At 38.8% G+C, this 118,179-nt stretch overlaps 3 protein-coding genes across 5 annotated transcripts; 2 read left to right on the plus strand and 1 right to left on the minus strand.

The window, feature by feature from the left end:
* The first annotated feature begins 16,067 nt into the window (after nucleotides 1–16,067).
* TMEM33 (transmembrane protein 33) lies at nucleotides 16,068–25,394 on the plus strand. 2 transcript variants are annotated; one of them, XM_059469844.1, is made up of 8 exons: nucleotides 16,068–16,140; nucleotides 16,232–16,296; nucleotides 17,622–17,716; nucleotides 18,156–18,343; nucleotides 19,306–19,373; nucleotides 20,083–20,216; nucleotides 22,159–22,242; nucleotides 23,594–25,394. In XM_059469844.1, the coding sequence occupies exons 2-8, from the start codon at nucleotides 16,240–16,242 to the stop codon at nucleotides 23,721–23,723; spliced, it is 756 nt and encodes a 251-aa protein (XP_059325827.1). In that variant the 5' UTR covers nucleotides 16,068–16,140; nucleotides 16,232–16,239; the 3' UTR covers nucleotides 23,724–25,394. The 2 variants fall into 2 exon arrangements, with proteins under 2 accessions (XP_059325827.1, XP_059325829.1); XM_059469846.1 differs by having other exon boundaries at nucleotides 16,083–16,126.
* A 9,110-nt stretch (nucleotides 25,395–34,504) lies between these two features.
* Nucleotides 34,505–68,738, plus strand: SLC30A9 (solute carrier family 30 member 9). 2 transcript variants are annotated; one of them, XM_059471146.1, is made up of 18 exons: nucleotides 34,505–34,734; nucleotides 36,486–36,662; nucleotides 39,013–39,075; nucleotides 41,833–41,932; nucleotides 42,721–42,813; nucleotides 43,034–43,116; nucleotides 44,107–44,165; nucleotides 44,885–44,952; nucleotides 46,272–46,374; nucleotides 47,797–47,852; nucleotides 49,146–49,281; nucleotides 49,708–49,747; nucleotides 50,195–50,266; nucleotides 50,721–50,828; nucleotides 51,730–51,895; nucleotides 57,276–57,405; nucleotides 60,173–60,286; nucleotides 61,817–68,738. In XM_059471146.1, the coding sequence occupies exons 1-18, from the start codon at nucleotides 34,638–34,640 to the stop codon at nucleotides 61,859–61,861; spliced, it is 1,710 nt and encodes a 569-aa protein (XP_059327129.1). In that variant the 5' UTR covers nucleotides 34,505–34,637; the 3' UTR covers nucleotides 61,862–68,738. The 2 variants fall into 2 exon arrangements, with proteins under 2 accessions (XP_059327129.1, XP_059327128.1); XM_059471145.1 differs by lacking the exons at nucleotides 34,505–34,734; nucleotides 36,486–36,662; nucleotides 39,013–39,075 and adding an exon at nucleotides 40,583–40,671.
* A 7,214-nt stretch (nucleotides 68,739–75,952) lies between these two features.
* Nucleotides 75,953–104,432, minus strand: BEND4 (BEN domain containing 4). The gene is made up of 5 exons (XM_059471093.1): nucleotides 104,069–104,432; nucleotides 94,904–95,470; nucleotides 83,406–83,497; nucleotides 79,891–80,131; nucleotides 75,953–76,693 (listed from the first exon to the last, which is right to left on the minus strand). Exons 1-5 carry the CDS (start codon nucleotides 104,430–104,432, stop codon nucleotides 76,476–76,478), a joined length of 1,482 nt encoding a protein of 493 aa, XP_059327076.1. The 3' UTR covers nucleotides 75,953–76,475.
* Between the last annotated feature and the right edge of the window lie 13,747 nt (nucleotides 104,433–118,179).

Consider the following 118,179-nt stretch of genomic DNA (forward strand, 5'->3'; position numbering starts at 1 on the left):
CCTTCCTTCCTTCCTTCCTTCCTTCCTTCCTTCCTTCCTTCCTTCCTTCCTTCCTTCCTTCCTTCCTTCCTTCCTTCCTTCCTTCCTTCCTTCCTTCCTTCCTTCCTTCCTTCCTTCCTTCCTTCCTTCCTTCCTTCCTTCCTTCCTTCCTTCCTTCCTTCCTTCCTTCCTTCCTTCCTTCCTTCCTTCCTTCCTTCCTTCCTTCCTTCCTTCCTTCCTTCCTTCCTTCCTTCCTTCCTTCCTTCCTTCCTTCCTTCCTTCCTTCCTTCCTTCCTTCCTTCCTTCCTTCCTTCCTTCCTTCCTTCCTTCCTTCCTTCCTTCCTTCCTTCCTTCCTTCCTTCCTTCCTTCCTTCCTTCCTTCCTTCCTTCCTTCCTTCCTTCCTTCCTTCCTTCCTTCCTTCCTTCCTTCCTTCCTTCCTTCCTTCCTTCCTTCCTTCCTTCCTTCCTTCCTGTGACCTTCCCGCACTCACTGCCGGCACCACACGCTGCTGGGCTCAGACTTCAGAGCCCGCGGAGCTCCTGTCCTGGCCGTGGAATGTGTTTCTGTGTCTGTGTGTGTCTGTGTGTGTCTGTGTCTCTGTGTCTGTGTCTGCGTGTCTGAGTGTGTGTTTTGGGAGCTGAACTGTCGGAGAGCTGTCCCCGAGCTGCCAAAGGGCTCAGCGGGCGAGGGAAGGCAGGTCAGGTCGGCAGCGCAGTCATCCGGCCCCGAGCTCTCACCACATCCTTTTCTCCCATTATCTTTATTTTACCCTTTTCAAAACACAGACAGCAGACATCACCTCTGAGGAACCTGCGCAAAATTGAGGGGAAACAAGCCTGTTTTCCTGCCTGGTCTATTCCCTTCCCTACGTATTTACTGGAGAGGCTTAGCTTGTTTGTCAGCCTGGTTTAACGAGCAACAGGTAGAAAACCTAAAAGGGGCATCAGAGGAGGAAAAAAGCTTTCAGATGAAGCCAAACGAGAAATGCACGCAGTTTATCCAACACAGCAGTGCTCATTGCTAGACTCTGTTCATCTCTATGGTGCCGTGTGATGTTTGCAGGGCTTTTGTAGGGAAAATCAGGGAAATGGAGGCATCTCCCCCGTGCAAGAGCTGCAGGAAGCACAGTCTGTCAGAAAGCACTTGGATGAGGATTTCAGAAATGAGAATGGTAAGAGAGTATCTGTCCTACAAAAAAATCTTTTTCTATCACAATAGGTAACAAGGCCAGGTAGTACTGTGTGAAGGTGCAGTATTTAGAACAACAAACCATTATTCAATTTAACATTTAAAACACATTTAAAAGCATTCTATCATCATATTAAATACTCATTAGTTAAGCCTACTCTAGAGGCACAAGAATATCTGTTCATTTTTACCAGTTGCTTTTCCTCCATGAAGGCTTTACTGAGCTGTGTGTAACCTCCCGATGTCACCCTCCAGGCACTCCAGTAGTCTGTAGCGTTCAGTGTCTCTGGAACCACGCTTTGTGCTGCACCTACAGCCTAATTTCCTAGCAGGGAAGCCCCCCAGTTCTGCTGTTCTGATGCTGCAGGCTGTGCTCAGTGACTCCTGGTTACAGACACTGTAAGGAGACACCCAGGTTGTCTCTGAATGATCACATTTCACTCCTGCTAATTTACACTTCTCAGAGAGCTTTAAAACGTCTCATTCTAATTACTTTTTTTAGAGGTATCTTTAATGACCCTGTGCTGAGCTGTGTAGACAGACACTCCCTTAGGCAGGAGGGCAATCCTCAAGACCCTTCCCTGATCCATTGGCACCATGTTTCAGAGGAAGAGAGAGAAACACTAGCAGCTTCCCCTCTGTGACCCAGAACATGTGTTGCCCTCCACAAAACCTGCCAAAGTACCTAAAGTATACAGATAACTGCATTTTCTCTGCTGGCATATAAATCTGTTTACCAGCATTTCAGGACTTCCCCTCTGTTTATGGGCACCTCCTGGGTAACCACTGCTGACACAAACTAGCTATCTCCCCACCCTGATTTCCCAAGAAGCAGGGTCTGGTGGCGGAGCACAGAACAAGCTGGATCTGCACCTCCACCACATTCCTCTAATTTCACCTCAGGCTCTTTTCAGGGCCTCCACCAGATGCAGTTAAAGCTGATAATCTAGTCATTGGTCTTCTGTACCAGCTTTCTGTGCAGAGACAGATGGTACTTAATAGACTGCATACTCCCTTATTTCCAGACTAATATTCACTTAAACATCCAGGAAACAAACAAATTATTTTGTATCCAATAATTTTCAATATACAAAAAAAAAAATAAAAAAAAAGGAAAAGGTGAACCATGCATATTTTTTATTAAAATATGTGTCTCTCCTACCTTCCCCATCCTTGACAAAAAATTGTCAAGGGGCAGGGGAAGGAAGGAGTGAGCATTTTTCTCAGCCACTTTCAGCAATATGTTACAGACAGATATTTTGGCTGTAACTATGCAAATATTTGGAATATACAACTGAAATAACCTACATTTCTTTCCAAATTTGCCATATTACATTAAGTCTGTTACTGCTGGAACAGACTACAAATCTATCAAGCTTAATAACATTCTCTTTGGACCCTAAATCTTGGTATACAATGCAGAAAGTTTTTTATTGAAAACAAGCAACTGAAATGGCCCATTAGGACAGTTAGCCCAGAACCCTGCCTTGCCAGGTTCATTGCTTACAGTCAGGAGCAGAGGTATAATGCAATTATGTGGCTGTGTATTCTGCAGCATCTCAGGAAAATATATCTGATCATAAGCCTGTTTTTCTCTGGTAAAAAGAGCTTGTGGACAGCTTGATGGCAGAATATGGCTGGTCTTTGTGTGTGGCGATAGCCAGACTGATTGCAAGAATTAAAGACAAAACACTGCAATTGCATGTGATTTTATTTAGTTTTGAGTAACATTTGGAGTAATTTTTATATCTAAGGGGGCTGTATATTTGCCCAGACCTATTCAATTTTTACAGTGCTCATTGGCAGCCTTTTGGCCCATTCCAAGGGATGGATGTTATTTTGGAGGAAAATATGTACCTGGGGCTGCTCCTAATAAGCAGTCCTGGCAGGGTATATAGGCAGGGTTTGTATATTTTATCTGTATGCCCAGAAAAAAGACACAGGCCAACTTTATTTACTTATGTTGACAGCAATTTTCTCATAGTATCTTTTATAAATAGCTGAAAAATGAAGCAATTTCTTCTTATGTGATTAATTTTGAGGGGACCAAGTTATTTCCTGCCATGCAGTTAAACATTCAGGAGGAACTAATTCCATTCTGACAGAATCAGAGTTTAGAGTATGAATAAGTTTTAGTTTGCTTATAGCTTTTGTAAAAAAATCTTGCAGCAGAAATGTCTTTAATTAGTACAGCAGTTATTAGCTCATTAAGGCCAGTTATGATCTTGAACAAGAATTTCCTTTGTGCTGGGAAATTTCTTTTGAAACTTACAGGAACTGCATAGAATTGACAGTGCTGATTTTCCCAGTTAAAATGTTCCATCAATAAAGCCACCCTGAGCCTCATGGATGGTATGGATATGGAAAAAAAGGATCAGAATACAGCATTTCTGTTATCTCTACAGCTTCTTAGTGTTTGTAATGGGCAAGAGCACTGTTTGCTCAGGATAAGTCAGACGGTGTACCAGTGTCTCTGAAAACCCTCACAGGACAGGTAATCCGTACTGCTAAATTTAAAGGGGCTAGGCAGTATGACTGACTCCAAATGACCAAATAACATTTGTCCACATTGGTTTCTGTCTCCTTTACAGATTCTCTTTGAAGAAAATTTATGGAAGTAATCTAAAGCAGAACAAGGACTGAAAGAGGAACTGGTAGTATGGTCAGTCTATCACAACTGCTCAAATTCACTTTATGAATCTTTTTTTCTAAACAGCTTAAATGTCCTCTGCATCATCCTGACTATCCTGGATTTCTGGTGCAATGAGAAATGATGCAGTGGATTCAGCACATGAATCTTTTAAAACTTTAATTGATACCTTCTATGCTGGTCCAATCCAACCTCATCTAGGGACTGCCAGATGGCTCTGTGGGACGGATTGCAGAGAGAGGCCAGGAGTCCAAACTTCCTGAAATAGATAGGAAAAGTAAGTTTGCAGATAGGCCTTTGAATTAGGACTGCCATCACCTTTTGTAAGGATATCCTTCAGCAGCCTCATAACAGATAATAGAATAAGGCACAGGGTTTCTTTCTCACCTAATGATTTACAATTGAACCTCCTCATACACAGGTTCTTGTGATAGTTTAAACCATCACCCAAATTCTATTTTGTCTAGAAAAATATTTGGTTTTTTCTAGTTATTTTTACTTTTAGATTGATAAACACACTGAATTGTGTGGAGACTTGTTGACAAATATCTACAAGGAACAAGTAGGAAAACCACTAAGTTGATTTTCACTCCTGGTTTCAAAACCAGTAGATAGTCTAAATCAAAGATTAAGACCAAGTAAACTGTTTAGTATTAGCCTTAGGAATTTTGTTCTTCACAAAATAAAGGTTTACTTTGATACCAGGTGTTAATGCCTTTACTGAAATTGATCTCAGCTGATAGCATTACTGAAAAAGCTTTCAGCAACTGATAGAAATTGAAACACTGTCTCTATTCATGTATAACTAATACATATGGTAGACATAATTTAAAGTATTTCTCAAACTAGTTGGCTTGATATTCAGTATTCAAATAGGAAAGAAAAACTATTCACATTGATCTCCAGAGCAGAGCAAAATCAGATGACTAGTGACTGAGCAAGCTAGGTTCATGAAAACAACCTTTTAATATTATGGGTTGAATATAAAGAATGCACAGAACAGATAAAATCCAGAATGCAATACTGTATTTCTATTCACTGGATATCAATGTGCCCCTTTTATTGGTCTTGCAGAATCTGAGGAAGTCGTGATTAGATGGCATGAGTATTCCATTTGCAAAAGAATAGATAAATAGCATGAAAGTTCTCTTATGACTTTAAGAAGAAATTCCCCCCACACTATTTCTGGTTCCTAGTAAACTTTGCTGTTCTTTGAGAAATACCATTCCTACAAGATATCATGCAATTCGACATCTGCAGATGCCAGAAATACTGGGATGCCAACACCACTGAAAAAGTCCTTCAATATATAAAATTCATCTCCTAATTATCCTTCTTGTAATAAATATTATTCACTATTCATTTCTAGTGACCTTTTTAGCAGTGTTAGATTGTTTTATACTTTAAACAAGAAGAATCTTAGTTTGAGGGTCTCCAGTGAAATTTTATGAGATAATTATACAATAAATGATGAACGTACTATTTGCAGTCATCACTGTTCTGTGTTTTATTGCTTTTGTAAGCACTACCTCTAAAGGCCTCAAATGAGGCTATTGAGACTGTGTTGAATGCTGCACTTGCTCAGATTAAAAGAAATCTTGATGTTTTCTCTTTTGTTCCTGGGTTTTTGCAGTCTGAGGCCCTGACTGAAGTAGGTGGGTTCATATCAACCAAGGTAAGTTCACCTCTTAGTACTTACTGAAATTGTACAAATGTACTGGTCTACTTAGTTTTCAAAACCAATGAGTAGACATAATCCAGTTTCTGGATAATTAGACATCTGGATTATCATAAATCACCTTACTTAAAAGGCATGGTAGGAGTTAAATTTTTCGGTACACATAGAATAATAAAACTGTCAGATTATAATGCTTTAAATCTCCAGTAAACCAAACCCTGAGAAAACTGCAGAAACAAGAAATTCACCCATGCTCATCACCCATTTACTGTGTAAGAGTTCTCTTATTAACTCCAGAATAACAAAATGTATTTCAAAACCAAGGTCACCACTGGTTTGCTGTGTTACTGAGGTTCATTCACTGGAGTTTAGTGAGAGGAAGACTTGAATTGTCTGACATGATGCTGTTATCACAACAGAATCAATTGTGAGGTATTCCAGCACTGACAGGGACATAATGAAAACAGATCTGTCTTCTGGCCCTGCTATCTCTTGCTGAGCAAGGTGTGGTATCTTCAGAAGAGATGTGAAAACCCAGCTTATTCTTTTGGCATAAAATAATATATTTGACCACTAACCATGACTTTCCCTTTACCTGCTATTTGGTCCTCCATTCTTATTTTCATCAGTTTTGCAGCATCTCATCTCTTCTCTGGGCCATGCAGTAATACACAGGATATCACCCTGACAGGAGGAAATAAAAGATATTTGTGCCCTCATGATAGCCATGTATTTGACCAAGTAAAGAGGACAACAATCGATTTATTTTCTTAGGCTGATTTTTTTCATGTATCACAAGGCTATTTTAAATTATATTCTAATTAAAGGTAGAACCACTTTAGGAATAGAAATGTACTAACCTGATGATTCACTCATAATTTTAACATTAATCAAAAGTCACAGGAAGATCTCCAAACTCTTAATTATATTATTTTTTTACTTATCCATGTTTTACTTCTGAATTATTTTCCAGTTCTATTGCTACATGATAAATCCTCTGGAAAGCATATGTAAAGCCAAGACAAATAAATATTTGATTGACACAAGTTTTATTTTGTTGCATGAGCTGATGCTCACAGGTGAAAATAATTTTATTGTTTATGCCTGAGGCACCTCTGGTATAAAACTGTTGTAAAAAATACAGATCATGTTTAAGAGTTAGAAGTGTACACTGCCACTAGGGCATAGTAAGGTCATTAGACTAGCAAATGTTATCAATATTCATTTTTTTTTCTGGAAAAACATCTTTTTGTTTCTTTTGAGCCAAGGTCTTCATAAAAACAGACACACTAGAAACCATTCTTGAGGAAGCAGGTTCTGTGAACAGTCAAGACCTTTTATGGTTACCATGTTTTGAACTCTAGAATTCTGACAGCATCCTCATCTGAGTCATGGGCAACTCCACCATGTTAATTGAATGAATGTTTGGTGTCCTGGCCAAAAGTGTCACATCTTTGTTGTGAATTTCAAGAGGACAAGCTCTGTGACTGCTCTCTGTCCATATTTCAGGCTGCCAGCTCATCAGTGCCCAGGTCCAAAGCATCCATGTGCTCCTGAGGAGAAGCTGATGAATGAGGGGCTGACTTTCTTGGTGCCCAAAAGAGATCCAAAAGGAAGCCAATGACTGGAAACTCAGTGAAGTTTGGGAGATTGATGTTTGGAAATTCAGACAAAAGTCAAGATCTTACCTTGTGCTTGGAGACAGCATTGGCAGACTGTTCTCATGCCTTGTGACTTGTTTTTTAGACACTTCTAGGAGGATTCTGTCCCCCGCTTGAAAGCTGGGGGCAAATTTTTAGGGACATTTTAATTGTTTGACTATGGAATCCACTATGCCATCTCATTTTAGTCACAGAACCTCAGAGATGCTTTTTTACAGATATCTTGCAAAATTGTTTTCTCTCAGAAATTGCAGAATTGCAACATTTCTGAGATTATTAAAATAAAATCATGAAAGAATAAATATGCATGATGGAGAAACACTTTTGCTATGAAAAATTAATAATTATTTAGAGTTTTAGTGTGGCAGCACTAGCAGCAGCAGTTCTCAAAGGATGCACTAACCACTGAAATCCTCTTCATTTTGTGGGTTTGTTCACAGTGTCCTTTAAAACGAAATAGTAAAAACAATCATGGCTGATGCTGTTCCCAGCCTCCCAATGAGTGGGTAAAATTGATTCCAACCCTCTATGGATGATTCAGAGACTTTGTTCTTAGCATCCCAGAAGGAATCATCTGGAACGATTCCCAGAAGGAATCATCTACAAATTTACTAAACTGCATTTTAAGAGTATTTAGATGTTTTAATTCCACTATTTTCACTGTAAGGATCTTACAGATTCTTCTTGTTTCTACTCTAAATACATGATTAGCAATTTATACTCCTTTATTTTTATATCAACTTCAACCTAACTAATTGCATGCCTGTCCTGCTGCTACCTAATACAGAGCAATTCTCTTCTACTGTCCTCTCATAAAATCTGCTATGCCTCTGAAAAATACAAATCTCTTTAATCTGTTTAAGTTCCCTTTTTTTTAATATATGTCACCAGCCTACACTCCCTAATACTGAGATTTTTTTTCCCCTCCTGGCCTTTTTTAAAGACTGGGGAAGGGATTGCAGACATTCTGGTGCAGCATATATAATTTTTTATTTTCTTATTTTACTTTTAATTGAATTTCTCTGCATGGATGACATCACTGGTAATTTACTTAATTTATTGACGGATATTCTTGTAAAATATAAAAAGCTTAGAGAAATATCTTTTGTTTATTCAACTTATTTTTGACCATATCAACTTGAAATTGTTTAGTCCAATATTATTTTCAACAAATAGTTATAATAGAAATTTTTTATTTCCAAACCCAAGATTGGTGCAGCAGCTCATCTTTTTGATGCAGTATTGATGAGGAAGTTTGTGAGCTGTAGCATTTCAGAATAGCTGTACTGTATGAATACAAATAACTATATTCTAGTGCCTGTATCTTAGAAATCAACACTTCTCATAATGATGGAATTCATTAAAACATTTATTCTGTTATTAACCTCCACTGCTACTCATCACTTTAATTCCTATGAATCTTTAATACTCCTTATCCTTCCGTACCTCTTAACAACGTGTGCTACTCCATGAGGTATTTGCTATCCTGACCATGGTGGGTGTCACACCCATCACCAGTTGTTCCAGTTCCTTCATTTTTGCTCCTTAAGATTCTCACTTTGTACAAAATCAAACAAATATTGTTTGGAAGGGATCCCAGGACTAGGTGGTCCAAGTACCCCCTTGAAGTAGGACTATAGCTGAATCTTGAAAATCTTCAAGGATACAGATTCATATCCTGCTGCATGTAAATTATTCTCTCATTTCTTATTGTTCATCTCTCATTTGTCAATCACATTCCTGTCACTAAGCCTGCTACAACTTTCTTCTTACAACTCAACCTTCTCTAGACTGATATTTCTTTAGCTATTTTAATACCTCTATTTCTCTGGTTTTGGCGGATTTCTAAAAATTGTGTTAAAATTAGTATACAAATTAAACTTCTCCCTTTTTTATCTTCTTCTCCCATCTTCTTTTTCTCCCACAATGTTGATCATAATCCTAGAAAGCTGCCCAAATCCTTATAATGAATAACTCCTAGTGGCCAAACATCTTCCCCTGTTTCCTACCTCCCTCATCACGAATTTATCTGCTGAGGGCATTTTCTCATAGCTTCTGTCTCCTCAATGGGCTGACAGAGAATCATACTGAGAACTGTCTGGGTTTCTTTTCCTTTAAGCATCTTTCCTGGGATATTATCCATGCAGTCATTGAATTTTGTCACATTGGGTGAACTTCCAGAATTTTTTTCCAGCTTCTGTCAGAATTATTTAAATGTTACATCTGCACATTGTTTCTTGCTGTAGATAAAAGACTGAAGGAATCATGTGATGAGCTTGCCAGAGTTTTTAATATTTCAAGGTTTTTAATAAAGACCCTCTTCCTAATGTCATCCATGAAGATTAAAGCAAAGGTGCCATCTGAGAACTATTTGTAGCAGTCTTGGACCAACTGTAATGTAAAGCAAACTTAAAGAATATTTTTTTTTAAATCTCTGGTTTATCTTTCAATTAGGAGAATTTGCTTACTTTTCAGAACTGTGCAGCAGATTGAAATTCCTATCAGGAAGAATAAATAACATAACTCACCAAAAGTCCCATTAAGCTTCAGTGAAGAAGCTAAGAATGAGTGTACTCAGTTTTCTATAGCCATAGACTGAGTTCCTTGTGTTTCTCTTTCCAAGTCACTGACTGATAATACATTAACTATTCAATTTCAGAAGCTGTCATACATGTCAATAATCTTGCTCTGTTTTTAACTCTTTGTTTTACCTGTGACCCTCTCCAGATTGCTTACAATTTTCCTTGTGTAAATGCCAAATATCTCCCTTAAACTCGAACCTCCCTGTATTTTACCTTCCCAATGAAGTAATTACTACTGACTCTATATAAACAAACAAAGATTACTAAAGCAGAAGTGTTAGACAGGACATTTCTGCAAAAGTCACAGCACGGAACTCAATAAAAAGCTATGAGCCTCAAAGAATATCCTTCCATTACCAGTCACTCTGGTCAATATATAAATCAGAAGCTTTAAGCTTTCTTCTTCTGAGCAAGAAACTTATCCTTGACTTATCAAGTAGACTATCTGACTAATTGGTATCCTTGAGGATTTTTATATCTCAGTAAGAACATCTTCTGGGCTATGGACAGCTTGATTTCATTCAATTTCATGCCACTTCAGCACATGATTAAATCAGATTTAAATGGATGGACTTTACCTATGAGTGTTTGGAAGGACAAATTGAATTAACCTGATTGTCTTTCCATGTATTCTTTATCTTTTCTAGGTTTTAAGCTGTTACTGATTATCAGTGGCTACAAAAACCAGCTGGATAAAATATGCATATACCTTTTTTTGGCAATGATAATAAATTAATCTAACTAAACTATATAGAATAAAACTAAAAATACAGAGAATAATTTTATAAACTGGAACACTTGCCTGCTATGTCTGGAATTGGATATGCTGCGAATGAAAAAACACCAATGAATAAAAATATCCCCACGTCCAAAATAAGCAATAAAATATCTGTGGAACATGTCAGTGGACATGTCAGTTGACTGTGCTTTAAATTTAATATCCAATATCAATTGTTAAAAATACTTCTACACATTCCTATCATGTAATCACCCATCCAGTTTTCTGTGACTGAATTTCTGAATGGGATCTCATGAAGAATGCAGAAAGTTTTCTGATTTCTGAGTTTATCTGTATTGCAAAGTGCCTTTGAAAATTCAGCACTTGGAGTATATATTAAAAGATCAAGCACAATTTATGCAATATAATAAATGAGATCACTCAAACTTACCCTGGTTGGTAAAACATACCAGATTGTGTAAAAAGCTATCCAAAATCTAAAGCTTTTCTCTGAAGCCTCCTCTAATTTTAATAAATTCTTATATTTATACCTGTATACCTTTACTGCCTAGGACATCTATAATGATGGTAAGAGTACAGATGATGCAGACAGACATGATCCAAGATCTAAAGATGCTTGTAAATGAAGCCAGAGGCAGCTTTGTGGGTGCAGAGAACAAAAAAGTACAGCCCATTTGTTGCAGTTGTGTGAGAAAACTTTTGTATGTGAATGGGATGGGATTCCCAACATACTGCCTGGCATACTTTTGTCAAAAGACATCTTTGGCTTTGTCACCTTCAGATAAAAGCAAAAATATTTCTCAGTGGTTCATTTTTATTCAGTTTATACAGCTTGCAACCCTAATCATTTATCTGTAAACTTCTGCTTGCACTGAATGAGCGGCAGAATGTAATAATAATGTCTCTGCTGAAGAAAACAGGACCACAGATTACAGTGTTATTAGTTTTTAGTTATTAGTGCAGAATCATGTTAAGTGTTACATCAATCTTGATGGGATTTTGCTCAGATCATGTAACAGACAGCAGTTTAAAAAGTGAATGACTTCATTTCACATTTCTCTGCATAGATAGAGCTAACATTCTCTGCATTGCAACAGAACTTCTGGGGAAAGCTCACAGATTTGGGGTTTTGTCCTTTATCCTCTTTTGATTCCTCCATTGTATCCTGTGATCAGTATGAGATAAGGAAGCCATTTACCAGCAGCCCAGTACTGAGTTCAGCATTGATCAATACACTTTCAGATACTCCTCTGAGCTTGCAAGATGCTTATCAATCTCTCCTGCTGTGGTACTTATAATCAAACACTACAGGTAGTCGAAAGTTTACATCTATAATTCACTATGTTCCTCCATTTGTTGATATGGTCTCTTGCTGCAGATTTCTAAAATCTTCCTAATCTTCCTTTAATTAATTTTTAAAAGAACAGTTACCTATCTTCCTTTCCATTCTTAAATTTTCAATATTTTTCATGTCCTTGATGGGTAAGACATTTCAAATAAAACACACTGGCAAGGCTGCTCTCTGATTTAATCACATGACAATCCTTGTGCCATGCCTTGAATCCTATAACACACATACATAAAGTTATCATGTTTCTTTATGTACTGTCTTAAGTTTATACTTGAAGCTTCTGTGTCATCTATTTAATAACATAGGGATATAACAAAATGCTGGGAGTTATGAAATGCTGACACAGAAAGCGATTGTAAGGAATTTTGCACATTTATTTCACACATCTTCAAAAACTGTGGTTTCTCTTTTTCACTGTTTTGGCACAGACTCAGTAATTAAAAGGGTAATGCTTCCAGGAAGGGTGAGTAAATGGAAACTCCAGCTGTGAAGGAAAAGAAAAAAGAACATATTTGATATTGCTACAGACCATCCAGCAAAAATCACAAAGCAATCTGGTAGAGACAGAAGACTTCTGTTTCTTTTTCTGAAAAATGTAACAGGCATTTACCCAATGTCCTTTATTGTTTCTTGAGATTTGGATAGGCAGCTTGAGATAACCTCAAACAAGAACTTAATTGTTCATTAGAACTTTGCATAAAAACTTATTTTATCTTTGCATTATACACTACTGATACAAATAATGGAGCTAGTTTGGCAACGAGGAACTGTAATCCTATCGATCTTGGAGGAATGTTCTTTCTTTTATTTGAAATAAATAAAAACTGCATACAGATGTTAGCAACAGTACCTTCTTTCAAATCAGGGACAAAAGAGATAAATCATTATTTGAACCTCAAGTGCCCCTTGCTGCAAGGTGATGAACACCACCTAAACAATGCTATGCCATCATCTCTTAAAATGATTGAGAACTGATGCCACTGGAGATTGCATGCTTGTGATGGTGATGTTATTAAAAAGACAATAAAAAATTCAAATTTTAAACAACCTTTAATGCAAAATACCAGTTCTATAAAGTATTTATTTTGGCTTTCAAAATGCATTGACAAAGAATTACTGTTATAAAGTATTTCCATAGTGTCTGTAATGAGGTTCTCAGTAATTAATTTGAACACCATCAGAGCCTTCTTTGGATATTCAAACTGGCTTCAGATTGTCTCTGGAGTTTTGCATATGATTTCATCTGAAAACACATAGTGACTAAGAAAACTGGCAATGCTGGCTCTGGAGTTATATATTCCATTTCTATCCATATGCTACTGCTTGTGTGCCTACAAGTATATTACTAACTTTTTTGACCTAAAGTCTTCATTGAACTTCATCTAATTAATGCTGATGTGAGCATTAGTAAACTTGCACTGCCTCTGGAGAGTCTCATCCTTTCAGTCTCAGCCTTGCTAAACAAACGCAAAGCACTGCAATCATATTTTCTTCCATACAGTTCTAAAATGTGTGACTGATTTTGCAGACATACTAATTTATGTCTGCATAAAAAGGTGCTTTTTTTTTCTCCCAGGAGATATCAAACAGATTAGTGGAAGTAGGTGTATTCATCTGGGCATAAAAGGTCAAAATATATGCCTTTGCATCCATAACTTTTTAAATTAAGAGCAAGCTGCTCCCAGGTATCATTACTGTCAGTAATATTCTGATAGGTGTATAAATTTTTGGGGGGAAAACATGGAAGTGCTAGTTACAATTTCAGCTGTGTCTGTGCTGATTGTGTTGGACTGCCACAGTGGGAAAATGGGACTGTACTGCTAATGAGGTAGGTAAGTCCTCAGCAATTACAATGACACTCTTATAAATATCTGATCTATCAATTACCAATGAAAGCAAACGAGGGCCTTGATGGTATGGAAGAATCCTCTTACAACTGTTGGAAACAAAATCATTCATAACACACAGATCAATTTCTGCTCCTCCTCTCGGCTCAACCAGTAATGCCATTGCAGAGGAGAACTGGGAAAAGGAGGAGCCAAGAGCTGACACTTGATTTCTAAAAATACAATTTTATGTCTTCGAGCAAGTTAAACTAAACAGTAGTATGGTCTGAAGTGCTCGACAGAAGAGACTACATCGAACAAGAAGCAACAAGAGGTGCAAAACAAAAGGGGAAAGTAAGAAGAACAAGGATTGGTATGAAGGAAAAGGGGATTAGTTGCAAAGGGCAAAGAGGGACATTTTGTATTAAATCTTCCAAAATATGATTTTTTTTAATCCATGAACTTTCAGAAATAAATAATGCTTTAACATTCTGTTTAAATGAAATTAAGGCAAAATTATCAAAGACAACTTTTGCTGTTATGACCAAGAGACCAAACCAGAATCTAAAAATTAATGCTTTGCATAAAGGTGCATTGAGCACTTCCTAAATTACAAGTGCTTAGAAATGAAAAGGCACTCTTGCTAAAGACATGTAGCTGTCATCCTAGGTTCATTTAAGAAATACAAGTAATCTTGAACACTGGCAAGGTTTTTATCCCTTTGTGACATTTCAGTTAAACATTCAGTGGTTTTCATGTTTCAGTTACATCTAAACAAATCTCCTGGATATATCAATATTTCATTTTGAAATATAGTAATCTGGAAATGGTTCAACTTGAATTTACTGGGCTATATTTGTAGTCTTAATTTTGGTTTAGCATAAATGTTTGTCAGTCTCTATTACACACCTGAGAATGCCCAGCAGACACACTGAGAATCCTAATTCCCTACTGCTGTTTAGTAGAGTCTCCTCCACCTGCAGAAAAATCAACTCAAAGTAGGAGGTAGTTCTTGCATCTACTTCACAGTCACCTAAATGAGAGATGAATGGTTGGGAGAGAAGTGGGAAATCAGGTTCTGCATTTTCAATTTAAAAGTGTTAACTAGCCTAAGATTGCTTAGATTATTTGCCATTGTTATGGTATTAGAATCCCTATCAACTGACTCTTTTGCTCCTTTCTTGTCAACCTACTTCATTACACATTCTTCCTGAGCATCTTCCAATCAATCTTCAGGTTTAATTACCATAAGTCAGAAATAAGGATGATTGCAGATGTTGATTCCCAGCATCCTTGGTGACAGGAATATGTCTTTCTGGCTGTTAAAGAGTAATTGAATTGAAAGCCTCTGGGAACGATTAGAACCTGGAGCAGACGCTTGCTGTCCTGAAACCCGTGCTGCCAGGAGGGGGAACCTGCTGCACATCCTTGAGAGAAAGCCAGACGCACAACTACACGAAGCCACAGCAGCCAAAAGTCAAAGGTGTCAGTCACCAGGCCTGCATTTTGGTTTGATGCCACTTCAGACGAGTTATAGACTTCCAAATGAGAACAGAAACATGTTCACATAGCTATTCGGCACAAATAATTTTAAAAACCCATCAATATTAAAGGCAAGGGGAAGATTAATGAAGGGAGGATTAAACCTTTCCAAGACCTTGCAAATTACATAAGCTACATGTTGGAGACCGAACAGAAGGCTGCTTCTGCTTTGTGCCATCCTTCTGTCAGAGGTGGCTGATATACCTGTACCCGAGTGAAGCTCCCTAATTTATGATTTGATGATAATTGACCAAAGATTTCAGAAACTTGTTTCAAAAATCCTGCTTTTTAATATAATACCACTGACAGTCTTTAGGCTCACGTGGCCTTGAAGAGGTGCGGTTTACCCCCGTCTTTTTACATTATAGGGAAGCAATGACACTGAAACACAGGGGCACAACCTTGCACCGGTTTTGTGTGACACCACTGGGCCACCGCAGCACCGGGAACTGCGGAGCACCCCACACGGGTCCTGTGACGCTACGATTCCCATTCATATCGCTGATGCTCAGCACTGAGCCTCGCCAGGCCGCTGTGGAAACCCAGAGCCCTGGAAATCCAGCCGGCCCTCAGTGAGCAAACACTCCCCAAACTGGGGCTGAAGCGAGCACTAATACTGTTGCTGCAGCTGTCACCACACACAAGTGCCCCTGAGCAGACCCTGCAGACGGAGCCGAGCCCTGATGTCCGGGCTGCTGTGCACAGCGGAGCAGGAACCAGCGTCCCGCCCAGCGGGCTCGGCCGCAATCGCAGCCGCGCTCCCGCCGGGCCATCCCCGCGCACCTCCCAGCGCCGGCCCGCGACGCCACCAGGCGCCGTCGGGAGCATCCCAGACACCGCCTACATTGCCCGGCAGCCCCGCGGCCCGCGGGAAGTGGCGTCCGGCCGCATCCGGGAGTGTGGATCTGCCGGAGCGTGTTCCGTGCCCGGTGCGGCGCTTGCGGTGGGTCGCGGCCGGGCCGGGAGCGGGAGCTCGGGAGGCGGCGGCTGCGGTCGCCCGTGTCCCGCAAACTGAGGCGCTTCTCTCCCCGCAGGTGCGGCCATGGCGGACTCCACGCAGAACGGGCCCATGGCAGGCGGGGCCGGCGGCGGGGCCGTGGTAAGGAGCTGCCGGAGCTGCCGGGCCTGGAGCCCGGGCCGGCCGCGGTGCTGCTCCGGCGGCGGGCGGGGGGTCCTGCCGGGGGGACGGCAGCGAGCACCGCTCGCCCGGGTGCGGGCAGGGGCGAGCAGCTTTCGCTTTCCGATCGAAAGCGTGCTGTTGGTGTGCCGCTGCTCTTGAAAATGGCTGAATTGAAAGTAATTCCGTGTGCTAGCATCTGTATTTCACAGAATCATAGAATATGTTGAGTTGAAAGGGACCCACAAGAATCACTGAGTCCAGCTCGTTGGCCCTATACAAGACGCCCCAGAAGTCGCGCTGTGTGCCTGAGAGCGTTGTCCAAAGGCTTGTACTCTGTCAGGCTTGGTGCTGTGACCACTTCCCTGGGGAGCCAGTTCCAGTGCCCAAACACACTCTGGGTGAAAAACCTTTTCCTGATAATCTAACCTAGCCTTGACACAGCTTCATGCCATTTCTGTAGTTATATTGTGCATGTAAGATACGAAATCGTGTTATGAAGATGCTTGTAGGTTTCTGATCAATTCCATAGCGATGCACTAGACATATAGGGGAAAAGAGGATTCTTCAAAAGCTGGTCCAGATTTGGAAAAAAGTATGAACTCTATCAGAAGGAAGGAAGCTCTTGTTTAGATTCTGATGCACATAGAGCCAAAAGCATTCTGTCTTTCATTAGAGCCTTTAAGGCACTTTGGCTATATCAGGACTGAGGAGGGCAGTGGTTAGGGAAGAGAGGTGCAGAATTGCTGTGAAAAGTTTTCTGCTTTTTCAAGGCCAGGAATATGTAAGCCAAAACGATGCCACTTTCCTTGTAATGTGGTTATGCTAGTTTTACCTGACCCTGTATTTTTTTCCCCTTCAATTGGAAGAATTGTGGAGATTTAGCCTCAGGTTTGTGCATTGAATTCTAAAAGAAACCTTGAAGCAAAAGTCAGTCAGGTCTGGAGACCCTACATGATAACATTTGTGAAGCTGACTGTTTAGTGAGGCATGTTTGGATAGAAAAACTATTTTTCTGGAATTTCTTACCACTGTATTTAATTGTAATGTACAAAGGAACCTCTTGGTTTTGAGGAAGCTGAACTATTTTTGATCTAGCTAGTAACATCATATGAGCCAAGTATTACAGAACAAAAAAAAAAAAAAAGCTTTCTGCTTCAAGCTATAATTTGCTTATATTTGAGGTTGGAGAAAGATTTGAAATTTAATAGAGTTGGGAAGAATGTTCATTGTATGCAAGTATTAAAATACCAACTTCTGGTGGGGCTGGTATTTTTTTTTCTTTTTTTTTTTCTTTTCCAATGTAGCAATTTCTGATGGCTAACAAGTTGGATACAGCAATGTGGATTTCCCGCTTGTTCACGGTTTACTGCTCAGCTTTATTTGTCCTGCCTCTTCTAGGGTATGTACCGAAATATAAATATAAATATTATATACTGAAATATAAATTTAAATATTTACAAACAACTAGATTCTCTTTGCACGAAATTGTTTTTTCATGTAAGGTAAATTGCTGTTATTTGGGTTACTTAGATGCTTTTTGTCAGAATAGTTTATAGATTTTAGATTGGTTTAAAACACTTGTAGATATGTTTGGAAAATATATTGAAAAAATGTAAAGTAGTGGTAAATGCATGTTTTTGTGTGTAAATGGAGTATTATATTGAGTTGTCTTAGGCACCTGCAGTAAAGTCAGTGTTAAACAGCGTTTGAGTTATTTTCTGGGAATAGTGCTTATGTACGATAACATAAATAAATACGTCAGGCATTGTTCAGTTGTGATGCAATTCTCGAAGGTAGAGCTTGGTTCTCATGGTAACATCTCCTCTGATGATTTGCAGGTTGCACGAAGCAGCAAGCTTTTACCAGCGTGCCTTGCTGGCAAATGCTCTCACCAGTGCCCTCCGACTACACCAAAGGCTACCGCACTTCCAGCTGAGCAGGGCTTTTCTGGCTCAGGCTTTGCTGGAGGACAGCTGCCATTACCTGTTGTACTCCCTTATCTTTGTGAATTCCTACCCTGTTACGAGTATCCTTGTCTTGTGTCATCCTGCTGATGTTTTTAAATATGTTAAAAACATGTTTCTTTTCATCACTTTTGCCATGATTTGAAAAGCTAGTTGAACTAGTTTGATATGTTTGCTATTTATAGAACATACTCTGTGTAAAATATGAGAGGCTTATGTTGATTGATCCATATTCAGTTTAATCAGCTCTATAATTAGAGCACTGCATTCTCTGTCTACTTAGACTTTCTTTTTTGAGGCCTAAATTTGGGGGATTTTATGACCAGCCTCCAGTGATATTTGGGGAAGATGGTATCTCATTTATTGCCAGTGCAGGGTTTATACATGTCTTCTCACTGTAGTAGACATTCATCATGTAGACAGATAATTATTTAGTAGTAACTTTCTCAGATAAGTTATTAAACTGATAAAAGTCTGCAAAATTTGCTCCTGTGGATTGTCAAAGGTGACATGTCAGAGCTGACATTTCTTAACGCCACATGATATATGCTTAATGTCCTACTCCTAAAATCCTTCTGGCAGAGAAATGTCAACATTCTTGCTCTGTAAAATCAGAATGGCTGGCAACTGCATGTTCTTTGGTAAAGAAATTAATTTTGTAGCATATTTTAACCAAAGATATGACTACACGTATTTCAGAGGTTTTGAGCAGTAAGCTCAGGTGTGCCTTCTGTGCAGAGAGAACACATTTCAGTAGAAATGCACTGCTGTCTAATGGTGTGTGTTATACTTTTGTATACTTGCAGACACCCATATTTTGAAGGTAATAAAAGTGCATAGCAAAGAAGTGTAAGAAGCAGAAGGAAGAGTTATAAATATAGGTCGTAGACTTAGACATATCTTCATCCAGTATAGGTCATTCCAGCCAAACTTTTGCAAAGATCCATCAAGCTGCCACTGGTGTAACATCATGGAGGAATGAAGCACTTGCACAGCCTGTAATTTTCCTTATGGCTTGCTTCAGTGAGTATTTTTCCAGTTCTGCTGTTCTCTTTGCTTCATGCTGCCACATACACAAAGAAGGTTCTTGATGTAAGTATGATCTGTATGTGTTACAATGAATACAGTTAGTATTCTTGGGGTTTATAAACAGGTTTGAGTTGCAGCTCTGGTTTGGTTGTCTTTGGCTGAATTAGAGGAATTAGAGTGAAACTGTAATATAGAATCTCAGCTAATTATTTTTCTCACTAATTATTTTTCTTCAAATGTTTTTCTTTGAAGGAAACAAAATCTGTGGAACAATTAAGTTGAAACTTAAGACATGTCTTTTTCAAGCTAAACCATAGCCTCTGAATTTTACTGTTCTATTTCAGTAATAAAGTAACAAACTACAGGGTGAGACTAGCAAGCAAAATACTTGTCAGTTGGACTTGCTGCTCAATGCACTGCCTTGTGCATGTTAACATAACTCCAGGCTTTGGTGTTCCTGACTGGGCTGTCTCGCTATCATAGGCACTTCCTCCTAGTGGACTGAACAAGGCTCATGGCTGTCTCTGTGCAGTTGAAACTAAAATTGGTGGGTGAGAGAATTGCAACATCTGATGCTTTTAATTGAACTCTGTAAATTATGGAGTTCCAAGCCTCCCGTAGTTTTCCTTAGGATATTAATCTCAAAAGTGATGAAGTCTTAAAATGTTGAAATGGGTGGTAAATAGCAATTGTTTGCATTTTGTTTTCTCTGTACTTATGGAGATAGATGTAACTTTTATGTTTTCTGTAAATAATTTTTTCTTCTTTAAAGGCACGAAGTTCAAATAGTTTGCCCTTTTTGAGAAATCTCTTAGAGAAACTGAGTGCTAATCAACAGAATATTCTAAAATTCATTGCTTGCAATGAAATTTTCCTGATGCCAGCTACAGTTTTTATGCTCTTCAGGTAAGAATAATGGTAAATATTTAAATAATTAAAAAACTTGCTACTCAAGACTGCTTTTTGCAAATGAGTTCTCTGTGGCTCGTAGTACTCCATTTGTATGGTTCTGGCTGACAGAGGCTTGAACTTCAAATAAAATTTAAGTGATTCTTGGACTTCTTAAGTTGGTACATCCTGACATCAAAAGGCATTCACTATGATGTAACTGAGCACCAGAAAACCTTCCCTTTCATAGTGTGGGTGATGAGTCACATGGGAGATTTTCAGGCGTGACACTTGAATTCGCCTACATTTCTATCAGCACATTGTTCAGTAAGTTTAATTTTGGTTCGTTTAGTAGAATATTAAGATCTTCAGCTTCACTAAAAGTGAACTCTTATTTTTGACAATTAGATTCCTGAAATTTAAATGGCAAAGTTTCATTATGCAAAAAATGTGCAAGCAGGAGTAGGTTGCATTCTCTCCTATGCTGCTTCTGAGCAGTGACGCCTCTGGGTTTTTTTATTCCGTTTGATTTTTCTTGCTGTGTTGCCTGTTGAAGTCATTTTAGGGATCTCAAACATGTTGAAATCCTGCTGAAGTTGTACAGGCATAATGACCTGCCAGTCACAGAAGTTTGGGTCATTGCCTTTTAATATTTGGAGAGGGAATGCAGCCTTTGTTCTATTTAAGTTATAGCATAGTGGGAACATTTCTCATGAGTGGTCTCATAAACAGCATAAAGGAGGCTTTACCTTCTTGGACAGGATGCATAATTTGTCTTTATCTTTTGATGTATCAGCTGAACATTTCAATGCTTCAGCCCTCAAGGATTGCATTGCATCTGAGACCACTTACCAGCTGACAGATACACTCTATCCAGTATCTGAAACTTTCAAGTGCTTTGAACTTAGTATAGCTTTTTCTTTTTCCTTTTGCCTCTCTGTGGAGAATGTAGTATGTGAAATATTGCTGCTTGATATGTCATCTGGTAGATACTGAAGCTTGTAAAAGGTCATATGCCAAACTTGAAAATAATTGAATTGCTAAATGCAGCTATTGTGAGATTTTGTTCTTTAAATGTTGTAGCATATTAAATTGTTTGTCAGTACTGTATAGGTTTCAAGATTTCCTCTTTCTTCCCTCTTGTAGCTGACTTTCACTTTATATTTTTCTTTTGGCTAAAGATGCTGCTAATACTTGAAGGAATTCTACTTACTGGAACTTACTTACCATCATGCCTAAATTCAAACATAATTTTTCAATAATGTGTTATTTAAAGTGGCTTCAGTCACTAAAGCTTAGAGCATTTCTGTGCTTCACTGTGTATGGTTTGTGTGCTATGTTTCCACTATTTCACAGCACAGCTGTGTCAAACAGCAGTTTTGTGAAATACCAAAGCCTAATTTTACTGTAACTGAAATAACTGGATATTAGCTTGGCATTATAGTCTCATGATACATCTGGAATTGTCTGCAGTGTGTTCTAAGAAGTTTTGCAAAAGATGCTAGAAATAGGTCCAGATATTCAAAGTGCTGCAATTAGATGGAACAGGGTCACTGTAACTGGAGTGCTTATGTCAGCCAGTTTCTGGGCTTACCAACGAGTGTTTTCTTGCTATGGAACACGTGTCCACCATCATTCCTGTAATTCTTTGCACACCACCAGAAATGAGGCATATAAAAACATTTCATAAATATAAAATCAATACTAAAAAATCTTTAACTGCTTCATTGAGCAGTTTTATTCTATAATGTTTCTGCATTTGTAAGTGTATAGTTATGTACTTTTGCTTGTCAGATCTAGATTTTCTGATCCAATATGACCCAAATCTTAACTTGTTTTTAAGCCCATGTAGTTTACTTGCTTTTCTTTAAAAGTTTTTCTTAAAAATTCCTTGGGTTTGGTGTTCTGTTTTGGATTTTTGCTTGTCACTAGTAATCTCTAGTGAACTATTCTCTTTCAGTGGACAAGGGAGTCTGCTGCAGCCATTCATCTACTACAGGTTTCTTACATTACGCTACTCCTCTCGGCGAAATCCGTACTGTCGGTAAGTGCTAAATTGATTTTGGAAGCTTGTGTTTAACTGCATGGTGCTTAGGCATTCAGAAACTTCTCATTCTAAAATGAATGCAGAACTCATAATACTCTGTCTGTAAATGGCAGTTATAGAATATGAAATACACCTGGATGCTAAATAAAACATGGTTGGTTAAAGGTTAGATTTATTTCATATAAGTGATCAGAAAAGTACCACCATTCTTGAATGGTAGCTTTCAGAACATACTTGTGTAATTAAAACTACACTTTGGGAATAGAAGTCTTTCTTATCCGAGAGATATCCTTATTTTTAGATTCTAGGTAGCACTTAAAAACTTGTGTAATAATGAGAGAAAAAAGTTTCTGTGGATGATCTTAAACATGTTCATTACCATCTTTAGTTAAATCCATAAATAAAGCTAATTGTATTTGAAATAAAACCTTACTGATTTTGACAGTTGGTCAAGCTTTAGATTTTATTGCTTTAGACTTTGAAATCATAAATATTCCTATAAGTGTTTACTCAGGTGAGTGCTTTTTAGAAATTTTCTTATGAGCATTTCATAGTGTAAGATTTTGTGAACAGACTTTCCAGTCTACTGGATCAGAAAATGGCTTGCTAGAGTGCCAAGAGAGTGGCTTTGGCTGCCACGATATGCAAAGACAAGTATGAGAATCATAAATTTAATTGTCTTCTATTCCCTATTTTTGTAAGAAATCAATGGTTCCATCCTACTACATATATTTATTTTTAACAACACCAACAACATCTATGAAGTTGCTCTACTACTTTGGTATCTAAAAATAATTTAGGCTGTACAGTACTAAAATTGACATTCAGTAGAACTAGTTTATCCAAAAGCTTCTGTTGGCATTTTTGTAGTTTTAAGGGAAATTGGTGCCAAGGGTTTTACTTCTCATGTATGTCTTCTAATAGTTGCTTCTGCAGTGCAGGGTTCTTGGATATTGCCAAGAAGTAGCACAAACACAATAGCCTCCCAGCTCCTTACACTATTTGTGATAAAGCATTTTCCCCTTTTCTCTTTTTTATAGTGCTTGTGTAGCTTTTATAGTCTTATTTTTGTTGTTTTGTTTTTTGTTTTTTTCTTGAAGCTGGAATTTTTCTGCTGTCTCTAGCTCAGTAACTTCCAGCTAAGGATAGAGTTAGTTAAAATGTTAATGTTTAAAAGTCAAGAATTCTGAAGCTCTTGGAAGCAGTACTGAGTTGGTCTAAGGAATTTAACTTAAAATGTGTGAGTGTGATATTGAGAAGTTAATGAAAAAGATATATGTGGATAGTACTTCTGATAAATGCTGTAGGATTTTATAACTGATTTTTATCTTTAAATCTGATTTTTCAGGACTCTCTTCACCGAGCTCAGGATTGTTGTTGAACACTTAATAACGAAGCCCTCGTGCCCTGTTTTTGTAAGAAGACTATGCCTCAGTGGCATTTCCTTTATAAGCAGATTGGCACCAACTGTTGCATAGCCAAATTCAGGCACTCGTGTTTTGTGAACATTATGAGCAGCTGGCACTTCTGCTGATGATTGGAAATTCCTGGTTTTACACTGATTTCACTCCAGGCTGTATAAAAATACATAAATGCTTTTCTTGGAGATAATATGAAATTTAGCATATCAAAAACAAATAATAGAAACTTAATTAACCGTGCTGTATTGTTAATTGATGAAAAAAGTATCTGCATCCTACCTAAAGATGCCCTATCATACGAGTTTGTTGTTTTGTTTTGTTTTTTTTAAATCAAGGATTGTTTGAGATTGATTGAAAATTATTATAAGAGATCTGTGCTCTCTAGGTTTATGTTAGTTGGAACTATAGCTACTTTAGGATGTCTCCAGTGGTTAGCAGTTGATACATATACCTATGCAGTACACTTTGGACAGTATTCTTCTGCTTACTAAATGTATCTGTAGAACTATTTTGTCCAATTTGCTAGATTCAGTGTGGAAATATGGCTCACTTTGAAGTTAACACAAGGGATTAAAATCTATCCAGCTGACAGAGATAACACTCCTTTGTGAAGGAGAGGCTATTTTTATTCATAATACTTTAAAAGAACTCTCCCATGTTTCTACCTTGTGACATGATCTTACGTTATGCTGTTGGAAGAAATACTAAGACTGTTTTCTTGTCATAACAAGTTGTTTTACCAAGCCAAACTGCTGACCTGTAGGATTTTAAGACTAAGATGCAATGCTTAAACTTTTAACCATGTCTCAAATGAACTAATCAATGTTCATGAAGTAACATTTGCAGTCATTGCAGATTTGATCGCGTGTCCACACATATGTGAGACTGCAGTAATTGAAGCATGTTAGCTTTGTAGAAAATTAATCTGTAGATACCTCTGTATAAATTGTTATTCCAGTTTCTGAGACCCTCATTGTGATGAGAAATTTGCATAAAGAATTGCACCTGTTTAGGCAGCTTCTGAAACAAATGGGTGTAGGATTTCTTGGCATAAATCCATCTGATGACTGATCTGAAGCCAGTGTCATGACTACAGAAATGAATATTAAATTAAGTGCATAAATTAATAACACTGGTTATGCATTCACCCAGCAGCTGAAGGGTAGGTCATGGAAAAATAATACTGTGTGAACACAACTTCTTGCCAGAAATTCAAGGCAAAATATTTGCCGAATTTTCTGTAGTTAGTGTTAGTATTCTAATTGCATAAAGAGCTTTCATTGGCCTTTTGTAAAATTCTGTAGCACTCAAATATTCCTCCACAGTCAGAGAAACTTTATGAGAAAACAGTTTCAAAAGCAGTCTTGAAGCAAAGTATTTTGCTGTGACTATTGAGTTTGTGATATGGATATCATTCCAACTTTCCAGTTGTGTTAGTTTTTAGATCAGAGCTATGTATTTATGAACTTATTTCATTTTTTTTGCTCAACCTCTTGGTACTGATGAACCATTTGGTAATTGAATATTATATTCTTCGACTACTTGTCTTGCTCTCTGAATGTGATAGCTGTTTATAGAATACTTGCACACTGCAGAAGCAACTGCATGCAGTTAATGCTCTACAGCTGCTAAAGACTTGCAATGAGATTGATTATGTGTATATCCTGTAATTTGAGGATTTGATAAAAACTAAAATTTCTACTGCAATAAAAGGAGTGTTAAATGTAACTTGCTAGGCTCTTCAGGCTCATTTTCTCTCTTTAACACAACTTACTGATGCTTGAACCTGGAAGTTGAGCAGAATGCTGTCCTGTATGTATGTGTACATGTTTTTATATTCCCACTGCTGCTTCTGAATTGGGATATAATGTCTTGTGCATTTCTAAATTATAGGGAATTTTTGCCTTCTAAAGTGCAAAAATTTATGACTTTTCCTTCAAAATCTAACCCAAGACTAAGCACTACAACAATGGTATCTAATCAGAGAAAAGTCTAGACCTACTTACTACTGTTTCAGTTTCTCAGCACAATTCTAGACCCTCTGTCATGTTGCATGATGTGTTTTCTGAATGGTGACATCAGATTCTCTTCAGCTGTTGGCACCACTGCGATGTAAAAATGAATTTGGTCATCTAAGTTGATCCCCCATCCTGGAATTGGAAGGCAAATAAATCTGTAATTGCAGTAAGCAAAATAACATGTTACTTCTGAGCAAATTTTTGTGGTCTGACTGCTGTTATGGGTGCATTCTAGTGTTCCTTAATTGTATGGTGGTACAGAATTAGAGAGGAGTCTAAACTGGATCCAGTGTAATGCAGCTGTAACTGAAGGATGCTAAATAGAGATCCAACTCAATGAATGCAGGAGGAGGATTAAAAGGAGTAAGTGAATGACAATGCTGTGAGTAAAGAGTTGGAAGACTCTTTGCTGTGAAGTAGAAGTTAACCAAGAGGAGGAAGTTCCATAAAAGGGATTTGATTTGGTTTTGCTAGTAGCATATTCTTAGCTGTGCTTGATAAATGAGCAGCTTGTGGCCTGGTAAAACTTACTTCTCTTATGTGCTGAGAAAACATGGAACAACGTTGTAAGAATAATGTTTAAGCCAAATAAATAGGGCAACTGACCTGTGCTTTGCATTAACTTTGATTTTTACTGTAGCCTTTCAGCTGCCTAAGTGATAACATCGAGTTTCCTCAGTGCTGGCAAAAACATGCTATCCTTGAGCCTGCTTCCTCACCACAGTTTGTGACTGTTTCTATTCTAATGAGTAAATTAGATGTAAAATGCTGGTAGTATCCTGTTAGGTTGAGGGGTTTTTTTTGGTGAAGGGAGCTGTATGTTCATGCTGCTATGCTGTCAACAGCTAGCTGTGATGCAGAGGCTGTGACAGAAGTCTGTGATTGTTGAGAAATTCTGCAACTGACCATAAAGTGCCTGCCAATCCCAAAACGAAGCAGAGGAGTTTTTGTATTACTGAAAGGTTTCCTACCTAATGTGATAACTGTTTCCACTGGCATAAATCATACTGCTCATTGCTTTTTGTCTTCTTGGCTTTCATATGTTAACAGTGTTTGACAGATTCTGTGGGTAGACCAACCCCTTGCTCTGCACAAGCTTTCTGTAGAAGTGATGCTCCAGCTTGACACCTGTCTGTTTTCATATGTAGATAAAGTATCAGGAGCCATTGGGTCTGTTGGAGCAGCTAATGCCAGTTAGGAATTCTTACACACAAAGTAACTCACCAATACATCCATGCTCTCCTTTATTGCTTTTTATTTCATTTTATACATATATTGTCATTTCTGTGCTGTCAGTTTTATGTTTTGCTCCTTTATTTGGTGGATGTTTAATTGGAGCAATATCTGTGAATGTTGTAAGGATTTAAATAAAAATTATTAGGAGCCACTATTTCTTCAAACAGTTTTGGAGCTGCTAACTATGTATGTGATTGTACTGTCCAAACAAGTAACATGGCCAATTATTTTGTACAGTCTGTGTTAGACCCTTTTACCATTAGGCACCTGTATTGCAACATCTGCTGTACAGATGCTGTGTTTATTAAGGAAGTTCTTACCCATTTTAAAGACAGGAATGGAGACAAGGAAGGAAGGAGCACTTGCCTGATGTAGGAGTTCTGGCAGAGTAGGAAATAGAAAAGAGTTGGACAAGTGCCCAGATGAAACTGATTTGTTTCTGCCCTACATATAACTTGTTAGTCCTGCTGCTAAAATTATTGTAACTGTGGTCTTAAATACTTTAAAAAGTACTGTACCTTACTTTGCTCAGATAAAAAGTGCTGTACTTTACAGTGCTCAGATTAAGGGTAAAGAAGATAGTGTGCTAGAACAACACGTTCTTTCAAAGTCAAAATTGATTTTCACGTGCAGTGCTAGGTGTGGCCCTTGTATTATCATCTCTGACAAAAAAATAGCATTAGGAGCAGAATAAGATCCTGAACCCTTAATGTACAAGATGGTAGTAGGGTATGCTAATCTGTTTTAATTGTCTATAATTTTTAATTGCTGTCATACACCTATTTGTGATTAAACTATATATATATATACACTGAAATCAGTTAGTGTATCTTTATATTGTAACTTCTGTAGTGCTGTAATTTTCTTAAAGTCACAGGAACAGTCAGGCCTTGCTGTTTTAAATCAGCTTTTAAGGACAGAACCTTAAGCAATTCTTTATTCCAAAGATGGAAAGATATCAGCATGGATAGTGTAATAGAATTTAATCTTGAATGTGGATTCAAAAATCTTTTTCATAAAATCTCAGCATTACTTTTTAACTTCTCTGCAGAAGCTAGCTCTGTGATAATGGCAGATGTTGTGCAGGTAAGGGAGTTTCATTGCTTAGTTCTGTGCCATCCAGATGGTATAAACTTTTAAAATTAATTGAAAAATTCATCTTTTACTTGTATTCAAGGACTGAGGCACAAAATGCTAATGTAAGGGCTCAGAGGGGAAATATAGTTCTCCTGCATATTTGAGAAAATGTGAAGCCCTTTCAAGAAAATCTAATAAACATAATAATCGCAGGCTGCTGACACTAAGGAAAAAGCACCTCATTCGCTCTTTCTTTTATGCAGCGATTTACTGGTCCCTACTGATTTTCAAATTGGATCACTGCATTAAATTATCCATACCAGTACCTGTGAAAGAAAGCACTGGGATCCATATTTGTTCAGTGCTGTGCTTAAATCAGCAAGAATGATAAATTTGATGGTATGAAATTGGAAATACCAAGGGCTTCTCTCAGTGAATGAGCAAGTAGTTCCATTTGTAATTTATTGTGACCCTTTTTCACTGTATGTGCTTTGTATGTCAAATATTTATTTTGAAACAAATTAAATAGTTTTCTGTATTGATACCTATTGTTTTGTTGATGTTCTTGAAATCAAACTGTGTATAGCTTCTGGATTTTAAATATTACCAGTGTGTGTTGCACTTAAGTTCAAATCTCTGAGTGAGTTTGAGTTACTGACCAACAGCTTTGTGTTAAGTCTTCCAGGTGCATGTTGGGTGTTGTTTTTTTTGTGTGTTTAGAATAATGCAGAATGCAGTGAGCTACTGCAACACCTCATTTACTTTTTCTAGAGAAACAGGAAGATTAAGGTGTATACCAAAACAACCAAAAAAGAGCTGATCCCTGCCTTTAATTCTTGGAACTATTCTGCTTTATATCTGGCATAGATAATACCAAGTCCTATGGAAAAAAATCTACCTATGTACCCAGTCTACTGCCATATTTTCAGTGCAGGTGTTAGCAGAGAAATTTGTATACCTGTGTTTTGGCTTGAGGAAACTGCTTTCCCTGAACAAGTGCAGATAATGGTATTTTCATTTGTTGTGTGTCTCCCTATGAATATTCACTCACGTTACTTTGCCAGTGTTAAAAGTATGTTAGATGAAGATGATGCATCAGTTCTGATATTTCACAGGAAAATGAAGCTGAAAATCAGAAATTGTAAAAGATGCAGGACTAGATTATCTGTAAGATTTAAAGCAGTATCAACTATAGTTTTCATGAAAGTAGAAATGCAATAGAAAAAGAAGGTAGAAGAATGGGGAGAAAAATAATGAGAACACAGAAAATCACAGAATCATAGAATATACTGAATTGGAAGGGACCAATCAGGACCAATGAGCAAGTCCAGCTCCTGGCCCTACGCAGGACACTCCAAGAGTCACACCAGTTCTCTGATACAAAGATGTCTGGAAATCCTGCTGGATGCTCTGTTGCTTTCACAAACCCCATTTCACCTTTCATGGTTTCATGCCATCAGTATCCTCTGGATAGTACTTAAATTTCCAAGTAAATGATGTATAATTTATTCTCCATTAAAATACTGTTGAAATGCCACACTGTACAGGAGCAGACAGTCAATCTTGATTTACTTAAAATGGAAAACAGCTGCAGTGGAATTATGTGATCTCTTATTATGTTTGAAAGTTCTGCAGTGAAAAAGTAAAGAAAGAAATAATCTGGGCTTCTTGGCCCTTTTTTTTGTTTGGGTTTTTTTTTTTTTTTTTTGTTTTTGTTTTTCTCTTTCCATGTTGCTTTGCTATATTTTTCTTTGCAATCTGGGGTAAAAACCTTGTATGTGCAATTCATGAGTTTTGTCCTGATGTATGTTTGCATAGAACACGATATAACTTAGTTTTAAGTTTTAACACGATGTAACTTAGTATTTCAACACTTTGGGATTTATTTTTTTTTAATCTAGAAAATCTGACCAAATGGATGTCTACGATCCCTTTCAACATACTTTCTGCTGTAACAACTTCAGTTATGTTCTGACTAAAGCACAACAAAAATAATTGTGAATCCTTTCAGTGATAAAGTTTAAATCAAATCCATGGATGAAAAGTTTTTTGTAATGGTAGATGGAAATCTGAGGTTGACTTTCTGAATTTTCATGTCTAGTGGCATTTTCAGCTGTGTAACTGTATAATACAGAGAAACATTGAAGCCTTAGAAAACTACAGGTACAGCGACAAGCATCAAGTTCAGCATGTTTTTGAGCATCCAATGGCTCTATTCACATTTCTAATTATCTCGCATTTTTTAACATCACTCTGGGGCAGAGGTAAGATGTTCAGTTGCATAATATGTATGTACTGTGAATGGATGATGTGTATATATACTTACAGCAGTAGATAAATGACTAAATAAAATGTAGTACTTTGGGGTTTTTTCCCCCTTTTTGGAAACGGTAATACACTTCACACACTTCATGATGAAACAGCCTCTTCCCGTCCTCTGGCATCCTTCTCTCTTTCCCTTACATTTGTAAGGGAAATAGTTGTTAAAGAAGATTGTTGCACTGCACAGGTGTTTCTAATATACTGCCTTTATGCCCTTGGAAACTACTAATTGAGGTTATTTCACATTCTTGTAATTCTTTTTTGTTCCTTACAAGCAAAAGAATCAAGCTGCTTTTAAGCTGGTCCTTGCTTGGTTCATGCTAGAAATTATAGGACAAGGAGCAAGAGACTGGAACTGATTAAAGAAGCTTCCTCCAGTCCTGTGTTCTTATGCCTGTCTGTATATTACTGCAGAAAATGAGTAGTTGTTTCAGTATTTTATGTATTATGTACCTAGTATTGTTTTTAAGAATTTTAAGCTAGCTTTCTTGCTCTTGGATGAAGGTAAGTGCTGCTAACCTTAAGAGTTCTTTTTCCTTACTCAGAGGCTGGAAATTTTATTTGATTGTATGATTTGTCTATTTGAAATGAAATTGAATTCTTCCTCCATGTGCTAATTTTATTCTAAACCACTGACCTCTAGTGGCTGGTTTGCAACTATGAAGCTAAACATTTTAGTAATGTAATGTGCTCCTCCTGAGTCTATTGGCTACAGGAAAGTAATTTCCAGTTTAAATTTCTCAGGAGAATAAGCCTCTTCAGGACTTACTGTCCTTTGGCAGTTACTAGCTGCTGCTGGGGTTGAACTGTCTTGTTGAGGACTGCTGCCCCCAGTTTAAGAAACTGCAGACTGCTGATATTAAGGTGAATGAACTGCATGTGAATAACTGGAAACACTTATCCATGTGCTGGAAATGAAAATATTTACTTTTGTTTTATGTAGATCTTTGACCTAATAACCATGAAATGGCTTTACAGAGCTGCATGACTCAGAGTGGTGTTATGCAAGCTTCTGAAGATGCACCATTCCCTGCTTCAGAAGAGTGATTCCCCTCGTGCACCTGCCTGTCACAAAATATTGTCTCATTTTCTGTGAATTTAAATGGTTTCCCTGAAAAACTTAAAGGCTGTTTGGGATCACTGGACATTATATATTCACACTTTTTTTCTACTGTTGGTATGTAGCTGCTTTGTGTTAACTGTATATGTGTAGGATCATAAAAGGTACAAAAATCAAAAGTATTTTCCTTTTTTCCCCTTGCTATGCTATATAAGAGACCCACAAGGCAGGCTATGATGGAAGTCCTGAAGAGTAATTTAAACTATATTAAGTCAATATCATCAGCTCTTCCAGTGGATCTGGGAACATTGCAAGTCTCTCTCCACTGTATGAACTTGAAATTGTTAATGAATTTCAGATTAAAAAATATTCAAATTTGCTTTATATTACTTCATTTTTCATACAAGGAACACTAAAAATCCTTAATTTCTTATTAGGCTTCACATATCACATATTTCTTGCTAGATAGTAATACTGGAGAATCATGATGGACTGTTGTAGCTAGAGTAGTACAGTCAGTTACTGAGTTATTTTAAATAAACAGGAATGAGGAAAAAAGTTTTCAAAGACCTATATTTCAATCCAGTCACCTGTCTTTCCTGGTCTGCAACCAGTTCTATGTAAACTTTTCAAGTGTCTCCATAAAACAGGATCTAAATCTTAAAAGGTTGTAACCATAGTCCCTGTTCTTCCTGAAGACCTGGTAAGGCAACTTAACCCTATAATTTTTTGTAGGCAAGGTAATATGCTGTATAAAAAAGGGTTCTAGAGTTTTTGCAAAAGCAGGCCTGAGGAAATGACTGATATGGTAGCAAGTCTTCCCCCTCTTACGAGCAACATACCGAGATCTTCACACAACTGTCCCCTAGACAGAGGTTCAGGTGGCACAAAAGACATGTACAAGCATGGTATATAGAAATAATATTTTTATCAGTTTAGCATTTAGCAACTTGAATGTAAATGAGACTTTTTTTTTTACTAACTTGATTTTATGAAATACAGGCTTAAAGTAGCCAGTTTGGATGTCCTGAAATACCATGTAATTTAGGATGTTTCTCTGTTCATTGCTAGTGATTGATAACTAGTGGTTGAGATGCTCATAAATAAGGTTGATATTTTTTTCTTAGGATGCTGCAGCTGCATGCCAGGAGTTTTGGTACTTCATTAGCAATTGCTTTATGTGTACTTGGCTGTCCCATGCAGAGTAGGCTGTTATTGATGCTCTTTTATTTGCTGTTTGTCTCCATTAGTTTTCAGTGTTTGCCAATATAAAGGGTCATGCACAGCAGCTGATTGTGTAAATCCTGGTTGATCACCACACTTAGTATCTATTAATCTGTCTATGATATTCCAGTTTTATTCTTTTCCTTCCTGCTTCATACTTACAGTGCCAAAACCTGACACAAATTCAGTTATTCAGATGGTTAAAAGAATATGAAATAGTTAGTGGTTCTCTTTGGTTTTAGAGAAGAAACAATAAACCTAAACTTAGCATCTCTTGTGGAGTATAGCAGTGACTCTTCAGGTACAAATGTTTCAAGAATTTCTATATGCTTTCAAACATCTTTATGTAGGGGAGGGAAAAAACTAGGGACTCTTAACCTTCTTTTTCTTTTTTTACTGTTAGGCTCTTGCTAAAATAACAAGCAGCCAGCAAATACATCAGCTGCATGTTATACTCCAACATTGACCTCACCTGTGCTACTTTACAACTTGCAGTCAATTTAGTATTTAACTCCAGCGCTGTACATCTGGTATTTAATGACACAGCATCTGTTGCAATGCTTCTGATTCATTTGGTATGGCTGCAATTGTACTTCTGGGAGGATGAGTGTCAATTATTCTGTGGAAGTATATTCTACCTCAATCTGCCTCCCCTGGGCTTCTAGGAAAACTTGTTTTGGCAGTGCTGCTCACTAGGCAGCTGGTAAAGATGTGCCAACAAACTTTGTTTTAAAATCTAATTGTGTATGTTAAAGACAGGCACCATAATAGCCTTCCTCAGTGATCAAATGCTTTGTGAATTATCAGGTACATTCATTATCCAAATTTCCTGTCAACCTAACTTCTGGTGAGCTCCCATGTTCCTCCCAGTGTGCAAATGAAGACAAGGAAGCCTGAGACATTTTCTCAGTCATGTAAACCAGTATCAAAGCTATACTGGAAAAAAACCCTTTTTATAAAAAAAGAGTGTAATACAGTGCCAGTGGGGCTGATTACAGGCATGGTCCTGAGCCAGGCTGTAGGTCAGCAGGGCAGGAGGTGTCACAGCTGGGCACAGCAGCCCTTACAACCCTGGAGTACAGGATCAGCCACATGACACTCTCCCTGGAGGAAGATATCATTTAAAATCTCATTTTATCAGCACTGATCTGGGAAGTGCATTTTAGGGGATGTCTTAGGCTAGGGGACCACATTTTCATCTAGAAATCATGCAAACAGATTTAGTGTACATACTTTAATGTTGTCTATGTCCAGGGAAAGGCAAGGTGAAGGATTTGGACCACAAGTCTTGTGGAGAATTTTTGAGGGGGCTGGGGGTATTTATCCTGCAGAAAAGGAGGCTCAGGGGACACCTTACCATTCTCTACAAATGTCTGAAAGGAGGTGTGGCCAGGTAGGAGTCTTTCAGGTAGCAAGTGACAGGACGAGAAGACAGTCTGAAGCTGGGCCAGGGAAAACTTAGATTGGACATCAGGAAGAATTTCTTCATAGGAAGGGTCACCAGACATTGGAATGGGCTGTCCAGGGAGGTGGTGCAGCCACCATCCCTGGAGGTGTTCGAGAAAAGACTGGCTGTGACATGGTCTAGTCGACAAGGCGTTCGGTCATAGATTGAACTCGATGACCTCGGAGGTCCTTTCAACCTAATTATTTCTGTGACCCTATTAAAACATTCTCTAATGTATGTTTCACCTTTGCTAAGCAATTCAACGCGCGTACGTTTGTTACTCGTAGCCGTATGCATTACCCTCCACCAGGCACGGTAACAGAGCAGAGGCTGCCCCCGAGCTGCTGCAGCCGGGGCCCAGCCGCTTCCCCGCTCCCCGGGCCAGGCGCAGGCGCGGCGGGCGGGGCGGGTGAGTCAGCGCGGCCCCGCGGTGCCCCCGCACATCCGGGTGCCGCGGCGCCGCCCACCGCCGGCCTCCGGCCACCACCGCCGCCGCCCGGGGCCAGCGGGGCTCCGCCGCAGCCGCGCCGGCCTCCGCCGATGCGAATCGCCGCCCGCCTGCCGGCCGCTGCCCAGCGGCCGCCGCCATGATGCCGGCCCTGGCCGCCCAGCGGCGCGGCTGCCGCGGCCTCTACCGCCTGTACCTGCGGTGCCAGGCGGCGCCGCGGCCCCGCGCCTGCCACGGTGAGTCCTGCGGGGCCCGGGCCGCTGCGCCGCGCCGCGCCGGCCGGGGCTCGTCGGAGCTGTGACGGAGCTCCGCCTGCGCCTGGGGCGCAGCGAGTGCCGGCGCTCGCAGGCGGCGGTGGCAGCCCGGGTCCCTCCCGAGGCGGTGGCACCGCTCCCGGCTGCGGGCACCCGCGATCCGGGGAGCGCCGGCTGCTTCCCGAGGGTCGGCGGTAAAAAGAAGGAAAACGCGCAGGCGATTTGTGAGCGCGGTGCGGGGCCGGGCTTTCATCGGCCGGGCTCTGCCAGCCCCGTCTGACGCACAGCGGGCGCGTCATGCCTGTGCCGGGCCCAAGTTTGCAGGAATTACATAAAATATAGCCCGGGTTTACAGGGCTGGTGTTGGTCCGAGGAGGCCACACATCCCATGGAATTTGAATTCCCAGCAGTTTTCCCCCTTTTTGCGTAGTCGCGGTTAAATTGCAGCAAATGCTCTTTTTCTTTAGCTGTTTCTTGTGTGTGCACGAATTAGTAGGAAAATGCCCTCTAAATGTGCTGATTAAGTTTCCCCTTTTTAACTGCTCCAGTATTACCAAAGCATAGGAAACAACACCGCTCATCTTGTACCACGTGTTTATTGTAGGGTTTTATAAATTCGTAATCAGTGAGTTCAGTTCAGCATTGAGGGCTTTTGTCACATTGTGACAACTGTCAGTAAGCGCTGCCCTTTTTTAGGGAAATTTTTCCTTCAGTAAGGTTCAGGTCAGTGCATGTAGACGTGCAGGTGTGCAGAATAAAAAAAAACGGAAAGCTGTTGAGACTTTTAGAGAACGGACAATTTTGTAAAATACTATCTTTTTTTTTTTTTTGGTGAGAGCTGTGTTGTTCATGGTTAAGTGGTCATGCTTTGTATGACTTTATTTACTGGCACCTCTTAATTAATTTTAAAATGTATTTATTTCTTAGTGAGTGCTTTCCAAAGCAGACAGTTTCCCTGCTGCATTTCTGGTCGGAGTGTTATTTACCCTCTCTACAGAAGTATTGTGCTCCCTAAAAGAAACTGATTGCTAGTTCAGGTTGGTCTGTACTGCAACTCTGCTTTTGGCTAATCTTTTGAGATGGAAGATTGCCTACCCAGAGTGGTTTCTCATTGGACTTTTTACATATTTATATTGTCATTCGTCTCTTGTGAATGCTGCAAAATCTAAGACACTTCGCTGTAAAATGTTTTGTACAATGTTTGCTTTTCTATGTGATTTCTGTAGCAACTGTATAATTTGCACACAGTTCAGTTTCTCTTCATTGGTAAGCCATGATTTGTACAGAGTGAAATGAAATGGCAACCCTGGCTAATGATTTTGTAGTGATCTGTGTTTGTTCTTTTATCAATATATGGTTTTTAAAGACTTTGAGGCAGTGTGACTAGAATGAGACAATGTGTCACAAAGCTGATCTTGTCAAATAGCTTTGGTTTTGGTGTTTTTTTAACCCTTAAGATCATCCAGAGGTCTCTGGGAAAAATGCATACTGGAGTGTGGGAAAAACTTTCTGGTTTTAGAATGAAATTTAAAAGTGGATGTTGAAGGGAGGTAGCGAAAGCATGCTGTGTATTCTCATTTTGTAATTTTACCCATAAACATGGGTAAGATGAGCCCATGTCAGTACTTAAAAGCTCACTTTCCGTAACTTTTGCTGCCAGAGCAGGACTGCTTTTCCTTCTTTTTCCTTCCAAAATGGCTGCCTGAAACAACTTTTTTTCTTCCCCTTGATAGGATGGAAAGTTTCAACGAAAAGTGGGAGCCTGTCTTATATTCTGCCATGTAATCGCCTGCCTGTGCAGCTGATGAGTCAAGTGAGAGTTTATACCTCCAATGGTCAGAAGAAAGATCTTGGATCACAAGATACAAATGGATCAGCCCGTGGAGAAACCCTGCATAAAGTTGAAACAGGTAATACTAAGCTACAATAAAGAGTATTTATAAATGTGTAAAAGCTGAACATATTTACTGATAACAGGTTTTTTTTAATTGTATGATATTACGATTGCAGAATTCTTAGTATTTTGGGTTGTAGGCATCTCTGTATGAAATTCAAGTGCATAAGCAGGGAGGAATGCTGAAATTTATTTCTTTCTCATTCTGATATTTTAAGGGTTTAAGTTTAGAGTAATCAAATTTAAAGTGATGGTGGAAAAAATGTGGAGGTTGAAAGGGCTTAAGTAATTTAAGGGATATGAAATGGGATGTATTACTCATCTTTCACAACTTTGCTTGTTTATTTGATTTATTTTGGTAGTATTTCTGGTGTGTTGTGTCAAAGGAATTAATGATAAAGGTTGAATGAGTGCCCCTGTTGAGCATTGTGGCATCTGAAGGCCAGGCTATAAATGACTGGTAAAGAAGGTTGAGCTGTTTCATGTGCTGTAGCTTTCTAATCTGACAGTTGTTAGAACTGCAGCATTCACCTTAAACATTTGATACACTGTTCATAACCTGACCCTCCCTGCTGTTTGATTGTTGATCTGTTGCTTGTTAGGTGCTTGTGAAATTCAGAACTGTCTTGTCCTTGCTTCATTGTAACATCTATTTTTGGTGCTTGTTAACTGTGTGACTGCACAGATACCTGCTCGGAAGACTGTGCTTAGGAGATAACAGATGCTTTTCAAAATGAAAGCTCTCTTTCTTTGTGCTTTTGTCTACAATGGAGTGGTCTTCTAAAGAAAATTTCCTTTTCCTTGTCAGGATAGCAGTTATTTGTTCCTTCTTTAGTAACTTGTAAATTCCTGGGGTTTGCAACAGTCTTAAAAAGCTAGTAACTGTAGCCAGCTAAGAGGATTACATTCTGATGTTTGGAAGTACAAAAGTGATTCTTAAACATTGTTCAGTCTTGAATGTTCTATTATATCAACTTCTACTCGTCTGAAAAACTGATTGTGAATGCAAGTATTCTGTATCCTTTTCCTCAGTGATGCACTGTGATTTTGTTCTGGCTCTAAGCTGAGGTAGAAAACTTTGAAAGGGTACTTGATGTACATAGATCTCTGTGCATGGATATAATCTTAGTATTTTTGTGCTTTCCCAGGTAAGAAAATAAAGGAAAGGAAAAACAAAGGGATTTTGTTTCTTTTGTCTTCAAGTGAAGGGGATGACTGTTTAAGGAATGCTAGTTAGTTATAGTGCAGCCTTATTTGCTGTGTAGTAAGATCAACTTCATAAATTTATAAGTGTTATTTTTCAAAAAAAGCATCCTTGAATTGTTATTAGCTGTAGTTCTCAGTTGCTTTTAGGGCATTAACTAATTGCCTTATTGAAACATAGTAATGTAGTACAGGCTTTGAGAGAATCTGATCTTGAAATAATTTAAGTACCATGTTAGGCTAGGAGTACCTCAACACTAACCTGCCAAAAAAAATCTTCATTTTAAAAACATTTATCACTTTTATTAAGGTAATTTTTAATTTTTGAATGATTATGAATGTCTGGTAAACCTCCAGTGTTCTAGAGTGGTAGGGCACAAAAGAGTGGGTATATTGGTTTGACACCATAAGGTTTTTGTTCTGAAAGCTATGTTGAGATGTGTGAGACAGGGATGCAATATTTGTTTGAGTTTCCAAGTAGTACTTCTGATTTCTAACTAGAAATCTCACTAAAATTACTGGAATTTGCAGTTTTCCAAATATTAAGATTCATTTCACTATTGTAAGTTATATTTTGTTGGGTTTTTTAATAGAATCATATCCTCAGGTTTCAAAACCAGCTAAAAGACTTTGTTTTTGTTCTAGCTCCAGCTTGTTACCTATGAGTTGTGGATTTTACTTTAAATATTCTGTGTTTTAAGGAGCCAACTTTTTGTAAATGAAGAACCTTCCTTCACTTAAAATTGAATCCCAGCTTGGAAGCTCTGAAACACTCTGATACATAGCAGCCATAAGCCATATAGAATTAATTATATGGCTTTATTATATTTTACTAACCTAAAGTTTTGCATAAAACTTGTCCCGAACCAGAAGTGCACTGTTAAAATATTTTTTTTAATTTGGGTGAAGTATGTTACAAATTGGTGTTCTTCTGCAAGCTGCTAGAAGTTTATTGATCAATACTATATTAAATATATTTGCTTTTGTTATTTTTTTATTTCTGTCTTTTGAGAGTTTCAAATGTTGGAAATCTGGCAAAGACATTTTCTAATTGTCAGGGTGCAGTGCAATATTGAGATATATTCTAATGTTAGTCAAACTCCTAACTAAAAAGAAAAGTAGGTACTTCTATATTTACAGTGAACTTTAATTTTATTTTATAGGACAAGATACAACCAATGCAGGACAAAAGCAGTCTTCACCTAAACAGCCAATCCAAGTAAAAGGTAAAGAAATACTTAGTGTATTGGAATTTTCCTGCTGTTTGCTAGTAGTAAAAAAAAAAAAAAGGAAACTGTGTCTCCTCTTCCAGACATAAAAATTGTGTAAGCAAGTTATGTGAATAGCATTTTAAAACACACTTGTGTGCCAGCTTTGTTTGGTACAGTTTGTTTCAAAATGACTCATAAAAACCAAGCATAGCACTATTCCTTCTAATTACTCACTCTTCTGTGTTTGTTTGTAATTTTCATTTAAGCTGCAGAGTTCATCAGGAGAAGACTGATTTGTTTTTTCATGTGCTGTTGCAGTCTGTCCTCCTTGTGTGTTTTTAGTTGTGTCCATTCTCCCTCTCAGACTTAATGTGGCTAAGCTGAATACTTGATCTTCCCTGTTCCTTGTTCTAAGTCTTCCTCTGTTCTTTCTTATTACTGAGTTAATCTAATCAGTGTTGCTTCTAAATATATTTTGACCACATGAACTGCCTAATCTGAGTTCTGTACAATTCCCAGTTGTGTGCAGTAATGTGGTGGGCTTGGCACTGGCTGGACACGAGGTGCCCACCCACACTGCTCTGTCACTCCCCTCCTTAGCTGGATAGGGTAGAGGAAATGTACTGACAGGCTTATGAGTTGAGATAAGGACAGGGAGAGATCACTCACCAATTACTATCATGAGCAAAACAGATTGGACTTGGGGAAAGTCAGTTATTTTATCGGGCTACAGTACTGAGAAATAAAAACTAAATCTTTAAATACATTCCTCTAACCCTTCACTTCTTCCCAGGCTTAATCTTTTCCTGCTTTCTCTACCTTCTCAGTCCCAGTGGTGCAGGAGGATGTCAGTTTCTTTACATTTATTATCTCTTAGTGTATGCATGCAGGGAAAAAATGCAAGGTAGATAGGAGAAATTTCTGTGAAATAATTGTGAAAATAGATATATGTTCCAGTAGAGAGTTTTCTCTCTCTTAATTAAAGATGTGCAAGGAGAAATGTTTATGTCAAGGATTTTGCTAGTGTCTAGAAAGTGGAATTCTAATCTTAAAATGCTGCTCTGGCTTAGAAACTTACCACTCCAAGTATTGCTAAGTATTAGAAACATTTTTAAATGTTCACTAATCTTAAATGTGCTTTTTAAAGGGTTTTATTTACATCATCTTTTGTTGAGCTTGTCTTTCTTTTGGAAACACCAAATAGAGTTTTTTGCCCTCCACATTTACTACAGTTTTATACAGTTATTTGAACTAGGAGTAGGATTGTTGTTATGCTGTGCAATATACAATTACAGTACAATATATACAATGTACAATATGTGATTTATTTTAGTGAAATTTACCTGTATTTCTGAAAGATGAGTTAGTAAGTTTTTTGATAAATCCATGTGTTGTTTTTTTAGTGAGGTTAATATGATTTGGGCATATATTTGTTTTAAATAAAAGATGGGAAGTGTTTTTTATTAAAAATGATCAGCCTGTTCTAACCTTAGTAAATTGTGTACTGTTTTTAGGAAATATCTAAAGTTTTTTTCATCATCTTCACTCAGGAGCTTTGTGGCATGAATGTGATTATTCAGGGACTTAAAAAATTCTTCAAGTTCAAATTGGGTGAGAGAAATCAGATTATTATGATAAATATTAATACCTGTGCTGTTAGTGTGTCATGAAGAGTCAAGCAATATATTTTGCCGTTAAGCATCAAAACACAGAAATAAGGCAATGTAGAATTCTGGGAAAAATTTTCTCAAAGTCTTTAAAAGCATTATCTTTCTGTAAGTATCCTGTGACTTAAGGAGTAGTTCTGGACCAGCTATAGAAATCATATCAATCCTGTCATTTGCAAGAAGTTCATGTGTTCTCTAAAGTCTTCTCTCCAGTAGAATCTGAGCTTTTTGTTTTAAGTTGTATTCTGTAGTGTTTGTTCCATTACAGTGTCAGTTAGTTGTTTTATGTTCTTCTGAATGTAACTTGTCTTCTAATAAACATGTTTTTAATGCATGTTAGTGTACAGTGACTTCCATTTGAGAGTAAGATGAAATTATGTACATACGACCAGTAGAAAATAATAGCATAAATTTAAAATTCCATTTATAATTTTTCTGAATATGTGTGTTATTCTTTTCCTTGTGCATGAAAAATCTGATGTGATAAGAGCATATATTCCAGACATAAAAAGCATTATAAATAAATCATGTATGTTTTTAATTGGTGTAAATGCCCAATTTTAAGAGTACTAAATTTGAACATAATACTTGAGAAAAATAATGTATACAGTCTGTCTCATTTCTCTGTATGCTGTGAAAGTTCAAAAGTCTTAACAGCAGAAAGTGGACTTGATTATTGGAAAAAATAGAAATAGAGCAGTCTGTTGCTGTTTCAGTTTTTAGACCAAGGGTTTCCAAATGGCAATATTTGAATGAAACAGCTTTTTTCAAGGGGTTTCCAAATGGCCTTATTTGAATGCTATTTATGTAGCCAAGCACCATGTCTGACATCAGAGTTGGAGAAGTAGCTGACTGTGGCAGTTAGGTTTGAGAACCCTGAACTGCAGCTTAGAAAGTAGCAGTTTTGGAGGTAAATCATTCCACCTTACTCATTTCCACAATGGGGAAGATACCTTTCTCTTCACTGGCAATTTTCTGTATCACTGACACTGATTTTCAGATTTCCACAAAGAGATATCACAGTATGACACTAGATTGAATTAATTTTTGAAGTTCCTGCTGTGGTTTCTATGAGTGACTTGTGTATCTATTTTCTTTTTTAAAGTGAAACCAGTCCTTAAAAAAAGAGAGTATGGACCAAAATACACACAGAATAACTTCATCACTGGAGTCAGAGCAATAAATGAGTTTTGTCTTAAATCCAGGTATGATGGATTTGAGTTGAGATTTAAATTCTGAATATTTGTTCATACGTGCATGAGAAGTAATTGTGTTTGTTGAGTGATTTTGCACAAATTTTTCTAAATGTTTTTGTGGTGTACATAATTGTAAGTGGCTGAAGCTAGTTCTTGCTTAGTTTTACACTTGACTAGGAGCTTGCACTTAATATTCATGTTTCAGTACTTGCTTCCTAAAGTAGATGATTTGTACTAATGAGACCATAAATCTGCTTGGGGGGAGACACCTCTGTTCCTCATAGTTTTACATAATGGTGTAGATGCCCTAATGTGTAGCTCAGCACGGGAAATTTTATCTGTTTCCCCAAGTAGCTTTGTTATCTTCAACCTTTTGCAGCTTGTGCTGGGAGTGTAAATTTTGGGATTAAATTTTCTTGTCACATGACTGCTGATTTCCATTTAGGGAGGCTAGTTCATAGAGCCTCTTGTTTATCATATGTGTGCATTATCAGTTACATACAGGTCATTCATTGAATATTTTATTATTTAGTGTTTTAATTCTTTGTCTTCAGTGTGTAATATTTCATAGTATGAAGACATGATTTGGACTTCTGGATGTGAAAAACTGTAGTTTTCAATGGAGGAGATCACTTGCTTCATGTTGTCTGTCTGTTCTGTTTGAATTAGACAACTTCACTTTTTTTTGTACAACAAATTAGTAAAATCAAAATGGTGGATTATCACCCAGACATAAAAGTCAAATTAGAACAATATGTTCCTTTTCTTACACTAAACTCTTTGTCCACTTTCCTTAGTGATTTAGACCAGCTGAGAAAAATTAAACGACGAAGTCCCCATGATGACACTGAGACTTTCACGGTGTACTTGAGATCGGACGTAGAGGCAAAGTAAGAACATTTGAAAAGGATGCTGTGAGAGAGAGAAGAGTTTTAAAAGTCAGGTTTGCAATGTGAAAGGGCAGTAAGGTTTTCCATTTTCTATCTGAACATATGTTATGTCATGATTATATAATTACATTGTGTATAAAAAAACTCAACAGTATGGTTTTATGCTTGAAAAAAAGTTGCATGAATAGAAACATTTTTAAGATACTTTTACTTCATGCAGGTCTCTTGAAGTTTGGGGTAGTCCAGAGGCTCTTGCCAGAGAAAGAAAGCGACGTAAAGAGGCAGAGATCAAGTACAGAGAAAGTGAGTATGTAGTGTTCAAATACCTCCAAATGTCACAGGAAGTGTGATTGTTAGGAATCTACAAGATAGCATTACTTTATTGAAAGCATGTAAATTTGTAACTAGCAATTGCTGACTAGGTTTTGTGGCATAATCTTAGAGTAACATGTTACTATCTATGCAGATACAGTCTGTTACTATCTTGCAATTTATCACCTTTGTGATACAGGAAGAACATGCATTTGGTGTTCTGTAGACATGCTCTTGGTGGGGTGGGGCTTTCAGTTTTTAGATGATAATTTACATTTTCAATGCTTTTGCATTTTATCTAATTGAGAATTTTGAAAAGAGTTGAAACTGATCCAAATCTTTACACCATGCCACTATTAATTAATTTTTTCCTCTGAGAAGAATTCAGCTTGCCTTCGTGTTTCAGAAGGGGAGAAGTACCCCCAAATCATATTTTTTTCTTTGTGTAATATTATTTTTGTAATCCTTGCTGGCATTATCAATACCGTGTACAGCCAAATCAGTAGTTCATGACGTATTTAGATCTGTCTAGTCAGTAAAAATCACACAAGAGGCAGTACTGCTTCAAGATACTTAGTCTGGTTGTGTACCTTAACATGAGAGGTCAATTTTTTTTGGAACATTGTGCCACAAGAACACCCTTCTGTCAGAAAAGGCTAGAACTGCAGACACTTGTTGAGGTATCTGTAAGTGTACTGAAAGTGTAGTGAATAAAATGAAGTGTATAAATAAAATGAATTTGAGTTTTTTCCCCATGCATTATCATTTGTTGATTGAAATGGTAACAATGTATAGGATCATTACAGGTTGTATTTGGCATTTTGCATGAGTGTATAACAACATGTGTTTCTGATTAACAACATCAAGGGAGGAATTCTTTCATTCTTATTAGAAGTTGGCTGCTGCATAAAAAAAGTAGACTTCAATTCCTGAAGCTACTGGTTGCTAATACATATTCACAATGCAAATTTTGTACTGCAGATCTGTTTAGAAACCAAAGGCTGTTGTGGGAATACAAGGAGTTCTTTGGAAATACTAAGGTAAGGTCATTTTCAAACGTTTGGCTAGAAAAGTGTAGTGAAATGTGTTATGACACTCTTTGAAGGTAAATTTGTGTAACTGAATATTACTGGAAGATTTTTTTGCACTGTAATATACCAGATCTATATGTGACTGTTATGCAGTAGTAAATGTTGTGATGACTGCTTGATTGGGTTCCTACTGTGACAATGCAATCCACCAGAAAGAGAGTTTTCTTTCAGTTGCCTTCTTGTCAAAATTGCAGCTGTCAAAAATCTTGTCAAAATCATGCAACTTATGATTTCAAGTATAATCTCTTACTATGTGTAGTGAATATATTGTTAATTTAAAAAACCTAAGTAAGTTTCTTTAAGAAAAAAGACCCCAGAAGATGATTGCTTTTGTCTATGCACTGCTGGCCCTTCCTTTTTTCTTATTCAGACACACACCCTAGATCAGGTGGTTGGGTGTACAGAATGACTCCTTAGTGGCCTCTGGGCCTTATGGCTGCAGTGGCCTCTGCTGGAGACTTCATTGGAGTTTAACTCTTTAATGGCCAACCATTTGTAGAAATACATAAGATCCAACTGCAGTTTGGCTGAACATTTAGTAGTAAATTAGTTGCCTTTCAGAACTTTTGCAATACAGGGCAGTGCAAAGTTTTTTATTTAATTTGTATGTTTGGTGTCTCATGAGATCAAGATTTAATTATTAAATAATCTGTTATTTCTTTATGTAGCCACGCTCCAGTACAGCAGCTATGTTTTTCAAGGGACCAGGGAAGGTGGTAATGGTAGCTATTTGCATGTAAGTAAAAAAAAAAAAAGTTTTGTTTATGCAATAAAAAGAAATTTATTTATATTATCCTGGAAGTAGTAACAGTGTGTGTATTTAAGATAAAGATGCCTGTGTCTGTAACTAAAGTTAATAGATTTGTTTATTGAGAGATAGAAGAGAATTTATGTGAATACATTGATCAATACATAGAGGTCAGGCATTGAATATATCTCTGATGAGAGAAGAGCATTTTTTTGGAGTGTATTACCCTATAATAGTTTCTTAAAGTAAAAACCAAAATTTTGTAGGATCTGAAGCAGCAGGTATTTAAAGTTGTCTATTTTTCTTGCTCCTTCTTGAGAGAAAGCTTTTCATACATTTTAAAGAATTTTTTAAATGACCAACAGAAAAGAATTCACTTTTCTCTGTATACTGTTATTTCTTTTCTAATTGAAAGCTGCATTCTCAGAAGCTGCTGGGTTTGTTTCTAACTTGAATATAATTTCTGGCACACATTAAAATATGCCACTAGAAGATGTTGTTAATAGTTTCTTATAACACTTAATTTATTTAGATATTTTAAAAATTTGCAATAAATGAAGCTCATGTTGAAAAAATATAGAGGAGGATATTATAATTCTCTAGTCTGATTTTCTGTGCAATACATTTGTAGCAATGAACCTACTGATTCTGATAATGTTTGAAGGGAGAATGTAGACTTGGACTTTGGAGTTAATAGTTACCTCTGTGCAACATAAGACAATGTTTACTCCAGTAAACCTGTAGTTGTAAAAATGTCTTTACAATTCACACTGAACATCTTAATGGAGAGGTTCCATAGATAATTTTTACAATATAACCCAGTGACAGCCTTGTCTTCCTGTCTGTTGTCTCACATCTGTATCCTACTGAGAATGGCTCAGACTGAGGATGAAGTGGGGAACCTTGCACTACGGTATTGGTGGAGGATGTGTAGGAGGCAAAGCACTGAAACAATAGATAAGGAAGTTGTAAAGACTTGTATTCTCCCTCTGGTAGAAAATTAGTTGTTCTGAGTAGTGAGTGTGATGATAGTTTTCAGGAAGTGTAACTTATTTGGAACTGCTTAGAAGTTAATGATTTCTGAAAAATAAACTGTGTATCTTTATCAAGTTTAGCTGAAAGGACTTTTTTCACAGTAACCATGCAGAAAATCTCTATCAATTATCTGTTTGCACAGCTCTCTAATTATTAAACTGATGTTTGAGTTGACCCCTTTCTGGCAGATAACACATGATTGTACAGCACTTCTGGCTTTACTGAAAATATTTAACATAAAATATTCTGTTATTTCTTCTCTTTGTTTTCAGAAATGGGTTGAATTTTTTCTTTAAGCTGCTTGCTTGGGTTTACACGGGTTCTGCAAGTATGTTTTCAGAAGCCATACATTCTTTAGCAGACACATGTAACCAGGTGAGTATTTTTTTCCATTCTGCTCAAGTTAGCACTTGTAATAAAACTGGGAATAAAGACAGATACTTACAGTAGTTGTAATGCACTTGAATAAAAAAAATAGGATGCTTCTAAATTTGTATTAGTGTAAAAAGGAGAAGTCAGAATGTAGATTTTGAAGATTTTTAGAAATAAATTGAAAGAGTGGAGTTGCAATAAGAACTGTACTCAGCTTCTTTATGGATCATGAGTGATACTTGAAACTAAAATGATTTTGGTTAGTGTTTTGGTTAAATGTTAACTAGAAATGTTTTTCCTGTCAGTTACTATAATGCAATGACAGACTTTGTTACTTATTCATCTCTAAGTAGAATAATGATGAAAATTTGAGCATCTTGTTTTCTTTTTCTATTTCTTGATTACCTATCAGCCTGTCACAGCACAAGTAGCCACATATGTGGCATGTTTACTTTGAGAAGTAGAGTGGCAGGCTCAGAATTGGATATGTAATATTAATGTGCAGGGATAAAATAATGTTGTTTTCTCCAGTGTTTTCTAATTCAACTGCTAAGGCTGGCCTCCCCATAAATTTAAGTATTAAAGTGTGCATTTTTTCACTTGGCCAAGTGTGTCAATGTACAGGCGAACCAAGTTTGATAGTACTTTTATATATATTGAAGAGCTGTTCTGTTTTTTAAATATCAAAGTTGAAAGTTCTACTGAGATGGGGAGGGTTTGTTTTGTTTTTCCAAATAATTGAGTGTGTGGTTTTGGGAAAAACACAGGAGAAACCTTACTTCCTCAAAGCAGCTTGCTGCTGCTAAGACTAATTGTTACTATGTTTCATTATCCATAGTCTTAAACAAAACACATGCTTTGCAAAATTCAGGTTTAGGTTTATAACTTCCTGCATCAACTACTTAATACATGCCTAATTAAATATATCCCAGGTAGGCAATTTAGATAGCAAGAGGTTATTTCTTCCTTCAAAATATGCTGACAAGTTGCAGTGTAAAGTTACTGCTTTAAATGTTGTCCTCACCCTACTACACCTCAGTCTCAGTATAGTTTCTCTTCAAGAGGGATTTATTTAAATAGCTTTGTTCCCTGAGCAAATTCATTCCTTCTCACTGAAGCACAGTAACAACACTTGTGATTGCATGTAATGTTCATTTTCAGTTGTGATTCTAAAATTATAATTAACAGTAATTATATATACACATACCATATAATTGCATATATATTATGTATGTGGGTGTAACTAACAATTTTTTGGGAGTGGTAAATTTAGATTACAAATTTTGAGGATTATATTCCAGCTTTAATAAGATATCAGTAGCAAAGCATATATGCAGTTCAGCAAATTACATCTGCCTTTACCTTTCATGTTCAGTTGATACAGAAAGTTTCTAATTTTTTTTTTAAATCTCTTGTCTTAAATAGGCATTGCTGGCTTTGGGCATCAGTCAGTCTGCAAGGACACCTGACCCTAGTCATCCGTAAGCTTTTTGAGTAAATAAAGATTTTGCTAACTATATATAGCAGTAAGATCAGTTCTTGTTTGTGCATCACCTTGTTCTTTTTAATTTGCTGTTTTCTGTCATTTCTGAAACATATTATTTCTGATTTTACAACAGCTAAAATAAGAAAAGGGTTTTCTTTCAAGCTCCAGGAGTTGGAGCTTCAATGGCTTGGTGTATGTGTTGGTTTTTTTTTTGTAGTACACTTTTGCTATGTTTTATTTTAATTGTATTATTTCTCTAAGGTGTTCTGGGCTCTTCTGCCTCTTCCAACTAATATATCTACTTTTTAAACACTGTTCATAGGAATCATGAGGTTTTATAAAAAAATAAAAATTACTGTCCTCTTCCTTTTTTCAACAAAGTGCTTTTATGCAAGCTAGTTACTTGTACCATAAGGAGATGTGTTTGGTATAAACTGCTCTTTGTATCTAGTCATAGGAATATTACTTAATAAGTTCTTACATGTTCATAAAGTTGTAAGCTGTACTCTCCATTATATTTTCTCAGTGTTGAGCTGTTTTACTCCTTGTATGTTTGGACAAGTCATTCATTCTTTAAGAACTACTTCAAAAATATGTCTAATTTATGGGATTAGTTATGCATTTTTTCATTAATTACATAATTAAAATTTGAAAAATTTAAATCTTAAGCTTGTGCAAATATTCATCATATCTCATTTTTCCCTCTTGCTCCTTTCCCTTTTTCCTCAATATAGACAAAAGAAGTGCACTGTTTGTAGATGGAGTTAAAACCAAAAAAAAGGAATAAACAAAAACTTCTAATGTTGCTTTAAATCCTCCACTGCACTTAAAAACTGCCAGTGTTGGATGTCTGTAGTTAGCTGAAATACTGAGAGATGTGTAAATTTTATTCCCATTAAGGTACCTTTATGAATTATGTAGACTGGCTGCTCACAAAACTAGAGTCCATATTTAGAAGTAGCATTTCACTAAAATCTTAAAGTGGTACAAATGTTGTTTATTTTGGGGTCTTTTTAGTTGTAAAATAAAATCCTCAGTCATGGTACAAGAGCAAATACAGCTGTTTAAAAATAAATTAGAGAAACATTTATGCTTGATGTTCTTCCATATATTAGATATCCTTTTTCAAGTAGGTTTGTTTTTTTTCCCTTGGATTAGATTGGATTTGTTTTAAATAGATCTCAAGTCATATGATGATAATTTAAGACATGTAAAAATTAATATGAGGCATGTTTGTGGAGATGTAGAAACTTATATTCCTAAAATAGTTTTCTTTTCTTTCTTCTAGGTATGGTTTCACAAATATGCGCTATATTGCCTCCCTGATTAGTGGAGTAGGCATTTTCATGATGGGTGCAGGACTTTCTTGGTATCATGGGATCATAGGTTTACTCCACCCTCATCCTGTAGAATCTCTTCTCTGGGTAAGCTAATCTTGTTTGGTATTGTATTTAACACCAGTGACTTAATAAAAAATAGTGGCATAGTCTGAAATGCTCTTCATGAGTCAGTCTGAGTCTCAGCACAATTAACTCAAACCATTTTTAATGAAAATGTGTTTTAAGAAAAAAAAATCTTTAAACTATAGTTGATCCTGCAGCAAAATGAGCTGTTCTCTAAACCCTGCATCTTTCTTTCATATCCCCCCACTCCAAGAGGTCTTGCTTGCCTGTTTTGGAATATATTGCATGATCCAATTATTATTGGTTTGCTTCTGTTTAGGGACAATTACATGACACTGTGGGTAATGTGATTCTGGAATGCTACATTTGGATAGCCTGTGGTGAAAAGGTCTGTAGAAATATGCATATAATATAATATCATATCTGATTCTTGTTTTTTCCATACAGGCATACTGCATTTTAGCAGGATCATTGGTATCAGAAGGAGGTATGCAGTTTCAAGTTTCTATTTAATTATTTGTAATCTCTTAAGATAATAACATTTTACAAATGTCAGTAATTACAGTAATAATTGATCTTTGCTTACACAGTGAAATTTTGAGCTCTGTTGCAAATACTTGTAAACAAACAAAAAGAATCATGTGAAAACTTTTTTATATATGTCAGTATAGTAAGAAGTTGAAGAACACAAAATTTGGAAAGTAGACGTGGATTGTCTTTTTGGTATTAAACCAACAATGAATATAACTGTTCTGATTTGTGTGGGAGACACACTTGTGGAAAAAAAAGTAACTATACTTTATTCAAAGTACCTACAATCAGAGCTTTCTTGATGATCTGTTGCTATGATAATATAACAAGAAGCTCCTCTTTTCAAAATGGAAACAAGTCCTTCTGCCTCTAGCAATTTTCAGCAACAACTTTGTTGTTTCAGCCACCCTGCTTGTTGCTATAAATGAAATTCGGAGGAGTGCTCGAGCCAAGGGTCTTTCATTTTATCAATATGGTAAGTATCATTATAGCAGTAAGGTATGTGGTGTTATTTAAAACACAGTCTGTTCACTAGTATTTCCATAATGATAGAAACAATTTTCTGTTTTCCCTTTTACTTTTCCCTTTATTGATCTGTTTTCTATTCTACTAACAAATAACATTTTACAAATTAGGTGAGAACTGTTGATTTGAGAGTGCTATTAAACACTTGGCTAAGTTCATGTGTTTTTCATGATAAATGCCCCTTTTAATTTTTCTAACATTTTTGAGAAGCTGCCATAATTGGGCTTGTTCTGTGTGTGTATAAATGCTCTCAGAAGTGTGAGCATATGCAAAAATTCAGTTTACACCTATGTAATTGCATAAATTATTCTTTTAAATTACTGTTGTTAGTATAGTTTAAGTGCTATGCATAACATAGTAAAGCTAAATTTTCAGATAATGTAACTTTTTTGTGTTGTGTGCAGTTGTGCAGAGTCGTGATCCTAGTACCAACGTGGTGTTACTGGAGGATGCTGCAGCAGTCCTGAGCGTGGCTGTAGCTGCTACCTGTATGGGACTGACTTCTTTAACAGGTAAAATTCTGCACAGAGGCAGGCAGAATGTGGATTTTTTCCCATGTATGGATACGGACACAGATCATTTAGTTTATATTGGTTGACTTTGTCTCTGTAAGCAGATTTTTGAGCTGTTTTGTCATACAAACTAAGTTATTTTTTACTAAAGGTAAGATGATATGTATGCCAAGTGGTTCAAAGTGCATCTTTGCTGCATAGTTAAATTTTCTAAAGAGGGATGATTACTTATTTATCTCTTTTTAAGTATTGATTTTTTTAAAGAGAATAAATATTGGAATTTTGTTTCTTGTGGCTTCCAATGACTTAATTGCAAGTTTCATTTTTTATATAGAAGGCATTTTAAAATTGCATTTCTAGTTTCCTTCATCAACTTAAAAACACAGTACTATTTCTATAGGTCTGAACATGAGTGTTTGAAACTTAAGTAATGTATTCCAGAAACATTAATTTGCAAGTTAATACTTGCAAATTTTTGAGTTACTTATAAAAAACCACTGGATTTTGTGCTGCTACCTATGTTTCAATGTATATAACTTTGTATATAAATTTATGTTTACTAATATAGAAACACATACAGACAAGAGTTTACTTATTTAGTAGTCCTGCAGGAGACAGGAGTGGTCAAGGGACAGGAGGGACTTAAGGCTTTGTTTTATGATAAATTGTTTTGTTCCAGCTTCATCATGTTCCCCAGTAGGAAAAAATTTCCACTGAATTAAGAAAATAAAAAAGTAAAATAAATGATTGACTTAAAAAAACCACACCAACCAAAAAAAAATCTCACTAAAAACAAAACCCAGAAAACCCCTCAAAACTATGAACTCTTTTCAGTGTGAAATTATAATTCTCTGCTATGTTTTAGAAACACTGTGAAACTAATTTGCTATATCTCATTTAGGAAACCCCTATTATGACAGTGTGGGGTCTCTGGGTGTTGGAACTTTGTTAGGAACTGTGTCAGCATTTCTGATCTACACTAACACTGAAGCCCTGCTGGGACGATCCATCGAGCCTGAGCAGCTGCAGCGGCTCACCGAGTTCCTGGAGAATGATCCTGTAGTAAGGTAAGAACCTCTACAGCTCAGTCTCTGCTGTCAACAACAACTAACAAAAAGCAAGAAAACAACATTTAATGAGAGAAATCTGGTAAGATTACTTTTAATGTGGAATCTTCTGTATTGGGATTCTAGAATCTTTATTATTGCTAACTTCTATTTCTGTGCTAAAACTTTTAGTAAAAGAATGCTTGCACCTCTCGGGTGTTCAACAGCTAAAATAGCATTGCAGATATATTCCAACTGTTACATTAATTACAGGAATTGACAATGACCTAATGAGAAAGCCATCACAAACTTTAAACTATTTTCAAATTCATTAAATTCAAGCACTTAAATGATACTATTATGTTGCTTGAATAGTTTATTAGCACCTAAATATTTAAATTCTGTTACTGTTTATATTCAGTGTGTGGAATTCGGTAGCAATTGGCAGGACATGCTGCAGTAGTACATGATGCCATGGATTCTTCATGTTACATGCTTATAAATTAACTCATTGCTAATTTCTCCTTCTTAGCAAGTCTGCAATTTGTAGTAAACTGATAGCTCATAGTAATTCTAAATCTTGTTTAAATGCTTTTCAATGAGCTGTTTTAGCCTTACCCTATTAATCTTGATTTAGAAGCAAGCTTCTTTTTGTTTTCTTTTAGATCTTTATTTAGGAATATATTTCTGTGTAAATCAGCTGAAGTATTGTAGTGCTTTTTTAATTTGAAGTAGTTTTTGAGCTGTGGAGGGAAAAACTCCATGTCCATTAGTTAATGATACCAGAGTACTTGAAAGGAACTAAGTGCTGACACCATCACAGTTCCAAGCAAGAAGTCTGGATGACATGCCCTTCATTCCAGAAACTAAACAAGAATCTTGTTTGGAATAGAATTCTGTTACAATTTGCACATGTCAGTAAATTAAGCATTTGTGGTGGCCCTGGATTAGTCTGAATGGTGAAGAATGTGTCAACAGTGCTATGTTAGAGTAGGTGAGTTCACATGTACATGACTTCTGTAGTTCTTTTTTCCAAAGTGCACAGGTGGCTTTTGTTTGTCTCAGGCTGAAATAATAAAATTTTTCCTAGGCCAAATACCATTTTATAATGTATTCCATTTTGTAGGTGGCTCTAACTTCCCAACAGAGCAGACTTAGTTCTTCTTGCTGTAAACATTTTTTAAAAACAAGAAGTACCTAATTAAAAAAAAAAAAGCATAAATAATAAAAGAAATAAAGACTTGTGAGAAACTGTGTATTTTGATTTTTTTGAGGTTAGAAGCTGAAACATGTTTAGGTGCTTATCCTACTCTCTGTATTCACTTTGTCTTCAGTTATCTCTTTCTTAGATCCATGATGTTACCAGCTTTGATTTCTTTCAGTGTCCAGTTTGTCTTTGACTGGGTTCTTACCACAAGCCTGCTGTCTCTAGCTTGGGTAATGTACTTCTTCTAAGATGACACCTGGTATTAATCTCAGTTCTCTGCAATGTAAACTTATATTACCCTTGGTTGTTACTAGGTATAGGTAGGTATGATTTGGAGAAGAGGCTGAAAAAAACAAACCTAAGGATGAAATAAGGAAAAAAGAAATCATAGAAGCTGAAATGAGGAAGAGGAAGCCTTTTAATATTAAGTATTTATCCAAAGAGCTACCTGTATATTTTCCTCAACATAAGCTTTGGACTTCTAGGAGTGTCAGCATTTTCTTGAACATTCAAACTCACATTTTCTTAAATAGAGATGTGTAGTAGTGTGTTGTAGTCTTACATATCCTTCTGAAACCAATGTAAAAGAAAAAGCTCCAGATTACTGGCCTGCTTCTAATAGTGACTAATATTTACTTTTTTATTTCAACCTTTCAGGGCTTTCAGTTCTCAATGCAATGTTTTTTGCAGTTACTGCTCCCAGAATATTCCTCCCTTATTCTTTCAGGCATGGTTTGCAATGTTTACCTTCAGATGTGTTTTGCCAAGTCAGAAGGAGATCTCTTAGGGAATCATTCAGTATTCATCAGAAAGTATTTTAGATCCAAATTGACAAAAGGATCCAGGGGCTCTGAGATCTACTCCCTCAGCCCCTGTTAGCACCACACTTAAGTTGCTGTTCCAGCAGTAGCTTGCCAGAACATTGTGATCCACTGCTAATTATAAAGTATTTGATTATCAGGCAATACTAACTGCTGTCCTACTAAAATAAGTCTCTCTGGTGGTGATATTTTTTCAACTAAATCTTTGATTCTTTAATTTTTTTTTTTATAGTAAGATTGTTTGACAAGATCTACATTCCCTAAAATCTTAATGACTGGAATTAGTGTTCTTAATATAGAATTTTTCTCTCCACCTTTCTAAGTATTTTCCTTCAGTTGTCAGGTGAAACTGTCCTCACTTAAATAGGTGGACTTATTTACTCTTCTTAAATTTTGGCACAGTGTTGTTAATCTGGTTTTTGTTTTAATTCTCATCAGCATGGCTAGATGAAAAATTAATTTGCCTCCACATTTATTCTTAGTTCTTTTAACTCTTGAATATAAGTTGTGGACTCTGTTGGATTAGAAGCATTTTTTTTTCATTTAAATATCCAGTATGCTTCTCTGCTCTAAGTAGGGAAATGCTTTGTTGTACTAATATAATCTTGCTTTTTTAGATTAAGAAGACAATTACTGCATGATTTTTCCTATTCTGTTTCATCAGTAACAATTTTCCATTTCTGTCTAGTAGCAGGCTTGTTTCCATGTTATCCTTTGGTTTTGATATACTTTAAAAAAGTTGGTTTGTATCACACTCTGTGACTTTTTCATTCTACTTCTCCTTTCAGCTTGTTGGACTTTATAATTTCTCCTTTCTTTTAATTTTTCTTAGTAATTTCTTGTTGTGTCATGTATTTAACTCATGATCCTGAATAGGCTTTCAGAGTTGCTCTCAGCTGGAAAATGATTTGATTTTATTTTTGCTATACAAACATTCAATTCTTAACTCTCATTGACACCTTTGGTGTATAAATCATTCTTGTGTTCAGCTTAACTGAACTATGGGAGATTAGCCCTTCATAACTGTGAAATAAAATATGTGATGTCCTGATTCTGTCCTGATTCTGTTCTTATGGAATTTAATCACAGATTCCTAGACATAAGCTATTTTCAGTGACAGTTTCATCTTTAATTTTACTTCATTATAACAGCTGTTGTGTAGTTGTGCTTCTGTTGTGCTGGAAAATCTGTCATTCTGGTTTGAACAAAAACCAAAAATATTACAACCAATTGCTCAAACCCAGTAACTTGATGTTTTCTGACAAATTTTTCATTAATTTGAAGCTTGCTCTTTTCCCTAGTTAGAATTTATGATTTCTACTAACCATCCAGAAGCTTCCATAAACAACCTTTGTAGCTTAAGATTTACCATACACATCTGTATTTTTGAATGATTATTGATTTTTTTCCTTCTGATTCACTGTCTTATCTTCCTGGGCAGATTATGTGCACTAAGGTAGACTGTTTTCCTTCATATTAATAGAATATGCTTAATTTAACTGAATTTTATCAGGCTACAGTTTAATGAGAATCTCAAATACCACTTGTTATCTTCTTGCTTAGTTCTGATTGGCACTTGATATGTCTTCGACATTTTTGAATCATGTGGCTCCAAATTGTCTTTATTAACCCGTTACTTTAAATACCCTCTTTGGAATAAGGCAGTTTGATGTCATGTAGTTTGCTCCAATTAATACTGTTTTGATTTGATAAATTCCCACAGAATAGTTGTGTGAATTGGAATGGAGCTGGAAAGTCTTTATTGGTACCAGTAAGCTGATGGTTCTTTTCATCTGCTTGAATATTTACTAAGATGTATTTTTTGGTGTCTCTCTATTTAGTTCATGCTCTGCTTATTTTTTAATATGCTTACCTCTCCTCCACCCTGAGTATTACAAGAATTATTCTGTAAAAGTTCCTGTGATTATTTATCTTAAAGTTTCTGTCTCCTGTTCTATTTTGGCTGTTCATTCTAACAGGCTCCTTCCAACATACATGCCTTCTGCTTTCTTCCTACACTGCCTGTGAATTTATATCTGATTTATAAACATTCAGATGCAAAGAAGCATTTCTAGTTGGGAAGAGTAAATTTGCTAAAGACAAAGGACATGCTAAATTTACAGATTCTGTGACATTCTACAATTTAGTAAAGTTTGGTACTTTCCATGAAGTGAGCTGCATTGCTGAATCTAAATCTTGTGTTAGAATTTACCAAATAGTCAAGAATGCATTTTTCTGTTAATAAAACTAAAAGTCTTTGAAATCTTTTATACCTGTTTTACTTTGAAAATGTTAGAAGCAAGAATTTTAAAAATGTGAACCTGTTGTGAGTTGTGTCCTGTGTTTTAGTGTCCACTTATTTTTCTGACTTTGATGGGAAAAAATGGAAACTTGCTCTGCAGTGGCAGTTTAAGATTTTCTTGGCATTGAAGATAAACTTGAGTTTTTGTTAATATAACGAGGAAAAAATCAAGTATTTTATATTGTGTGTATTTCACTCTTGAAATTTATCACAGTATGGCTTGGTCCTGAGTTTGCTTCTTATCCTAGAAAAATTAAGATCTTGTTTACTACCTATATGCACGTATTAGAATTTGTACAACAAGCTGGAACAAAACTCTGCTACAGAAACCCAGAATTTTTCAAGGGACCAAAATTATAAACATCAGAGCTTTCATGTTCTAGTATTTATTAGGAGCCTTTAAATAAAGAGAGATTTCAAGCATTTACAAAAAGGTGTATCTTGATAAGCTGTGATTAATAGCTCTGAAGGATCAAAAATTAGTTCCAAACACAATATTCATAACTTTTTCTGAAGTCAAATGTATTTTTGAAAACTCTCCAAAAGATCATGCATTTACCAACTTTAGGAAAGGACACTTCTGTAATTGCAATGTGTCCTTTCAATAATTCTCAACAGGTTATTGTTCCTTTCCTCAGAATTGAAGGTACTTAAAGGCTGTTAAATATTGTCATGTATATGCACAAGAAATTCTCTGCAGTGGAAAGTAAGTTGGGCTTAAACTTTTAACACAGAATGGGGAAATTTTCACATTTCTAATTGTGGAATTTTTTAAATGTACTGTTAGTCTAGTTCTGAATCTGTGGTGCTTCTGGTTGTCTGTCTTCTATTGCAGTGATATACAGATATGTTGGTATTGCAGAAATCTGTGGAAGTGATATAACCAGTTAAACATAAATCAGTATTTAATGGAAGTGTGGGTGGGCAAAATGAGGTTATTTTGTTAAAGACTGGCCTTTTAAAATTATAGGATCATTTTGTGGTGACAGTATTGTTAACATGAGAAGTCAGACTAGCTAGTGGTTTGTTCTATGTTGTTTTACATTATCTTTAAAAATGTATGTGTTTCAGAGCAATTCATGATGTTAAAGCCACAGACATGGGAATGAGCAAAGTGAGATTCAAGGCAGAAGTAGACTTTGATGGACGTGTTGTTACTCGGTCTTACCTGGAAAAACAAGATATTGAACAGCTGCTACAAGTATGTAGAAAAAATTGCTTTTGTAACCCCCAATATTTGATACCTACTCTCCAATTTCAAGTACCTCTAAACCCAAGACTTGAAAGTAGATGAGATACATTTCACTTCTTCCTTTGAAGGGTTGCAGATGTTCTTGCTTTGTGTTAGTGTTTTAAATGTACTTTGAGAGATCTGTATTACGTGCTGGTGAAGAAGACCTACTTTTGGCCTGAGAAGGGGGAAGGCAGATTTTTTTTAACTCATTACCCTTGAAATTGGTTCATGTGATCAGAGCCAGGTGCTAATAATGCCAAGGTTGTGCATTTGCTCCCTGCACTGGCCATTCATATAAGTGTTGGAGTCAATAACCCTTGTGTGTCACTTCCACTCTCAATATTCTATCATTCTGTGATTTTTTGGTTAGAAAATGCAAATCTGTAAAAAAAAAAAAATTGGTGAGAACATAATTATTCCAATACATTTATTGAATTACAAGATCTGCGGTTAAAACTAGAAGCTTGTCATCTGCAAACAGGCATCTGTTTTGAGAGAGCCATTTGCCCTGGGTGTTGGTGGTGCTGTGCTGGGGTTTACAGGTCCAGCTGTTCAGACTTGGTGTGAATATGGATTGCCTGCATTATAATTTAGCATTTTGATAATGTTTAAGAATTAATTATCTTTAGTAAGTGTCAGTCTCTGATTTTAGTATAGTTCAGAGTAGCTTTTATTAAGCTCTCTTTTCAAGACAGAACGAATTCTCTGCTGTAGTCTATATCGCAAAATTATGGAATATGAAAAAAATAACTATTTGTCTAAACTAAAAGGAGAGCTTTAAGTGAGCAAAATGTTTTGACAAAACAATGTTTGTGTTTTCACTGGTAACTTTCTTATGAGCATTTGTTTACAAAATTTCTTTTCTACCCTTTCAAAATGAAATATAGGTATCTGCATTTTGTCTGTCAAATAAGCATGCCTTAGAAGTTATGTTTACCTTTAAATTTTACTTTATAATTTTTAAAATCATTAAGTCAGTATCCCAGTTTTAAAATCCTGTTAATGTCAAAATAAGAATTAGGAATATATATGTATAGTGCAATATCTGATCTATTCATCTGCAGGACTTCAATTTAATACATTTTGAGAGGAAAAGTGCTATCAGCTTTGTACCACTGAGGCACTGCAAGTTTGCCTGGTTTTATATTGTCAGTTGCTTTGCTGTTGCAGTTTTAATACACTAGTCTTCTTTTCATGGCTTTGTTAGCTTTTATTCTTTACCTGCTATTCCCTTTGGCAATTGCATACAACCTCCACTAATTCTTACAATACCTCAAGTATTGTTGGGAAAGATCTTCCTGATTGATTCTAGGTTGGCAACTGCTTCTTTCACAGGTCGTTGTTGTTACATATGGTAACCTCATGTCAGCTATAAAAATGTCATTGAAGGATAGCTCCTTTCAGAAGGCTTCAGCCATCTGAAGTCAGAGGCAGAAGTGTGCTTGCCTTTTGACCTATACTTTTTCAAACAAGCAGCTCATTCAACTAGCACTGCTGTCAACATTATTCTTTCTACAGTTGTGAAGTATTTGTTGAAATGCTGTCATTTAGATTACCTTGGTGTTTTTCTTGTTAGACTTGCTGTGATTGTAGCCATGGGTTATTGTGGTTGAGGTATGTTTTAAGCTTGCTCAATTCATTATTCTTCTTCAGTATTGGAGTAGTGAGAAGGGAAGAGAAGTTGCTGTCATGCACTTGTATGTACAAGAAAAATAAGTTGTTTCATAGTTTGTCTTTTTGCAATAACATATTTATCCTAAACATACTTCAGCTGAGATAAACTACAGGACAAATGGCTTCCAGACAGGTTGGTGTGAGACCTCTAAGGAAAGCTCATGGCTTTAAACTGAAAGGTGATGGACATAAAGGAGATAAAAGAAAAAACTTTACTGAGGTGGCCAGGGTGCTGAGACAGTGGACCAGGTTGCCTAGAGAAGTTGTGGATGCCCCATCCCTGGAGTTGTTTAGAGCTGGGTTGGATAGGGCCCTGAGTAACCTGGTGTAGCAGAAAGTGTCCCTGCCCATGGCAGTGGGGGAACAACTAGGTGATCTTTAAGGACCTTTCTGACCCAAACCATGGTGTCATTCTATGGCAGTACTGTAGTACCTGCTTTGGTGCTGCTGATGTCTGTAGTTTTTTTTGGAGAGTGGAGTTTAAAATCCTGTCTTCCTTAATCTCATTCCTTCCCTTTTTTATGCTGTTGGTCTCTTAGTCTGGCTTCCCATCATCTGTCTTCAAGTTTCTGATATTATGGAGGAGTCATATTTACAGCAGTATTTGTCATAATCCCTGTGGACTTTCAGATGGGTTGGTAATGTAATGCCCAGAGAAAACAATGTAATGGAATAGCAAGAATGTAGAAAATGGAGGAAGAATACACAGGGGTACCCTGCTCTGCCTTGCTGTGAGGAATACCTCAGAAATTTCTGGAAAATGAAAGAAATTCTCTAAACTTATTTGGAAACTTAAGGATGAAATCAATTGAAGATAGAAGAAGGTTTTGTATTAAATGCAGGTGTAATGACAGAGCCAGCTGTTTTCATCAACTAGATGCTACTCTTCTGGGTCTTTGAGACACAAGAACAGATGATGTTTTGAGAGTAAATGGCAAAAGATGAAGTGTTTTGTTTAGGTTTTTTTTCCTCCCTCTTGAAATATGTCAAGACCCTCTGGAGTGTTATTCCTTTATTTTCTTTTCCTCATCTCAATCTCTTAAATTTAATTTCTTCCTAGGAAATTCAGCAAGTGAAAACCCTTGAAGAATTAGAAGCCTTTATGCTTAAGCACGGTGAGAATATCGTTGACACGCTGGGAGCTGAAGTAGACAGACTTGAGAAGGACCTGAAGGTAAATTTAACTGCTTATTAGTGAGTGCTTATTCTGTGATTTATTTTAAACAAAATCTCTGCATCTACTTTCTGGGATTTAATTTGGAAATATGAGAGAGGGAAGGAAGTTGATGTTACAAATGCAGATTTTCCATCTGTAGTATTATTATCTAAGTTCTGGCCACCAGCAAATCCTTACTTTGCCACTGATCCATTTATTAAATTTTTTGTTCCATTTCATACCAACATAGAAAAAATTTTCATTCAATAGACCTGAATGTGTCTTTTTTACTGTATTCTCAGAATGCTAGACTACTTATAGGCTGTTGAAGTCTGTTTTGGCTGGCTGTAAAAAAGAATTTTTTTTAAACTCATTCTTAGAACTGCATCAAGTATTTCTCTGTGATGGGACTGCTACTCAACATCTTTGACTCTTGTTGAAGCTGTACAGTGTTTATTTTACTTTACAAAAGCCTCTCAGCTTTATATTTTTTATTATATTATGCTTTATATTATCTCAGTCTTACATTTTTTTTCACTATGCAGTTTAAATATTCTCTGGCTGATGCAAGAAATGGTTGTTCCCATTTTTGATTTTCTAAGTGTATTGGGGCTGTCAGTCTTACCTTCTTGGTATGAATTCAGAGCTTCAAGTATACTGACCCCCAGATAAATGCAGTCCTGCCATGACTGTTCCTTCTGGCCATGAGACACTACTCAAGAGCATGTCTGTCCTTGCTTGTTATATTTCATGAATATTCTAGTTTAAGTTTCTATCCTTAGGGTTGTCCTGTTCAAGAATCAAAATATTATTTTTGAACTTAATTGCATCATCTGAATCAGTTCTTCATGCATGGTTTTTGAGGAGCGGGATCATGCCTAAATTTTTTATAAACATGGATACTGCTTTTTGGTATAGGCATATATAAATATATAATATATATATAGTGGTTATGTTGGTATTGAATATATTAATAAATATACTAGTCAGGTTCACATGCTGGATGTCTTTGAAGTCGTGACTTTCTCATGGATTGTACAATTCATGTAATGGTGATAACATATTTCTATAATATCATAAAATGCATATTTCTTAATAGAAACAGTGTTCTGAATCTTTATAAATAGCTTCATGGCAGAGAACAAATTATTTCAGCAATCTTACCCATTGTTCAGGAAAGCATCTGTTAAAACTTTAAGAAAGTGAGATATTTATTTACATGTATATCTGAACAGTTTATATAAAACTCTACTGCCTTGTTAAAATTGAGAGCTCCTCCATATTTCATAAAGCATAAGAACTAATTTATCCATGATGTTGAAAAGTATTTTTCAAATAAAAAGATGACTTAGCCTTCCAAAAGGCTAAGCCTTATAATATGGACAATGTTTATTGATACTCTTCCTCATTTTAAAATAGTCCCAATGTTACCCAAAAAGGAAATTTGTTATCCAGTTGACAATATCATACCAGAAACACATTACTTGTAACCATGTGCAAAATTGCATTTGAAAATTTTCAATTCATTGTTTTTAAATTTTATTTCAGCAACGAAATCCTGATGTTCGTCATGTGGATTTGGAGATACTGTAGACTTGAACAGGAGAAGTCTCCAGGTTGCTGCCCTTGTGGGAAGAAGTGACATGAAGGGCTGCAAAGCTTCTGGGATTGCAGAACCTCAGCACCATACCTCGCTTCCTTTGCCCTCAGCTTCCTGGACTCTTGGCACTGCTTCTGTTTCTGGAAGAGCGCTAGACTTGCAGACAAAAATTTCCATGGAAAAATCAGTTTCAAAAAGCTACTTGAGTTAAATTCCACAGGAGAGTCTGCCCAAGAATATTTACTGTGATTCAGAGCTTACAACCTAACAACCAGGCTTAGTTAGGCAAGTACAGCTGCCTGAAACTATTCAACACATGTAGTTTTCTGTTTGTGTCCCTTTTGCAGTCTGTTTGCACTTCTTTAGTTTCTTTCAAGATATCATTAAAGGTTCTTGGGAGATATTAAGATTAGATAGGAAGAGTTTGTTCCAGTGGAACCTGCCAACCTTAAATTGTAATTTTTCAACTGTGTGATTGTTTCACAGTTTTTCTTTTCTATGAGATAAATTGTTTCATATGGGCGCTGGCCTTATCTCAATGACCATGACCTGGAAACTTTTTTTTTGCCACCATTATTACTGCACTTGAGGAAAATGAGGCTTTTCACCTGAGAGGAGCCAGCTGGATGGTTTAGCCAGAGTACATTGAGTTACTGTGAAAAATTACTGTGTACAAATTTTGGTGCATTTCCTCTCTTTAAATTTTGGGTTTTTTTCCCTACTTTAACATTTGTTTTCCTTTTTGTAAATATCTTCAGATGTGATCTGGGAGATATTTATGGTAGTGCTTATTAAAAGTTACCTGGCATTTTTGGCTTTTTATATTTTAATAGACTCTGTTGCCAGATATGGGCTTTGCTAGAAGATATGAGAGATGTAGCTGGAATATATAATAGTAAAAAATGATCTATTTATAATTAAATGAATGAATACATTGTATTTTTAATTTATTTGCCTTTAGATATTACCTGAATTCAAAACCACTTCCTCTGAATTTTTGTATAACTTGACCTTGCTTGTTTGGGAAAGTAGAGTAATTCTATCAGTGGTCCTCAACAATCCAGAGATAAGTGATTAGTTTATAACTTGGAAATGTGAAATTCTAGAGCTGTGTACAATTGTCTCAAGGCTTTCTGCAGTAGGTACTCAAGTTGTATCAGATTCTTTGAGACCCAGTCTTTATTCATAAGGCCATGAGTACTGAACATGTGGGTTGAAATATAAGTGAAATAACCGTATTTAAGTAGCACTGAGGAAAAGTCTTTATGCACTTTAATGTAAAATAAGATTTACTCATGCATGACAGGTGGCAATAAGACCATCCTGGTAACTCAGTTGCTTAGTAATGGCTGAATTGCTGAAAGAAGAAATGTTGATATGAAACAAAAGTCTTCAAAAATCAATTTAAGATTATATTATAAGCGTTGCAGCAAATAATTGTGGAGACCAATATGTACAGATTTGACTAAAAGCATTTTAGAATTTTTTTTTTCATACTAGGTGTCACTTTACCAGTGAACAATGAGAGTTTAAAATAACATGCCTTTTTGACAACTGCAAAGCACTTTGCATGCTGGTTGTTTTAAGTAGAAAAACATTCCAGAGTTAAGTTACAGATGGGGCTTCACATACAGTAATTGTGGGTGAAAGGATCTTCTTGGTACCCTTTTCCATAATCCCTATCCACTAGTGGCTTCTTTATAGCATATTACCTTATGATGGCTAATTCAAAAGAAGGCTTACTTTATCTGGTTTTCTCCTATTGCAAAACTAGTTAGTATATTTAGGCCTGATGATTTAAAATGCAGTTTAAAGGTAATTTGGAAGTCTCCCATATCAAATAAATAAGGCATATTTTTAGCACATTATAAATAATTTACCTTTCCCCTCACCCTTCTATGTAAAATTCATCTCATCTCAGTGTGCACTCTCCTGGTATTAGTCTTATTCATGAAGAGCACTGGAATCTGGTAATGCATAACCTGTTTTCTTCTCCCTGGAATATTTATATGCATTTTGAATTTGAATAAACATATTAATAAACCAGATATTTCAGAAATCAAAAACCTGAAAAGAAGTAAAACTGGGAAAATGTTCTTCCTGCCGAGGTTAGTGAAGACAGCCAATGTGATCCAAGTGGTTTGCATGCTGGAGTTACTGATGAATGAGTAGTGTCAGTGGGCAGAACTTACCCTGCAAGCTTAGTAAACGTTGTCTCAATAGCAAAGTGTTCCTGTATCATTTTCAAGAGGAGGTATGAGCTTATATTCTTACAAGACATCTGCTCCAAAAGCCTATTAAAATGCTTTTTTTTTTTATTCATTGGAGGTGTAATTCATCTGAATTTTGACCTTAGTTTCCTTATTTGAGTCAGAAGAATACCCATTCACCCCTTTTGTTTATATTCAAGAAAGAATTGAGTTAATTGTATCCTAGTTTGCTGATTATAGCATCACCATGTGTTAAAGTCAAGATGCCAGGACTTGAGTGTTTTTGGGTACATTACTGTTGACCAGTCTCTGTAAAAGTGACCTGGATGGTGATGTACTACAAAAAGGCAGGCAGACTGGTTTTGGCAGTACCTTGGAAGTTTACATGTCATGCAGTTGGATGGAAGTGCTGATTCATTGAGCCTCCCAGGTTCAAAGAGAATAGTAATTCCAAGCTGTTACATTTTAATTTATATGTTAAAATTCTCAAATTGTTTTTAACAGATATGACACTTCTACTGGTTTTTTTCTTTAACTGCCGTTATAGTCAAAACTTTGAGGTCATGTGGGTCCACTACTTAGTTTACTTTTATTTTAATGTTTTTTGAGGAAAATAATTAGCTAATAAATTTACATTTACACTATGGAGTCCTCAGATTAAAGAACTGTACATGTGTGGAGGAGTGAATTTTTCTTTATCACAAATAAAATTACAAAGTAGGTTTTTTTACAGAGTTTAAGGACAATAAGTGAGGATTTACCTAACAATAAAGTTATATCCTAGGATTTTTTCCATTAAGGTGTGGTGTTTTAAAATAATTTATTTCTGTAGACTGCCCTTGCAGGTTCTATTTTTTCAAGTTTTGTTCAAAGTATGGCTGCCCTCCCTCTCTGCTTTGTGGAAGATTCTTACATGCTGTGCAGTGACTCATGATTCTCTAAAACTTGCAATGTTTTAGAAACTTGTCTTAGTGTTCCAATATACTGAATGATCTGAATGTATTTGAAGTCCAAGTTGGCTGGATACTAATAATGCATTTTTTCTATAGAGTTTTTTTTTTTCTGTAAAGGATAAAAATTTGAAGTGATTTTCTTTCCCCGAGCAATGAACTTCAAGTCTAAATTGTCTCCATTATACACCGGAAATTAAGCATTTGGTGTGGTGTCCCTTTCCCCCTCCCCTTTTAAAGCATTTATGAAGGATACAGTGCTAGTAGTGAACACCCCAGTGGATTACTGTGTTACAGGGACTGCTTGGTGATTTGTGTTCTGGTCCAGAAGTACTGGGGGGATCACATTTTACAAGGACATGTTTACATTCTTTATTCCCTGTGACTTATCCTTGAACTGAGGGCTTTTTTCCTTCCTTGAATTCCCACACAGATTTTATTGTTTTTTTAAAAGTGACTCTTACTTTTTGAGGAAGAAGCTATTCTGAACATCTTATGTTTTTAAAAGCAGGGGTGGATTCTACTCTTGGTCTGTGAATTTTGTACTGTACTTCATGTTCATTAATAGTTAAGAATAGTGATTACTGCTTTGAAAGCTACAAACCATGTTAGCCATAACCAAGTTTTCTGATCCTGTCAGATTCTTTTTTATCAGTGTCTGGAGACTCATTTTTTGAGAGATTTCTACTGTCCCCTCTTTGATAAAAGGAGAGTACAGGAATATTTTTAGGTATGTTTTGTCTATTATACATTGATTGCAGTCCTGTGTCCTCCTTATTTGTAATAATTTTAGCTGTTTTTTCTTTTTTTCTGTAACAAAAAAATATGCATTATAGAAGTATCTCTAATAGTGATGAGTACATCAAATACAATCTTCATGCAAAGAGTTTTCATGACCTTGTCTATTCAAAGTATGGCAGTTTTTGAAAATTATCAATTAAGTAATCCTTTTTCTAAACTTAACTTAGATGTTTTCCTTAGAGAGGAAACCAGAGCACCATATTGTTTAAGATTTGAAAAAAAAAAAGTTTCCTTTTATGATCACATGTTTTTGAGGCATTTTGGCATGGTAGAACAATTGATGACTATTGACTCCTGTACAAAACCTGCCCTTCTGTGCATACCTAAAGGCTTAAAGAAGTGAGTATAAAATTACAGTGTGCTTTTTCCCTTCTAGCTTAAGTATTGTGCTGCTTCTATTATTGTTGTCTCTGAATAGAGAGTACCACTAACATCTCTCTTGCAGTTCACCTGCATAATGTAAACGAGAAGTTGAGGTGTACCAAAAAGACTTGTTTTTAATAGAGGGTTTGCATAGCTTAAATGATTTTTTCTTTCTTTTTAGTGGGACACAAATCATTGAGATCAAAAGTAGACTGTATTACATAAAAAAAGAAATAGGAATCCAGACTCTAAAGCACAGTAGTTTGATTTTTGAAATGTATGTCCTTTGAGGAAAATAAAACAGAAGCTTTAAGTGGATATATGGTCTATAGAAGCTGCAGTCAGTCAGGCTTTGCTGAAGCCGAAGAAATTAAACTAAAAGTATATGATTAAAAGAAAAGAATCCAAGGAAGGAAAAGACCCAAGACATTGAGCACCTGGAAATAAAAAAGGATGAAAATCATCTAAAAAACTTATCCAGAAATAAGAAGTAATGATTGGAGAAGAAAAGAACAGTAAGAAATGATATTTTATTAGAATGTATAAAACTAGGTAGGATGATGTTTTCTTTCTTTTACCAATATTCTGATAGTTGAGTAATTCCCCCAGCAAAAGCTCTTTTTTCCTATACTGAAAATCAGAGCCTCTAACTATGTCCTGATATGGTATTCAGCCTTGCAGGTACAAACCTATTTGTCCCCTGAAAGCTGCTAAGGGTGATGTTGTAATCTCAGTTTTTGTTGGTGAGGTATGTGTTTTGTAAGTGGAGGGTGAGTAATGTTATTTGTGGAAGTGGGAGCTGGAGTGAATTAAAGAGAAAATTAATTGATTCTTTTAGACAGAAGATGACTGAAGCACCATACTGAATGTGCTGTGGGAAAAGTGCTTTGTTCTAAGGTCTGCAGTATCCTTGCAGTGGACTGTAGTCATTGATGAATACATTAGTCTTTATTTTTCAATTTGCTGAGATGTCTATGGATAATTGAATCACATTCTGAAAAGGAGATAAAACATTCAAAATGTAATGTGAAAAGGATGTATGTTTTTAAATACCACAGACACTATAGCACATTAAAATAGATAGGCAGAAAATATTCTGCATTATGTAGGGCGCTTGTGGACATTTTTTTTCCTGTGTAAATCAAAGCCACCAATTAAAATGAAAGGTGGTGGTTACTTTTTAGAAGTGTTACACTAACAGCAAGCCCAGTCAAATTTTTGTATAGCCAGCATTCAAAGTTCTGTTCTAGGGAAGAGATGCCTGTTAAAATAGTGGAGTACAGATCCATAATCTAGCATAAATTTGGTTTTTGTAATCTAAATTTAGACTGTGTTTAAAACTTTTGAGGTTATGATCAGCTGCTTCAAATCTGAAGTCAGAAGAAAAAAGCCATGATGTGTAAATTATGTAATATAAAAGGGATTTTTTAAGTTTCTCTTCTAATTAAATATGCTGAAAGACTGTGTGAAAAGTGTTGGAAAAATGCCTAAACTGTTTGGAAAGCATTTTGGCTATTGCCAAGATGGTATTAAATTTGAAAGTCAACAGTGAGGATTTTTCACTTGTGGTAGAGGTTTCAAAGGACAATGTCAAAGTCAAAATCCATTTTTCCATTTTGCAGTCTTTTAATCAGATTCACCAGCCCCCTCCCCTCCCCATGCCTTGCATTTTGTGTATTGGCTTTTTCATTCTGTGTCTTGGTTACTCCTTATTAGTATGGGGAAATCATTTTGATTTGTGAGGTGTAGACATTGGAATAATTACCTGCATATGTTCTTTGTTTTGTAATTATACTTGAATTCAGTACATTCTGTATCGTGGCTGGAAGTTGTAATTACTCAGTAAAATGTTACATAGCCAGTAAGGGTCGTGTTCTGTTAATTTAAGCAATTTTATATGTATTGGAAAAATAAGCAATAACACTGGCTTTAGGCAGCTGATGGTTTGCTGTGTTTCTGAATTCCAATTGCATATAACTATGTTTTATGGATGCCAAACAAAAGAAAGGTTCTGTCCATCTATGTGTGCTAGTTATTGACTCTGCCTTCACAACGCTGGCACACACTGTTCAATAGCATGTGCCTGGTGAGGGAGCAACATGCCCAGGCTGGCCAAGCTCTGTGTTTGTTCTCTGAACCTCACTGGCAGCTCTGCCTTTCATCCTGTTCACTCCCTGCCCTCAAAGAGGATGATCCCTTCCCCAGTGCTGGGACAGCTCTTTCTGCCTGGCTCAGAGGCCCCACTGGCACTGGCTCTGGTTGGACTGCCTGTCCTGATCCAGGTGTGAGGATGATGTGAAAAAAAGTAGCACTACAGATGGGTGGCATGTCTGTGTATAGCCAAGGGTGTGAAGAATTCCTTGAAGAGGTTAGATTTATGGGTTAGGCTTGCATAGTAACCATAGTTTCGCAATCCCAGCAAAGCTGTCCAAGCCTCTTAAGAAAAAGCTTGAAATTAGTCAGCTTAGAAAGGATTTAATGTACTGTCTGGTACACTTAAGTGCCACTTTTTATCACTAATACCAATAAAACTGCTTATTTATCCAGTTATGGGAAGAACTGCTTCTAATTGGGCTAAAAATAATTATGTGGTTGGAAAGAAGAGTCAAAAATGTCAGAAATCTGGCTGAGGAAGTAGAGAAACTTGAAAAATTGGTTTTTGTCTGTATTAGTATCAGATATCAGAAATAAAGTGGTCAAGTAACATATTGCAGGAAAGATTTTGGCTATGCACTGTATGTCCCTATTGCTAAAGATGCTTAATTTCATAGTTTAGAGACACCCCTTCTCAAGGGAAGTTTGTTGGTTTCGTATGGTTTTGTTGTGTTCGCTTTTTTTTCTCTAATGAACAAAATGACACAAGATCCATCTGAGCAGAGAAGTGACAGACTTGAGACCTCATCTCTTGTCTATTTGAGGGCTGTCTTTGGGCTATTGAAATAACCAAGCAAGTGGTCTCAGCCACTTAGAAAGAGGGAGAGAGCTCTGTCATTTCATGTAATGTAATCTGGAATCTTCAAAATCCTTTCTTTATTTGCTGTCTGTGGCATTTATTGAAGGGCATTCCAAAAGAATTGTGTTAAATTGGGGGTAATGGGTTGAAGTGGGACCTTGCAGTCAGCTTGTTGAAGGTGATCTTAAAAGTCCTGTTCAAGAATGAGTTTTGTCTGTCTTTGCAAATATTTTATGAGGGACTTATTAAAGATCATGAAAAGTAAACCTTCCTTTAGTGTTTGGATTAAACTTTTTTTGAAAACCCTAGGAAAAGGTACATAGTTTCTGCTTTCACAGAAGTTGTGACAGCTCAGCTCCCAGTAAATTACGTGTATTGCTTTACCCAAGCTTTTTTGTGATTTTATTTTTTTTTTTAAATTTAGACTTCAGTTCTGATGCTGAATTGGGGCTTAGTAAGATCTTTTCTAGGTTCTTTTTCTGACACCTGAGGTGACTGAAATGTTATTCATTGCTCTAGTGTAAACTGATACTCAGTGTTTTAGAGAAATATTTTTTTACCCCAAATACTGATTCAACAGCAGTTTGCTATTAAATCAGGCTACTCTGGAGACACAAAGCATTAAGTTTAGGCTTTAAATTTGAGGGTTTATTTTTCTCCAAGGCAGTAATAAATAAAATCCATCTTGAATTTGATGCACATAAAAATGCATTCATATATGAACCTCTGTCTCTGCATGTTGTAACTGTACATAGATATCTTTGGCTGCAGATTTGTACTCACTGATGTGTCTCATGAAAGACAACTTTCTCAGCATCTCAGCAAAAATAAAAATTAAATACTGTGAAAGAAGATGCTAATGAATGTGGACAACTTGGAAACCTTGAGGCAAGAAAGACTTTCCAGTAAGGCAGTGGCTTGAACCCATTCTGCTCCTTTCCCTTTATGCTGTGCACTGATTTCATTGGTTTTGACCTTTACTGTAGAATCTCAGTTTCCGGATAGTTCAAAACAAGGGTTATAGGTGTAGAAGACTAATTCCAAAATCTGTGTTCTGGGTTCTCCATCTGATGAGTTAGGTAATTGGACACTTCTGGATCATTGAGGGAGATGTGCAGTGGTACTCTGGCTAGCATGTGGTGGGTTTACAAATGTGCCAAGGTCAACTTTTTCCATGGAAATGTCTCAGCCTGGAACAATCTTCCTGATGCTGTAGGTGGGAAAGATAACCCAGGTGTTTCCTTGACATTCTGTTTGTCAAGAGACTGTGTTGGAACTTGCTGCTCTGCTTCTTTGGATTATCCTTTAGCAAATAATAATTCCCTCTTTCCATCAATAAGTAGTTCGGGTTTTGGCTGTTTGAGGTTTTCACATAATTTTGGAAGAAGAATTGCAGCTTTTCAATCACATTGCTACCAAGCATTTTTGAAAGGTTTAATTAGACTTTTTCTGCTCTACTATTGACCCTCTTCCTAAATGGGAACTAAATTTAATATTAACTTTTCTAATGAGAAACTACTTTGAGTCATTAGCAAAGCTGTTTCTTTCAATTTTCCTACAAAGACAACCTAGGTTGAGGCAATTACATCTGACAGATGATTGGGAAAGTTTAAAGCGTTTTTAAGGACAAAAGGGTTTTTTAGCTTTTTCCCAACATTGCTGTATAAGTTCATGTCAGACTTTCTTTCTCTCAACTTAGCTAATTAATCTGCTGGTGTGGCTTTTTTTTTTCCCCTTAGTGTGATACATTTGCAGTAGAAGCTGCTTTTATGCTTCAAATGTTGAAGGGTCTGTGGAGGAAGGTGTTTGCATTCACAGGGCAAGGTCATCTACTGAGATCTGCCAAGTATTGCAAGGGGCTCCTGGTGCAGCAGGGAAGAGAGCTGCTTATGTATGAACTCACTAGGAAATAACCAAGACAGAGCCTCTGATTTAAACAGGCCTTAAGGAATGGTCAGGGCACATCAGTGGTGTTGGCTTGCTCTGTCAATAACTAAGGTTTATGTGATGATTTCCTGGAGCTGTATTCACACTTACCTTGTACTGAAGCCCTGGGGTACTGTTTGTAGTTACTGATGAGCATAAGTAAGTCAGGTAGGAAAAGATGAGTTCTTTTTGAGATAAGATGGTCTTTTGGGAATTATGTGAATGTTTCCAAACAGAAACTCACTTTGCAAATCAGTAGACATTGTATATTTGTCCATGCTGCCTGAGCTAGTGGCAGTCCACTGGCTTCAGTCAGTGCCTCAGCAGAGGGAAGGAGGCAGAGTGAACCCTGCCTAGCTGAACTCTTTGCAACATGAGTAATCTTATTAAAGTAACATTAGAAACACTTCAATAATATGAGCTTGCAGCTGAGCTTGTTCAAAGCAAATGAAGTAAAAACTAAATACCTGCATATGCATGAGGTTCAGTGTCTGACTTGGACCCCAAAGTTCTCTTCAGGGACATTTCGTGCCTCAGGAGAGACAGAACTGCCAGCATGGGCATGCTTCTGAGGGCACCAGCACTGCTGTACAGCAGGAGCACAGTTTAGCCATTGCCTTACCAGTATGTTTGACATGTATTTAGTGGAAGAGTGATAAAATGCAACATTACTGAATTACACTCCCCATCTGTGCTGCTTGTTCCACTGTAGTTACTTCCCAGGCCTGCTTCTTCCCCATCACAGGTACTTCTTCTGCACCCTTCTCTCTGCCTGCCCAGCCCCAGGCACTGCCTCTCATGCTTATCCCCTTCCATGCACCCTGCTGTTAGACCTAATCTCTCTTTTCAAGCTTCATAAACCCAATTGCTGCCTTTGGTCCCCTGCTTAGGTGCTCTTCTTCCCTGCCAGCCTTCCCTGCTGGGTTCCTGCCTGTACTGCTCCTTCACCCTGCTTGGTTTGCACACAGCCCATCCCTGTTCCCTCCTGCCACCAGACCTACCCTCAGACATTTCCAGCCATTGCCCAAAAGTCTGGGAAGTCAAAGTTTTTCAGAGAGAAGCTAATTATAATTGTTTGCAGATGGATTAATGCAGGTTTTCTACCTCCATTTCTCAATTACCTGAAATTACTTTGGTGGAGAGATTAGAAAATAGTTCTCACTTATTGTGATCTTCACCAAAAAAAAAGCAGCAGGCTGAAGCTCCTGACCTAGAAAATATTTGCCCAACCCCAGTTAATTTTGCAGCATTGCAGGCACTCAAAAGCACTGTTTTCTAATGGTACTGTTTGGTACCATTATAAAATGTGTACCATTTATACACATGGTATATGTGTGTATATACCATACACATATACCATGGTATATATGTGTGTATACCATACGTATACATGTGAATGGAAATAACCATTTCAAGTGGCTGACACCAGCCTGTGGGCTGGCCCTGGCTTCACAGCCCAGCAGCAGTGGTTTGCCATGGTGAATGTTTGTCACTGTAATTCCTCTACAAATTATCTGGAACCAGGATTTTCTAAAGCGTTTAAGAGAACAGGATACATTCAGCCATCACTGGATTCTGAATTAAAATGGGATTTAAACGTCACTTCTTCAAAATCCAGGTTTTAAGATTGTAGATGGGTACTTCTTTTTAATAGTCTTTCTATTTAACCAGCACATAAATCTATGTGGCTGTACATTGAGGTGAAAATGATTTATATGATATTCATACTTGAATTCTTCATAATCTTTTCCTGTGCTTTCTGGTGCTTCATACCAAACAAGCATTTAATGCAAAAGAAAATGCTCTAGCCCTTTACATAAATCTAAAACTTTTAATATCTATTTATAGTGAGACACAGGCATCATGGCTGTCACACTGACACAAGATTGCCTCTAGAGAAAGGAAGAGACAGGTTATCCAGAGACTAGCTTTTATTGTGCATTTTTTATGCAACAGAACAAATGGAACTGGAGGTATGTAGTAAAACCAATATTCAAATTAGAATTAACACCTGAAATAGTAAACTGTAGGTAACAAATGTCTTTATAATTAAAAATATTGACTGTTTAAAAAATTCTCTAAGATTTTATATTCTTTAAAAGAAATGTGTGTTGCCACATAGAAAACAATTCACACATCCTATAGAAATTGTCACAAAAACCTTACTAGTCTATATTACACTATGCACTTTTCTTTTGTACAATATCTGATAAAGGTCTATCCTTAATCTGTACTTACTCTACACAGTACATCATCATAAGAAAGTATTCATAGAATTAACTACACCATAACAATAAAAATATCAGGATTAATGTTTTTTTAAATCACAGTTTCTCCACAAATATTTGTCATAGAAAATATAGCGAAGGCATGTTGGCACAGATGGGCGTGCGGTGCTGCTACACAAAGTTTGAGAGAAGGCAGATACATAAATGACAGTAAGATTAAAGCCTATGGAAGGATAAGACAAGAATCTCTGTCCTCCTGGGACTTCCTGGAGTGACATGATAGATAGCAGTTTCCTTCTGTTGCTGGGAAGGGATGTGCTGGCTTACAAAGCACACTGCCTAAATATGGATATCTCCCTCTGCAAGGGCTTATGTGCTATCTATTATTTCAGGTCCCATATCTAACATATTGCAGATATTTAGATGCTTCAATATGTGTGAATTTATAACACCTAATGAACAAATTACTCGGAATAAGTTGTTGCGCAAGGTTTGGGATTTTTAAAATGAAATGTGTGGGCTAAGTAGCCATGATGGCAATTGAAAACAGACAACTGACAAAAGTTTTTATACTCTGTTATTTTAAAACAAAACATGAACAAAAATATGAGCCGGTGTCTGTTAATGCCTGTCTGTGACCATGATTCATGTCACTGGCCAGTGCACATAAGCAATTGAGGACGAAATTTTGTTCATAAAGAAAGGTCCAAATTTGCAAAGCCATTTCTACTGCCAAAGTGGCTTTCAGGATGAAATTATACTTTTGGTTGTTTTGCACAATGAGAGTAGAGGATTGTGAGTGGCTCCAGGATGCTGGCTATGCTTTTTACACTAAAAATAAAGCTAGGCTTACTAGTTATTTCAGCAAATCTTTCAGTTATTGAGAGGTCTGTCCAGTTCAGTAATTCTGTTCTGCGACTGCTATAAAGTGTTTATATCTTAAACATCATACAATTAAGCATCTGAAAGGAAACCATCACAATGTTTACAAAAATACAGCATGATACATATCGTTGTGGACAAATTTACAGTATAATGTTGACTCACACATTCTGACATGTTTTACCAAATAGTTCTGGCATGTGTCACCACATTAAACATAGACCAGCAAGACTTACACCATCTGAGCAATGTAACATCTTCTATTATAGTTCTTTTTAAAAAAGTGTAAGTTCAACACCGAAAAGCTACTATAGGATATCTGTACTGTGACATTTCTATACACTGAATTTCTCCTCCAGAGGCCACCATGTAGTGTGACTGCTCCAAGAAAGTCACCTCCTGTCTGTAATGAAGGAATGCTGTACTAAACCCCTTGGTCTAGAGAGTGACTAAACTTCTAGTTGACTTTAGGAAAAATAAATTAATTATAGTGGGGCCAGTGAGTACCTTTCAACCCCTTTTCAAAAAAAAAAATCACCAAAATTAAAGTGAACTGAGAGGTATTGGACATTTGAGGGCCTAAAGCACACAGGGACTGAGCAAGGTGCTTTCTATGGCAGTGCATGGTGAGCCCATGTCCCAGGATGCCCCATGGGCCAGGAGAGACCTGTCACAGCCACAGGCAGAGGAGTGAGGATAGGAGGGGGCTCCTGTGTGGGTGAGCTGAGATTGCCCCAGCCCTGCAACCAGGCTGGGCTCCAGGAGCACTGCACCCCAGAGAGCCCTTCCTGGCCTCTGAGAAAGGGACCAGTGCCTCCTGCCTTGCCTGGTGCAGGGGGAGAAGGTGGGGAAGGGGAGGAGAAGGCAAAGGAAGCCATCAGTAGCTACGCTTGTGGCTTGACAAGGTGTTGGGGAAAGCTGGGGGTGTATGAGAGATGCGTTCAGGAGAGCCAACGCTGATGAGGTAGCACTAAGGATGGCCAAAAGTGAAGTGAGATTTCTTCCCAAAAACAGCTCCCTCTACCTGCCAGAGGGGAAATGTTGCCTCAGGAAGTGCTGGTTCAGGCTGTGGAGGATGCCAACACTGGCCTGAGCGAGCACACCAAGGTAAGGAGACGGAAACACCCTGATGTGGAAAGGAAAGGGCATTGTTTCTTTGGCATTGCATGTTTCTGGTGTGGATCAATTTAGAAGGACAATGGACTCCTAAACATTCAAAACTTTTTTTGTGGATCAGCTTTTGTTTTTAAAGCTAGTATCTGCTTCCAATGTTGTGCACCATTGCAAATTCTGCTCCAACAGCTCTTTTCTTACAGCTCTCAGTCTGGATCTCATGTCTACCTACCACAGAACACTAAACCAGATTCTTCTGGCCCAACCCCTCCCTGAATGCAACATTGAGCAAAACCAGCACATTGCCTCACCTCTTTCAAGGAACGGATATAAAGCACAAATTAAAGTGAAAACAAGAAAAGGCAATTTAAAGCCTCTAAAGCTACATAATATGGCTGCAGAATAGGAACAGACAAAGGAAAATCTGTCTTCTGAAATGGCAATTTGTTTTTAGCAATCTTCTTTTAATGAAAACTGTCATGATCAACTCTAATCCTCTAGAAATCTAGATAAATATACTGTCTATCTGATATACAATGCAATTTTTATCTGTTAGAAATGCCTGTTATTGTTCTGGGTCTTTGAAGGATTCTGCTGTTGATGAGTGCTGCTGTTTTACTCGGGAAGCTTAATTTCCTGACAGAGTTGGCTAAGAAAGTCCCTGGATTTTCTGTCTTGTGTTGTACTTTAAGGTAGCATTCATAGTTATGTTCTTTTCTGTTAGCAAATGGGAAACCACTCCTTTTTATTTCTCTTTTGAGTGTGCAGACTTGTGGAAATCTTCTAGTCAGGGAAAGCAAATAGCACCCAGCAGTTCCGAGTCTGGGCCTGGGATTGTTATCAGTAGGCTGAAGAGATAGTAGCTGCTGTTTCTTTAGACACTTCTATAGTTTTTAAATGACCTTTCCTCTACAACTGGATGAAATGGACTGCACGTTCCCTTTGAGTGTGCTATGAAGGGTTTGGAAATAATAGGCACTGAGAAGTCCCATAAAGCAGGTCTTGAAATGGATTTCTTTCTGTTAACTGGGATATGGTAGGATGGAGAAGCTGAAATGTATGCAGTATGTGTTCAAACATGCTTTGGACTCCTAAATGACAGCAGGGTTAAGTATGTTCAACAAACAGTCTCTCCTAAATTAAGTGGTTGCTACTGCAGCACGACGTGGCTCTCAGTGCCATCAATCTCCAGAAGCATCCTGCATGCCTCTGTTGAAGACCTCGTCCTGCGAGCCCGGGTGCTCGGTGCCCTCGTAGTAGGAGGTGCCGTTGTGCAGGAAGGTGCCCACGGCGCGGCCCTGGCGTGCGTGCCCCACGGCGTCGCTGAACACCTTGTTGATCTGCTCCTCGGAGGGCATCCACCAGTCCGGGTTGGAGGTGCAGTGCATCCTAATGAACTCTGCAGGAAAACAGGCAAGCATTGAAAGCAACTTGTCTTTGCAGCATCTGGTATTGCCCAGGTGTCAGAAGCTCATGGGAAATAAGAAAGGAGGTATTGCTGCTCTGCTTAAGCAGAAGGAAAGCCTTATGGGGGATGCCATGATAATGCCACTTGGACCTATTTTATTTCTGCATAAGTGTGCTTCTCCACATGCAGTGTATGTTGTTACACCTGAGCTACCTAGGTGACTCATGGGACCTGGATATAAACTCCTTTCTTGTGGAAATACAAAGAACTAATTCGAAGTGAAGGCTGTGATTCAGCATGTGCAGTAAGTGTAAAAGCTAACATGAGCCAGGACATATTTCATTAGAAGCCTGTTGGTATCTATACCTCAAGGTGATTGCTGTTGGATCTTCCTGACCTCCCTCTGCTGGCTCCTTCAGCACCTGCAACCTGCAGGAGCCCCCAGCCTGCTGGAAAATGTCACTGCCATTATTTCAGTTTGGTGCTCCTGTCTGTTTGGGAGATCTTTCTTTTAAGTTCTGCTATTTTCATCTCCCTGTATTTTACACCTATTTTTTCAGAGACTAATTTGGCCTTAGAAATAGCTAAATGAGATCAGAGAGCTGATTTGGGGAGCCTTGCAATAGTTTTCAATGCAGGAGAAAATGAATTGTACTGCGTGCATTTTAGCTATTTAAATAGCTGCTACTGCCACATACAGCTATTTGTATGTGATGATTACATTTTTTATAATTTATTTTTCACATTCTTTGACGTGCTATATGCTAGGCTTGTAGAAGGTGCCCTGCCAAGTCTGGAGTTGTAACTGCTAGGCATAGCTCAAATAGATGTATTTGGACTTTGAAACATCCAAATATGATTTTAAATGTGAGGGCATCTTATTAGAGATACTGGATACAGTGTAGCTCATATAGAAATGGAGCTGCTTATTTATTCTGTAACATTAGTAATTCCCTCATGCAGCATTGTGTGTCCCAGGATATTTTTAAATTCTATTTTCTACTGTTGACAAGCCAACAGCACAATAAGTGGTGTAAGGTAACTTCATTACTGTCACCACATCTCCAGACAGGGAATGCTGTGCTTTTACATGAGTTCCCGTGCCTGCAAGGTATCTCATCTGTTGGACAATTAGGATGTGATTTTTGCATACCTCCTCCAGCAGTGTGTCTGCAGAAGTGATAGCAATCTCTGTTTTAAATTCACTTCCCTGGAAATCCACACAAGCAACAGTAATTCCTACCTAGTTATGTTCGCATGTGCCCCCACACTCATCTTTTTCTCAGAGAAATGGTTACCATGTAAAGTAATGCTATAATTTAAGCATGCCAGGATGTTTTAAAACTGGTTCCAGACACCAGTCAGTTGTAGGAATATATTAAAAATATGTTTATATATATTTAAACTCTGAGTGCAGACAGAGAACCAATTTGCACTCTCTGCTATGGTGGAAAGGCATAATTAGTTGGGTTGAGAATTAGTCAGACACTTGTTACCTTGGCTTGTAAATGAGTAGGAGCTAGTGGCCAACTCTCAGCACTGGAGAAAGTTGTCATGTTCCCACCTACACACAAAGGCCCAAGGGGAGAGCTGTCTACTCTGCTTTCTTAGCTGGTCATTACATACTGCATGTTTTGGCTTTGTCTTCAAGCTTCTCATAATTAAAGAAATTACCCTTTCTCTTCCTCCCAAGGAGTGTTCCCTATGTTCTGCGTGTCCAGGACCTCAAAAAGAGACTGGCTACAAGCAAAATTCCATATACAGGTGCATTTACTATTAGTCTTGAGGGGCAGGTGAGAGAAAGGGGAAGAAAAGGGTATCAACACTGTGCTTGTGCATAAATTATTAGGTGATACTTAAAGTAACTTAGTAAATGCTAAAGTACTTGTTTCCAGCCTTCATTTCCCAGAAGAACTTCTGGGCCCCTGCTCTCTCTAGGCCTCTGCAGCACAGTGTACAATGAATTTGCCCTCCAATCTAGCTCTGATAGAGTTCTGCTAGAGTCTCATACAGCAGCTTAAAAGATTATTTTGTAGTACAAAAAGGGCTTGTTTGCCTCATTTGTCTGTATGTTGAATCTGAGTTCATTACCTGGTTACATCAATATTGTACCCTAACCTCAAGCCTTATCTACTTAGCCTTGTTGGATTCTTCTACCCTAAATGAGAAGAGGCCCATACATCTGATGTGTATAACCACTTGGGACTCCAGTGGGATGAGTGAAGATATTTTTATCACTGACTGACCACAATATAGCTTCTTATATTGCATTGATTAGTAAAACATTCTTGAGATTAGTTCAACCAAGATTTCACGTATGTGCTCAAAAAATACTATAAAGTTAACTACGAGTTAATTAAAGAAATAATAAGCATATGCATTTATACAATGCAGATGTTGAAACTAAAAACATATTTTTACTTTGGTTTTAAAAAGTCCTGTTTTGTATGTTTTGTTATAAAGCTTGCTACCGGCCTTTTCAAACAATTTTAGGAAACATTCTTTTCAATCTGTACCCTTTCTGTGCAATATCCTCACTCTCTAACATTGTGAAATGCTTGCAAAACTCCCCTCCCTTTTCAGGCCAAACATGGGAAAGAGTTCTTCCCTAATATTTTAAGGCAATGTTGCATCAGTATGCATAAAAATAAGGTAAATTCCGGACAACATGCTTATGTATACTTTGTAATTAACCTGAAGATATTCTTGACCCTAGAAGATGTTTTCAAACCTACTCTGAAACTCAGCTTCTAACTCCAATGATGCACTGTCTTCTTGTGCATCATATTCTTACTAAACATTAAACTGTAACTATTCCTTTGGTTAGTTTTGCTGTGTATTGCTGTTAACAAATTACCTGAGCTTATTATAAAAGAGTGTAATCAGGAATGTCTGGTTTTGCTTCACTGCTTTTTAAAGTGTATTAGTGTCATGTGCTCTTGCATTTGGGTCCTCTCTTAAATAAGAGGCCTTGTTTTTTCCCATCAAAAACACCCCAAACACATATATTATACATACATACATACACACTTGTATATATGTATGAAAAGAAAGTGGAGGGTTTCTGGGTGCTTGCCACCTGCCTGCAAAACCCCTTCTAGTTCAGCCAAAAATGCTTCTACTGAGGCAGAGCCAATGTGGTGAAATGAGATCACATATGGTGGACACTGAGCGAAAAGATGCAGTACCTCTGAGACATGTTACTTTAACTGGATCCAGAGGACGTCTTTCAGGACCTGTCTCTCCTGACTGCACTGACCTTTTCCTTTTCCCAAGGCCGCATGAGTACTTAAGCTCATCGGTTGTGAAAACAAATCTGATGAGATAGCGGAGGAGCCGTCGTCCGTCTTTCTTGGAAGAATTTACAGCCTCATCCCACTGTTTACTAGTGATGTAGACAGGGTAGTTGTTCAGCAGCTGCTTACTCCCCTGAAAAAGTGAAAGATTTCTGTTGCTTATTTTACAAGGCAGATAAGTGAAAATGTTAGTTGCAATAAAAGATACATTTTTAACTATCCACGATACTGACAGCGAAACACAACCCACAGTGAACACTTAATTACTCTTACAGAGAATGAGTACTTCTAAAATTACATTTCCATTTTCTAGAACTCATAGTGGGTCAGGTACAATGAATACTTTTTGAGAGGCGTAGCTATTGATAATTTCCACTTTCAGAAGCAAGTTAAAAAGAGTTAAGAATCAGCAACTGGGCATACTATTTAAGTGTAATGTTTCTTCTTAATATGGTAAAATGCATAAAAAGGGTCTTTGAAGAGCCTGATCAAATGGATCACTTCATCACAGCTGATAGTTTCCTTCAGAGGCGACTCTTTTGGTCTATTTTTATAATAAATTTATTACTTCTGTAGAACACACCTGAAACTTGACAGCAATTATGTTACTGTGAAAAATGTAAAGAAAATAAGTAAAGCAACTATGAAAACTAAAAGCTTCATTATTATTAATGAATGCTGTATTAACTCAAATTATAGCTTTAAAGAAATGCCACTGTGTCAGCTGGAAAGAAATTTTGCTTTTAACCTTCATAATTTGTGTGCTTCGATATTCCAACATTAAATGAATGCTGTGGGACTAATTACGGGGATTCCTGTAATCCACACACATTTATAAGCCCTCTTAAGTCAATTGTACCTCAATTGTATTTAATTCTTGAGCCCATAAAATGCTACAGTTCAGGATTACCCAATTAATGTAAGATGGTACTGTTAATATACTTGAAATAATTGAAGTACACAATGAAAACCCAAACCACACCCTCGTAGATGCTCATTCACTTTTACAGCTGCCCCTCTTTATGAAAGCACATAAATCTGATAGCCCAATTAGTGAACCCTTTGTGTAGCCCTGAGGTTTGACAGGAGCCTGCAGTAAGCTAGAGAAACGCAGGTCAGATGCTCATGGAGGTGCTCAGCCACAAGCCACACTTGTGGGCAAGTGCTGCAAAGTTCTCACTTCCAGGCCTTTGATATCTGAAAACTATTTTAAGGACTACCCTTGCCTCCTTTCACATATTTATTATAGCATCCTGGGAGACAGCTTGGGAGCACCTTTGAAGTTTTTCCTCAGGTATTTGTTTTTAATTTTTTTGCGAGTTTGATAAAATATGGAAGATTGAATTTAGTGAGACTGTGCTGAGATTATCATTAGATAATCTGTATGATCTAGAGTCACACCACCTCCCAGTGGGGTTAGCATCACTGGGGGCTCACCTGTGTGATGTCTGCTACTTGGTTGTCTTGCTATAAGCTGCTGGCAAAGACAGCTGTGGACAAACCCAAAATGCTGCAAAGAAAGCCAAAATGTAAGGCAAGAGATGGGCTTTGTCTGTCCGAAGAGCCACTCCTCCCCAGACACCTCAACACTTCACTCCCCTGTAGCTGTAAATTCAAGCTCTCACCCCCAAGAGAAAAACCCTTCACCTGCAGTCTAGCCCTGTTAAATCTGGGGCTTTCTCTTTGCACTTCATTTTCTCCTCCCATCACTGCAAACAGGTCAGGGTCAATTCCTGCCCCTCCATTCATGACACAGGCAGCTGCTTTAGTTTTAGCCCATACATGATCCCCTGGGAAGCCTGAATGTCTGAAGAGCTCTGCCATGGAAGAACATTACAATCCATCCAGTTCAGCTCCTTGTCCTCTTCCAACACTGGGAAGGAGTTGGGGAAGGAAGAAGAGCAGAGGGGCAGTGTGGAAAGCTCTTTGGAGGCAATATATTCTTATGCTGAAGTAGCTGTGACAACTTTGTCACAGGGGAGCTGGCAGGAGTACTCCCTTGGCTTGTTCCACTGCATCAGTACAAAGGACCACGTGATCCCCACACTGGTACTTAATTGCTTTTCAGCAGCTAGTTCACATCCCTTTTATATAAAGTAAGTTATTTTCCTACCTTTGATTTCTGAAACCTATTTTTTCCTATAAAAATCCTTTAGTGAAGCAACAACCATTCTTACTGATAGCACAGCAGAGTACAAGCTGGAGGTGACTGTAGGTGCTGCCCTGCTGCCAAGCCCTGCCAGGCCTGGCTAGGGCAATGCAAGCCCACAGTGGCACAGGGTTGGGCTCCAGGCTTGCTCATGGGCATTAGGGACAGATGCTCACGTGTGGCTTTGCTAAGCAGCAAGCTATCCTAGAAGCTATTCTGTGTTTATATATATATAGCACTGATGAAAATCAGGTGCAGCAAGGCCCAACATCTAGATTTCATGAGAGCTCACACTGCTATTAACTGAGGAGAGGGTAATAAATTTCGTGTAACTCCTCAGCCTCAATTTTATAACACTTCTCTCTTGTTCCCCCTGAAATGTAGGATATTTTTCCTCGTTCTTCTCCAAGGCATGATATAGTGTTATGCTACTCTGTTAAACAATTACAGGATTCCTGCTACAGATACACTTTCATTGCTTCCTCAGAGAGTAAAGCACTTCTGGGCAAAACATTCTCACTAAATATATGATGTGGTTTGGTGTGTCCAGCAGTCATTAAACTAAAACAAACATAAAACCTCCCAGAAATTAAATAAGCAGACTCTGAAGGAAGAACCAAAAATACAAACGCATCTCTGCTTATATTTGTACATGATAAAATTTATGAATAAAAGATTAATATCTGTGTGTTTAATTGAATAAAAAATTCTGTCACACTGTGACAAGCTATTCCTTGTGAGACATTACAAAACAGCCTCAGTTTTTACAGTACTTGAAAATTTTAGTTAAGCAAAAGAGCATTAAAAAAAGGAAAATGAATCCTTGGATGATAACAGTTAGTGATAAATATAAGTATGTATATATTAATTTGCACAGGATAAAACTGAATGGAGGAGCAAAGGGATACACCCTGAACTGCAGCATGCCACGTGCAGCCACACTCAGTCACATAGCTACAGCTGTCACCAGGGAGCCCCAGCCCAAATTCTACCCATAAATATGAAGAAAGAGGAGAGAAAAGCTACCCAAAGCAGGGCAAGCACACCTGGTGCTGATGCAGGGAGTTAGGTGCTGCTCAGTAAAATAATTCTAGATGATACTAATGATGTGTTTCCTCCATTTAGGGTATTACTGTACCTAAAAATGACAGGTTTTAACCTGTTTTTCTACTAAACGCCTACTGATTTATTTGCCTGCATGTTTGTATGAATTATCCAGCACAAAGAGATGCAGCTTAGTGTTTTCACTGTACACTACCTCGGTTGGGTGGTCTGCTGGCTGGGGTACCATGAGCTGGTTGTGATGCTGAAGTACAGTCTTCAAATAATCTAAAACCGTCTGGCAGGGCACTGCATGAAACAAATTGCAATTACTGTACATTAGCTGTAAAGCACAAAATAGAACAACAACATTAAATCAAGCAGTGTTCCTTAGTATCTCTGTTCTATGTCTGTGAGATTTATTTCAAATAGGAAATACTTCTCATTTTGATTTGTGAAGGTATTTCATTTAATAAATGTACAAGTATTGTATTGCCTATACTGAGATCTCTGAAATTACTTTTATTTCTCTGCCCACTAGTTTTCAAAGGGTTTTTTCCCAAGTTTGAAATTATAATTACTCCAAATACAAATTAGGTCAGCAGTAATGATAGTAAGAAAAAAAAAATCTGTAAATACTGTAAAAATCCCAAACCATACAAAGGAGGAAACATTTACTGGACCTAAATAATGCATTGATTAACATGTAAATATGTTTAAATATTTTTGAAACTACAGTCTGATTAAATATACTAAAGAGATTCAATGACTTGTATACTCCAATTTGTACTCCCTCCCTCCTCCCAGATTTATTATAAAACTAGGTGTTAGGCAAATTGCTTTATTTCTCTTTGCCCTCATCCTCCCCGCTTTCCATTCCCATCACTCTTATCCATTTCAGTAGTGGTACCAACATCCTATTCCCTTCTGTTGAGGTGATAGGTTAATTAGGGATGATTCAATTATGGGTCTCTCTTAAGCAGATGCTGCCACATCCCTGATTAACTCTGGAGTATTTTTGAAATACAGCTCTTTTCTCCTGAGCCTGAAACACCATAGGAGAATTAAACAGATATTAATCCAACATTACAACTGGCTTGTGCAAGACTAAATAAGCATAGTTTTTAAGGTACCTTATGACTTTCACATTTTGAATGGGTTGTTTTTGTATTCAGATTTAATCATAGCTTCAGCTCAAAACCCAAAAGAAATATTTACATTCCTTTTTTTAAAATTACTATTTCTTGGCATTTTATTATTTCTTTTCTGAAAAAATGTGGTGTGTTTGGCTTTATCTTAAGCTGGCAGTCTGGAAGCAAGCACTGAAATATCTGAGAATGTCTGAAGGTAGGATTTATGGGTATTTTGCCCTCTTTCCTTGGCATTTACACCACACAGCTTACTATGCCCCTGTCTAGGCAGACAGGGTGCAAAACAAAATTACTCTGTGCAAAACAGACCCTTTACTGTAGGATAAGAGGAGTTACATCCAGCCCTCTGCACACAGAAGTCATGCAAAGTGCCTGATATGATGAATAAATTTCTATGTTATTGCACCCCACGTTGACTTTTCTGTAAAGACAACCCATCAGTGTATTTACTCCTGCTTCTGTTTTCTCACACAGTAAGTAATCTCACTGCAGGCTATCCAGGGATGTGTTTACCTATGTTCTTCCAAGGGTTTTGGGCTCAATTGAGAAGACAACAGGAAATTACTTAACCTGTTATGTCCCCAGCAGATGAAGTGCAGCTCTACTTGAACTCTGTGCTGCTGATAAAATGCCTTCTCATTACCACTGAGAAACATGAAAGTACTAAAAGCTGGCCAAAGCTTATAAAAACTTCTATCCTCATAAAAGCAGCAATGTTTTGAGCAGAACATTGTTTGACTTTTTTTAACCCCATTGTAGTGACTGGAGGATGCTGATCACTTCTGATTTTAAAGCCATGATACAGCACAGTTTGCTGTTGGTACAAATAACCTCAACCTTTCAAACACCAGGTGCTACTTGCAAATCCAGACTTCTTGGGCTGCCATATTAACTGAAGCCTAGAGGAAACCACAAAGAGGGCAGCACAAGGTGGAGAGTCAAAGCTTTGGTTTTGCTGCTGTGTCACTCTTATGGCTCTGCAGATATTCTCTTTGCTGAGAACTGTTTCCTCCAAACCCTTCAGGAAATGTAGCTTTGTAAGAGCCTGGGGGTCCTAGCTGGGAAGATGAATAATCATTTAAGTCTATTAGTTTATTTACTCTGTTTATCTTTGATGGGGTCTCCACAGGGTTAACAAGACCATAGCCCCATGGGCTGATACTCTGCATGCTTATGCAGGTATCACTACCAGGACATCACCAATAGGGATTTGCTCTTACTGTAAGCAGTGGGAGAGATACCACCATTGAGATAACACTTGTTATGATTTAGCAGAAAGCTTGTGGGGAGGCAGTAATTTTCCTGCCCTTTAGGGAAGAAGTTTCCACAGCCTTTACCTTCTGGACGTGCCAGTCTCAGAATGGACACTGGAGATGGCAAAGCAGCCTGGCCTGCAGAGAATGAAAGGGCAAGGTCTTTGCAGGAGCTAAAGGGCAAGGAGGAGTGGGGCCCGCAGGGAACCCGGTGTGCCAGGGAAGGCTGGTCTGGCTAAGATGTTAACCAGGACACATGCAGGAGGGGCTGGTGTTTGCTGCCATTGATGCAAGTTTAAGATGTTGTTTTCTAGGTATCTGTATGTTGTAACAAGTGCTTATTCAGCGCAGCTTGTCACAGCTTTCTCTGCAGAGAATCCTAATTTCTAATGAACAGTTGAACAGTGACTGTGGTGGTCACACCCTGTGCCAGTGACAAAATCCAGGCTATGGTCTCTCAGCCCGAGCTGCCACACAGGACAGCGACTCCCTGGACTAAATCCTCCTTGCAACAGACAGCATCAGTGGGTAAAACACCATAGAACTCAAGCAGTCATCTCCCAGTGATGCAGTTTCTACCCACAGGAACATAAACCTTATTTCAAGTCTGCATTCTGTTTTCCTTCAAACTGGGCTTTGCAAATTTTTTTGGAAAAGAAATGGAAAATGCCTGTTACTTGTTACATAATGAAGGTAAAGTAATTTCTCAATTTTTTCTTTGCTAAGCCCAACACTGACCTTCCAGAGGTGCTGGGCTCCCAATAAAAGCAGAGTCCCTACACCTCCTTACATCTCCTGTCTGTACAGCTGATGGCCGTGGGTTTTTTGGGCAAGCTGTGCATCAACACCCAAGCAGAAAGTCACTGTGACTTCCCAAAGCCTTTCTCAGGGCACTGAAAGCACTCAGTGCCTTTCCCAGCGCATTTCCCAGGAGCTGAAGCCAAGCAGAGCCACGTTCTCTGTGCTCCAGCACACAGAGATCAGCCAGGTCTGTCACCTCACATCCTCCTCTCCCACAGCTGCCTCTGCACCTCTTGCAAGCTCTAAGCAATGACTGTGTGCTCATGGATTAAAGTATTAAAAACATGGGTTGTGAACAGCTTCACAAAAAACATCCCTCCAGAAATTCAACCTCATCATGGCAGTTTTCCCGAATTTCCCGAATACAAATATATTTGTATTTTTAAATCGTGTTTTGTAATTTAATGTTATGTAACACCCTGAATATCTGCAATACTCATCAACCAAACTTTTCATCTCATCAAAACCATAATTTGGCAAGATGTAGCCTGGTACTAATGCCATTATTCTGGTTTAGCACTCTATTAATTGAAGCTGGCATCAGCTGTGCAATTAGTTTGTCTGGCTCAGTATCAGGCCAACAAAATCACCATCATCCAGGACATGTCCTTTTAAAAAAATCAAGATACTATTTCCATCTTTCAGTCTTCTGAAGCATCCAAAATATTACAAAGCATAAAGAAAAACGATGGTCAGAATTGCGTTTTTCATGTTGGGTTTAGCTCCTGAAGTGAGCTGTCCAAACCTCCTGGCTTTGCAAACATCACCCTTGGGTAGCAGCTGCCTTGAGCCTTTGGTAGTGAGCTGATGTGCACTTAGGGAGGAAAAGCTGTGATGTGCAAGCAGCTACTGCTCTCCAGAGTCCCAGCACAGGGAGGCAGATGGGACAGGCACTGAGGCTGCAGTCCCACATGAAGCTGCTGATGAATGTGTGGTAACACCCAGAGATACAGTGGAAAGGGAAAATATTTCTACCTGCTTACCATCACCATTATATTGGTGTGACTGCATCATGCTATCCTCCACAAGTACCAGAACAGAAATAGTCAATGAACAGTTCCATATTATTGATAAAATCTATTTCTGTCTGATAATGGTCCAACACTGTTGTTAGGATGTCATATTTTTCCTTTATTTTGCCAGGGAAAAGAAGCCTTCTCTAGACAATGCTCCACATTTAATTTTAATCATTAATTTACCACTGACCAAACTGTTTTTTACACATCACCATTAACTTCCCCTTGAATCCATTTGTTATGTTTCTAACTCTTCCTTTTCATTCCCTCTAAACTGGTTGGTTCTGTAAGCAACATTATACTTTTCCTCTTAGATAGCCTTTTGGGGCCTTCAGCGACATGTTTTTAATGTTTCTCAATGATCACTCATTCTATTTTTTTTTCTTTTTAAACCTCTGCCTCAGATAATTGTTTCCAAATTTTTATGAAGGGCCACGAGCATCCCTATGATTGGTTAGAGCTGGGTTTTTGCTCATTATAAATGTTACTGGGACACAATCACTTACATGACTTACACTGATATCTGTCACAATGAGAACTCTCATTTATCCACCCAAAAATCCACTGCAGCCTCCAGTGTAAAACATTACAGGGCTGTTTACATTGCCAAAGCACAGCACTGTGAAGAGATGCTCGGGCTTGCTGTAAATACAGCACATCTCCAAGGTAAATAAAGTGTCTCTCCAACCTCTCCTGCAGCATCAGACAGTCCCAGTGAGATGGGATGGCTCACCCAGTTTGGCTGCATGTGTCTCTGCAGTGTCTCAGCCCCATAAACAGACAGTAAGAAATCTGGTTATTCTGCAATCAATAAGATTTTGTGCTCTGTAGCTGACACTGGCTGGTATTCCTCTTGGTGCTCTGCAGAAGATGAATCCCTCAGCACTCGAGACCATTTAGCTCTGCCTCACCAGAGGGGAGGAAAATGGGGAAGGGTGTACTTGTACTCCACCCTGCTCAGGCCAGCAGCTGCTAGCTCAGACTGGCCCAGCTCTGCACTGTGTCCTCCTTCACCTGACCTTGAGCAGCGCTTCTCTCCGAGTTCATTGCAGGGCATTTCTAAATTGATGCTCGACTGTCAAAAAGATGTAACAAATGATAGGGAACGTGCTGACGAACCACAGGGCTGTGTGAATTTCTTATAGCATTAATGGAGATGCCTTTGCTGCCTGAGATTTGAACAAGTGTGCATGGCTTGGATTATTTTAGCTCATACGGTCATTTATTTCAATAGTCAGCTGAAAGCCAGTAAAAGCTGCATGGATGGTCCAAGAAGATGAGTTTGTTTGGAGTGTGATGGGCTGGAAAAACAGCAAGGGGCAAGGGAAGATAGGGGAGGAACTGATCTCAGTGCTCAAGAGCCCGCAAATTTGGATATTTGTGACTGGATGGTAAAATAAAACCAGCACTCATTTGTAGCGAAAGCATAAAGCAGAAATCAAAAGAATTGACACAATCTGTAGGAGGGTGTTAAAGATTTCCTAAACTGACCTACATGCCAGCTGAAAACAGGGAAGGGAGAAAAATTCAAGGAAATATCTCATTACTTAAAAAATCCCTCTCAGCTGTGTTTTCCAGGCAAATAATTTAATTTCTATAAATCTGCATCTGAAAAGCCATTGTACTTTTAGTTTTCTTTTGCAATAGATTTCTTCCAGAAAAAAGAATGTTCCCCTCCCATATGCCCCTGGGATATACACCTCTGCATAAACAACAGATTAAAGAGATAAAACAAGGCAGCTGTGCATCTCATTTAAGTGATGCTGACACATGTTCCTGTGGCTTTTATTTTTGTCTGTGCTCTCTCACTTTCCATCTACTCATTAGAAAGAGCCTCTTCTGGTGATCCCATTCAGCAGTGAAGTCTTCCCTTTGGAGGGGACATCCTCTGCAAACCCCTCTACTACACATTTCTACTGCTGATAACTAACAGGGAAACCAGGAAGTCCCCTGTGAGAAGGGACAGCAGTTTGTGTCACTAAAAACCAAATGTTTACCTGCAAAGGCCAAACCAAAGCTGAGACCTGGGAGTTCATCCTTGACAGGCTGAGCTGCAGCTCCACACAAAACTCTCACCAGCTCCGGTTTCCCAAGTTGGCTGAGAAACCCGATCTCCCAAATTCTTGTGGGTTTGTATCCAGAAACACAGAGAAAACAGATAAAGCAAGCCCTGGTCTGCTGCAATTACATGTTTCAGTAAGTTTTTGTACTCAGGTTGCTTTAGCAAAGTAAGCTATCACCCCCAGCAGCAAGCAAAGCTGTGCTACAAATTCAAAGGGGTTCCTGTGCCCAACACTGGGTGACCGCGCTCGAGGCTCTCTCTTCTCACTGTAACTTTACACTTTGAAGCTGAAGAGCAGAACGAGGCCACAGATCAGACCAAAACATCCAGAACATCAAGGGAAACCAAAGAAGTGGTTAAATGTGAACATGAAGAAAAAGGACAAAAAAAAGGACATGAAAAAGTGTTCATCATAACCCTTGATGGCTGCTTTATCTACACTGTGGCTGTGGTAGGCTCTTTGGAAACATGAGGCTCTGAAAGTATAAAGGGAGACAGGATTTGTAGGGAAAAGTAATATCTTTTATTGTATCATCCAATAGTCAGGAAGAGGAGTCAAGCCTTGGGCATACAAAACCTCCTGGAAAACTAGTCTGACTTTTCAATTACACTGATATTAACTTTACCTACAAATCCCACTTTGCTTTGGCTACTTCCAGCCACCATGAATGCAGCCTCTATAGGTGACCAGGACTCACCATTTGAGGGGGTTTTCCTTCCCCATCCCTCTGCTATTTGCTGGAGTATTTTTTGCTGCTGGGCTAACAAATTTAGAATAATCATTGAATTTGTCACACACTGTTTCATATACTTACTAAATCACAACTTTTTACTACTTTCAGATTGCTTTATCCAAAACCACGCAGCAAAGCGTGCTCCTGGGAGCACCAGGAGACAAACCCTAACTCATGATTATAGACCTTTGCTTTAATCACCTGAAAATATTTTTTCCCTTTCAGATAAAAAAGTGTGAGAAAATCATGCTGATTATAATGAAGAGCTGTTTAATATCCTCATGGTTAAAATCCACGTCTTGTATGCAGCTCCACAAATATGTCTTTAGATTTACTACTGGGAAAGTTTCACAGCCACAGCAATTTCTATACAGAGGAAAGAAACTAGGAGACACTTTTCTTCTCATGTGGATGGATTACTTTGTTTTGTTCTTAATGATCTCAAAACCTTAAAGAATCAATGATGAGGTTGCCAATCTAGGTAATTCCTTCCAGGAATTGCCTAAACTTCAATTATTTTTCAGAGGAAGACACGCTAACACACCGAATGAAAATGCTGCTCTTCCATTCAGTTGAATTGAAAACTGAAAATGCTTGGTTAATATTTTGCCCTAAAAAAAAAAATATTGGGAAAACTGGACAAGTTGAAAGAAGTTGCACTGCTTTAAACCCCAAGCACTAAAATAGAAATTTTTTTTTCATTTATTCTACAGCTGGAACAATTAAGTTTTCACACAAATTTAAGTATTGTTTCAGTCAAATCAAATGGGGTTTCTTTGAGAAAAAAAATCTACCCATCCAGCAACCGAAATATATGGGGTATTTTATTCATGTAATCGTTTCTCTCCAGTGGTGATCTGCCAAAGAGTGATGCTAGGCTACAGGCAAAAAGATCCTACAGAACTGAAGGGCTCTACAGCAACAGGGCAGAGTCCTGAACACTGAAAAAATCTTATTTTCTGTGTCCAAAAGCTACAGGAGGATATGTCTTCTGTAATATTTGTTAAAAAAAGAAAAAAGTGTCATTGCCTTTACATCTGTAGAGAAAACACTCTTTTTTGTGGTAGTCTCTTTGTGTGTGAGCCTTGCTTTGCAAAGCTTGAGGAAGAGATGTATAGCGGCAACTATTTTTAGATCGCAAACTCTCATGGATTTTAAAAGGGCTTTTGCATATGGAAAGTAAAAAAAAGAAATGCAAAGTATTTCAGGAGAAGGACAGAATGATTCATATTATACAGCAGAAGGGAGGGGTTGGTGCTTTTATATTCTGCTGGCAGAGTTGCTGGCGGAGCCCCAGTGCCCGTGGGGAGGGCACGGCGCGCGCTGCCATCGCCCCACAGGGTCCCCTGTCAGCCCCAGCCAGCAGCTCTGCACTCGCTCCCCCAAGCCTGGGAAGAGAAACCACCATGGAAAAATGTCCTGCCCTTTCAGTGGCTCCATGGGGACAGCACGGCAACCTTCACACCCACCTGGCTGCCCCTCGGCTGCCTCCCCACACGCTCAGTGCCTCCCCTGGCCCCGCGGACGGCCTGAACGAGGGGGATGAACATGCAGGGAAGGAAGTTTGGGCTCTGAGGTTACTTTGATGTGATAGATGGTGGCACACAACACTGACACTCTGCAGAGGGCTTTCTTTCTCCCTCCTGTCTCCCTCCTTTCTGCCTCCCTCAAGATGTATGCAACATCTTGATGGGCCAAAAACAAACAAACAAAAGGCACAGAGAGCAAGCTCCTGTTTACATACAGAGCTGGGCAACACAGAAAAATTTCTGCCAGCTTTTTTGGGAGTAGGAGCTCACAAGAGCAAAATGAACACTAGAGACAAAAATAATTAGACATTGCCTTTAGCTGATTTTTGATTAACTTTGCTCAGTGGTGGCTGTGTGACTGCCTGAGGATTTCTGTTCTACCATGTAGCAAAATCTCAGGGACTTCTGTGGCTCTTAACACTTCTGCAAACACATGGGTAACTTCAGATCTATTTGGATGTGTCACCAGAAAGCAGCAGATGTATCTGATGATGATTTTATGCTGGCAGGTGAAGTCCTACCTCCTTGCACATCTTTTATGTTTGTCTGCTTCCTTTGATAGTCTGTAAACAAGGAGTTTCATGACTCCTGGGGGGTGTAAAATGACTATGATTATGCATGTTTATCACTTTTAAAGGGAGATAAAGGGTAAGTGTGATGACCCAGCTAAATACTTGCTGTTTAACCCAGCATTAATCCTAGCAAAATACAGGCAATCACAACAGGATTCAAATGATAAAGAACTAAAGAATATGAGTACAATTAATTCTAGTCAAAATGGTCTTATGGAAAGTAGAACTTGCCAGACTAACTTGATTGTCATTCTTTGATAAGTGTATAGATTTGCCTGAAAAAGCCGGGCTGAACAATGTAAGACACCCAGACTCCTGAAGGGCATGTCACTTCCTACCATGAGTTAGTTGATTGCAAAAGTAGCAACACAACACCAGCAGACCAAACCAAATACGTATCAGGAACCTGCTATTGACATCCTAAATATCTGTCTTTGCAGGAATCACCATTAATAGGAATGTTTCTAGAAAGGCCCAACAAGGACTAACAACACCTTCAAAACTATTCAACATTCCTAACCAGTATCACAAAGTTAATTTAAAAACAATTTGAAAAATTCTGGATGATACAGAAACTGACAAATCAGCAAACAGTGGGCAAGCGGGACAATCTGGAACACTTAGTACATGAACACAGACAAATACAAAGTGTGTACTTTTAGGAAGAAATGTGCACAGAATGAGCACAACCCACCAGGGAAACCACGGGTACAAGTGAAGAGTCTATTCACCTTTGATCAGGCTCATAGGAACATATTGCATGCATTTCCAGTGCCCAGATTTTAAAGAAATTAGCAGAAGGGGAGGAAAAAAACTGCAAAGAAGGATTCAGGTAATTTGAGGAGTTTCAAACAGTTCTGTTTGCTTTGTTTATTTAAAATGGAAATTAAGTCAGCTTTCAGTCTGTAAGTACCTTCAATCAGAAGAAGTACCAAGACCTATAGAGCACTTCATTTAGTGGAGCAAAGCATAAAAGTCAATGGCTAAAAGCTGATTTCAGGTAGTCAGGCAGGGAACAAGGCACATATTTTCACCAGTGTCATTAAGCACTGGAACCAAATGTCAGGTAAGGGATACAGCCACTGCTCACCAGAAACTGGAGGCTGTGCGAGATACTACTCAAGTCAAATACAAGTTATGCATTAGTGAAAGTAAAAAAAATAAATTACTGTGTTCAGTACAGGTGACTGAATGAAAGCTGTCAGCCAGGTTAGAGACCCTACAGGATCACTTCTGGTCTTACACCTGAAGGTAGGACCCCCCAGGAATTGAAGTCCACACAATTCCCTTTGTCACACAGTTCCAGATGATGTACTAACCCCTGCTGAAACCACTGAGAGTGCATGAGTCATGGTAACTCTATGTTTTTGGGAGAGGTGAGGGACTTACTATAAATTTTGGGTTTTCTTTGCACTGAACAATGCTGCTTATGGGATTTGCCAGCATCCCTATGGACCAATGCACAAAAGAAAAACATGATATGATACAAATAATGCATAGTACATCACTGATAGCTGGGGAGAAGAATGATGAAGACTACTGCTTGCATTTTGGTCAGATTTTGCAACTGCCTCTACATGTTGGGGCAGTTATTGGTTACTGCCTTCTTCCTTTCTGCATAGTTAGCATCTTTGAAGTATTTTCTCTCTTGCAGCTCATGCTGTACTAGACATGCTTTTCTGCCATTTTGAGATCAGTTCAACTAACTCTTTACGGATCTACTCTAAGACCTTGAGTTCAGGTAAAAAAGGTGCTGCTCCCCAGTGTTTATATGTGTCAAAAGCATGATGTATGCTTCTTTCTTTGCTAAATTCCAATTTCCTTTTAGCATTACTATTTGAGGTGTATTTTTGCCTGTGCTGAAAGTTTAAAAAATACAGGTCCAAGATACTTTGCTCTTATCCCATTCCACTCTTCAAGTATCTTGGCTCACCTGAAAAGTGAGAGGTCCTAGGTGTAAAGAGCAAGAGAAGCTTTTCACAGAAGGGGTTTCTATTTGAATTCTTTCTCTCTCCCAGTGGCTTCTAGGTATTGCTGAACTGGAAAAGTTGTTAGGTTTTTATAGGGTTTTTTTTTTCAGATTTATTTGAAGACGAATGGGAGGAGATGTAGTAATGCTTCTCACTAAGCTAGCAGCAATTAAGGAGAAACTGTTCAAAGTAAAAGCCAAAATTATTTCAGGTAAAACTATGGATATAACTTTGAATAGTTTCCTTAAGTAACCAAAAGGCAGGAGCTCCAAAAGGAATTAGGTTTATAAGCTGTAATGGCAATTAAAGAACCAGACAGATAAAGAGTTATGAAAGCTTATGTTTGAAATTACTATGACAAACCACCAAATTTATATTTGGAATTTGGGATTACAAGTACATCCCACCTGAACACATCTTACTAGTGTAGGACTCAATATTCATAGAGATGGATATCAGCAGGTAGTTTTCCACTGGGCACAGCTATAGGAATTTTGGCTGGAGACAAATTCCAGTGTTTGATTATTATGATTTCAACCTTTAAAAAATACTAGAACTTTAAATAAACCATCACCCACATTATTTTTATCACTCCACAGCAACATTACATGGCAGGAGATTATTTACCTGGAATGCTCTCCAACTTTCTACGAAGCTCTTCATTTTCTTGTTGCAATGAAATTACCTCCTGCTCTAGCTCTTGACACCGAGGGCAGTAACCTTCTTCCTCTTCCTCCTCTTCCTCCTCTGGAAGTGTAGAAGATGATGGATGACCATGAGATTCCGATGTCGCTGGAGATGTCCATCCACCTAAAGTGTGTACTGGAGAGGCTGAAAGTGGATCCACATCTGCCAAATGGCTAAAATCATTTATTGATGAGGTGTTCTGAGAAGGGAAGCTCCCAGAAAGCAAATAGTTCTGAAGGGAATCAGTAAAAACTCTCAGAAAGGCTGAGGTTTGTTGTTTCTTTTGCATATACTGCATCTCTATGTCTAAAATGTCTGACGTCTGACTATGGATCATTTTCCCGAGCTGACAGTGCTCTTGTCTTTCACTATAATTTGGGTTTTCCTGCTTTATACAAGAAATCATGGACTGAGAGTGATTGTTGTCCAGTAGTTTTCCACCACAATTTAAGAGACTTAGAACCCGGCTGCATTGTTGAGCAAAGGCATCCAGAATCATTCGACTCTCTGCAACAAAAGAAAAGATGAATCACAGAAACTTAATGCAAGAGGTTATGCCAGGCAGTAGCAGCTAGATGAATGTACACAACTGTTTACAGTAGCATGCATTTTATTTCTGAACATATTAAAATTATGGCTTCTGCTTTAATACTTCTGCAACACTGTGATTTAAAACAATCCTGACTCTGTTTCTATTTTGAGAGTGCCCTTGTGACCTTGCTGTTAATCAGAAATGCATTGTGATGATAGACACTGCCTACTGACATCTTCTTTCAGAGGGATTAAGTCAGGAAAATGGGGAAGAAAATACAAATGACATCCAATTTGCTACAAGTTCAAGTAAGTACTGCCCAGAAAGCCTATTTCAAGCTGTTGGAGGGCATTAACTCTACATACTTGTAGGACTTTGCACCATACCTTTGTCCTATGCCCAGTTCCTCTCCAACAAGGCTTCCAAGCTTTGTTATTTCTCCTTTTTGTCTTTGATGCACTTGTTTGACATTGGGCATGGGACACTCCACACAACTGACCCTAAATTCAATGGACTTTGCTTCTGTTCCTTTTGCTCTTGGTTCCAGGTATGTCCAGGAAATACCCAGAGTGATAAGCACAAACCCCTCTCCTTAAATCAAGCAAAGGCATGCTGCAGGTTTGCAGGCAGGCCAGTATGGCACAGTGGAGAGTGGAGTTCCTCAAGATGCTCAGCACACAGTCAGGAAACTGCACAGGACTGTGCAGCAGTTTCTGGAGACAGCAGCTCAGCTCTGGCATTAGGACAGGGATGCCGTGCTGCACCTAGTCAGCTTTCCTCTCATGACAGGAGGTGTCATGTCTCAGGGAGCAATAGCAGCTACAAGCTAAACCTACAGAGCAGGATGGCTCACTTCTGCAATGTCTACATGTATAGCTCAGGCTGCTATAATACTTCCTGAAACCAGACAGAAAATGACCAGCATATTTATGATACCACCTGTTAGGCTCCCCAGCAAAAACAGTAATTTTTTTTTTTTTTTACCTTATTCAAAGCTAATTTCCTCTAGGTATCTAAACAGATGTAACTAACATTTTGCAAAAGAAAAAAAAGACTGGTAGGTTAAAGCACTGCCAATTTTGGAGAGCACTTCTCAGGCAGGCTTGACTTTTAGAAAGTGACAAATGCATTTACTTTTGAAAAGGCAACCTGCTAGAGATACATGAGACTGAGCACCCCAGACCTTCATTTACCATAACTTCATCAGTGGCCTCATCACACTCATAAAGAACAGAAATGTTCAGAATTCAGGCCTTTAAGGGGTGGCACTTTGTCACCGTCGTATTTTCTGAAAAATCCCTTCACCAGGATTTCTTCTCCTGGGAAGCTGAGAAGCCTCAGAGAAAAATTAAAACAGTAATTATCTAATTCACTTCTCCTGTGTTTTGCTGCTTTGGAATGTGGTTTGGACATTGTTTACCAACTGGCCATTGTTTCATTGGTTTCATGTGAATTGTTTTGACTTAATGACCAATCACTGTCAAGCTGTGTTGGACTCTGAGGAGAGAGTCACGAGTTTTTCATTATTCTCCTTTTAGCCTTTTGTCTGTAACCTTTCTCTATTCTTTAGTATAGTTTTAGTATAGTATCCTTTAATATAATATAAGATAATAAAACAATAAATTAGCCTTCTAAGAACATGGAGTCAGATTCATCATTTCCTCCCTACAACGGGGGACCCTGAAAATACCACAGCACTTTTCACAGCACTTCTTCAAGATCTACCACTGCCTGGTGGAAAATCTACTTTACACTGAGGTCACTACAGCTGACCTGAAGAATATTTGAAACAACACTAATTTGCATTTGTACCATGCTCCAGATCTCTGAAAGAGGGCAGGGCTGAAGCAGCATACAAATACTTTCAGCCTCAGATGCAGCCAGAGGAGACCTCCCTGGCACAAAACCCGAGGATGTGATCTCCTGAGGACAGAAAAAACAGGAACCTGAGGGTCCTGGGCAGAGCAAGCCCAAGCCCAGTGCTGGGCTATGAGGCTGCCTGGGCCATGCAGGGATTGCCCAGGGGAAGGACTGGAGTGGCCCTAAGACCACTGCAAGCATCCTCAGCATCAGCCTCCTGTGTTTATGAGCCATATCACACTCCTGGAGACAGGCTCAGACTAATGAAGGCAGATTTCTACAACACCTCTCAGATCCAGAGCTTTATGCAATACCCTCTGACCACACTAAACTGCAAAGGGCAGAAATGCCCAGGCACTGCTCCCCCTTTGCAAGTGGGTGCCAGTGAGGTACCAGGTCCATCACCCACTGCCTCTCCTTCTCCTTTCCTACACTAACCTAAGGCCAGCTGTCATTAACCCTTTTACAACCAACGCCACTGCAAAACAGCACAGGAGATGTAACGTGAATTAGAAGAACAGAATCCTGGTGACATGGCAGCTTTAAACCAAAAGGAAATCAGGAAATTCAAGCATCACTAACACCCCCAAGATGTGCTTTCTTTGTTTTACTTCTTTCCACATTTCCTCTTTAAAATTATTACAGGATGATATTGACTGTAACTTTGCAATCCTACTACAGAATGGTTTTTTCATTCATTTTAATCCTATAATCTGATTCCAGACCTGAAGTCATCTATACTGTTTGTATTTTAATCATTATTGTCTCTGTTCACAAAACAGTTACGTATTCTTTGCATATCCTTGTTGCATGGGGACAAGATATGAATGAAACAACTGAAAAGGGATTAGACTCTTATAAGAGATGTTCCTCCAATATTATGGTTTATTCTAAAAACAGCAAAAGGTAACCTGACATTCAAATTACTAGTTTTGAAGAATACCAAAATACACATTAACATCTGTAAAGATTAAATTAATTATTAGTTTTGTTTTAAAATTTAATGCATTAGGCATATTCACTCTGATAATGGTTTAAAATGTAACTGAAATTTTATGCAGAAATGACATTATTGATCTAATCTTCAGTATCAGATCTATTACAAAGACACAATAACAGCAATTACTGATTTTTTTCTTAACTTCAACCCATACTCAAAGACATAAAAATGAGCCATGACAAAGCAGGGCTCATCTGAAAGGCTAACCCAGAGATCCCAAATGTTTTTTTTCTGGGTACTGCTGGACAGCAATAGCGAGGGATACCCTCAGCACATATTCTGGAAATATCTGCCTCTGTGCTGAAGTAGGTTCTACTTTGAAGAGACTTTTACACCAGTAATAGTGCACACACCCACAGTCTGAACAACCTTAAATGAGAATGATAACTGCAGTTATTTCTTATGATGGAGAAAAAAAAATGTTGTCCATTTAGCATATATTGTAGAAATTGGTATTTCAGCTTTTACAGACTGTCTATAATTAGAAATGCAAGCACTGTGCAATGTCTAATCACTTAAGAAATGACAAAAAGTTGTTTTTATGTGATTACTACTGAATAAACACCAATCTGTGATTCTTAATTGATTTAACATAATGTATGTATTTTCTATGAAAGTAGGATTCCAGTGAAATCACTGCACTGGACTCAAACAGTGTAAGCAGTTTATTAAAGTCTTATTGTGATATTCCTTTTCCTTATTACCTTGCTCACCAACCATGTAATTCTAATGTCTCAGACCCCAGAGTCTTTAGTCTTACAGAGCTTCTATTGACTTTAACTAGACATTTGCCTGGAGGTGGACTTGCTGCCTGAGACCCATGAAGTGCTAAGAGAACAGGATTAAACTGCTAAAAGCACAAGTATTCCTAACTAGATTGTTTGGGACTGCAAGCAACCAGAAGATACTATCATATGGCAAACCAGGTACCAACTCCCAGACACAGCATCTTTACATCATTTTCTCACTGACTCTGGGACTAGGGGAGGTTCTCAGCTATCCAACTGCCAGACTGAAAACAGGGTTTAATATGTCTGAAACTCACTCTGATAATTTACACTAACTAATGCATCAAAAAAGATGTCTGGAAAATTTGGCAGGTACACCTTCAGCTTTTCCCACAGCTATGGATCTTTTCAATACTTAGATCAGACAGCTTTATTAATAAGCACTGTGTTGGGTCTCAGTGGCTCTGGATTCAGGTTGTGGCTTTTCCAAAGTTTCCTTTGTATTCTTGGGCAGCTGGTTTAAAAAGTCATCTTTATAATATTGAGTGGGTCTGCATACCATACATTCTCCCCTGCAGGGAATGTATTCATTGGTATTTAATTTTCAGCAAGATTGTGACGTTCAGGTTCCTTAGCAATTCCAATTGTCTCACTCTTCACCTTGCAGTGACTCAGCCCTCTCACCTGATTATTTGTATTTCTTGATCTGTTTATTACAATATTTTTATTAACTGAGATCCTGGGGCAGCAGCCTTGTACCCCTCAAACTGGCCTTTATCCAAGCACAGAGACTTGGCCATTATATTTTTAGATATGACCACTGCTGTAAATACTGTGGTTAGGTCACAAAATCGAGAGCATGTGACACTTCCTATGACTACAAAACATTTTCTTGGGCATTTTGCATACAGATCATCGAGACAGTCCAGTGGATTAAGACTATAAGTGTCTGGCCATTTCAGTACTTATCTGAGAGATCTGCTTCCAGATGAGGGCTCACAATTTCTAAGGTAAGGTCAAAACACTGATCTTCATCTTAGCTGTTCATGGAACAAACTGTTTTTCTGTCTGGGCATAACAGAGCTTTATTAACTGGTCATTTTAAATATGCCATGATTTTGGCACTGCTAACAGGTGTTACTAGCTCTGCTCTTCCTTCCTCTGCTTTCCATGAAAGCCCACCCTAAATTTTAAGCTGCACTGTAAGGTCTACATCATGCTTTCCTAAGGAAAAGGACTTTCTTTGGTGGATTATGGGACTGTTCAATGCACATACTACCAAAGACAGATAGTTTTCATTCCAGGAAAATAATGTGGATAGATTATTAAAGAGTTTATATTTTATAGAAGAAAATAGGTATATGCTGGTGCTTTGAATGAATCCATCCATGTGGCTCACAGCAGCAACACCAGAGTAACCTCTAGAGGAGAGAGGAGGATTGTGCTGCAGTGCAGCTTCACATTTCTCATTGTAAGATGACATTTCTCATGCAGGATCTTTCCCTGCATGATGGGGTCTCAAACTAAATTTTTCTTCACCATGGCACTGGGTGGAAAATTCCTGTTTTCCTTCCTTTCCCTAGGCCCTCTTCCTGCAATTCTGCTGGAGTCTGGAGGTGAGAGTGGTCTCTTAGAGAGCAACCAAGGAAAAATCTGGTTACCCTTAGGAAGAGTTCTAACCATTAGAAAAAGCTGCAAAAATATGGAAGCATCTTCAGTCGTGACTGTGTTTGAGGTGCCCATTTTCAAAAGCAAACTTGGAGCTGTGAATCCCAAGTGGCCAGAAATGTCATGCCTGAAGTTTAGGAATCACCTGCATTAAGTGTTTAAGTTGTTGGCACAAAGTTAGGCATCCCAGGAGTGGTGTTTTACTGGCTATTTGCTCACTGTTGCCTGCACAAGTGAAAAGGTATCAGCAAAAAGAGGGGTATCTTTGAACCTAGGAAGTGGGTATCCCTACAAAACTGCCCTACAGCACTCCACCCCTTTATTCAAGTAAGCACCTGCCAAGTGTTGAGGATAAATTAAATGGGCAAACTGTACACATCATGGATGGTGACTGCCTTGTGGAGAATGCACATACAGCTGGACACCTTCTAAGGGGATAATCTGTCCCTCCCTACAACACCCACCCATCACTTGAGATGAACCTCTGGCTGAGAGGTGTTCTGGGCTTGTTTCTCATGCTGCTGTGGGGAGCACAGAGACCCCACAGGTGCTGGCCAAAGTACAGGGTGACTGTGCATGGAGAACATGTAAATGCTCTCACTTTCCAGGGGCAAAACCCCAACTCTGCTTCCCCAGGGGTGGCCCGTGCTATTAAATTGGCTCACACATTAGTTAAGAGGATTTCAAGCTTCTGGACAATGGGATTTCTTCACATGCATACAGCACTGGGGTCCCAAATAGCTTCCTGCTCATCCTAGTGGTGCTACAGCTCCCAGGAAAAATCTGCATGGTGTTCCCCCATCACCAAGCAGGAAGGATGGGCACACAGCTCAGCAAAGCATCCCTACCTATGGGATTAAAATATCCAGGAGATCTAAGCCTTGCCTATTGCTTTATAGAATCACAGAACGTTTTTGCTTGGAAGGGACCTTATAGTTCATCTAGATCCTCACCCCTTGCTGTGGGCAGAGATACCTTCCACTAGACCAGGTTACTCAAAGACCCACCCAGCCTGGCCTTAAGCACTGCCAGGGATGGGGCATCCACAGCTTCTCTGGGCAACCTGTTCCAGTGCCTCATCAGCCTCACAGTAATTTTTTTTTCCACATATCTAACCTAAATTTCCCATCTTTCAGTTTGAACCCATTACTCCTTGTCCTGCTTCGGTTCCTCTTGAAGAGTTCCTCCACAGCTTCCCTGTGGGCCCTCCTAAGATATTGGAAGGTTGCTATGAGGTGTCCAAGCAGCCTTCTCTTATGAACAGCCCCCACCTTCTCAGCCGGTCTTCAGAGGGACCTGCTCCAGTCCCCTTTCCAACTTGCGGGCCACCTCTGGTAACAGCTTGTGCAAAATACAACTTGTACACACTGTGGCAAGTTTCTGGTTTGTTTCCTCCTGTTCTGTTTCTCTTGTAACTTACCCGAGCAAAAGATGAGTTGGGACCCATATAGGAACCTACAGTAAAGCCTGAATGTGCAGCTGAAGGGACAGGGACCTCAAAGAACTCTGGGGCACACATGGCAGTTCCTTCACTCTCTTTAGCATAGAACTAAATCAAAGACAAGCCCTGAAGCCTGCTCGAGGGCCTGGTTAGCACAATAACGTCAGGAAAAACAGTCCAAACTTCCGCTCATCGAAGCCCAAAGGGCTTTGCTGTTAATATGGTCTCATATATCATCTACCAGACAGCTGAATGTTTTCCATGGTGTCATCTGCTTCTGTAAAGAAAGGTAGGTGTCACATTTATCATCAGTGTTTTGATTGTGGGCCACAAAGAATACTTAAATACCACCATTTGGGCATTTCATATAAGAAACAATTTCATGAAGAAAGATGACCTTCTGCCACGGATCACAGAACTATGCCTCAGAGATGTGAATTCTCTGGCTAATCTATTCAAGTGTTAAACTTTTTTGGTAAAGTACTTGAATTATTTGTAACAAGACACGCTAAATTCATCCACAAGGCTACTTCTAAGCATAAACAGGCATTAGAACATAGCCATATATCCTATTAACCAGAGTCGCTCCCTGTTTAGTAAGGAAATGTCATCACATTTGTTACAAAGGCAAACAGCAACATACCAAAACAGGATCCAATCTTTCTAAATAAATAAATCAATGATGTGTCAAAAATTAACAGATGAGTTAATATACCCGATGATATCAAAACCAGATGGTGCTTCATAATATTCATCCTGTTCAGTCAAACCCTGAATATATTCTGGACCATCAGTATATAAAATAGGATGCTGCTATTTGTGATGGCAAACAAAAGCAATCATGCCTGCCAAGCACATACTATAACAGGCAGCATTTCAGCTCTGCTAGACAGAAAGTAATTAGAATGCTTTTAATGTCCAAAAGAATGATGCTGATAGGCTGCCACAGATGTGTAGATTTATGAATATTTATATGGTGGTTTATAGCTGACACTTTTATCAGTTGAAGAAGATAAAATATCTGCCTGACTCAAAAGCTTGACAGTCAGGTTAATAAAATCTCATTAAAGAGAATGACCTATGCAATTATATAGGATTTATTGTAATTCATTTTTGATTGTACTCTGCTTAAAGATGCAATTTCCCATTTCCTGATGCCAAATTTAGGTTGCATATCAAGATCTACGTGGTTTTTAACTCCAAGCCATCACTAGAGGAAAGATATGCGTTCAGCATCTCGGTATCTTACACCTTTAAAGAAAAAAAAAAAAAATTTGATCTCCTGTTTGTCACTGCATCTTACGAAAACGGTGCAGACAAGCAGCCGATCTATTTTCTTTCTGTTAAAATCACCACCGCTCTCTCTATCAGCAGCCTCTCCATTGCCAGCAGCTCCTCCGGTAGCCGGCCCCAGCCTGCCGCCCTCCCCGGCCGGGCGGAGCGGGGCTGAGCGGAGCGGAGCGGCCGGCCCGGGGCTCCCCCCGTCCTCCCCCGACGCCGGCAGCAGCAGCAGCAGCTCTCGCTCCCTCTCTCTCTCTCGCTCCCTCCCTCCCGCAGGTGCGCACCGGCCGGCGGCGCCTGCCCCGCCAAGTGCTGCGCGGCCGCCGGCACAGCCCCGCCGCCGCCACCCTGCCCACGGCCCCGGGCACCGTCGGCCGGGAGCGGCCCCGCCCGCCGCGGGAACTTCGGGGTGCCCGCGCACCGGACAGCGCCCGCCGCCCGCCGCCGCCGCCCCGAGCGGGGCTCCCCGCGCCCCCCGCCAGCCGCCCGGGAGAGGTGCGCGCCTCGGCGGCGGAGCCCGCAGCCCCATGCCGCTCCCGCCCGCCGCAAAGTGCCCCGCGAAGTTGCGCGGAGGAGAGAGAGGAGTTGCGGGTACCTGCGCTCAGCTCCGCGCCGCCGCCCCCCGCCACCGGCGGGCAGGGGCCGTAGCGGCCCGAGGAGCTCGGGGCCGGCGGCGGCGGGCGGGGGTGGCCCTGGGCAGCGCCGGGGGCAGCGCCGGGGCGGGCGGGCCCGTTGGGGAAGGCGCCGTGCGGCGCGTAGGGCAGCGGCTCGGCGGCGTGCGGGAAGGGCTGCCCCGCTCCGCGCCCGCGGGGCACCTCCACCATGGTGGGTCTCTCGTAGCGCTTGGCCAGCGCCGCCCGCTTCCCGGGGAAGGTCTTCAGGACGCTGTAGGGACCCCGCTGCTTGTAGATTTTGGGGGTGCTGGGCCCCTCCTCCGCCGGCTGCATCTCCTCCTCCATCCTCCGCCGCCTCCCCCGGCGCGGCGCGGCGCGGCCCCGCTCCGGGGCTGTGTCTGCCGCCGCCGCGGCTCGTCTCTGTGGCACGGCGGAGCCCCGGCGCGGCGGGGCGCCGGCCTGATTGACAGGCGGCCGCGCCAATGCCTGGAGGGAGACGGGCGGCGACCGACAAGTGTTTAGGGTAATCGCTGCTAATGGCAGCGGGCGGGGAGGCGGGCGCTGGCCGGGCCGCCGCCGCCCCCGGCACCCCCGCGGGGCAGGTGAGCAGCGGCGGGGGACGAGCGGCCCCGGGCACCCCCGAGCACCCCCGGGCCCCGCCCGGCCCGAGGGGTTCGCGGGCTGCCGGACACGCCCGCCCCGCCGAGCGGCGGCCGCCGCGAAAACTTTGTGTCCCCTCGGCCGGGCGCGGAGCCCCGCCGGGCGCCGGGCATCCCTCCCTGCCTCTCTCCCTCCCTTCCTCTCCCCGCACGGAGCGAGCCGCGGGCTCGCCTTCCCGGTTATTAGGGGTGAAATAAATAATGCCATAAATAAAAGTATTTGGGAGTCCAGGACCTGTCAGAGTTGATTAGGGCACAGAGGACATTTTCTTTCTCATTATGCAAAAGCATTTCATGGCGAAATAAAAGAGGTTTCGCTGTAACTCATGCATGTCAGATTTCCAGGAATCCGGGAGATTAATCACATTTAACATTATTTGCAACGCCCCCCGCCCGCTTTTTGCAAACTGCTTAAATGCGGCGGACGCGTGGGGCCGCGTCCCCTGCTCACTTTTCCCTGTCGCCTGCCCGGGCCCTTTCAGGGACAGTTAAGAAATAATGAAGCGATGGTGAAAGACAGGAGGAGAATGAGATGCCATCGAAAGACATTTCTGAGAAATGGTGGAGATCTGGGTGAGATGGGAGACAGCTGAACCCGAATGATATGTTGAAGAAAAATAAATGATAACAAACTGCTCACTGGCTCTCTCCATTCTTTTCTGCATTACCATTATATTTTGCATTACCATTTCTTCTGTCCCACTTCTCGCCTGTTTCTGTTACTATAATTTATCAGGATTACAATAAACCCTCTGGCTTGTGGAAGTAAAATTGCAGAACAATTAGCTGTATTTAAGTGTCGGCAGTGGGAAATCATTCCTCTTATCACGTGGAATTTTGGCCACTTATTGTGGTCATTGCTCTCCCATTCCAGCTTTTTTTATTTAGTCGGAGTCAGGCTCACTGGTAATGAAATACAACCCTTTGCTGAAGGTAATTAACTCCTGCCCATCTACTGCAGAAAAGTGGAGTTTAGTTCTGCAAGCCAGGCATTCTTTTCATGCAGGGTATACCAGGAGCTGGGCTGGTTTTGGTTTTGATTTTTATGACAAGTAGAGTAAATCAATTCCTTGTAGCAGCCAAAAGCATCAAGTAAAGGCTAGTGTGATAGAAATCGCTGTTTTACCTAAGCAAAATCAATCATAAGTCTCTTTGTTTCCTGCCTGAGTCTGATCACTTGTGCTTTCTTTAAAAAAGAAAATTGTACTGTAATGCAAAATAAAGACTGGAAATATGTGTGAGAGAAACTGTTCTCACTCAGAAATTAAATATGTCCTCTACCTTGTCTCATCTGACTGGCCTCTGCCACAGCAGCTATTGGAGGTCAGTACTAAAATTGTATAAGGTTAGTATTAGGCTCCTAAAAGTTAGATTCAAATAAACAGCCCAAAATTACTTTCTCAGGTGTCAACTACATTCATAGAGTTCACTACTCTTTGGTGCAGATGCCTAGCCCTGAGCTCCTCGTGGAAGAAACAATCCTTGCCTAACAGGGACCATGTACAGACAGAGAAAGCAAGGGTGACAGGTGATGTCCTCCAAGCTGCCCTCTCTGATCCCAGGCAGATCACTGGGCAGATGCTGGCTCTCCATGGACAGGGAGAGAGAAGCAGGTTTGGGGTTTATGGGGCACAAAGCCACTGAGGTGGTGTGGGGACCTCATCTGTAAGGAAAATGGAATACGCACTGAATTTCTTTCTGCTGAGGTTTCTGACAGTGCCCATCACCACCAAAATATCACTTCAGTTGCTTTTAGGAAAGCTCAGTTTTTCCCCTAGTTTGCTCTCAGTGATTCTTTTGGGCACACATACCTAAAAAATCTGTGGATGTCTCCCCACCTTTCCTTTTGTGTTTTCCCCTGAGTTTCAGACGAGGGACTCTGGTATTGTGGCCAAAAGACTGTGTTTTGTGCCTAATCTGATGGGTTCCTGCAGGTCAGTCCTGTGATACAAAAGTGTTTAACCCTAAAGCTCCCACCTTTTCCTTTGTGGAATGCCCTTTTATAAGGAAACCCCATTTTGCTCTGTGTGAGCTCTGTGCAAGTATGCAGCCACTCTTGCAGCAGGACTATGTGCCTTTGGAGGGGAGGAGCGTGGCCCTAGCCTGGCAAAGAGGCAGGCTGGGGGAAGTGATGGTCTCCAAGTATGGAAGGTGCTGCTGTATCTGCTGTGAGTAGTTTTGGGCTGCCCTTTTCCGTGGCTGCTCCCTGTGGCCCAGCCTACTGCTCCCCTGTGGTCTCTGCATGAACTCATGAAATTATTATTATCCAAACATTTAACTCTGAATTACAGACCCAGATTGGTTGCACACTGGATGAAAACAGTTAACACATAGCTTTTACCTTGATAAACAAAAAAAACCCCAACAACCCTTAGCTGATACCAGCAGCTCATTTTCAGAAAGCCAAACACCTTCATTTCCCTTAGACTGTGCCATGACTTGGGAGTTGACCCTGAAGAGAAGGTTGTGTCTTTCCCTACCTGTTTACTGATTCGAGTTTTCACTGTTTCACTGACACTAAGGGCTGGAGATCTGTAGCAGGATTATTGCAGAGCACTCTAAGTAGAAAAATGATGGGGAGTAACTGACCCTCGGTAAAAAACCTAATCAAAACAAAGACAACGGGCACAATGACAAATAAGAAACACAACCTTGCTGCAGTATGCACTCCTCTGCTCCTAGAAATCATGGCAAAGAGAATATTTGTCAGTATATAGAAAAATACCCAATCTAGACACAGGCCATCAATCACTGAACATGTCTTTGTTGAAGGTACTGTGAGGTACTCAAAGAATAAAAGTGTGATTCATCCCTATCTTCCGAGCAGGGGCTAAATCTTGCTCCACTTATTCATGGGAGCAGTGCTCCTGTGATAGCTAAAGCACGCAGGATTTGGCCATGAACTGCCAATATTGCTCTGCACATTTGGAGTGTATGATGAGAGCTGAGATTGGCAACTCTCCTCTGTAATCTAAACCACTCTGCAGGCAGGCTAGCCACGATTTGCTGCCCCAAACATTTAACCCCGGCTAGTTAATTTAAGCTTAGCTCAGTTGCTCATGTTTATGGATAAAGAAACAAAAGGGAAAGCATCAAAAGGAAAAGATGACTGTGGAATTCAATATTTCAGCAGCTGTTGATAGGTAAACCTTATTGAAGTGTAGCATTCAAAACCAAAGGCCCGCATTTATGATAATGAGCCTAACAAGGAAATGAGATTGACACAGCAATTCTCTGTTTTTGTTGTCCCCTGAGGTTAGAGATTATGCAGTGCACGGTGCTGTTTTTAGCCTCTTTGGTGATTCCAACTGTGAGAGACAACGCTGTGCATATTTGTCAAGGTTGCACTTTAATCAGGTGACTCAGGGGCTTTTTGAGGGAGAATGTGAACTGCTGGTCTCACTTAAACCTTAATCCACATCCTATGTCAGAGATTCATCAGCAAAGCATTGCAGCTTTCAGCCCCTTCTTTTCCCTTATGCTTACTCAGTGCTCTGAGAACATGCTTTGAAATAATTGAAATGTATCTATCATGGTTACATTGTATTTTGAGAATTACTGGAATGTTTCTCAGTGACATTAATTGGTTTTAAAATATTTTTGTCTTCCTAATTAGTAAAAGATTGATGAGCAGTGGAAAGGGCATTTATACACAGGCAGACACATATGTCCATGCTACATTTGTGTCTTAACAAAATGGTGGCCAACTGGTTTCTTATGCCTAGTAAACACTGGGAAGATAGAAAAGATACTATAACTTTAGGAAAAGGAAATAACCTCTGTTTCAAACGGGATCACATAGTGCAAAAGAAACCCCAAATCTCCCCAAGGGCTGGAAAATGGATAAATGAATTATTTAAATATAGTTAAAGGATACACAGGAAAAAGTAATGGCTCTGATACCCAATGTAGGGAAAAATATTAATATTTTAAGGAATCAATTGTGGACACATGAAAAAGCTTGTTTTAATTAAAGATAGCTTACATAAAGCAGTTTCAAGCAGGGAGAAACAGTATAGGATACTTGTTGCTGAGCCTTTTTTAGAAATACATCATGAATAAAATGAATGACATAACTCAGTCCAAACTTCCATCTGCCCTAAGAAATCTTCACGGTCTGTGTTGGAGCATTTTAGAGTAGCTTTACCTCTCTGGAGCATTAGCTCTTTCCCCATCCCTTGCTCAAACTTGCCGGTGCTTTCTCTTGGTCTTGGCCATCACCGTGTAACTCAGAGCTGCTCTGTACTGCATAGCTGCTCTTTGCAATGCTTAGATTTGCAATGCTTCTCATTTTGCACACTTGGCATTTTGAGACCAGCATTTTGAGAGGGTTGCTGGCTGTGCAGATCAAGGCAGAGCTTCCTTGGCCAAAATTCAGGCTGGGACCCAACTTCTTGACTAACCCTGAGGCACTCTCACTGGTCCTGCTGGTCCCTGCCCTTCATGTACTTTCCAATCTTTGTTGTCCAGGCTTGTAAAAAGGTGGTCCTTGCAGGTCAGAAGTCACACTGAGCTAGAACTCAATTAGTGTAGAAAATGCTAATTTCCCCAAGCAGAGACCTCACTGATATTTTGCACTGAAATGTTACACTTGGGCTCAGCACTCACACAGCTTGATGGCTGTTCAAAAATATGGTCAAATTTTGTCAAGCAAGCTGTGCACATCAGTGAAAACACAGATGGGATGGACAGAGGAAAACAGCTGGAAGCAGAATCTTCCTTAAACTGATCAAGATGGGGAACCCGACTGTGGTTTAAGCACCACAAAATACACATGATCAGCCTTGTGGTGTCTACTGAGCAGAGAGTCAACTCAGCTTAATCTGACAAAAAACACAGCCTGAAGATACCAACAGTGAAGGAGGCATGGGAATGACACATGATTCTTTGCTGAAATATGGCTTCGGCCTTCAGCCATAATAGATGTCTTTTCCATCTTTAAAGAGAGCCTAGGAACAGAAGGGTGCAAATTCTTCTCTGCATTTCCCTTCATCACTATCCCATTCTCAGGCAGCCCCTAAAACTTATATGAAATAATGACAACAGCTTCTTTGCATCCTTAAATGCAGAGCTCAACCACTTCATGGGACTGAAATGAAGAACTTCCTCTACATTAGTAATCATGTAGAAGCAGAACCAGTAGTCCTGTGGGAGGTCCTAAAAAGCTGGGGGCAAAATAATTTCTTAGAAGTCCAGAAAAGAAGAAAGTGATGGGCAGAACCTGGAGTTTCCTGAGACCTCAGTTGCAGCAGACTGACTGGTGCACCACAAAATGGCTGAGTTGTGAGAAGTTCCAAAAACTTTGAAACATAAACTGAGTTGAATTCATTAATAGAAATGGGGGGGGGGGGGGGGGGTGGGGGGGGGGGGGAGGGAAGGCAACAGCACATATGGGCAAAAATTTCTGGAAGTAGAGCTAGGAGACTGCTTTAGTTTCATGTGAGATGGAATTCCATCACCATGCAAGTCTTTATGCCTGGGAATGTGTCCACAACAAGCTACCTTTGCTTAGGAAAAAAAAAAAATTAGGTTTGCTGAAGGGTAAATGCACAGATGCTGTATTTGCAGAGGCTGGAGTTCTTCTGATGCATCACCCACCTCTGGCTCTCCAGACCAGATCAGGTGCTCCCAAAAGTCATCCAGAGCTGATCTCAGAACAGCACTACACATAAGTAATGTTCTATGAAAGTGTATGCTTTTACTTGTTTTAATGTAAAGGATCTGGGGGGAAAAAAAAAAAAGATGAGATGTGTGAGGTTGTCTCAGAAAACAATATGAGACTACCCTGAGTGTCCATCAACTTTACTTTTGTGATTGTCATAAGAATCTCTTTATATCCTGAGCATCCTCATTATTACATTCTTGTTTCTTTGATATGTGGCAGTGAGCTTGTGGCCAACAAAAGAGGAACTTGCCCATTGATACCAGCAGAGAGGTGAGAGTTAACTTTAGCTAATGCTCTTTCTCTGAATCCTAACTTAAAACTGAGGAAATCTTCTATTGGCCTCTGTCCTTGAAAGTATCTACTGGATTTGATGCTGGTTCTGCCATCCTTAGGTAGACTAGATGAGATCAGAATTCAGATAATTTACATTATTTTGATTTGGAATAATGTTTATAAATTCATTGAAATCTTCCAAGGTGGTAGAAGAGTGTCTCTTCAAGGAAGCATTTCTTGCTGTCCCTCTACAAACATCCATTGCACTTACGCAGAATTTAGCTTGTTAAGAAAAACAAAGTTGGTGGGTTTTTGTTTCTTTTTTTTTGTCTCTGTGCTTCTTCAATCACTTTTATTTTTTAATACTATGGTTACTGTAATTTTCTTTTGCTGGGAAGAAATCCTCTCTGGTCAGCTCTATTATGATGGAGTAGACCATGATTTCCAAAGAAATTGTTGTTTTCTAGCCATATATATGTATGAAAGCAAGATGCTGTGGCTCCTGGAAAACCCACGTATCAAAAAAGGCAGCTGCATTGCCCCAGTAGATCTAACCAAAGCGTGAGCACAGACATAGCCTTTCTTTCTTTACAATTGCAGACTTGCAGACATATACACTTGCCTCTGGAAAACTGGAAAGCTAAATATTAAAACCTGACACACATTTAAGATTTCACATGTTCACTTACATAGATTAAAAATGTAAATGAAGCTGACTTCAGTGAGATGCTGACCTGAGATCAAGCTTTCTGAAGACAGGCTCTTTTCTTCAGAAGAAAGAAAAAAAGAGCTGAGAGTTTTTATTCACCTGGATGAAACAAACAAAAAAAAAAAGTGCAAGAACTATTTATAAATATGTATGAATAAATATTTAATTATATATGTGCTGAATGGTTTAGCTGTTGTTCAGCAAATACATAATTTGTTAATTTTGCCTTCTTCTACTGAATAATTTATTCATCAGATCAGCTCTTTTAATATTCACTAGATGATCGGCTGATCAAATCCTGTTAGCTGAATATGTTATTTGATTTTTTTTGCCCTTTTCAAAAATCACTTAGTCTATTGGAAGAACATTGCTGTGATTTATTAGTGGTATATTCCATCCAGTCCATGGTGACATTCTTCAAGAGTAACCTCCAAAGACAGTAGATATCTTGCTCTTGTCATATGATATTAAACTTTTGTAATCCTGACATGTATTAGGTGTCGTTGACCAGGGAAATACAACCCTGTTTCCAATGGTACACTTTTATGTCACAAATTCATGACAATTCATGTATGGTATGTTTTATTTTTTATTTGATGATTGAATATTGAATTATTTAGATGAGCTACATCAATCATTCCTATATTCTGGTTTATCCAAGTGTCTACCCTGCAGTTTTTTCAGTACTCTGTCTTTGCAAAGGATTTCTTCTAACCTCTAAAATTGCCATATAGCTTCACAGATACCCTGACATTACAGTGTGGAACAAGATGGAGAAAGGACAGTGTCTAATCCTTTACAAGTCAGCCTTGAAGTCAGTCATCTTATAGCCCTTTGTAGCTAGAAAAGGACTTCTTACACTTACCACTTGAAAGGGGAAATTCTTAGCTTTCGATTGTACTGTCTTCATACCCAGGGAGGTCTGCAGAGATCAGGAAGTAAAGCCATGGTGTCATTCTGTTTAAAAAATTATTTTATGTTTTTATAGTATTCTCTGACATTTTCATAATCATTAAAGCTTCTGAGGACATACTTTTTCTCTTAAGCTGCTGAAGCCTAAATATTCAAATAAGGCTAGCTTTGTAAAAAGGAGGTTGTGAAAGTTATCATCAATCCATTAAAAAAAAATACTTCTCAAGCTAATTCTCTGTAACACTGCTGTGTAAGACTTACAGAAATACCAAATAAACAACAGGGCAGTGACACTCCAAAGGATTGAGACCACCACTCTGAAATGACCTGTGTAATTTTGAGCTGGTGCCAGTCAAGACTAGTGCTGACATCTAGTACACAGATGTGTGTGCCACAGTTTGTGTGCTACAGCCTAATGTATTCCAGATTTCAAGATGCATGCATATGTAATAGCCTATATAATATTCCATACAAAAATTGCATTAAGAAAATGTTAAAGTTGCCTAGTTCGGCATTTAAAAGTCAGGAAATAAAATTAAGGTTGTACATGCAACATTAACTCTGTTCCCTAGAGCATTTGCCTATGATACAGTCTAATTACATGATCAAATATTATTTCTCAGATTATACAGTATAATATCTACATTTTTTTCATTTTTCAAAGTGTGAGGTGCATTAGGGAGGCTTCAGCTTCACCTTCATACAAAAAGGCTTCAAATAAACATGGACTTGTCTGTCTGGAGAAGGGATACCTGGAAAGAGTTATAACAAGGGGCTATAAAAGAATGAGTGGTGTAGGAAAGGTGAGTGAAGAATGATGATTCAATACTCCTTCAACTGTAAAAGCTGGGGAACATTCATTCAACTAGCAAGTTTAAAACACGTTTATTTTACATGCCATACACATGGACTCAGCACTGGAGACTCTGAGAAGATCCAAACAACAATGCATCCAAAAGAGAAATGTATAGACCACAGGGCTGTTGCTGACTGTTACATGAGAGCTAGAGGTACACTGCCCGTGCCAAGAAGTCATTAATTGTTGGTGACCAAGGTCTAGGAGGATCTATCTGTGAAGGGCTCATTTAATTTTTCTTCTGTTCTTTCTCCAAACAACCACTGCTAGCCAGCTTTCAAAGCACTACAGTTACCAGTGTTTGCATACAAACCAATGAGGATGATGATGACAGTAATACCCGACATCTGGGATCCCTGCCACAAGGAAAGGAGAGGTGAGTGTGACTCCTTGGTCTGTTTACCAGCTGCAAACCCCATCCTCAGAACTGCTCCTTACTGGAGATGCTTCTGTGCATCCCAATAACCCAGCCTAAAATTTTTGCAGGACTGTCCCTGTAAGATTTCATTCCTGTTCACTGCTCCACACTCAAGCAGGATCTTACCCTAGAACTGTAGAAGTGGGTGTTTTAAGCACTGAGCAGAGGACAGCTGAATCCTCCACAATGTTTCTCAGCTGTTTGAAGCATATATATCTGCACCTCAGAGCCTCCTCTCCATGACTCTAGTGGCAGGTACTGATTGTGAGATTGTTACAGTCCACTGCTGGCTGCCCTTGGGCCAGCCAGTAACAGTGAGCAGCCCTGGGAGCTCTGGAGCAGAGATACCCAAGGGGACACAGGAGCTGACACCCTCTCCAGGTACAGGCTGTGTTCCCACATGCAGCTCAAAACTGAAATGGGGCTGTTTTCCTATGACATGGAAGTGAATGTCAGAAATCGGGTGGAGATGACAGCCATGTGATCGACCATATTCACAATCTATTCCATTTACCTTGCATACATTATCTGCCTCCTTCACCTGCACTGCGACTGCTAATTCATTTTTACCAAGAGCCTTTTTCTTATGCTAATGAGGTTCTTTAAACAATTGTTTCTAAAAACTCACTGGGTTGCAAAAGAAATGGTCCTTTCTTTTCCCAAACTGCAGAGCAGTCCTCCCTTTACTCCCTGACAGGCCTGAAATGAGAGTGTTGCTCCACTGAAGATTTAAGGTCTGTTATTTCACTCTTCGTTGGGTCTAGAAGTCAGTATTTTACATAATTGAAGATCGTGAAATATTAGTTCAGGGAATTAGGTTTTGATGAAATCTTGACAGATATCAAGGTATTATGTATAATTAACACCAAACAATCTACAATTAGAAGATTTAGCATATACAAATGTTTTTTTTAGGAAACTAATGGTACTTTACCAAACATCTGAGTGATGATTTTTACACCCTCTGAAGTCTAAGGCTCCCCCTGCCTTTACAGATAAAGCAACATAAAAAGAGTGCAAATTTTCACTTTGAAGGACCTGAATTCTTCATTTTGTATTTTGTAAAATGTCTGTAACTTTCTGTAAGGGAGATCTATGTATAAGACCTCAAGATTATATCTGGGCGAGGCCAAATAAAAAAAGCTGCTCAGTTTTTATTGAGGGAGAAGCTTTCTGTATGCAGGGAAAACCAAGCCTGATGTTTACATCTGCCATGTGACACTGACTCACACAACATGATTTTCAAGCAGAGTGTGAGAGGCATTACAGTCTCATTGTAAGGTCATAAACTAAAGTGCTGACCATATACAGCTGTCCCCCTACTTACCTGTATTCTGAAAAAAGGCCATTACTTATTTGGGGAGGGGTTTGTTTTGCCATTTGTGTGTGGGGGTATAAAATACAAACATTGTATAAACACTCTGCACTGCAACAAATGACTGCACAACACCCTCAGCACTGGGGAAGGTATCTCTTCATCCCATAGCACATCTTTAAGGCAGAGATTATAAACAACCCTTGTCTCTCTGTTTAATTTTCTATGATATTGCTCTTTTTTTCTTCCAACTTGGGGACTGACCATTCCACTAAGGGATAGAGAAAAAGCCATCAATCTTTTCATGTCTGTGACAGACCCAGCCACCAGCAGCTGCTGTCTCTGGAGAGCGTGGCAGCCTTGCTCTGCTCACAGTCCATCCATGGGGACCTGCATCAGTTCTCTGTGGATTCTTCCCATCTTATAGAGAAGATTTCTCTCCAAAATAATTCTGGAGGTATTAAAAACTCATCTCTGCTGGCTGATATTCCACCCAGGGCCAGGTTTGTGGAGGCCAGCTGTCCCAAAGGGCTGACATGGTTGCAAGCAGCTCTGTTCTCCAAGGTGTGTCTCCAGCACCTGTCCCCATTACACTTGTGCCTTGCCACATGTGGGACTGTGCTCCTGTCTTGCAGATGACAAAATCACAATAATATAGCACCAAGACATTTGGGCTAGAAGAGCTGCTGTGATGGCAAATCCATGGGTGGAGCAATTTTAAAGGCATCTGCAGAGGGACTCTTTCACAGGTGTGTGACCTCCCAGCACTCTGAAAGTCTACACACTCCTGAGCCAGCAGCCTGATGGGGCAGGGCAGGTTCTTTTCAGAGCTGCTGGTGGAACATGGGGTACAGGAAACACGATGAAACCTTGGCCATGCCTGGGCACAGACAGAAGAGCATTGGAGATGTATTTTGAACCTTTTTATTGAAGTGTCAGGGATTTTTGGATGGTAAATCCACTTTTAGGCCAGCAAGTCTGCAAAAAACCTGTCCAAAAAAAACCCCATGAAAAGAAGATGTTCAAATGCCTGAGACCTCACCATCTCCCAACTGCAGGAAAAAGCAACCAGACACTGCTTCTTTTGAATATCTGGGGGAAAAAATAAGATATTTAAAGATGCACAAGATTATGGATTAACTTTTTCAGATTCATAGAAGCCATTAAATACTTGCAAAGCAGGTTTTTTCTGTAACATTAGATTTAATGGGAATAAATCAGCTGAAAGACATGATTGCAAGAATGGTAACAGCAGGATTCTCTATGAACTTCGAGTTTAGGGAGTGTTTTTTCTACTCTTCCATAAAGGAAAATGCTCTTAACATATAACTTCTAAGGCATTGTAAGCAAATAAAAGGTGACATAATTCTTTGCCATTAAAACTGACATAAGTTCGATGATGCACAGATACAGATGAGATAACTCTGAACTATGACATTCTTCAGGGCTGACAAAATTCTTGTAAACTAAGACTTTAAATCAGCAGAATGGACCTGGTTATAACAAGTAAGCAGAGGTTACATGACCTGAATTCTGATTTCAATTGGTCAAATGTTGGTAATGGGTAAGAGAATATAATAATATGCTATGGAGATAATATTAATGACATTCACAGGAAGAACCAGGTGAAACTGTATCCAAATGTTAAAGGGAACATGAGGGTTGTGGGACAGTTGTCAAGACTGATATTTAGTAAGGCATTGTGACTTCATGTGAGAAGACAAACATCTCAGACCCCAAGTGCTAAAGATCCCCATCAGAACATACGCTGATGTGCAGCTCCATGCTGCAAAGCAAATGGAATTGCTCTGATGCTTAATCCTTCAATATTGCATTTCTAAATTTGCTGTGTTAAATAGACTCCTGCTATTCCTAACAACAGACCCCAATCCTATTACAGCAAAGAAAAAGCAGAAGATACATGATTTCAAAACCACATCTGATCTTTTGAAGTCAATAAATGTTGTGGGCTCATATGGTGCTCAGCTCTTCCAAAAAGTAAGATTCAGAGGTTTGCCCCAGACCACATAATAAAGCTGGCAGAGCAGAATATGATTTAGGATCAACCACCTGCCATATGGCACTTCTCCATCCTATGCTGCTTCTTGATCATGCTAAGTTAGTCACAGCTCCAGCAGCAGAAATAGGAGGAGTTGTTTATTATCCTCAGCACAGTAATGATACCTCAGGCCACAGTGATAAGTAATTGAAACAACAGGGGTCTTAGAGAGACTTAAAAACAAAGATCTTAAAATACACAGAAACTGGTGAATTAAATGGAATGTGTAACTAATAAATTGCCAGCTATTTGCAGTATAATACAGCATCCCAAATTCAGGCATTCTGAGTTCGACTTCCACAACGCCACTTGATACTCTTTAGAATGTAAAACCCCATCAAGATGAGGCTAAAATAATAGCAATAATAATAATCATAGCAACAACAAAACTAACAATAACAATGTTATTCACACTTACTTTTCTTCAAAGGGATTTCCATTTGTAAATGCAGGTAGAAAATAAGTAATTTTAACACTGAGGTGTGACAACAATCACATGCAATTAAGGACCCACTGTTATGCAGTGCTGAACATCTATGATCTAAAGCTGATAAGGATTTAATGGAGTAAATAACAATATTTATAAATATTGTTGGCTTATTGTATCACGTTTTTCTGGCCTGAAAATATGTTATGTCATACTGACTACAGATTAAGGTATCAAAAACAAAACAAAGTGATTTCTCTTCAATTGTACTTGCCCTAAACAGATATCATGGAGCCCTCCTCTGAGGATGGAAGGATTCAACCTTCAAAGCAAGCCTTATGCCATCAGACCTACTGATATGTATTTCTCTGTGCTCTTTATTAAATGAAATTGCATTTGATATTTTTCATTTGTCTTTATGATCTATTAATAATGCTTTACCTACCCATCACTCTGTATTTTCTGCATAATTTTATCCACTTCTTCCGCTTTTAAGATGGTCCTAGAATTTTTAGTGCTATTCCATGCACTATATGAATTTTGAGCATATACTTTATGCAGCTGAGATATACTTAACAGAAAGTTTTCCAAAACCATTGTCTCACATTGTAATGAGATACAGAGAGATTAAGGATAGTTTAGTACTTTGGCTACTGGATGGCACATGAAGGGCAATATGATTAAATGCAAGATAAAACTGTGAGCTGAGTGATAAAACCAGACAAGTACATGAAAGATTTTTCTGTCAGAGGTTTTTCTTATTTGTCATGTAAATATTGCCTGAATGTACTATTACTGA

The sequence above is a fragment of the Ammospiza nelsoni genome, chromosome 4, assembly GCF_027579445.1.
Source record: "Ammospiza nelsoni isolate bAmmNel1 chromosome 4, bAmmNel1.pri, whole genome shotgun sequence".
Lineage (NCBI taxonomy): Eukaryota > Metazoa > Chordata > Aves > Passeriformes > Passerellidae > Ammospiza > Ammospiza nelsoni.

Bases quoted from the DNA above. Each gene is read 5' to 3' on its own strand.
- TMEM33 (XM_059469844.1), top strand. From the start codon at position 16,240: ATGGCGGACTCCACGCAGAACGGGCCCATGGCAGGCGGGGCCGGCGGC. The intron at 19,374-20,082 runs GTAAGTATGATC...TCTTCTTTAAAG, and splicing joins ACACAAAGAAGGTTCTTGAT to GCACGAAGTTCAAATAGTTT. The intron at 22,243-23,593 runs GTAAGTGCTAAA...CTGATTTTTCAG, and splicing joins CGGCGAAATCCGTACTGTCG to GACTCTCTTCACCGAGCTCA.
- SLC30A9 (XM_059471146.1), top strand. From the start codon at position 34,638: ATGATGCCGGCCCTGGCCGCCCAGCGGCGCGGCTGCCGCGGCCTCTAC. The intron at 42,814-43,033 runs GTAAGAACATTT...TACTTCATGCAG, and splicing joins AGATCGGACGTAGAGGCAAA to GTCTCTTGAAGTTTGGGGTA. The intron at 49,282-49,707 runs GTAAGCTAATCT...TTTTCCATACAG, and splicing joins CTGTAGAATCTCTTCTCTGG to GCATACTGCATTTTAGCAGG.
- BEND4 (XM_059471093.1), bottom strand. From the start codon at position 104,432: ATGGAGGAGGAGATGCAGCCGGCGGAGGAGGGGCCCAGCACCCCCAAA. The intron at 95,471-104,068 runs GTACCCGCAACT...CTTTTGTTGCAG, and splicing joins CGGCGCGGAGCTGAGCGCAG to AGAGTCGAATGATTCTGGAT. The intron at 76,694-79,890 runs GTACTGCATCTT...GTTTTCCTGCAG, and splicing joins TAAAGTAACATGTCTCAGAG to AGTTCATTAGGATGCACTGC.